This window comes from Electrona antarctica (genome assembly GCF_951216825.1).
Source record: "Electrona antarctica genome assembly, chromosome: 7".
Lineage (NCBI taxonomy): Eukaryota > Metazoa > Chordata > Actinopteri > Myctophiformes > Myctophidae > Electrona > Electrona antarctica.
The window spans coordinates 58,097,458-58,211,981 of record NC_136812.1 but is presented as its reverse complement, the minus strand read 5'-3'; the positions used below and the strand labels follow the sequence as shown (position 1 = coordinate 58,211,981).

General features: G+C 42.5%; 3 protein-coding genes across 3 annotated transcripts; all 3 read left to right on the top strand.

Annotated features, from left to right (window-relative positions):
• Positions 1-3,711: 3,711 nt before the first annotated feature.
• On the top strand, positions 3,712-77,356 carry LOC306926384 (uncharacterized protein; the record flags this gene model as incomplete). Its single annotated transcript, XM_079505647.1, has 5 exons — positions 3,712-4,075; positions 17,051-17,176; positions 18,292-19,038; positions 53,465-53,896; positions 77,289-77,356. The coding sequence occupies exons 1-5, from the start codon at positions 4,039-4,041 to the stop codon at positions 77,354-77,356; spliced, it is 1,410 nt and encodes a 469-aa protein (XP_079361773.1). The 5' UTR covers positions 3,712-4,038.
• LOC306927314 (uncharacterized protein) lies at positions 33,415-36,714 on the top strand (the record flags this gene model as incomplete). The annotated part of the gene is made up of 8 exons (XM_079507027.1): positions 33,415-33,924; positions 34,041-34,101; positions 34,220-34,345; positions 34,489-34,555; positions 34,911-35,038; positions 35,311-35,460; positions 35,558-35,817; positions 35,893-36,714. The coding sequence occupies 7 exons, from the start codon at positions 33,415-33,417 to the stop codon at positions 35,812-35,814; spliced, it is 1,299 nt and encodes a 432-aa protein (XP_079363153.1). The 3' UTR covers positions 35,815-35,817; positions 35,893-36,714.
• Positions 77,357-79,719: 2,363 nt separating the features above from the next.
• On the top strand, positions 79,720-109,387 carry LOC306926569 (uncharacterized protein). Its single transcript, XM_079505923.1, has 5 exons — positions 79,720-80,026; positions 96,982-97,107; positions 101,434-101,559; positions 103,157-103,771; positions 105,970-109,387. Exons 1-5 carry the CDS (start codon positions 79,933-79,935, stop codon positions 107,643-107,645), a joined length of 2,637 nt encoding a protein of 878 aa, XP_079362049.1. The 5' UTR covers positions 79,720-79,932; the 3' UTR covers positions 107,646-109,387.
• The last annotated feature ends 5,137 nt before the right edge of the window (positions 109,388-114,524 follow it).

The window sequence follows — 114,524 nt, the reverse complement described above, 5'->3', positions numbered from 1 at the left end:
TCTAATGTGATCCTGGGCTCTACACACCCTCCGCCAACCTAGTCCCTATTTATGGGGGACATGGGGAGAGCAACGGACTTGAACTCATGCTTCATGCCTGAGTGTCCAAGTTGCTCCTTTACACCTGGTTGGACGTAGCGCGTGGAACAGTGGCGCCTGAGCCATTGAGCAAATGGAGCAGCTGCTCCAGCAGATTAATATGAGGGGGTGCATTGCGCCCCCAGAAATATTCCCCCCCACCCCTCCCCCCCCGGCCGCTGCCGCCACGCTCGAAGCGCACGGTGCGCAGCCTGTTGGACAGCGAGAGAGAGAGAGGGGGGGGGGGGGGGGGTTGGGGGAGAGAGAGAGAGAGGGGTGCTGCGTGTTAAAAAATAGATAGGCTACTAGTTCGCGCATTGCATCCATTTCCAATAATGCCCGGCTTGCCCGCCTGTGTGAATCACTTACTTTGTGCTTGCTGCTCGTTTTCAGAAGAATTAATCCAAGGTTTGTCATATTATGTTTTAAAGTAGGCATAAACTTTAGCTGGTCAGTCAGTGTGTGCAGACTCAGAGAGAGAAGCAGCACTGCTCTGCTGATTAAATTGATATGACCTAGATATGTCATATGCGCAGATTGATGTATTTTGCATCACAGCAGTTCTGGTGAAAACTTGTGCAATAACATAGTGTCATGCACTGTATATCTTGCTGTGCATTAACGGCGAGGGAAGCAGCTATCAGCTAAGTGTTTGGAGGGCCATTGGCACAAACAGGCTTGACTTTGAGAACTACTGATTTTGCAGACATTTGTTGAATCAGCCTCAGGTCTTATTGTCTTTGTGTCAGGTGAAACCTGACTAATGAAAGCTCATGAAATGCAGACGACATCGTCACCCTAGTCATACTGACGGCCTAGCTTGATTGGCTGCTACACACGCTGCCTAAGCCAATGGGATTGTAGTAAGATTGCCTGCGGCCATCTTGCCAGCGGCCATCTTGCCAGCAAGGTGCTAACTAAATGCATTTTCCCATTGACAGCCCATTAATCCAAAAAGAAAAGTCCTATCTGTCCGATCTGTGTTTGTTTCATAAAATCACACATGTGTGAAGTGAGTGGTGCAACTCTGCGTGGGGGTCCCCGGAAGTTCCAGACCCACAGGACCACACCCAGGGGGCCAGGCCGATTCCGGCGAGCCGCCCCACGTCCAAAACGGTTGAGAAATGACAGAGTTACCATGTGGGGGTCCCTCTACTGTACTGTACTGTACTGTACTGTACTGTACTGGCACACCCAAAATCATCATATATAGTTAATATGTGCGTCTGTGTTTGTGTGTGTGTGTTAGGTTGCGCACAGGTGGTGAAAAACAACCATGCTATTTCCGTGCTCATACCCACCCACCCACCCAGCCACACACATAGCTCCGTAAGGGAGTGGTTGCACCACTCAAAAATACACTGTATACTTGTTATGAGCTACTTCCTGTCAAGACATTACTTACAGGTGATTGCTTTTCGGTGTGGGAGTTTTGGAAGCACTCGTTTTTTACTAAAGCAACCTGCTGCCCCCTGCATTTTGTGCAAATTCAAAACAGGTGGTACGCAGGGCTCTTGGGGGATATCCAACGAACACTCCCAAACTTGACACTTCGGAAAAAAATATATAATAATAACCTGCACGGCATTTCTTGACAAACAAATCATACATTTAGGTTTAATTACACCAGACTTATAATTTTAAGTGCATGACAGTTATAATTTGTAAACATGCATGTAACCCAGTTACAAATAGGTGATGCTATAAATAGTAACATTTACATAAGGTTGCCTTTATGATGTTTTGACAAATTGTTTGTTGTATATTGTTTTATTTTGTTTTAAAAACATGCATTCCTGTTTATTCTAACCAGCAATGGAAATTGTGAAGGAGTTTAAGTATAGTGAATGGGGGGCAGACAAACAATCGTATAGGGCAATTATGAGGTCAACAATAGACTATGGATGTATAGTTTATGAAGCAGCTGCTAAGACAACACTACAAAAACTAGATAGAGTAGGCTACAGTATAAAGCATTACGTATTTGTATTGGAGCTAATAGATCAACCCCAATTAAAGCAGTCTGAATAGAGGCAGGATAAATTCCACTGGAGCTATGGAGAGAGAAGCTCACACTCACATACTGGATCAGAGTAAAAGGTAGTGGTGAAGGAAATCCAGTAAAGAGGGCATTGATAGACTGCTGGGAGTATGCCAGCTTTCAGGGGAGGGGCTTTGGATGGACATGGCAAGAGAAAGTGAGGGCATATGATCTGGAGACAGTAGATTTCGCTATGACCTCCCCAGTTAGTGATATCTCACCATGGTTGTTTCCGGAAATTAAAGTAGACTTGACCACTGTAGAAAAGAAAAGAGAATGGCAAACAGAGGACATAGGAGCTCAAGCAAATCTTTATCTCAGAAAGAGTTACAACAATTACTTGCACATATTCACAGATGGGTCTGAAAACGAGCAACACAGGGTGGGAATAGGAGTGTATGTGCCAGAGTTCAATGTTAATATAGCAAAGAGGATACCAGATCACTTATCAGTATAATTATATACAGCAGAGGCGGTGGCAATCACTAGGGGATACAATGGGTGGAGGAGGTCAGATCAGAGTGGGTGTGTTGAAAAGTCTACAGTCAGAAAAATCAGTTAGAGAGGATCTAGTTATTGAAATGAATCATTACTTATTAGGATTGCACAGAGGTGGTTTGGATGTACAGTTTTGTAGGTTGACAGGAAACAAGAGGGCGGATAAGCTTGCCAAAAGGGCAACTCAACAGGGGTGCTTTTCAAGTGTTGCTAGGAAAAGGTGAAGGGAAAGCAATGATTAAAAAGAAAGGGATGGAAATATGGCAGAGAAGATGGGATGAAGATCAGAAAGGACGAGGGTATTACAAAATACATGAAACAGTAAAGGAAGAAATAATCATTACAAGACTTAGGGTGGACCACACAGGGTTAAATAGTACACTTTTTTACTATGGGTAAGGTAGAGAGTAATACATGTGACAATTGTGGAGAAATAGAAAAAGTGAGTGGTGCAACTCTGTGTGGGGGACCCCGGAAGTTCCAGACCCACAAGAATGCGGCGAGGGTGCCGGCCTGATTCCGGCGAGCCGCCCCGCGTCCGAAACTGTCGAGAAATGACAGAGTTACCGTTTGGGGGTCCCCAGGGGGTCCCTGTACTGTACTGTACTGTACTGTACTGTACTGTACTGTACTGTACTGTACTGTAACACCCCAAATCATCATGTATAGTTGTGTGTGTGTGTGTGTGTGTGTGTGTGTGTGTGCGTGCGTGTGTGCGTGCGTGCGTGCGTGCGTGCGTGTAGGCTGCGAAACAGTGACACTTGGTTGTGAAAACCAACCAAACGCTATTTCATGCTCAGACACAGACAGACCCAGGCAGGGACCCAGCGACAAACAGCTATCTATAGGAGTGGTTGCACCACTCAAAAAATGTAGAGCACATTTTATTGAATTGTGCAGGTACAAAGAGGAAAGAGCACAAAACAATTGCAGGAAAAGTAGCAATGGTGAGGAACTTCACCTTCCTCAGAGGAAGGCATTGTTTTCTTTTCTGTACAATACAAACCTGAGTAGTAGAATATAAGGAAAGAAATTGGGAAATTGACTTGATGTTGCACACTCTTGTACAGTAGGTGGCAGTATGCACCTTTACGTTGGTTGCGATCCGCCAGCATTAGTGGTTAACATTCTGCTGGGAACAGGGTGCAGTTCAGCGTGTTTCTCTACGGACGAGAGAGAGAGAGGGACACAGAACTACGAGTCGAGTCAGAACAACAGAAAAGTCTGGTGAGACGCGAGGTTAGAACACAACAGAGTGAACGTTCATGCAGAGTAGCCTCGGGTACCCAAGCGTTGTTGTGTTTGTTATAGTAAAGTAAATCGTTACTGAACACCACTGACAGAGACGATACAGAATTGAATTGATTTATCAGTCATCAGATACAGAGGACGAGGTTGAGAGGAAAAGCCAAACTGTGAAGATGGAGACCAGAGAGACTGACCAGGACATGTTCACAGGTACAGTGACCAACAGTGTTCCCATGTTGTCCGCTATTTAGAAGCGACTTTGCAATTGTTTTTATTTAAGTCGGTAACAAATATTGATATAAAGCTGTTGCTTTTTTAAAAGCTTGTTTCTAAAGTGTAGTTGTTGTTTTTTTGCTTGCTTAATGTTACTTAAACCTAGAATAGAAGAACGCAACTCTAATATGTTCATGTCAAGGACCCACAAATGTGTTATTCTTTGAGACGTGTACATAGGCTACTGGTATTTCGGGGGCTTTCCGCCATTCCTTCACCGGGTCAAAACAACAGCTTTAACCATTAGTGCAGGAACAAACGCTCTAAAAGAGGCTTAGTTTTTGAGATACCCCTCACCACATAGGCAAAAAACGCCTATCCTAAAAGAGGGAGTTCCAAGTTAATCCTCTGTCATTTTCTACCTGCTGATTGTTTTGACATAATACTTGCGCAGATGGTCTACAGGTAGTGTGCCTACATCCCAGAACAATCAGAATGCCAATATTTGGTTCTATTGTGAATCAGCAGTGTAAGAGCCATTTGAGCCACCATATTGTTTTCCATGGTTCATTCAAGTTGCCAATCTAGGTTGCCATGGTTACAGGGTTATGTTATGTTTATTTTGTATGACAAAGTATAGGACTTTGAGCACTAATAAATATAGGACACTTTTGGACATCAGTTATTTTGATCACACGTCTGAACTTCCTCGGCAACCAGTATCACCCAAGTATAGGTAAATGTAGCCGCAATTTGCAACTCTAGATTTTTTTATAATGGGATGAATCTAGAGTTGCAATACCCTCCATTGACTCCCCACTCATCATTTTGCGTTTGCGATCTGCTTGTCTTAAACGACGTTAAACTCACCAACATTGCAGCTGTAGTCCAAGCTTGAATTATTCTCTTTCAATCTGCAAAGCTTGTTTTTCATAAAAATCCCCCGTAGACATGTTATGAGCTACTTTCTGTCAAGAAATTCTGTGCAAGTGATTCTTTTTCTAAGTGCTGGAGTTTGGAAGCGCTCGTCGTAAGTCACTGAACGTCCCTGCATGCATCTGTTTCACATTTGCACATAATGCAGGAGGCAGCAGCGCGACCCCTTAATACAAACGAGCGCTTCCAAACTCCAACATTTCTTCTTCTTGACAGAAAGTAGCTCATAACATGTCTACGGGGGATTTTTATGAAAAACAAGCTTTGCAGATTGAAAGAGAATAATTCAAGCTTGGACTACAGCTGCAATGTTGGTGAGTTTAACGTCGTTTAAGACAAGCAGATCGCAAACGCAAAATGATGAGTGGGGAGTCAATGGAGGGTATTGCAACTCTAGATTCATCCCATTATAAAAAAATCTAGAGTTGCAAATTGCGGCTAAGGTAAATGGTGCATTTAGGGACTTGGGCGTTACAAGCAGTCTTTTATATAAGGTATTAAATAGGCGGAAATAGCAAAAAGTTTACTTTTCTGAGCAACATTCACTTGTCCTACACTTTATCAGGGGTAGAAAAAAATGGGACATAGTTTTTTTCATATCTTTAGGATGTCCCCTTCATGAAATTGTCCCAAGTTTTACTTGTACTGCAAAAGTCATGAAATTAATCCATGAAGTGACTCACCACATAATGAAAAAACGCCTATCCTGAAAGAGGGAGATCCAAGAAAGTCCTCTGTCATTTTCTACCTGCTGCATGGTTGTTTTCATGTCATGCTTGCACAGATGGTCTAGTCAGGTAGCCTACATCCTAAAGCAACCTAAATGCCAATGTGTGGTTCTATAGTGAATCAGCAGGCTTTAATAGAGGAAGAAATAGTCAAAAGCATCTATTATCAACCATCAATCTATTTACTTTGACTGCAAAAGTCATGCAATTCTTCAATTAACTTTCTGCACCAAAATAAGTGCATACAGTGTCCCCAGGTGTCTGTAGACAGTAGTGTCTACCCTACACCCCAAACTGCCCAAAACAACCAGACAAATATGTTAAAATAGGCTTGTATTGTGAATCAGCAGGGTTTTATAGGCTCTCTGGGTTAGAATCATAGGTGTTACACTCTGAGTACAGGTCTCCGCCAGACCAATTACAGGTTATTGTGGGCTGGAAGTCAATCTTAGCCAGTCAGGATGGAATATGAAAACTCTGAAAGACCTGTTTCTTTATTGAACAGATGACGGACACACGTGGACGGACGGACAGGGTGCAAAACATAGTCTCTGCCATGCCTTTCGGCCTGGCGGAGACAATATGTTTTTACCCAGCCACTTCATATTCATATAGAATCTATTATTCTCAGGTAGGCCTAATATCTCTCCACCGCAAAGCATCAAGAATGACCCATTATTGATGTTGTATTCTATAGGTCCATATAGCCTAAATGTAGTATGGTTCAATGCTGTAGAATTCTTAATGAATAATCATCAATCAGCAGTTTATGGAAACCAATTTGGCCCCAGTCAGTCAGTTCCCCATACAATGCTCAAGATGACATTGAGAATAAGCTGCTGATTGATGAGTACTACCATAGAAGACTTACAATAGAAGACAACAATATTTTGTCATTCCAGTTGTTTTGAGGCATATGAATATGAAGTAGGTAAACTAAAAACATGGCATCAAAATATATTACCTGTTATTAAGTTTGTATTGGATTTTACAGTATTAGATCAGGATTAGAACATTTAGAAGTAACTCTTGAAAAAAATATTAGGAGTCCTACCTGTAGACCAGTGGTTCCCAAACTTTGCCTTCTAGGGGGTGTGCGACATGAAATGTCTAATGGTGGTGCTATGGTTTTATTTTAAATATATTATGCCAATATATGGCAAGTAATGCAGCATAAAACCTAGGCTGCATATATTATGCCATATTCAGGTTCATATATGTGAATAAAAAGGAAATATATATCTCTAGATAGCTTTATATTTCCATGTGGGGGGGGGGGGGCATCAGCTAGGTCGGGAGGTAACAGGGTGCATGGCCAAAAAGGTTTGGGAACCGCTGCTGTAGACTATGCGCAAATATGTAATATGCAAAAGGTAGGTGGACAATGGAGCAGGATTAACTGCATTTGCAAATCTCATGGATACATTTCATGACTTTTGAGGTGAAAGTAAAACTTATAACCTTCCATTTCATGAAGCGGACCAGTCAAAGTTATGGAAGAACAATGTCAAGTTTTGTTCTACCTGATAGAAGAGTAGGAGCAGTATTAGACATGAGAACTATAGCTATTTCCACCTACAACCAGTAAGACGCCGGAGGCCCACGTGGATGGCCCAGGTGGATGCGTGCACGCCACCTTGTCCTTTATGACGTCAGGTGGGCCTGACGTCATAAACTATATTTATTAGTGCTCAAAGTCCTAGGTGGGCCTGACGGAGGGCGTCTTACTGGGGTGAGGTGGCGTGCACGCATCCACCTGGCCCAGGTGGATGCGTGCACGCCACCTTGTCCTTTATGACGTCAGGTGGGCCAGGTGACCTGGGTGACTGCTGGGTGAGTGCTGGCGATTTGGCATGGGGGGTAAGATCAACATATGGAATGAATTCTGTACTGGCCATATATGGAGCATGTCTTGAGTGTACATGGTTTGATGAGGTCAGATCAACATATGGAATTTCAGAATAGGTCAGCTCCATATAGATCTATGGGTGGCAGCGGGGGCAGTGTCTTGAGTGTACAGGGTTTGATGAGGGCCCAGGTAGGGCCGGGCCTTAATTTTCGGGCCTGTTGAGAACTCTAGTTTTCGCCGGCTGCGGTTTGAGGTCAGATGTAGAGTTGCTGGCCAATATTGATACATCAGGGATCTCCATGGGCTTAATTGCAACAGCTGGTTGTATTTACTATGACATCAGGGATCTCCGATGCCACGTGATGTCACGAGACCTGGGCACCATGTATGGGGATTTTGAGTGTTACACTGACTGACTGACAGACAAAAATATACGATTTCCTAGTAAATGCGACCTGCAGTCACAATAAGGCCTTAGGCCAAGCAAAATAAAACATTGGTCTCCGATTGGCTGTCATTTTTTGGGCTGAGTAGGTAGGGAATTTATTTTATTTTTTTATTTTATTTTCCGTGGGAAGGATGGGTAGCAAGGAAGTTTTTTAAAATTGATTTATTTGTATTTCTTTCCCCTACGGCAATGATGGATAGGCTTCTTTTTTAATAACTTCAATATTTGCCTGAGTTACCATCTTTTAAATAATTCTAATGGTTCAAGTTCAATATATATATATATATATATATATATATATATATATATATATATATATATATGAGGTAACTGGTGGTATTGTTATAGTTATATTGTATATATATGTTTAGACCTATCTTTGATATCTCTTATATATATATATAGCTATACATCCAGTAGACTTGTTATATATGGGGATAGAAAGCGCTTTCTATTATATATGTGTTCTATTTCCACTCCAGGTTGGATTGACTGTGTTTTACCTTGTCAGTGACATCAACGAGGGGCCGTCTTTAGTCAGGTGTCTGATCAACGCCTGTCTCCCTTATTGGTTGCCGGTCACGTGTCACCCAGTGGCCATGGGTGCACCATTACCTACATAGTCAGTCTGTGTCTGACAGCTCGGGGGGAACATCACTATGGTCTTCCTCCGACCCGCTACTATGTATAACTGCTAACTGTGAAAACTACCTTATTGTTTACCCTTTGTTCCGAACGCCCTTCGGAAAGGCGTTGTTTCTTTATTGTATTTTGTTTGTTTGTTACTGAGCCATTATTGTAATTAAACGTTGGTTTGATTTATTATATATACTTTTATAATAAATCCTCGTATTTTGACCATGGTGTCTGCTCCCCCTTCCTATGTTACTCACTCATTTACCCCTAGACTTATGATTTGTAACACTGCCCTACACACAGTGACGTCACAGCTGTCATTAATTAAGGGTCTTGATTGCCTATGCGGTGAAGTCATAGGGTGAAATGCATAAACAGGCTCACCGTCTTAACCGTTTCACTGCCATTGCCGAAGGTCTTTGTCAATTGAAGCTTAATTTTGATACACTTGATACACTTAGCGCCATTGCCGACGGCCTTCGGCAATTGAGTTTTTATAGTGGATTAATTCGAGCGACCAATAATGCTACTCACGTTAGCATTGTGTAGCTAGCTGTTGTTGTCACAAGACTCTGTCGCACATCTTAGATCATCGGCACCATAAGAATCCATTCTATCCCTTTCTTTCAATCGACTGTATCTCCTATTCCTTGTCCCAGATGACATTTTTGGTCAAAACAGCGTTTCTTTGACGGCACAGAGCTGACGATCTAGAGCTCTCCGGACCTCCGGTCAGGATTCAGAATGTAAACAAGGCCCACCCAGCTCTGTGTAAATTCCTAATTTAGGACTACTGCTTGTGGAGCGGAAATGGCGGCTTTTCAAAATAAGAGCTCAAATTAAAAAAATGCTGGCGTGAATTAGATCCTAATTTTTCAATAAATGATAGCGGGGGACTTTGAGGCAAAAGGACAGGTGCCCAAGCATCAAAAGCCCCCCCTCTGCACATGCCTGCATTTCTATAATTATGTTGTAAAAACAACCAGCAGGTAGAAAATGACACAGAATTGACCCACTTTCAGGGTAGGCGTTTTTTGCAGTGGGGATCAATTCATGGATGGATTTAATGACTTCTGCAGTAAAAGTAAAACATCTGACCATCCATTTCATGAAGAGGACATCTTAAAGATATGAAAAAACAAGGTCACATTTTGTTGATCAATAATAGGACCAAAATTACAAGTGAATGTTGCTCAGAAAAGTACACTTTTTTCTATTTCCGCCTATTTAAGGCCTTATATAAAAGGCTGCTGATTCACAATAGTACCAAATATTGGCATTCTGATTGTTCTGGGATGTAGGCACACTACCTGTAGACCATCTGTGCAAGTATGATGTAAAAACAAACAGCAGGTAAAAAATGACAGAAATAGGCGTTTTTTATTGCCTATGTGGTGAGTAACTTCATTGATTAATTGATTGAAATATTTATTAACAGTTTGCAGAATTACAGTACATTTCAAGCACAAACTCAATACAAAGACTGTTAACTGTGAGTGGACAACCCAATTAAGCATTACACTTGTTTACAAGTTCAAGTTCAATTCATCAAAACATTTAGAGACGTACAAATACACTTCTATATAGTCAAAGAACAGAACAGGAATTCATCATAAAGGAGGTAAAAAGGGAAAAGAAACATATACAGTGAGGGGAAAAAAGGGGGGTGAGGGGCGATTCAGGTTTTACGGGGGCCAGTTTCGAATTGCAGCCGTCCGTAGGTGCCCTTTGAGAGCGGTTTTGAAGGAGTCAAGGGATTCACATGTCTTAATGACTGTTGGTAGGGCGTCTTCAAGGTGTTTTTGTTGAACTGTGAGGAGATCCTGTAAAGGAATCTTGTTCTTAGGTTGACTTTTTTGATTACGTTGGTGGCCATCTTATCACCGGAAAGATTAGCCTCCAGGATGGAACCTACGTAGGTAATTTCATCTTTACGTGTGATAACATTGTCACACCAAGAAGCCATTTGCCTTGCTGAGATTACTATTAGATCCGAAGAGAATGGATTCAGTTTTTCCCAGGTGTAAAGATAGTTTGTTATCAGCGAGCCAGGTGCAGATTCTACAGAGTTCAGAGCTGAGGGCCTTTTCAACCTGCAGTTTGTTCCTGTCCGAGACTAGCAGTGCTGAGTCATCTGCGAACAGGAACAAGTTGCAGTCACAAGCTGATGTCATGCCGTTTACATATATTAGGAACAGTAAAGGCCCTAGTATGCTTCCTTGTGGAACACCACAGCTCACTGGGAGGGGGGGGGGGGGGGGGCAGTGTTCCATTCACCTCCACCATCTGTTCTCTCCCCTCCAGGTAGGATTGCATCCAGCTCACTGATGTGCTATCGAAACCAATTGCTTTTAGCTTGTTAACCAGTATGGAGTGGTTCACGGTGTCAAAAGCCTTTTGGAGGTCCAGCATGACCATGCCGCAGTATTTGCCAGCATCCACCTTATGTCAGTGGAGTGGGATGTTCTGAAGCCAGATTGGAACTCGTACATTAATTTATTTGTGGCAAGATACTTTTCAACCTGTTCATATAGACTATTTTTTCCATCACTTTCGAGATGGAGCTTAGAATAGAAATAGGGTGGTAGTTGCCGGGGTCTAATTTACTCCCTTTCTTGTGCAAGGGGGTTACTTTGGCCAGTTTGAAATCTTGGGGGACCTGTCCCTGTTTGATGGAAAGGTTTACTATGTGGGTGATGATTGGAGTCTCTGAGAAATTTGGAGGGAATATTGTCATGGCCAGTGGCCTTGTGGGGTTGGAGGGCACTCAATTTCTTAAGTACCTCATCAGTTGTTACCATAACTAGTTTAAAATCTTTACAAACACCTAGGTTTCTGTAGAAGGTTTTAATGTGCTCTACACCAAAGAGCCCAGAGTGGGAGGGCAGTTTGTTAACCAGAGTTGTTGCTATGTTTGTAAAGAAGATATTCAAGTAGTTGGCCACATCAAGCTTGTCAGTGATGAGAGTGTCGTTCGATTTGATGTTTATGTCTGACCGCAGCCTAGTTGATTGTTAAGTAGCTTCCAGAGCTCACGAGGATTGTTTTTGTTTTCCTCTGCTTTATCATTGATAAAGTTACTTTTAGCTGATTTAGTCATGGTAGTTACAATGTTTCTTAGGTTGTTTCCTTGGGTTTTTAGGTTGTCCAACTGAGCTTGGAGATCACTGTCGAAGCGCTTGGCAAGCTTTGACTTGCATTTTAGAAATTCAGAGCATTTTTTGTCTCTGGCTTTCATTGCAGTCAGTATGTCCGAATTCATCCATGGTTCCGAGCGGGTTTTGACCCTGGATCAATTTCAAGACTTTTGCAGTAAAATTAAATCTCCATTTCATGAAAGGGACATCCTAAAGATATGAAAAAACTATGTCCCATTTTGTTATACCTCGGGGAGGGGTATAACTTTTGGGGCTTTGGTTCCTGCACTGTGTGTGTGTGTGTGTGTGTGTGTGTGTGTGTGTGTGTGTGTGTGTGTGTGTGTGTGTGTGTGTGTGTGTGTGTGTGTGTGTGTGTGTGTGTGTGTGTGTGTGTGTGTGTGTGTGTGTGTGTGTTCAGCACCTTTTCAAAAAAATTGAATATTGTGTAAATTCATTTTATTCCCAAATATAATTCAAAAAGTGAAACTTTCATTATTCTCTATTCATTTGGCATAAAGTGAAGTATTTACTTTTTTCGTTTTAATCTTGATGATTATGGCATAGGCCTACAGCTCATGAAAATCAAGAAACCCTATTTCAAAATGTTAGAATATTTTCTAACATTTTCTAACAAAGACCACTAAAAAAAGATAATGTATGCAGTCAATAGGCTACTTGGTCTGGGCTACTTTTGAACATGTTTTTCATCAATGGGGCATGGCATGGAGGTGATCAGCCTTTGTTCACTATTGAGGTGTTTATGGAAGCCCAGGTTTGCTTTGATAACTGCCATAAGTTAATTTGTAGTTAACTTTAATTTCACACCTTCATCTTGACAATACAACCTTGATTATCTGTGGGGTTCAGATCAGGCCAGTTGGCTGGTCAGTTAAGCACAGTAATACCATGGTCAGTACACCAGTTACTTTTACAGCACACAGTGCTGTAAAATATCATATACGGTTGTGTTGAGACTCTGGACTGATTTAGGCCATGTTATCTGCTGGTGTTGGTCCACTGACAGTGAAAACGTAACACTGGTTTCAACACACCCATCTTTTTAGAGTACATTGTCCTTCAGTATGTTGACAAGCTTCATGGAGATGCTAATATTCCTTTCCAGCTTGATTTGGCACCTGCCCACAGTGCCAAAACTACTAGTAACTGGTGTACTGACCATGGAATCCTTCTACCCTAATGGAAAGGGGCTACACAAGCACATGGCCGTTTATCCGTCCGCCTTCTACTACCAAACCACTCTGGTAGCACACATCTCTCCATGCACAAAAAATCCTTCAAGCCACCCGAATCCATATGCACTACATCGCTTCCCCACAACTGCCATATTTATTGTACAAATATTACTTTTGTCAGACACACTGTTATTGCGCAACATTTCGCTGTGACATTACATTACATTACATCACAAATTCCCCATACCCCGCCCCCTCCCCTTTTCACTACACACACACACACACACACACACACACACACACACACACACACACACGACAGGGAGGATTATACAGTACAGTACGGAGTAGTACAGTACGGAGAAGTATGGTACAGTATGGCATAGTACAGTTACTGTACTGTACTACTCCGTACTGTAGTACAGTTACTGTACTGTACTACTCCGTACTGTACTACAGTATGGAGTATAGTACAATACGGAGTAGTACAGTACAATACAGTGTAGTACATTACGGAGTAGTACACTACAGAATAGTACAATACGTAGTACTACAGTACAATAAAGTATGGAGTAGTACAGTACAGTACGGGGTAGTACATAGGGCTGGGTGCAATAACCGCAATATCGCCATACCGCCGGTATACAAAAAAAAGTTATTTTGTCCGTGCTGTTCTGGCGCCCTAGGTTCTAACCCTAACCCTAGTTCTAACCCTAACCCTATGTTCTAGGCCTAAGTGCATATGGTTGATATGAAATGAAAAGTGTATCATAATAAACAGTGAGGCTCAGTCAGTCTAATCATATGCCAGCAACACCAGAGGGAGTTCAACAAACCATGTGCAACCCAGATTCGGCACAAACAAGTATTGATTGATTGAACTATTTATTAACAGTTTGCAGAATTACAGTAGCCTACATTTCAAGCACAACTCAATACAAAGACTGTTAACTGTGAGTGGACAACCCAATAAAGCATTACACTTGTTTACAAGAGGGTCCACCTAAATTCATTTCACTCCTATGCCACAACAATGTGGAACGCCCTACCAACTGTCATTAATTGTAAATCCCTTGACTCCACCCACCCCCACCCACCCCTTTTCCCCCTCACTGTATATGTTTTTCCCCCTTTTACCTCCTTTATGATGATTTCCTGTTTTTGGCTTTATAGAAGTGTATAGTGTACAAAATGTTATGATGAATTGAACAAGGTGGACCCTCTTGTAAACAAGTGTAATGCTTTATGGTGTCGTCCACTCACAGAGTAACAGTTAACACAGCCGACACGAATCGCGTATCAATACGTTATCAATTAATCAAACGTCGGGTGCGGATCACGTATCAATACGTTTCAATCACTTTTTTATAGCATACTTTCATTCATCTTTTTACCCACCCGGACAATGAAGAACCATCGCCCTATCATTGCTGCTTAGTCCCGCTCACGTGATCAGAAAAAAAAACCAAAAAAAAAAAACCCCCTCCCCTCCTGAAAACAGGAGGGCGGGCCGCTTTACGTGTATAAACCAGTGTAGAATGGATGCGACCATGCCGATGTAGCCCGTGTGTGAAAAGAATCAAATTTCACCTAACCTCGCCTCACCAGGCTTTCCTCCACCTATTGGCTTTTATACTCGATTCCCCCCTCCCCTCCTGTTTCTCCTGCAGGAGGGCCTTGCGAGATGGGGGCTCATGTCTCGGAAAAAAACATACGGAACGCTGTTACGCTGCCTAACACATGATCTGCAGATTCTGCACCAGATCGGCAACACACATGGACAGATGCATGTTTACTTCTTCATACTGTAGCGACCAAACGATCCCCGAGCCTACAATACTACGAACTAACAAACGAACGACAGTATCGAGAGGGGCCGCCATGACAACAGACAGTCTACCGTTGGTGGATCACGTATCGCCATGCAGAACCGTCATAATCGGAGATCGCTCAGACGTGTGATTGTAACGCTTTTTTATTCATTATAATTGTAGTGATAAGACCGCAATGAACGCGTCGGGGACGTAATCGACCCGGGTGTAATGTATAACGAACTTTTCCGCGTCCTAAACCGTGCATGCCCAGGCATGTTCCCTATACTAGCTTGAAAAACAAAATCAGCTCATGATGACAACGCGTCTCACCGTTATACTATAGTTCTGAACCGAACGGTGGAATGGGACTTTTTATAGCCGTACGATCAAGACTTTTGCTGCCCAATGTGCCCATGACCCCCCCCCCCCCCCAATGTTACTGCGATCAAAACAATGAAAGCAGTGAATCATCATCATCATCTAAAGGATGCAGAGTTATGAAGGTTTATAGTCAGACATTGACAGGCAGATATAACAATAAACACAATAAATATGCTATACATCCTATACACCGAATGAAAGCCCTGAATGTGTACTTTTACGAGGAAAAGAGTAAACATTGATCCCATGTACAGTCTGTCATAAATTGGTTACTGGGTGGATGCACATTGCGCCCACCAGATATAACTGCAGAGAAGACATGGACCCGTACTCAATATTCACAAAATAAGGCCTATAGCGACATATTTGCGCGGTGCAACTGTAGAGAACAGTTGCACCGCTCACTTCACAGGGGTGTGATTTTTATTATTACAGTAGAAGTTTACAGACCAAACTGTAAATAAAAGGTTTACATGACTTTCTGTCTGTCCGTATATAGCGAGCTGTAGTGAATAAGTACAGAACAGTTGCAACGCTCACTTCACAGGGGTGTGATTTTTATTATTACAGTAGAAGTTTACAGACCAAACTGTAAATAAAAGGTTTACATGACTTTCTGCCTCAGTCCGTATATAGCGAGCTGTAGTGAATAAGCAGAGAACAGAATATGGGACAGAGTTGCACCACTCACTTCACATGGGTGTGATTTTTATTATTACTACAGTAGAAGTTTTTTTCTTATGAAAGCAGAGAGTCTTCTGTTTCATACGGTATATAGTATTTATATGTCGCTATAGGCCTTATTTTGTGAATATTGAGGAGTTCACGTCCATGTCTTCTCTGAAGTTATCTGGTGGGCACAAGCTGCATTCAATAACCAATTACTGTCTAACTGTACATGGGATCAATGTTTACTCTTTTCCTCGTAAAAGTACACATTCAGGGCTTTCATTCGGTGTATAGGATGTATAGGATATTTATTGGGTTCAATTTTATATCTGCCTGTCAATGTCTCTGACTTTAAACCATCCATAACTCTGCTCGCTGTTCAAGATAACCACTTCCAGGCAAATGCAGGTGTTGCAAAAAGGTCAATATCTCCAGAATGGAACATGGTAAAATCAAAATGTATTTTTTAAATTGAAGTGGACAAGTTCAGCTTTCTTTTGATGTATGCGTGTGATTCTCGCTATAAGAGAACATTTTGCTGTGGGCCCCCGAACAAGGCCTTTGTGCAATGTTAAACGGTAGCAACATCCAAATAGGCCTGTCGAGATCTTGTAGCAATCAAAGTGTTAACAGTTTTTGTATTGAGTTGTGCAAATATACTGTAAACTGTTAATACAAACTTAAATCAATCAATCAAGCAATAATGTAAACTCATGGCTTGGGGACTGGGGATGCGCGCAGTTGCTGCGTGGTGTGGAGCGGCTGGAAGTTGAACCTTTCAATTCATCATATATTAAATCTATCAGTTAACTTTTGTTTAATATATTTAAGATTTTAGGTTCCATGATGAGGGGACGTTTTTGAATGGTGAGGTGTTTGTTTCATGCGAGGGGGGTGCGGTAATTATCGCCATACCGGCGGTATGGGGGCCGACAATAACTGCGGTAATAAAAATCCCATACCGCCCCAGCCCTAGTAGTACAGTACTGTGTACAGTACAGCAACACTCAGTTCAGACGGGTCTGATTTTACAAGTGTAAACATTTAACAAAGTCATTGTAAAATCTAAAAACTACTGATCATTTCAAAACAAATAAATGAGTAGGAGAATCCAGAATCAAATCCAATCAATGAAACACAATGAGTCTCTGCTGACGTTACTCCATCTCTCCTCCTTCTAGATATCTCACTCCTTCCTGTGGTTAAAGACGAGGTTTCCCCTGAACAGCAGGAGAGTAGCTCCAATCTGGTCCAGGTGAAACTAGAACCTCCACAGATGCAACCCGTAGTAAAGTTGTACAGGACAGGTACGTACCGTTTTATTTACAGGTAGTTAAACATGTGCTGCTCTTGGAAGTATGTATATCAGCATAACTTAAAGCTTCCCTCTGTAACTCACTTACTGAGGATGACGTCTTCGTCATCTTTTTTACCAATGCTTTGCCGATGAGGTCTTTCTTTTTTGTTTTTACGGTTGATGATGGTGCTCTTGGCTTACCTATGATAACACTGCATCATCAGTAGTTAGAGGCCATCAAACATTGAAAGTGGCCATGCCGAAAACTGGAACAACACTGCAGCATAATTACCAGGAAGAGAATCTCTCTGCCTGTGGGAGACATGAGAGGACATTTTTGTGACCACGTGCTGTCCATGTTCTCTCCTACACAGAGAGGGGGTGCGTGGTCAGGGATGCATCATAATTTAGCCAAGAACGCCATCTAGTGTAAAGACCAAAAAACGTATAATCCACTTTTGGCTTCCACTTCAGTTCAGTCCAACATTCCAACATTTTTCCTCCCTTTTTTTTCACGAACGTGCAACGAACGGCTCTCTCATTAAAAACAATCCTGTGTTTGGTCGTAGTGACACTACTGCCACAAAAAAATCCAGCACTAGTCCCTTTACTGCCGCCCAACTGCACGATTATTTTATTTTGCAAACCTTCACTTTCACTTCCCAAAAAATCAGTAAGCCCATCTGGTACCCAAGAAGGGTGGCCCTTTGGACGCGTTGAGTAGCCTAGCGACAGCCCCCTCCCAGCCCTGGAATTGCGCCTCGCATATTGCTTATAGTAGGGTGCACGATTATGACCGATATCCGATGTCCGATTATTTGCAGGGTCATATTTGCAGATACTGATTCTGGCCGATTCTGATATTATACAGAGGAGCACAATGAAAACAAGCCCCCTAGGGGCTTGGCCCAAAGCCCCTAGGGCCCTTTTCATATATTTTTTACCGGACCGCTACCGGATTGTTATGAGGGCATACTGGACGTAATCAACTGGCGTCATCGGCGGGGAGGTACATACGAAAATAGTCGTCAAAAGGTGCAATTGGCGACGGGTGAGTTAAGGTATTGGAATTGGGCTACTGAGTTGCTCTCTTCTGATGTTCTCCCTCCTCTCTCCTCATTCTAGATCTATCACTCCTTCCTGTGTTTAAAGACGAGGTTTCACCTGAACAGCAGGAGACTGAGGAGAGCAGCCCCAGTCTGGTCCCGGTGAAACTAGAACCTCTGCAGACTAAAGACGAACAGCAGGAGAGCAGCCCCAGTCTGGTCCAGGCGAAACTAGAGCCTCCACAGATTAAAGATGAACAGCAGGAGAGCAGCCCCAGTCTGGTCCAGGTGAAACTAGAACCTCCACATTTTAAAGAGGAACAGCAGGAGAGCAGCCCCAGTCTGGTCCAGGTGAAACTAGAACCTCCACAGTTTAAAGAGGAACAGGTGGAGGAGCTACTGCTAAGACCTGATGGGTCAACATTGACAGTGCAAAGTGAAGATGATAACAAAGAGACAGAGCCTGTAACCAGCACCTCAACTGAACACATGAAATCACAAGCTGATGTCCAGGACTGTAGAGCATCACAGCCAACCAGAGATGACCAGCTCCTCTCTTCGCACAGTTCTGAATCTGACACTGAAGACAGTGATGAGTGGACTTCACCCTGTTCTGAATCTGACACTGAAGACAGTGACTGGGATGAGACGGGGGAAGGTAATTCAGCTTCAAACAAACGGAAGTCACACAAGATGCCAAATGTGGAAGGACGACAATTGTCTTTGAGCAACAAGCTGTCCCAGGACCTGAAATCATCAGAACAAACTACATCCGTGAGGAGTCACACAGAGAGTTATCTGAAACAAAACATGAAGACTGATGCAGGTAAATACATAAATAACTATTTACATCTAGCCTACAGTTTGTAAAAGAAACTCACTCAAAAGGTCATCTGAGATGCACGTGAACCAAGTTCAGCCATGGGGACTCATACAGTCAAATTCATATTTTTTGTTTGTGGCAATTCACACTAGAGAAAAGAAGCAATTTGAGGTGACGCATGATATCTCATTCAAAACAGTGACATACTGTACACTACAGTATATATCATATTGTGCCGAATATAACACGACTCTGATTATAAGATGACCCCCATTTTTAAGACTCATTTGTGGAAAACACTTTTAAGACCAAATCTGGTTATTTATGAAGAAAATAATTTTGTTTTTAAATGTTTCTATATGATTAAAATCATTTTATTTTTAAATGTTTCTATAATCAACTAAAATTATTTTAATATCACAGGAGCGATGTTTTGAAATGGGCTTCTTTTTGCGTTTTTTTATAAAGCTGCCATCGTCATTATTTAGTTATTATTATCACTGCTGCATTGTCTGAAGGAAGCCGAACAATAACTGTACGAAGATGTAACCTCAAAGTGTCATTGCATTATATTAACATTCATCTAACGATCATCTGCGAACGTGCGTAGGGTTATAAGATGTAAAAAAAATACAGGGTTCAATCGCTCGATTCATAACACTGGTTTCATGTAAAATAGTCTATAGTCTAGTCCAAATATAGTTTATTAGGATATTTTTATTGGAATATGCATTGGAATTTGAATGTGAAACATTAAGTCAAGGGGAGCACAAATGCACGCAGTATTTGTGCTCTCCCTGACTTGGCTTAATTTTCATGCAACACTGTGATCTTTCGAGGGTTGAGGTGGACCAGAACATAAAACAAATGTGAGAATGAGGACGGTGTTACATTCAGCATTATGTTCCTGTCTGAAACTATCTCAATGTATACATATGACTGACTCTCTCTCTCTCTCTCTCGCTCTCTCTCTCTCTCTCCCTCCCTCAGGAGTGAGGTCCCAGACGCCGCTCTCTTCCTGTTCGGAATGTCCATATGCCTTCATGTCTCAAGTCTTACTCCATAAACACATCAAGAGGAGCCACAACGACCTCTACCGCCGAATGCTGAGGGATGGACAGATCACCTCAGCATCCCGCCAGCCAATCACCAGCTCTGTAACCAGCCAGAAACAAGTAGACACAGACAAGTTTACCGAGACTTTAACTCAACCAGGACAAGTAAAAACACATCAGCCGACTTGCACAAGAAAGAAACCACTCGCATGTAAACACTGTGGCAATTTATTTTCATTAGGTAACCTGGAGGTACACATGCGTGTTCACACTGGAGAAAAACCTTTCCCCTGTAATACATGTGACAAGACCTTCAGTACGTCAGGTGCTCTGAATGTACACATGCGTATCCATACTGGAGAAAGACCCTTCCACTGTCAACAGTGTGGTAAGAGTTTCAAAGTGTTTCATCATCTGCGAACACACCAGCTTTTCCACACTGGAGAAAAACCTTTCACTTGTAATGTGTGTAACAAGGGGTTCAGTGTGTCATGTCACCTAAAAACACACATGCGTGTGCACACTGGAGAAAGACCTTACCACTGTAACCAGTGTGACAAGAGTTTCAGTCAAACAAGTGCTCTGAAGAAACACGAGCGTGTCCACCACACTGGAGAAAAACCTTTCCAGTGTAACCTTTGTGACAAGAGTTTCAGTTCTTCATATCACCTGGAGAGTCACTTACGTACCCACACTGGAGAAACACCTTTCCACTGTAATGAATGTGACAAGAGTTTCAGGATGCCTTATCACCTGAAGAGACACATGCTTAACCACACTGGTGAAAAACCTTTCCACTGTAATACATGTGACAAGAGTTTCAGTCAGTCAGGCAACCTGAAGATACACATGCGTACCCACACCGGAGAAAAGCCTTTCCAATGTAATACATGTGACAAGAGTTTCAGTGATTCACGTAGCCTGAAGTTGCACATGCGTACCCACACTGGAGAAAAACCTTTCCAATGTAATACATGTTACAAGAGTTTCACTACGATAGGTAGCCTGAAGTCACACATGCGTCTCCACACAGGAGAAAAACCTTTCCACTGCAATCAGTGTAACAAGAGTTTCAATGAACCATGTCATCTGAAGAAACATCAGCGTACTCACACCAAGGGGAAATCATCTCCACTGTAAAAAGTATGAGAATTAACCAGCTGTATGTTGCTAGGGAAATTGGTTATACAAGCAACATATGAATATTAATACTACTTAACACTTTAAAATGAGAGAGAAAACAGAAATATATTGTTTAAAGATCCTGTAAACAGGAAATGCCCCGTTTTGGGCATTTCTTGCTGAGAGACGTAATTTTCTGGGCAGGGCTAAACACCTCACCTGATGACACGCACAGACGAGTTTCAACGATGTCATCTGATGGCAGAAGACTGGTGTAGTTGGGAACTAGAAAGGTCGCAATTTTCAAAAATCGCAAAGTGTGGTTGCCGCAGTGGCTTACATATGCCCCTCCCACTGATATTGCCAGCCAATTACAATGTCGCGTCACCCCTGCGATCATGCGTAAGTCATTCGGGGATTTATCCCCCCAAAAAACCTTTTTCTGCAAGAAACGGTTACATTTTTCGCATTTGCGGCGCCCCCTATTGATGAAAATGGAATTGCTTTTGGTTGATTAAACCACCCACGACATCTGATTCAAATTTGGGATGGATTGGACATTCCGTTCGTGATTTGTGGTATTTTTGTAAAATAGGCCCCTCCCGCTAAATTCGGAGGACGATTAAGGCCGAACGATACGGACAAAAAAAATCCTAAAAATCTGAAAAAAAATTAAACGCGGTCGGATAGGTCCAGAAAATTCAAAATGGCGGAAAATCTATCCTGGCGCAAATGCTTCTCAAATTAAATCCCTTTCCTAGTCCCCTCTTTACACGGCTAGAGTATTGTGCTCAGGAAGCTGCTAAAGAAAATCATAGCAACTAGCAAGCATAATGATGCCATGAATCAATGATAATATAATATTACAAATATTGGAATACGCTCAGGCTCTCCTTCAGTCTCTTGAGCAGGACTCCAACTGTGTTGGTCTTTATCTCAACGAGACGAAAACTGAATACGTAAACATATGCAAATCCAACAAGTATTTGGGTTCATATATATATCTTCTTTCCAAAAGGACTTTCAAACTAGTAAGGGTATATGGCCTGGTCAGCCTGCAATGACATGCATAAGATCTGGTCATCCCAGCTTAGTAAGATGTTAAAAGAAAAAATATTTAGGATGACCGTTGAGCCGATTCTACTCTATGGCTCCGAGACATGGACACTTTTAAAAAAAACAAGAGAATCGGTTGGATGGCACTTACACCCGCCTTCTAATGAGAGCGCAAAATCTTTCTTGGAAGAGCCACCCATCGACTAATCTAATATACGGCAACCTTCCTCGTGTTTCTTCACTGGTCCGATCCAGAAGAGCGCAGTTTGCCGGCCACTGCTACAGAGCTGACAATGAGGTTATATCTTCCCTTCTTCTCTGGAGTCCTGCCTCAGGGTGGACCAGAGGTAAAAGCTGTCGTTCCCTGATGTCATCGCTAGGGACACATGCTTCAGTAGGCAGGAACTGGGGTTGGCAATGAAGGGCCGGGAAGTCTGGCGTAGCATTGTGGAATCCATGATCTCGACCGCGGTCGAAAAATGATGATGATGATAATATTACAAATTAGGAATGTTGTGAAAGAGTTGCAGTTTAGTGCCTCCTGCGCAAATGCATTTTAAACTGTGACATTTCAGTAAGTCTAGTTGAATTGTCAGTAACAAATACACCAACAATGAAATAAATCACCAATAGTTTAGACACTGATGATGGCTGTGTGCTGCAACGGTATACACCACAATATTGTATTATTCTTGCTTATGCATTAGCCATACAATACAATAAAGGCTTTTTATTTCTTCACTATCACTTGATTAAGTTTGTTTATTTTACAGTATGTAGAATGGGTACTGTCACTCCCTTCACAGACGAGTCAGGTTGTTGTATAGCCTACTGGTGGTTTATTTAAGCATTCTTTCGACACTCAAAGACCAACGTCAAACTGATGAACACCACAAATAAACACAGATCAGAACAATTGTAAAACATAAAGCATACAAACAATGATATGGAAAAATGCACGTGGAAATTAAAAGTACCTCACTGGCTTCATAACGATGCAAAGGGAATGAATTCAAGTCAATGGATGCCCAAAACAAACAATAAACCCATCAAACTGAAACAAAAGTAAATTGATCGATTTAACTCAACAAGTATAACATGCAACTTAAATATAAACTGAGTGTTGACACAAAAACAATGAATCCTTTTAAGCGACACGCTGCTCTCAAACAAGTAAATTCCGTCGACAAGGAAGCGACGACTCTGACCTAGTGAGCCTCACTGGCACAAGACCTTTAAGGCCTAATGTCCGGAAATGACGGGAAAGCAAATGTCCGGAACACAACGCTTTACAAAATAAAATAATTAATCAGTGAACAAAATAATGACTTAATAATTTACAGCAGTCACAGGTACATTTCAAACGAAAGCACAAGTCAATACAAAAACTGTTACTTTGTGGACAAAGTACAAACCATGATTACGCACTCAATTCATCAGAACATTTAGAGACGTACAAATATAGACTTCTATAAAAACAGGAAATCATCATATGAGGAAAGTAAAAAAGGGAAAACATATGTACAGTATGGGGGAAAGGTTGTGGAGTGGGGGAACTCAGACTTAATTTGCAGGGGCCAGTTTCAAATTGGGGGGGAAACTCAGACTTTATTTTCGGGGGCCAGTTTCGAATTGCAGACGTCCGCAGGTGCTCTTTGAGAGCAGTTTTGAAGGAGTCAAGGGATTCACATGTCTTAATGGCTGATGGTAGGGCGTTCCACATTTTAGTGAATTAATTTAATCTCTTGTTTGAGCCAAATCTGGATTGCACGTGATTTGTTGAACGCCCTCTGGTGTTGTGAGTGTGGACTTACATTAACATTAAATGGATGGAAAAAAGGGTTTTGTATTTCTTCTTGTTTTTTTAAATGTTTTCTGAGCTCAATAAGCCTATCTCACAGAATTTCCCCGCCCCCCTAAATACGTGACGTCACTCCATAGACGCTACATGTTAACAGAGATAATTTAAGAAGTCTACAACTTTTATTTTCTCAAGGTAAGGTTTGTTCTATCTGTTCGACCTGATTTACCATCTTGTTTGCTTCATAATAATATTGGTCTGTCACATTTTTACATTAGAAAATGTACTTAGATTCTCCAGAGAAAAAAACGTGTAAATGCTCATGTTAAAGACACCACTATTTACCGGAAGTGGGCGTGGAAAGCGGGCTGTGAGATAGGCCTATTGCACCCAAAAAACCTCAACTTTTAACATTCAGTAGACTTTCTGTTGTCTGGGATTTTCTGCATGCTCAAAAGCTCAAGTGCTCTGATTTTCTTGTGGACTGTGATGTAAGAGTCCACAAAAGCCATATGACATTACAATTTGCCAGCAGATGTCACTGTTGAGGCCTGTTTGTCCGTTTCATTGCAGCTCAAAAGGCTTCAGAACACACAGAGAAAACCCCAGGCCACAGAAAATCCGCTGAATGTTCAAAGTTCAGGTTGTGTGGGTGTAATTGAGGTTACTATGGCGGTGCCCGTTGTGCAGTGGCCTACTCAGAACGATGCAAATTGGAAATGCATGCCCCACCCAGATAGTATGTCTGTGTCACTTTTATGCCCATATATGGAGTTCTTTGTCAGGCATGCCCAAATATGGAGTCTATGCAGACGTCAGAATGATGTCAGAGCATATATTTTTTTATATATAATTTTGATCCCATGATTTTATAACCCATTTTCACCCCTGTGTCAATTATCTAATGTGATCCTGGGCTCTACACACCCTCCGCCAACCTAGTCCCCATATATGGGGGACATGGGGAGAGCAACGGACTTGAACTCATGCTTCCTTCATGCCTGAGTGTCCAAGTTGCTCCTTTACACCTGGTTGGACGTAGCGCGTGGAAGGAACACATTATTCCAACCAGTTCCTCCCCAGGCTGGCCAGGGGGAGGCAGTTTAGAGACCAGGATTACTGCATGTTTTTTGTGAGGGTACCTACCCTAGGGGACACGGGGAGAACATGCAAACTCCACACAGAAAGGCCCTTTTGCCAACCCCGCCTCGGGTATGGGCACTGATGACGCGGAGGAGGAAACATGCAGCCAGCGCCCACAGCGTCCCGAGCGGGAATCGAACCCAGGACCTTCTAGCTGTGAGGCGACAGCACTACCAACTGTGCCACCGTGCCCCACTTCTTAATGACATTCATGCCGAGCAGGCCCGGCACTGCTTGTTGTTTACGCTCTTTTGCTTGTCTTTGCTTGTCCAACTGGGTCTTTCACCATATGTACACAGACACTGGACATGGGGCCCTGTCCAGAGCCTGGGCAGAGGATTTTTTTTGTGCGGTTCTGGACAACCGTGGGTCCGACCGACTCGACACCGGGCACTGCACTCCTTGTGGTGGTGTGGAACGCGCATGTCGATTTTAAAGTCAATGGGGCGAACGGTTCTCGAGTTACTTGGATTACAACGGTACACACACACACACACACAGACAGACAGACAGACAGACAGACTTGGTGCATTTATAGTTAGATAAACAAATGATAAACGAAAAATACAAATAAACTAGAAACAAATTTCAATGTCTCGGGTCACTCACGGCGAAAACAAAAATCGCATTCGACTTTTACTTTTTGCGATAGAGCAATTTGTTCGGACATACGTTCTCTCATTGAGAGTCGTTGTGCTTTTAACTTTCAATAATGTTTGCATTTGCATAGACTAGCCCAGGTGAAAATTATAATTTGTTAATGATTCAAGGTCAAGTTGACCACCTCTCACACACGCGCGCGCACACACACACATGCACGCACATGCACACATGTGCACGCTAGTGATCGACCGATATGGTTTTTGGCCGATATATCCGATCACCGATTAGTGGACAATCAAAAAGCCGATAGCCGATATTATGAACCGATTATTTTAAGTTAAAAAAAAATGTTTTTACAGTAACATAAATTCCAACACAAGAATTCCTTTAAATGCATTGGAGATTATTTATCGCTTATAAAAAAGGAAGTGCAAGAAGCACCAACATCGTTTCAGTAACACTTCCCCCCTCCATCAAATGCAGCTTTTTTTTTTAATTCAAGTGCAAACATGTACTGTAGCAGCATATATATATTCTTTCCAATATCTATCTATCTATCTATCTATCTATCTATGAATGCACCAAGTGTGTGTGTGTGTGTGTGTGTGTGTGTGTGTAATTGTCCAGAAGCGCCCCAAAAAGGCCTCTGCCCGGGCTCTGGACCTGGCCCACGCGGCGCCCAGCGTCCATATATGGAGCTGGCCTGTTCTGACCTCACAGCACTCCATATTTGGGCATGCCTGACACAGAAGACAGAACTCCACAAGCTGGCTGCATACTCCCTATTTGGGCATGCCTTACAAAGAACTCCATATATGGGAATAAAAGGGAGACAGACATAATATCTGGGTGGGGCATTAATTTCCAACTTGCATCGTTCCAAGTAGGTCAGTGCCCAATGGGCTGTAGAGGCCCTACGGGCACCGTTCTAGTTTATCAAAATTGGTGATCTACAAGCCCACAGCACATTGCAGCATGACATGTTGAGAGCTTGTAGATCTGCTGCCCAAACTCTCCAAAGCCATGTGACCTTGTTGTTTTTACTCCACCACTGAAATTTGCCACTTTCAAGATAGTGATCTTTTTTAATGCATGTAGAATTTGTTTTTACCATTAATTTATAAGACAATATGTCTCAAAACACTGGCCAACAGTAAAATTATTGGCAACTAAATTAATATGAACTAGAAATTAAGACTGACAATGCTAATGATTGGTCCATTCTTCATTGGCTTGCAGTTAGTTATTGCATATAGCCAAAATGCAATAATCATATAGGCTGGTCAGGATGGGGGGGAAAAGTTGTCCTTCAGTTGGCTGACACACACACACACACACACGACAGGCAATCAATAGACAACGTGTTACAGCTGTTGTTTGCAGCGTTAGCAGGCAGCAGCTAGCTTGGCTAACGTAGTTCTACCACTGCTCTCTGTGACTCTGTCCCTCTCACGTGTGGATTTTATTTTGGTTAATTGAAGATGAAAACAGCAAAGCTTTTTATGGTTACAAGGTTAGTAGCCTATAATCCTTTCTCCTCCCTGCAGTCAGTGCAGTGGCCCTCTCTCTGACTCCGTGTGTGTGTGTGTGTGTGCGCGTGTGTGTGTGTGTGTGAGAGAGGAGACGTCAGTGCAGAGTGTGTGTCTGACTGTCTGTAGAGCGGAGCCGTGTCTGTCTACTCCTCCGGGGGTGGAGGCGGAGCACTGGGAGAGTCAGACCATAGAGTATATATATAATAGAGACTGAACTGGCGCGAAGCTCCGCCCCCCCAGCTATTCATGTCAGTGGAAGTTGCTCAGTGGCGTTTTGAAGCACCCGGAAGACTGCCGGAAGTCCCTCCCCGGACCTCAACTTTGAGGTCCTGAGTGACGTAGGGCAACCGAGCGCTCAACGTTAAAGCCCAGCTGCACGGGGTTTCCCGGTCATGAATCCACGGGTCCGCCTGTAGTCCCTCCTCCTACCACTAGGACCCAGAGCTTCAACGTTGAATAGCCTCGCTGGCCCCTTGTACTCTATGAGTCAGACACGCAGCTATACATCTCCTTACAACCGTACTCTACCGGATTTTCAATGAAAGTGGTTGTTTCACCATGTTTGCGCATTTATGAGAAATTTAATAATCGGCCATTTTTTTTTCGATTATTTGTTTTTAGCACCGATCCCGGCAGGTGGTGTGATTAATTACCCAGCACCTATCGCAAGGCACCTGCCAATTGTGTGACCCAAACTTTTGTGTTTCCCTTGTCAATTGGTGATGACGTCTAAAATCAGTTAATCGATCATTCCAGTCCCCCCTCGCCCGGAGAGAAAGACGTCCGTGTGCATCTATGGAAAAAGTGGAGATAATTTACTAAATACACGTTTTGTGCCAGAACTTTCACATGGATATAAAACTAGAGGACCATATTTCACTCCACGTTTTTGGAATTATTTAATGGGTGAGTACAAACGGAGCATTTATCACATTCAGGCCGCACACAATTTAATTCAACCAGGGACAGTAGCGACCGTTCTATGCCTATGATACATGAAAATTTACGACGTTAATTAAATGATCACAGGCATTCTAGGTCTAGAGCCAGCCAGATGTTGTGACGGCGGTGGAGCAGCAGACCAGAGATTGATTAATGATATGCTCATCCTACTCCTTTTTAAAGGAAAGTAATAACGCTAGCCTGCGTGTGTTGTCAAAGTTGAAAGTGCCGGTTGTGAGAGGGCTGTCACTCATTACGTCGTTATCCTTGTCCAACAGCGGAGCGTCAGGTCGCCCTGACAGCGGCGACGCGGAAGTCCCGGACTGGATAGTATGGATCGAACTGAACTTAACTAGCTGTCTCGTCACGGCTGTGGCGAGGCGCAAAACCCGGATCGGATTCACTACTGGACTGGACTGTGGTATTTCTAACTCCCCTGACTCACTGACTCTCCCTACAGTTTTATCAATTGCTGCTTGCTATTTTAAATGCTGATGAAGTGATTTATTGATGAAGTGATTTATTATTGTTTTGTTTTAAAAGAGGGTACCCTTGCATTTCATTATTGTACTGTTGAATGAATTCATATGTCTAGATTATAATAAAAGGATTTTGTACTTTTATACTTTACCCCTATTGTGTCGTGTCATTTACTCTGTATTGGTGTGAACTGGAGTCTGAACTTTAGAGTAGTAACAACTCTCTCAAAAACCTGTTACACTATTTCCGTGCTCATACCCACCCACCCAGTCACACACATAGCTCCGTAAGGGAGTGGTTGCACCACTCAAAAATACACTGTAGACTTGTTATGAGCTACTTCCTGTCAATAAATTGCATGTAACCCAGTTACAACTAGGTGATGCTATAAATAGTAACATTTACATAAGGTTGCCTTTATGATGTTTTGTTTAAAAACGTAATTTGAATGTCATGACAAATTGTTAGGGAGTTTGATTTTGTTTTAAAAACATGCATTCTTGTTTATTCTAACCAGCAATGGAAAGGGTGAAGGAGTTTAAGTATAGTGAATGGGGGGCAGACAAACAATCGTATAGGGCAATTATGAGGTCAACAATAGACTATGGATGTATAGTTTATGAAGCAGCTGCTAAGACAACACTACAAAAAATAGATAGAGTATGCTACAGTATAAAGCATTATGTATTTGTATTGGAGCTAATAGATCAACCCCAATTAAAGCAGTCTGAATAGAGGCAGGATAAATTCCACTGGAGCTATGGAGAGAGAAGCTCACACTCACATACTGGATCAGAGTAAAATGTAGTGGAGAAGGAATTCCAGTAAAGAGGGCATTGATAGACTGCTGGGAGTATGCCAGCTTTCATGGGAGGGGCTTTGGATGGACATGGCAAGAGAAAGTGAGGGCATATGATCTGGAGACAGTAGATTTCGCTATGACCTCCCCAGTTAGTGATATCTCACCATGGTTGTTTCCGGAAATTAAAGTAGACTTGACCACTGTAGAAAAGAAAAGAGAATGGCAAACAGAGGACATAGGAGCTCAAGCAAATCTTTATCTCAGACAGAGTTACAACAATTACTTGCACATATTGACAGATGGGTCTGAAAACGAGCAACACAGGGTGGGAATAGGAGTGTATGTGCCAGAGTTCAATGTTAATATAGCAAAGAGGATACCAGATCACTTATCAGTATAATTATATACAGCAGAGGCGGTGGCAATCACTAGGGGATACAATGGGTGGAGGAGGTCAGATCAGAGTGGGTGTGTTGAAAAGTCTACAGTCAGAAAAATCAGTTAGAGAGGATCTAGTTATTGAAATGAATCATTACTTATTAGGATTGCACAGAGGTGGTTTGGATGTACAGTTCTGTAGGTTGACAGGAAACAAGAGGGCGGATAAGCTTGCCAAAAGGGCAACTCAACAGGAGTGCTTTTCAAGTGTTGCTAGGAAAAGGTGAAGGGAAAGCAATGATTAAAAAGAAAGGGATGGAAATATGGCAGAGAAGATGGGATGAAGATCACAAAGGACGAGGGTATTACAAAATACATGAAACAGTAAAGGAAGAAATAATCTTTACAAGACTTAGGGTGGACCACACAGGGTTAAATAGTACACTTTTTACTATGGGTAAGGTAGAGAGCAATACATGTGACAACTGTGGAGAAATAGAAAATCACACCTGTGTGAAGTGAGTGGTGCAACTCTGTTTGGGGGACCCCGGAAGTTCCAGACCCACAAGAATGCGGCGAGGGTGCCGGCCTGATTCCGGCGAGCCGCCCCGCGTCCGAAACTGTCGAGAAATGACAGAGTTACCGTGTGGGGGTCCCCAGGGGGTCCCTCTACTGTACTGTACTGTACTGTCACTATACTGTAACACCCCAAATCATCATGTATAGTTAAGTGTGTGTGTGTGTGTGTGTGTGTGTGTGTGTGTGTGTGCGCGTGTGTGTGTGTGTGTGTGTGTGTGTGTGAGTGTGTGTGTGTGTGTGTGTGTGTGTGTGTGTGTGTGTGTGTGTGTGTGTGTGTGTGTGTGTGTGTGTGTGTGTGTGTGTGTGTGTGTGTGCGTGCGTGCGTGTGTGTGTGTTAGGCTGCGAAACAGTGACACTTGGTTGTGAAAACTAACCAAACGCTATTTCATGCTCAGACAGACAGACAGACCCAGGCAGGGACACAGGGACAAACAGCTATCTATAGGAGTGGTTGCACCACTCAAAAATGTAGAGCACATTTTATTGAATTGTGCAGGTACAGTGGTACACAGAGGAAAGAGCACAAAACAATTGCAGGAAAAGTAGCAATGGTGAGGAAGGCATTGTTTTCTTTTCTGTACAATACATACCTGAGTAGTAGAATATAAGGAAAGAAATTGGGAAATTGACATGATGTTGCACACTCTTGTACAGTAGGTGGCAGTATGCACCTTTACGTCGATTGCGATCCGCCAGCATTAGTGGTTAAAGGGACACTTCACCCTTTTAGCAAAAAAATATATGTCAATGACCTTTATAAGATTTAGAACCCTTTCCTGGCGTTATTTTTTGTGTAATCTCTGGTTTTAGATATTTGATATTATCGAAGTGGCTTTGACGTCAGAGACACTCTTCCGTGTTCCTTAATAACGTCAACTACCAGAATGCTTTGCGCAGCCAACCTCCCCGAGGGGGCGCGGTTCCCAAACACATCCACCCTGTGATCCACGCTGGTTCCACCCAGGTTGAATAGACAATAACATCACCGGGCTATACACACAACACCTGTCAACACAGCTGGGCATGCTTAGCGCCCAGGTGCTGGGTATAAAATCTCGGGAGCGCCATATTCACTTTGTAGAGTAGGAGTTCAGAGCAGTCTTGAGTTATCAGATTTGTTTCTTGAGTAGTATTTGTATTTGCGACTTTTTGGAAGTGTAATCATGTCAGGGTGTCGACGTTGCGCGGTACCACACTGTACAGCTCGGAAGCGGAGGGATCATCCTGGTGAAGTTAGCTCTTTCCAATTCCCAGTCAACGACCCAGAGCGTTGCAGGGAATGGGTCAGAGCAATCAGGAACCCGAAGTACAACGAGAACACGCAACTCATGGAGCTACAGAATGAGCGTGTGTGTAGTCTGCACTTCCAACCGGAGGAGTTTGAACGGGGCGACATGACGAGGTACCGTCTTATGGGTGGTAGAAAGCCTGGAGCCGTGCTGTCGACCACCGCGGTTCCTTCTATCAACCTGGAGGAACATGCAGAGGCCGTTGAACCTCCGCCAGCGAAAAGGAGTCGCACAGAGGTACTCATATAAAGTTATTTACAGTAACGGCCAAGCTACACCAGGCTTTTTGCGCACAAAACGCACGCCGCGCGTTTAGGGTAAACGTGCGAGAAAAGCCTGGTGTAGCGTGGCCATAATAATTGTCATAGTACTGTTTTGATCGAATCGTGGTAGTATTTAGTATACAGTATGAAACATGACTTCATCCGAGTACATTGAGAAAACATGGCTATAACATAGCATAAATGTGGGTCTATACATTTGGCTGCCATGCCATGGTGGCCCCATCTTTTTTGTTGTTTGTTTGGCGTTTTAATAAACGTCTTTTTCAACGCACGCTATCAAAACCCACAACTGTAAACATTTGGAGGAACATGTCAGTTCCTTTCAAATTCACTTTTCAACGTTGGAAAATATAGTTCAATAATGCCTCCCTCCCTCCAAACTGGTCACAGACTGGGCCAGATGTTTCACAGCACTGCTGTAATGCCATTTATTGTGATCTTACACTTCTCATATTCCTCACATGATTAGTGTTAGTCAGGAAAAGAAACGAGTCAAATTAATATAATGCCAAAATAAAACAAATGTGTATATTGCTTGGACAACAAGTCTGAGAAACTATTTTAAATAAACCAGGGGTCTACAACCTTTTAGAAAGTGCCATGTTTGTATTTTCTAAATAGGCAGTGTGCCATGTCAATTGTCAACGTTAATTTTAATGACACCACATAGATAATTCCAACATATTTTGATTGTACACAAATATAACCTTGTCTAACCCTGGACTAAACCATTCCTCACCAGGCCTCATACAGCTGTCCAGATGTAGAATTTTTTTGTAGTAACTGTTTCTACTCTCAACCAGACAGAGGAACCGTCGCACAGTGTTCCAGTGGCAGTGGCAGTGCCAGAGGAACCGGTGCACAGCGTTCCAGAACTTCCAGTGGTAGTGGCAGAGGAACCGTCGTACATCGTTCCAATGGCAGTGGCAGTGCCAGAGGAACCGTCGTACAGCGTTCCAGTGGCAGTGGCAGGGCCAAGTCAATCTGTAAGTTAGCCTTGCTGTTTGAAAAAAAAAAAAAAAAAAAATCACTTGAGAATATAGGTTGTCATCCATTTCTAGCTGCATATGTAATTAAAAGTTTCATATGAAAGAGATTGCTATCAAATTCTGTTTTTCATTCAGACCACAGGATATCGTTCCAGTGAATTTGAGAGTTCTTCTCAGACCAGTGTGGAGGCTGATGACCCAGGGGATGACAGCTTCCAGCCCGAGACAACCTCATCTGGGGAGGAGGAGGAGGAGGAGGACGACGACGACGACGACGACGACGTGAAATTTACTGGGAAGGTCCTTGTGGATGAGGAGAGAATAATGTCCCTCTTCAAGTTCTGCCAGGTCTGTGGAGAAGCTATCCTTGACACAAATGTGCACAAGTTCTATACTGGTGCACAGCTGAAAGTCAAGTGGCAGTGCAATGGCGGCCACAAGGACACATGGAGGTCATCGCCGGATGTCAGGGGAATGCCAGAGGTCAACCTGCAAGCTGCTGCCTCTATTCTGTTTACGGGGGGCACCTTCACTGAGCTTTCAGAGTGGTCTAAGGCAATGAAGTTGCATATGATTGGTACCACAACATTCCATGCAATCCAAAAGGCATATCTACACCCTGCCATTGAGGCACTGTACCAGCAACAGCGGAATGAACTCCTGGCACGAGTCTTCCAGAAGCAGGCACCAGAGGATGATGATATGTGGCCCCAACAACTGCCCCAACTCTTGGGTGATGCCAGATGTGACTCACCTGGATTCAGTGCCAAATACTGCCATTACTCCTTCATGTTGGACGACACGAAGGAGATCATTCACACTGAACTAGTACAGGTAATTTTGAGGTTTTTAAATGTTGTGTTCACAGCAGGATCGTCGAGTGTAGTAGCATGCTGTTATTGAAATAACTTTCGGTTCTGCTGCGTTTTGTTTCTTGCTCCTCCTTCCAGGTCACAGAAGCATCCAGCTCCGTTATGATGGAACCAAAGGGCTTCAAGCGTGGACTGACAGGTCCTCATTATGCTTTATTGCTGTTATGTTGCCTTGTTTGTTTCATTTTGATAATTGTACAGCACCTTGTAACTATGTTTTGAAAGGCACTTCATAAATAAAATTTCCATACTTGCAGTGCTGCTTGGTATGGGGCTAGATGTGGAGGTGATAGCCACAGACCGCTCTCCCTCAATCAGGAAGATGATGAGGATTGAACACCCCGAGATCAAACACGAGTTTGATATATGGCATACTGCTAAAGGTTAGCTTTATTTATGGCGGGTATTGGTTGTGTAGAATGGTGAGAAAATAATGTCTCGGGTTCAAAGCTGTTTATATACTAAGCTCATATTATGCTTATATACTGTGATGCAATACAGTGCACTGTGTGTGTTGTTTTTGCAGGTTTCCTAAAAAAGTTGAAATCCAGAAGCCAGAAAAAATGCATGGAGCTATTGCGCGGTTGGACAATGTGAGTTTTTCGTCAAAGTAGACACATTTCAAACATGCCATTTGTTCGGGATGTCTAATCACTTTTTCTTGATGTATGTTCTTCAAAGGTCCATTTATAACCACATGTGGTTTTCCTGTGGAACCTGTGAGGGTGACACAGAGGTGAGGGATCTGTGCATCTATAATATTCTGGATTGTTCTCAGACAGTTGCAATTTCTTTCCATTGTGCCAGTCATTACCAAGCAGTGTAACTGATATTCACACTACTGTAGCTACTGCAGCAGCGCTGGCTGTCCGTCCTTCACCATGTGTGTGATGAGCACACGTGGACAGAGGATGGCAACACGTACCGGTGCTGTCATCTTCCATTCAGTGCAGATCAGCGGCGGAAGACGAAGTGGCTGAAGAGTGACTCTGCATCCTTCAGGACGCTGGCCTCACTGGTACAGGATGGTAGGCTTCTGAAGGACCTTGGTCAAATGGGGCTCTTCATGCATACTGGTAAGTTCCAATTTCCAAATGATACATACTGTTTTACAGTAGGGGCTATATCTTGCGCAACACCTTATCTCTAAACTAATTTGCCATATTTTACTATTTAAAAATACCTTTTTAAAATAGTTCAAATAGCCGATCTACAAGCTCACAATGTCTCGATGTAGATGGCTAATTGAACTATTTTAACATAGTAAAAATGGAAAATTAGTTTAGGGATAAGGGTGGCGCAAGATGGAGCCCTAGATGTTTATGTGCTTTCATGCTGCAACACACAGGTGAGCTGGAGGTGTTCCACAGTGCTCTTCTGAAGTACATGCCTAAGCGCCAACACTTCTCCTATATGGGGATGCAGGAGAGATCTCATCTTGCCATAATGGATCACAATGAAAATATTGTAAAGAGGAGGCAAGCCACTACTACTACAGGTGTGTTTTGGGAGCAGATATCACATTTTATTTGTTACACTTGCTGCATAATTTCAATGGTGAGTCCTTCTCAAAACTTTTTTCTCTTTCATTTTAGGTGCACTGCGTCACAAGAGGGTCGCTTGCAGGCGCTCAGGCAAATGGGTCATAAAAAAGATTTACAAGCCTCGCACCACCAACTTCAGACACCGGCTCATGGACATGGTGTATGAGCGCCGTCAGGACCCAGATGTGCAGTACAAAGCCCCGACATCCTCACTTGATCAGCCTCAACCAGATCTTCCACCCAACATTGCTCCGACACCTGCACCTCCACTGCAGGAATTACTGGCCAGGCATATGAGTCGGCTCTAACAGGTAAGTCCTACATGATGAGAAACCAAAAGTCTTCTCCTTGATTGTGACAGTGACACCTCTCCTCTCCTGATGCAGTTGCTGCCGGGGACCATGCAGATGACTCAACGTTGATGGGCTTCTTCAGTGACGGCAAGACTGTACAGTGGTGTCATGACAACCTCACACTCAACGAAGGACACTCAAGGAGCTGATTATGGACCACAGGAGGCTGGGAATCTACTGTGTTGCAGCAGTGGAGACGGTCAGCAATTTCAAGTTCCTTGTCGCGCTGCTTCATTCCATTGTCATTACTTGAACCCTGCAGTGTTGTGTGTGTGTGTATATACATTTGATCTGCTTATATTGAGAACATAACTTTTGACACATCTGACCATTTTCTTGTCTTCTATGTCTCTCATTTCCCGGAAATGGAAAATGGCAGTTTTGTTCAACACTCAAAGTTCAAGTACACATCACGAGGACCTCCAAATGGTCCACAAACTGCATGTGCTGAAAAAGGCAGAACACTTTCCATGATCCATCAAGCTGGGTGTTGAGTCTTGCTGCTGCATGGCTATGTGGCACATCAAACAGGAATTATCACTTCTATCTTCCTGTATTTTGTAAATGCAAATCATTTCACACATTTTCACTCCTCTAAACTTGTGATGTGACAATAACTGGACCAGATATCATATTTATATATTTGGAGTACAAGGAAAGTGTGTTGGATACCCATATACTGTTTTGGCAGAACATGTCTGTGTGCATTCATGCTTATTCTACAGCTTACTCAATGCAATTTGAGAAACCACAACGCATACAATGTTACTATTATTTCTAGGTGTGCCTATTGAATCAAGCAGCAATGCAAACTTTTTACCTGTATCTCATTACTTATGTATTTGTCAATCAAGGTGTGCCTATTGAATCAGCAACAATGCATCATGTTCGTCCTTCGCAAGTGAAGATGGCCAATTGACTTCACGTCTTGTGGGTGCGAAGATGGCTGATGAGGCCGGTCCGTGCACGGAATGTCCCATTGCTGTGAGGGCATGTGATGTCTGGGGGGTGGCGCAGCAGAGCGCCAGTTGGAGCACTGTTGGGCATCGGCCTCCCAGGTCTCAGGATCCAGACCGCAGCTCTTGAGGCTGGCCTTCATTGCTTGTTTATTTTTAGTGAATGGTTGCCATGGAGAATTTTGCATACTGTAATTGTAATGCCCTGGTTTTAGAGAACATTCTTGTATGTGCCGATGTTGAAGTAAAAAGAAAAAAAACTACTGCATCACTGTGTCCTTTTCCCATTGTTAGCATATACCAAGCTATGTCATGTACGATGCAATTGTTATTTGTCAGCCCGTGAAGTTGATAATGGTGATACATCATACATATTGACCTCAGACTAGTAGACTTGAATGCTTAGAAAGCATTATAAGCTCTCTGCTTATGTTTTTTACTCTTCACATGTTCTTGGGTAGTTTTCACTGTTATCTGACTAATGGACAGTAATATTTCTTTATCAGACATTGTCAAATAAATCCTGGGCCAAATGAGACTATCAGACCATTTCTAATGATGTTCAAAAGGACCCTTCACTTTACACTACAGTGTCAGTGCCACAGCTGAAATGCTATCAAATGGTTATGAAACAGTTTAATTACTGGTCAAGTAATAAATACAGTATCCTACTTATTACAATATTGCACCCAAAATGTGAAGTTCAGTGTTATTATAGGCCAATTCAATGAATATTGCAACCAAAATGTGAAGCTCAAATTTATTGACAAAAGTATAGAAAATTATATTGCAACTGTTATAGTTCTCCAAAAGCTGCACGGACTTCCTGGAAACCACGGTACTGTCCCGTTGGAGAGGGAAATTTGGACCGGATGGCCTTTATGACACATGCCGGTAAGACGATACGGTTTTCAGCACCAAGTTTCTCGCCTTGTAAAGTCCACTCCAAAAAGTGCCTGTAGGCTACCAAGCGATATTGACTGAAAGATATAATTGACAATAAAACAGAAGTGATTAGATACAACTAATGTCAGACACAGACTGGAATATTCCACTAATATGACGGCTCGAAAATAATACATAGCAGTTGAATAGAAATTACTCTTTCAATGCTTACAGTAAATTTACACACTGTCCTAAAGTCTTATTGACATGTAAAACGAGAACAGTGGTTCCCAAGGTGGGGTGTTGATTTTACAATATAAATTGGGGTTTCCAGAGATAGAAATGCCATTAAAATAGGGGTCTGTAGACTAATGCATGTCAAACTGGGGGTCCTTGACATGAAAAGGTTTGGGAACCACTGGTCTAGAAGAAGGAATGCAAGCCACCACTAGTGAAACAAACAATAACACAATTTCCAGCTGCGTGTAGCTCCAGAAATCCAAGAATAAAGATAGATTGATGCCATATTGGTGTGTTGCTCAAGTAGGATAGGCCAGGCTTATTATTGTATTTAGAAAACAGGCTAATGCACTCAGATCAGGACTCGTGTTGACTCCTAGCCCTGGTCCAGTGCGTTAGACACTCGACCAGGGCTAGTTGGCTCCATCATGTACCTTCAGCTGGTTTAGCATACCCAAAGCAAAAAGACAACGTAAGAAGTTGAAGAGCGGCTACAATGCTACATTTCTATTTTCTAGCAATAAACTTACTCGTGAGTCAACAGTCCATCCAAACCCGCTGGTTCGGGTTGTTCCGCCCAGTTCTTTTTGGGAATCCTGAAATAGGTTTCCAGGACATGTCTGTCTATGTGCGGTCCAAAACTGTTGTGGATAGTGACACATATCGGCTGCCCTGGTGCCCCCCCCCCTGGCATCTCGCTCATCCAACAGTTCATCTAACAGGAATTGTGCACGGGGGAATTCATGACAACACAGCGAGTCTCTTTCAGTGTCCATGGGCACGCAGTTGGTGCACAGGCACCAGGAATCATTCCCGACGCGCTGCTCCTCCACGTCCGTCCCAGCAACAACTACTGCTGCCTGCCTGGCTGCAGCAGCAGCTGCCTCCTCCTCGTCTCTGCGCTGGAGTTGTTCCTCTGTGTATACTGGTTCAAACAAATAACCCTGCTGCACTTCTGATTCCACAATGACTTGGAAATAGTCCTCTTCGTCCATGGAGCGCTCACTCTCTGGTGTTCCTGCAGACGCCATGATGTAAACAATGCGAGGAATGCAGCGGTGCGGTGGAGTCATCAAAGGTTGTAGGAGGTAGAGACCAGCCCCAAAACACAGTCGTCACGGAAGGGACACCCCAGTGTCCGTGACGACTGTGTTTTGGGGCTGGTCTCTGACGAGACAACCTGTAGTCCGGAATGAACACGGAAGAGTGTCTCTGACGTCAAAGCCACTTCGATAATATCAAATATCTAAAACCAGAGATTACACAAAAAATAACGCCAGGAAAGGGTTCTAAATCTTATAAAGGTCATTGACATATATTTTTTTGCTAAAAGGGTGAAGTGTCCCTTTAACATTCTGCTGGGAACAGGGTGCAGTTCAGTGTGTTTCTCTACGGACGAGAGAGAGAGAGGGACACAGAACTACGAGTCGACTCAGTCGAGTCAGAACAACAGAACAGAAGTAAAGTCTGGTGAGACGCGAGGTTAGAACACAACAGAACACAACATCGTTACTGAACACCACTGACAGAGACGATACAGAATTTAATTGATTTATCAGTCATCAGATACAGAGGACGTGGTTGAGAGGAAAATCCAAACGGTCAAGATGGAGATCAGAGAGACTGACCAGGACATGTTCACAGGTACAGTGACCAACAGTGTTCCCATGTTGTCCGCTATTTAGAAGCGACTTTCTTTAATTCGGTAACAAATATTGATATAAAGCTGTTGCTTTTTTAAAAGCTTGTTTCTAAAGTGTAGTTTCTTTTTTTTGCTTGCTTAATGTTGCTTAAACCTGGAATAGAAGAACGCTACTAATATGTTCATGTCAAGGACCCACGAATGTGTTTTTCTTTGAGACGTGCACATACTGTTATTTCGGGGGCTTTCCGCCATTCCTTCACCGGGTCAATACAACAGCTTTCACCATTGGAATTCTGCATAACGGAACGTACACATGCTTTTACATTGTGTTTATTTCATCATAGGGCAACATTATGCTTAAGTATTGTAAACCTACAGTGCAGGTGATTGTCACAAATTAAAATAAATAAATAGCCTACAACAGGCCCGGCGCCACGAGGGATCAAAGGGGGTACTTGACCCCTCAACCCGACCTCCTTGACGCCTTTTTTTTTTATAATGTCAATAATAAAATATAAAACTACCTTTTGTGCTGGATTGGTTTTCTAGTGATATTTGGCAGTGATATTCACTAGCAGCACTGGTTATAACAACTCGAAACATGCTGCTACAAACAAAAACATGTATTGTACAGTCATGCAATTAAGGAACATCTAACATGCGTCATGGCCATCTCCCATCTGGAAAGAACAAGAAGTACGACATTCCTGAGGCACAGGAATTTAACACATGTTAATTCGGATCAACTGAATGTATGTGTCTGACATATGATTGTCTGCCATTGGGGGGGGGGGTGCTATTGATGCAGTGGATCAGAGCAAGTGGCAAAGTGGGCTGTGGACTATTGTGGGCGAGATAAGTTGGGGTCGATTTTGAACCCATGCAGTGCTCACACTATAGGAGCTGCACTTACTGGCTGTGCCACCAGGGCGGCACCCAAGTCTTCATGATTTTCAACCATTCGTTCAAGATTTGACATTAAGATTCATGTCAAGTTCACTGGCTGCACACAAACAAAAATTATGTTATATGATCATGGCTCCAAGGAGGCCTATTGTAGAGAGAGGCAGGCTGTCCTGTACACAGTAACTGGAAGGCTAGAGGTTTTATAACCCAAAAAACCCAGGTGTCCATCACCACCACTGTCAGAATGTCCTTGGGCTAAAGATATTACCTGCTGCAGTTCTACAGGGTTTTGTTCTTTTAACCCACGTACTGTGTGCTTATCTTGTCTATTCTTCACTGACCAGAGCCCCTCAGAGCTCCGGGCTTAAACCCAGTTAGACCTGAGGCCAATTCTAAAAAAATATTTATTTTTATTCCTAACAGTTTTCTAAAAACTATGTTTCTATATCAGTGGTTCTCAAACTATTTCATGTGGTGCATGTGCATGTGCAATCCATTGTGAGCTTGTAGATTGGATATAATATTCTCTATTTATTCTCTGAGCACAGACTCAGTTCACTTAATGCAGTCTGCAGGTTAATATCAGAATACTGATATGTTATTGATTTCAGCTGTTACAATTCCAAACATGCAAACATGACCCACTTCAATTACTAGTAGCTTAATGACTATAGTACTAGCCTTTTTTATGTCCAATATTTGCATTTCAGTTCATAATCATAAAGTTAACATGACATATAAATGTATTTGAAATTAAATAAAAAATATTACTTTTCCGGATTCCAATTAAAAAATAGGTGAAAATAATTCAGGATTCCAATTTAAAAAATAGCAAAAAAGCAGATCTACAAGCTCGAAATGCATCGCACTGCGACACGTTTTGAGCTTGTAGATCAGCTACTTTTGACTATATGCATTGTGACCCTCTGGAGTGAGTTTGAAATAAAGTGGCCCTCTCCATCATCAAAGTTGCCCACCCCTGCCCTATCCAATGTTGTTTTGTAGCCTACTGTGATGTTGGCAAATGGCAATAATAGCACAGTAAAGATGATAATAATCTAATATGATGTGTGTAGTTCTTTATAGATCTAGCCTCTTCATTTTTATCTAAAAAAATGACTTGGTGCCCCAGGCGGCCTAGTTTGCCTATAGCTAAGCACAGCCCTGCGTGTGGGTTGCTCCCCCCCAAAAAAATGCAGTCGCCACAGCTTGGCTTCTCCTCATGCTGGTCAACTACCTAGACCAGTCTCAAGGAAGCCAGGAGAGTTGAGAGTTGATACCGAAAATTGATAAACTTAACACAGGAACGTAAAATGTTATGTCATGAGTGAAACAACCACTTATAAAGCGGTTGTATTCAACCGACTATGCAACTCAAAGCAAGGGTTGAATACCAACCATTTCCCATTTTGGAAAAAAATATTTGGGGGTGCAACCCACACGTTTAGCAGTGTTGCTCATTCCATGAACGTCTGGTCCTTACAAGCTGTACCTCATTGTAAAGGTGACTAATCAACAATTAAAATTATGTAAAATAAAATACCAATTGGTATTATTAAAGTGGATAAATAATGGACCAAAGTTAAGGTTCATCGTGTGTGTGTGTGTGTGTGTGTGTGTGTGTGTGTGTGTGTGTGTGTGTGTGTGTGTGTGTGTGTATACACAGCACCTTTTTAAAAAAAATTGAATATTGTGTAAGTTCATTTTCTTCCCAAATATAATTCAAAAAGTGAAACTTTCATTATTCTCTATTCATTGGGCATACAGTGAAGTATTTACTTTTTCTGTTTTAATCTTGATGATTATGGCATAGGCCTACAGCTCATGAAAATCAAGAAACACTATTTCAAATTTTTTGAATATTTTACAAGACCACTAAAAAAGTTTTCTTTTTAAAACGATAAATGTCGACCATCTGTCAAGTATATTAATGTATGCAGTCAGTAGGCTACTTGGTCTGGGCTACTTTTGAACATGTTTTTCATCAATGGGGCATGGCATGGAGGTGATCAGCCTTTGTTCACTGTTGACGTGGGGCAGCGGTGGCCGAACGGTTTGCGGAGCGGTCTTGTTATCGGAAGGTCGCCAGTTCGAATCCCCTGACCGGCACGTTCAAATTACCACCGCTGAAGTGCCCTTGAGCAAGGCATTGAACCCTTACCATGAAATGTTCTATGAGCAGGGTCTGGCTGTAAACAAGCATCTCGAGCTTAGTCCATTCACCCTGGGTAAACAAATAACTTTGCTTTGCTTACGTGTTATGGAAGCCCAGGTTTGCTTTGATAACTGCTAAGTTAATTGTAGTTCATTTTAATTTCACACCTTCCTCTTGACAATACAACCTTGATTATCTGTGGGGTTCAGATCAGGCCAGTTGGCTGGTCAGTTAAGCACAGTAATACCATGGTCAGTACACCAGTTACTAGTAGTTTAGGCTCTTTGGGCAGGTGCCAAGTGCTGCTGGAAAAGGAAGATCAGCATCAACATAAATCTTGTCAATGTACAGAGGCACACAGAGCTGTAAAATATCATATACGGTTGTGTTGAGACTCTGGACTGATTTAGGCCATGTTATCTGCTGGTGTTGGTCCACTGACAGTGAAAACTTAACACTGGTTTTAACACACCCATCTTTTTAGAGTACATTGTCCTTCAGTATGTTGACAAGCTTCATGGAGATGCTAATATTCCTTTCCAGCTTGATTTGGCACCTGCCCACAGTGCCAAAACTACTAGTAACTGGTGTACTGACCATGGACTCCTTCTACCCTAATGGAAAGGAGCTACACAAGCACATGGCCGTTTATCCGTTCGCCTTCTACTACCAAAACACTCTGTTAGCACACATCTCTCCATGCACAAAAATCTTGCACGCCACCCGAATCCATATGCACTACATCGCTTCCCCACAACTGCCATATTTATTGTACAAATATTACTTTTGTCAGACACACTGTTATTGCGCAACATTTCGCTGTGATGCATATTACATCACAAATGACCCATTACAATTTAGGCATTTAGCAGACACACGCACGCGCGCACACACACACACACACACACACACACACACACAGGGCACAGCAGTACGGTACAGCACAGTATGCTACAGTATGGTACAGTACAGCCCTGTACACTAGGGTACAGTACTGTACAGTACGGTAAGGCACAGCACAGGACAGTATGGCACAGTATGGTAGGCTACTGTAGAGTACAGTATGGGACAGTGCAGTACAGTACAGTATGGCAAAGTTCAGTATGATACAGTACGGTACAGTATGCTACAATACGGTACAGTATGGTACATTATGGTACTGTACCATACAGTATGGTACAGTAAGTACAGCACAGTACAGAGGAGTACATTACAGTACAGCACAGAGGAGTACAGTACAGCAGAGTACAGTACAGCAGAGCGGAGTACAGCACAGTACAGCGGAGGACAGTACAGCACAGCGGAGTACAGAACAGAACAGTACAGTACAGTACAGTACAGTACAGTACAGAGGACTACATCACAGCACAGGAGTACAGTACAGTACAGAGGACTACATCACAGCACAGGAGTACAGTACAGCACAGCACAGAGGAGTACAGTACAGTACAGATGACTACAGCACAGAGGAGTGCAGTACAGCACAGAGGAGTACAGTACAGTACAGTACAATAACAGTACAGTGGCGAACAGTACAGTAGAGTAGAGCACAGCACAGAGGAGTACAGCACAGTGGAGTACAGTACAGTACAGTGCAGTGCAGTATAGTAGAGCACAGTGCAGAGTACAGTACAGTACAGTACAATAACAGTACAGTACAGTGGCGAACAGTACAGTGGCGAAAAGTACAGTACAGTACAGTACAGTACAGTACAGTACAGTACAGTACAGTACAGTACAGTACAGTACAGTATTCCCACTAGGTTGCCACATTTGCTTCATCCAAGCAACTTGGAATATAGAAACATTGCCACTTGCCATGCTTGCTTTCATACATAAATAAAAACAAGCAAAACAAAAAATAAGGCCACTCAGCCAGGTTGCCAAGTTTGCACTTTTGCATGTTTGTTTTTCCAATTAAAAAAAAACAAAACCGCATCGCCCTCCCGCTATTGCCTTCTTCCCATTTGCAACACGTGGCGCTAGGATGAGCGGGCCGATGCCCTGCGAAATTCTAGTTACTGTGATTAACTGACCAGCCAACTGGCCTGTCCTGAACCCCAGAGAATCTAGGTTGTATTGTCAAGAGGACAGTGTGAGATAGTATAATCGACAATACATATTAACTTACGGCTGTTATCAAAGCAAATCTGGGCTTCCATAACACCTCGACAGTGAACAAAGGCTGATCACCTCCATGCCACGCCCCATTGATGAAATAATTTGTTCAAAAGTAGCCCAGACCAAGTATTGACTGCATACATTAATATACTTGACCTGGCTCCAGTGCTCCCAAGTGAACTGTTGGTAACGCCACAGAGGAGTGACAAGAACAGGCGAAGGAGGAGGAGGGGTAGACGCGGAGGGGTGAAACAGAGGCTAAGGAGAAGGATGTACAGACCACCTCTTCCATCCGTGATTCTCTGTAACGCCCGTTCACTGAGGTACAAGGCAGATACGCTTCGATTAAACACCAGAGTTCTACACGAGTACCGGGAGTCGTGTCTGCAAGTGATCACCGAGACATGGTTGGACGAGACGGTTCCGGACTCACTAGTTTCCCTGGACGGATTTCCTCTGGTACGTGGTGACAGGACAGCTGACTCGGCTAAGAACCAAGGAGGAGGGATCGCGGTTTACATAAATGATAAATGGTGCTCCCAATTCACTGTGAGGGAGTCGTTGTGACCCTTTTATCTACCGTGCAAATTCGGTAATATTGTGTTGTCTGCTGTTTACATTGCACCTAGCGCAAATGCTGCAAGGGGAGCCACCACTGTAGCTGACTGTGTTCACAGGCAATTGAAACGCACCCCCGAAGCACCGTGTTTTGTCTTGGGTAAACCATTGTGAACTTGAATCTGTGCTACCGGGATTTCAGCAGTATGTTGATTGCAAGACAAGAGGGAACAAATGGGAAGACAAGTGCTATGGCAATATTACGCCTATATAGCCAAGGCTAAACCTCCTTTGGCCAATGCAGATCACAATGTTGTTAATTTAATTCCCACATATAAGTCACTGCTTAAGAGCAGTAAACCACAGGTTATGTGTGGGACAACGATGGCATCGAAACGTTGAAGGGATGTTTTTGTTGCACTGACTGGAGCCTCTTCCATAGCCTAGACCTGGATGAGGCTACAGATACTATGACAGAGTACATTAAATTCTGTAAAGACAATGTGTTGACTAAAAAGACCATAACGATGTACCCCAACAATAAACCCTTCATTTCAAGGGAAATTAAAGAATGCATAGCTAAGAAACAAAGGGCATTCAAGAGCGGGGATTTGTTAACTATGAAGAATATTCAGAAGGAGATTAACCATAAAATAAGGGAGGCTAAACGGAAGGAGAAGGAGAAGTTTGAGGCCTACTGCTTCTCTTCTAATTCCAAAAAAATGTGGGAATCTATGAAGGCCTTGACTAACATGGCTCCAGCTAAGACCTTCGTAAGGCCTTTGTGTTTCAAATGAAAATTAAAAGGACAATGAATTAAACAACTTTTATGCAAGGTTTGAAACAACTGACTTCTTGCATGAACAAAATGCTGCCCTAGAGTCTGTACCCATACACAGTGATCTGGGAATTACTGTGGATCAACGTGAAGTCCAGAGGATGTTTTCCCACACATGTCCCCGGAAGGCTTCAGGTCCAGACGGGATATGTGGCCGGCTGCTGCATTCATGCAGTCAGGAGCTAGCGGAGGCTTGGTGTCCAAAAATCACTGGACTCATGTACTGTTCCGTCCACCTTGAAAGACGCCATTATAATAAGCAAGGAAAATAATGACTACCGCCCAGTCGCTTTGACTTCAGTAGTCATGAAATGTTTTGAGAAAATCATTATCAGTCTGCTGAAGGCAGCGGTAGGCTGCTCATTGGATGATTTTCAGTTTGCTTATAGGAGCAACAGGGGTATAGAGGACGCAGTCTTGACCTTGGACTATTTTCTTTTGAAACACTTGGACAATAACAAAGCCTATGCACGCCTTCTTCTTGTAGATTTCAGCTCAGCATTTAATACAATACAGCCACATCTCTTAATAAAGCGGTTGAGGGACCTTAATGTCCATCCTCTTATTATTAGATGGTACCATTCATTCTTAACTAAACGTACACAAACGGTCAGTGTGAATGGCACTATGTCAGAGCGCAGAACCCTGAGTACTGGAGCATCTCAGGGCTGCGTTAGCTCACCTGTCCTTTTTACTCTGTACACAAATTAGTGTAGAAGTGGCAACCCGAACAGGATAGGGATTTAGCTGACTACTTTTTAGAGGTACAGAACTTTGTAAAGTGGTGTGATGACAACCACCTTATTCTTAATGTTAAGAAGACACAGTAGATGGTGTTTGACCCCAAGAGTATTGGTGATCACAGGCCTGTGGTCATCCATGACTCGACCATCTCACAGGTCTCCTCATATAAATACTTGGGGATCTGTATTGACAACTCACTAACTTGGAATACACATGTTGACAGTCTCTGTAGCAAACTACAGCAAAGACTGCACTTCCTTCGGCGTCTCAGGGTTCACAGTGTTGACCAAAGATTTATGTTAGTGTTCTATCAAGCAGTCTTGGAAAGCCTGGTCAGGTTTGGCATCACAGTTTGGTTCGGTAATCTCTCAGTGCAACTGAGGTCCAAATTGGTGCAGACTGCAGGGAAGATCATAGGGGTAAGACAACTCCCCTCTCTGCAGTCTATTTATGAGCAGACTACATTAAAACAGGCTCAAAAAATTGTCAGTGATGTTACCCATGTTTTAAATGGCGAGTTTGTACTTCTGCCCTCTGGGAGAAGATACAAAGAACCAAAGTGGAAGTACATCAGATTTAAAAAATCGTTTGTACCAGCATCAACCAAGATGTTGAATGAGGCTCTGAAACAGCAGTAACTGTGTGAGGCTAGATTATTCACATCATGTGTGCAATTGTGTAATGTTTTGTCTCCCTCTGTAATGTATTTTGGTTTGTCATTGATGTTTTATGTGTGGCTGTAGCTGGGGTGAAAGCCCAAGACAAATTTCCCTTGTGGACAATAAAGTTTACCTTGACCTTGTACAGTACACTACAGTACAATACACTGACACCACGCTAGACAGGAACGCGCAAAAACGTCACATCCGGTTTTATCCTGGGGTAAGAATTTTCTATGGCTGCCAATGCAACTTGGTCCAATCCTTAATCACATACGGACAAACATCTATGCCGATGCTATCTAACTTGCGGAGGTAGCGTGCCTTGTCCACGGGCAACAGATCTTTCAACGTATGGCATTGCAAATACGTTTGATAATCGCTACTCTGCTCAATATTGTTTTGAAAATGCCGCAAATTGTATTGCAGTGAACGAGCGCAAATCACAACTTCCCCCGGTGGTGGGCGGAGTCACAGTTTCAGGCGCTGTTTACGCGCCGTGGTGTCAGTGTATACAGTGTAGTACAGTACAGTATGGAGTAGTACACTACAGTATTAGTACAATATGTAGTACTACTAGGGGTGGGTCACGAAACTCGGGACCAAGCAGGTACCGAACCGAACATGCTTGGGTACCGGGTACCCATTACATTAATTCAATTTCGGTTCTAACTATCGGTTCCTACAGACGTGCGCAGTCACGTGCTAATTATTTATTTATTTAACATCAAAATCCGGTGAAAGTGAAACACTGTTGTAAGGAGTAGCTGCCTTTCCAGCGTCTCTCTTTCTCTCTATGCAGACGGGGAACGTGGGGGGTGGGGGGATCGTTTGGGGATAACGTTTGCGCTTCAGCCAGTCAATCAGTGAGACAATCACACGCAGCTGAGTGATCAGTGAACGGCCGCACGCACATCAAAGGCAGAGTCTCACGGCTGTACAGAGTTGCTAATAAATGGCTGTGTCTGCACTCCCAACGCAAAGGAATCACTTCTGTCCGTGACATGGAAAAGGAAAGACTTACTTTTGTATGTGAAAATAACCAATTCTACAGTTTGAATTGTACACACGCACATATAGAGCAAATATAGGCCTAATAATATTTAAAAAGTGTGTGTGTGTGTGTGTGTGTGTGTGTGTGTGTGTGTGTGTGTGTGTGTGTGTGTGTGTGTGTGTGTGTGTGTGTGTGTGTGTGTGTGATCGTCTGAGATAGGCTTGCTTTTGTTATTATAATAAAGGATTTGTTACAAGTGTAAACATTTAACAAAGTAATTGTAAAATATAAAAACTACTGATCATTTCAAAACAAATAAATGAGTAGGAGAATCAATCAAATCCAATCAATGAAACACAATGAGTCTCTGCTGACGTTACTCCATCTCTCCTCCTTCTAGATATCTTACTCCTTCCTGTGGTTAAAGACGAGGTTTCCCCTGAACAGCAGGAGAGTAGCCTCAATCTGGTCCAGATGAAACTAGAACCTCCACAGATGCAACCCGTAGTAAAGTTGTACAGGATGGGTACGTACCGTTTTATTTACAGGCAGTTAAACATGTGCTGCTCTTGGAAGTATGTATATCAGCATAACTTAAAGCTTCCCTTTGTACTTTAACTCGCTTACTGAGGATGGCGTCTTTGTCGTCTTTTTTACCAATGCTTTGTCGATGAGGTCTTTTGTTTTTGTTTTTACGGTTGATGGCGCTCTTGGCTTACCTATGGTAACACCGCATCATCAGTAGTTAGAGGCCATCAAACATTGAAAGTGGCCATGCCGAAAACTGGAACAACACTGCAGCATAATTACCAGGAAGAGAATCTCTCTGCCTGTGGGAGACATGAGAGGACATTTTTGTGACCACATGCTGTCCATGTTCTCTCCTACACAGAGAGGGGGTGCGTGGTCAGGGATGCATCATAATTTAGCCAAGAGCGCCATCTTGTGTAAAGACCAAAAAACGTATAATCCACTTTTGGCTTCCACTTCAGTTCAGTCCAACATAAATAAAAACATGGTAATTTTTCAAATTGTTTTTTCTTTTTTCCACGAACGTGCAACGAGTCCCTTTACTGCTGCCCAAGTGCACGATTATTTTATTTTGAAAACCTTCACTTTCACTTCCCAAAAAACAGTAAGCCCACCTGGTACCCAAGAAGAGTGGCCCTTTGGACGCGTCGAGCAGCCGAGCAACATCCCCCTCCCAGCCCTGGAAGTGCGCCTCGCATATTGCTTATAGTAGGGTGCACGATTATGACCGATATCCGATCTCCGATTATTTGCAGGGTCATATTTGCCGATACCGATTCTGACCGATTCCAATATTATACAGAGGAGCACAATGAATACAAGCCTAGGCCCAAGCCCCTAGGGCCCTTAACGGTTATCGTGTCATTCGCGTAGATCTACGCCAATTAATAAATGCTACGCTCCACGCCATTGCCGTCGATGTCCGGCAATTGGTGTTTTATAATGCCTTATGATCATAGCATTATGATCGATTCATAACTCACGTTAGCATCTGGTTGCTAGCTGTTGTTGTCATAACACTGGGTCGCGCCATCTTGGATCGTCGTCACCATAAACACCCATTCTATCTGTTTCTTTCAATTGCCTGTATCTCCTAGCTCTTATTTTGAAAAGCTACATACCTAGGTGTTGATCTCATACTAGGAAGTTGCACGATGCGTGGTCACGTCCTGTTTATCAAACGGAGCTAACCGAGTCTAATAGAAGGCAACACAGAGTCTGCTCTGGGCCGTAAAATAAACCTTGTTTTGACCAAAAATGCCATCTGGGACAAGCCATAGGGGATGCAGTACTTAGTTTAGACAGTTTTTGGTTTAGACTAGTCATTGGTTAGACCAGTCATTAGTCCTACAACTACAACCTATCTCAAACCCTCACCCTAAACCTAACCTCCCACGGAGCAGCACACCTAAACCTAACCTTAACCCATGTCTAACCAATGACTAGTCTAAACTAAGTATGCACCCCGGCATGAATTATACCACAGTAATCAATAAATGCTGGCGTAGTTTGTGTTAAGGTATTGGAATTGGGCTACTGAGTTGCTCTCTTCTGATGTTCTCCCTCCTCTCTCCTGATTCTAGATCTCTCACTCCTTCCTGTATTTAAAGACGAGGTTTCACCTGAACAGCAGGAGACTGAGGAGAGCAGCCCCAGTCTGGTCCAGGTGAAACTAGAACCTCTGCAGATTAAAGAGGAACAGCAGGAGAGCAGCCCCAGTCTGGTCCAGGTGAAACTAGAACCTCCACAGTTTAAAGAGGAACAGGTGGAGGAGCTACTGCTAAGACCTGATGGGTCAACATTGACAGTGCAAAGTGAAGATGATAACAAAGAGACAAAGCCTGTAGCCATCACCTCAACTCATCACATGAAATCACAAGCTGATGTCCAGGACTGTGGAGCATCACAGCCAACCAGAGATGACCAGCTCCTCTCTTCGCACAGTTCTGAATCTGACACTGAAGACAGTGATGAGTGGACTTCACCCTGTTCTGAATCTGACATTGAAGACAGTGACTGGGAGGAGACCGGGGAAGGTCATTCAGCTTTAAACAAACGGAAGTCACACAAGATGCCAAATGTGGAAGGACGACGATTGCCTTTGAGCAACAAGCTGTCCCAGGACCTGAAATCATCAGAACAAACTACATCCGTGAGGAGTCACACAGGGAGTAATGTGAAACAAAACATGAAGACAGGTAAATACATAACTATTTAAAGTACATCTAGCCTACAGTTTGTAAAATTCACTCAAAAGGCTCATCTGAGATGCACATGAACCAAGTTTAGTCATGAGGACTCATACAGTCAAATTCATATGTTTAGTGTGTGGCAATTCACACTAGAGAAAGAAGCAATTTGAGGTGACGCATGATATCTCATTCAAAACAGTGGCATACTGTACACTACAGTATATACCATATTGTGCCGAATATAAGACGATTCTGGTAATAAGACGACCCCCATTTTTAAGACTAATTTGTGGAAAACACATTTAAGACCAAATCTGGTTCTTTATAAAGAAAATAAATTTATTTTGAAAATGTTCTATATAATGAAAATCATTTTATTTTTAAATGTTTCTATAATCAACAAATGATTTTCATATCACAGGAGCGATGTTTTGAAATGGGCGTCTTTTTGTGTTTTTTTATAAAGCTGCCGTCCTCATTATTTAGTTATTATTATCACTGCTGCATTGTCTGAAGGAAGCCGAACAATACCTGTACGAAGATGTAACCTCAAAGTGTCATTACATTATATTAACATTCATCTGAATGTAACCAGGTGGGGCAAGGAATGTTCTTAGGATATTATAAAATGTACGACTACGCCACCGTGATGATGTTTGTATCAAGGAAATTAAAGAATGAATACCTCTAAATTGGGTTCCCCGAAAACACAAGTTCGCACAATGAGACTGAGACATGAGTTTCCCCCAAATGTATAACATTTATTCACAAGTTAAGATTTATACAAAATATACACTGTAGGAAGACAATATTTATTAAGTTCTTAAATAAAACCAGCAACAACTGTATAGGTTAAATAATCACCAACCACAATATAGGCAAGGTACAAAACAGTTGTCAGCAGTTTGTAGTAGTAATATTTGAAACAGAAATACGGAGTCAATTGGCCAGGGAGCAAACCTTACATGAGGGAGCTATAAGCTCAAAATATAAGCTACTATGCCCACCTAAAGCCTAGGACCACAATACACACACACGCACAGCATACAGAAATAAGAGCGTCACCGTGAAAAGAGGTGCACGCAGTCACAACAAACCTGTAGGACAGTGGACTATAGTGAGGCCTATTTGTGAACCCCTTAGTAGGTTGGCTGCACCACTTTGGACATTGACTCTGGTGACCCCGGACTCCACATTTGGGGAAAGAAACAGAAGACAAAACAATGATCACAATATGAAATGGCTCAAAACACTAAAAGCAATAAAATCAATATATGAACTCAAGCTAAACAAAGCAGCAGTGGCAATCTACAGGATGAGATCAAAAACAAATAAACACTTTAATTAATTTACACCAACACAAACAAAGTAGGCTTAAACAACAATGTGTCTTTGCGTACCTTCAGTTGTCTGTACTTTCAACACTCCCTCTCGCCACAGCAATGGTTTGGCACATGATCAACCTGAATTATAACAGCAGAGTTATTTACAATTATCAGACAGTATAAACATCATTAAAACAATTGGCATGACACACCTTACTCACCCTGGCAACAGCATTAAACAAGCATAAGTGCAAGACTCAGGTCTCAGGACCCACAGCCATGTAACCACCAAGCCTATTGTTTGGTAGACTACAAATAGTAACACTGATTGAAAACCAGGAAGTGGATAGTGCAGCCATCCCTATGGTGGCCCTTGAGGCTCAGATCTGACCGGCTACATCTCATCTGCGAACGTGCGTAGGGTTATAAGATTAAAAAAAAAATACCATTATTGGTAACATTGGTTTCAGCGGTACGGATGTGTAATGACATGTAAAATAGTCTATAATCTAGTCCAAATATTGTTTTTTAGGATATTTTCATTGGAATACGCATTGGAATTTGAATGTGAAAAATTAAGCCAAGTTAAGCCAAGTCAAGGGGAGCACAAATACACACAGTATTTGTGCAGTATTTGTCCCTGTAATACATGAGCACAAATACATCCTCTTGACTTGGCAATGTGATCTTTCGAGGGTTGAGGTGGACCAGAACATAAAACAAATGTGAGAATGAGGACGGTGTTACATTCAGCATTATGTTCCTGTCTGAAACTGTATCTCAATTTCAATGTATACTTATGTCTGACAGACTCTCTCTCTCTCTCTCTCTCTCTCTCTCTCTCTCTCTCTCTCAGGAGTGAGGTCCCAGACGCCGCTCTCTTCTTGTTCTGAATGTCCATATGCCTTCACGTCTCAAGTCTTACTCCATAAACACATCAAGAGGAGCCACAACGACCTCTACCACCGAATCCTGAGGGATGGACAGATCACCAGCTCTGTAACGAGCGAGGAACAAGTAGACACATATAAGTTTACAGAGACTTTAACTCAACCAGGACAAGTAAAAACACATCCGCCGACTTGTACAAGAAAGAAACCACTCACATGTAAACACTGTGGCAAGACTTGCTTATCATTAGCTACCCTGGAGATACACATGCGTGTTCACACTGGAGAAAAACCTTTCCCCTGTAATACATGTGACAAGACCTTCAGTACGTCAGGTGCTCTGAAGGAGCACATGCGTATCCACACTGGAGAAAGACCCTTCCACTGTCAACAGTGTGGTAAGAGTTTCAAAGTGTCTCATCATCTGCGAACACACCAGCTTTTCCACACTGGAGAAAAACCTTTCAGTTGTAACATGTGTAACAAGGGGTTCACTTTGTCATTTCACCTGAAAACACACATGCGTGTGCACACGGGAGAAAGACCTTTCCACTGTAACCAGTGTGACAAGAGTTTCAGTCAAACAAGTGCTCTGAAGTCACACGAGCGTGTCCACCACACTGGAGAAAATCGTTTCCACTGTAACCAGTGTGACAAGAGTTTCAGGTCTTCATATCACCTGGAGAGACACTTACGTACCCACACTGGAGAAACACCTTTCCACTGTAATGAATGTGACAAGAGTTTCAGTGTGCCTTATCACCTGAAGAGACACATGCTTAACCACACTGGTGAAAAACCTTTCCACTGTAATACATGTGACAAGGGTTTCAGTCAGTCAGGCAACCTGAAGAAACACATGCTTACCCACACTGGAGAAAGGCCTTTCCAATGTAATACATGTTACAAGAGTTTCAGTGAATCAAGTAGCCTGAAGAAACACATGCATACCCACACTGGAGAAAAGCCTTTCCAATGTAAGACATGTTCCAATAGTTTCAGTGATTCACGTAGCCTGAAGAACCACATGCGTACCCACACTGGAGAAAGGTTCCAATGTAATACATGTCACAAGAGTTACAATAATTCAGGTAGCCTAACGTCACACATGCGTGCCCACACTGGAGAAAAACCTTTCCAATGTAATACATGTTACAAGAGTTTCACTGCGATAGGTAGCCTGAAGTCACACATGCGTCTCCACACCGGAGAAAAACCTTTCCACTGCAATCAGTGTAACAAGAGTTTCAAAGTGTCATGTCATCTGAAGAAACACCAGTGTACTCACAACAAGGGAAAATCATCTCCACCGTAAACAGTGTGAGAATTAACCAGCTGAATGTTGCTAGGGAAATTGGTTATACAAGCAACATGTGAATATTTATACTACTTAACACTTTAAAATGAGAGAGAAAACAGAAATATATCATTTTAAAGAGCCTGTAAACAAACAGGCAATGCCCTGTTTGGGGCATTTCTTGCTGGTAGCAGTTTTTCTGGGCAGGGCTAAACACGTCACCTGATGACACACACAGATGAGTTTCAACGATGTCATCTGATGGCAGAAGACTGGTGTAGTTGGGAATTATGCCAAGGTAAACAGTATTCTGATGCTATACCCTAGAGTGCAATAATTATTACACTGCAATTAGTGGACACCTCCCCCCTCCCAAAGCCCTTGGCAGGAAAAACTACAGCTTATTTGTCATGACTTTGAAACCGATATTGATACACGTAACACTTGTTTTTATATTAATTCTAATTCATCTGGGTGGTTTTTAACATTCCGTGGTATGATAAAGTTTGAATATGTAATGCTGCGTATATGCTTACTTCTTTTCTACAGGGTCTTTAAATAAACTTAAATATTGTGAATTGACAGTGACGTGACGGCACCACTGCTGTATAGCTTCACTTCCTGGCTTGTTTAACTACTTATATTGATCCCAAATACCTGCCCATGGGGTTATTTGCAGAACTGCAAATAGTTTCCCCAATAGTCCCCATAGCATAGAGTGGAGCCCATAAGTATATTGATACTTGGCAAACAAATAAGTTATCTTTTGCGTCTCGAGCTGACGTTTGGGAATACTGTTCTACACCCTCCACAGTCCAACAGTATTACTAAGCAGCAACAGGGACATATTGCAGTCGGGCAGAAACATACTACTGTATCTCCATTATACTTTATCGTTTTATTATTATTATTGTATTTGTTGTATTGCCCCCTGTAAATTAACGCTGCTTGAGCGTCACAAAAATCATCAAAAGTAGAAAATCTCTGCTAGCTTTGATAATGACAGTGACTAAATTGAGGCGAGAATGGCTGTTGGAAAATTTGGTTTGTAAATCCAATAAACCATATGACAAATGCAGACAGTATTATCTCCATCAGCTTCGGAGGATTAATTGGCACAAATAATGTCATGTTACCCACTATAAGTTGGACCAACTGTACAGTACAACAGTGGTTCTCAAATTAAATCCCTTTCCTAGTCCCCTCTTTACACGGCTAGAGTATTGTGCTCAGGAAGCTGCTAAAGAAAATCATAGCAACTAGCAAGCATAATGATGCCATGAATCAATGATAATATAATATTACAAATATTGGAATACGCTCAGGCTCTCCTTCAGTCTCTTGAGCAGGACTCCAACTGTGTTGGTCTTTATCTCAACGAGACGAAAACTGAATACGTAAACATATGCAAATCCAACAAGTATTTGGGTTCATATATATATCTTCTTCCCAAAAGGACTTTCAAACTAGTAAGGGTATATGGCCTGGTCAGCCTGCAATGACATGCATAAGATCTGGTCATCCCAGCTTAGTAAGATGTTAAAAGAAAAAATATTTAGGATGACCGTTGAGCCGATTCAGCTCTATGGCTCCGAGACATGGACACTTTTAAAAAAACAAGAGAATCGGTTGGATGGCACTTACACCCGCCTTCTAATGAGAGCGCAACATCTTTCTTGGAAGAGCCACCCATCGACTAATCTAATATACGGCAACCTTCCTCGTGTTTCTTCACTGGTCTGATCCAGAAGAGCGCAGTTTGCCGGCCACTGCTACAGAGCTGACAATGAGGTTATATCTTCCCTTCTTCTCTGGAGTCCTGCCTCAGGGTGGACCAGAGGTAAAAGCCGTTCCCTGATGTCATCGCTAGGGACACATGCTTCAGTAGGCAGGAACTGGGGTTGGCAATGAAGGGCCGGGAAGTCTGGCGTAGCATTGTGGAATCCATGATCTCGACCGCGGTCGAAAAATGATGATGATGATAATATTACAAATTAGGAATGTTGTGAAAGAGTTGCAGTTTAGTGCCTCCTGCGCAAATGCATTTGAAACTGTGACATTTCAGTAAGTCTAGTTGAATTGTCAGTAACAAATACACCAACAATGAAATAAATCACCAATAGTTTAGACACTGATGATGGCTGTGTGCTGCAACGGTATACACCACAATATTGTATTATTCTTGCTTATGCATTAGCCATACAATACAATAAAGGCTTTTTATTTCTTCACTATCACTTGATTGAGTTTGTTTATTTTACAGTATGTAGACTGGGTACTGTCACTCCCTTCACAGACGAGTCAGGTTGTTGTATATAGCCTACTGGTGGTTTATTTAAGCATTCTTTCGACACTCAAAGACCAACGTCAAACTGATGAACACAACAAATAAACACAGATCAGAACAATTGTAAAACATAAAGCATACAAACAATGATATGGAAAAATGCACGTGGAAATTAAAAGTACCTCACTGGCTTCATAACGATGCAAAGGGAATGAATTCAAGTCAATGGATGCCCAAAACAAACAATAAACCCATCAAACTGAAACAAAAGTAAATTGATCGATTTAACTCAACAAGTATAACATGCAACTTAAATATAAACTGAGTGTTGACACAAAAACAATGAATCCTTTTAAGCGACACGCTGCTCTCAAACAAGTAAATTCCGTTGACAAGGAAGCGACGACTCTGACCTAGTGAGCCTCACTGGCACAAGACCTTAAGGCCTAATGTCCGGAAATGACGGGAAAGCAAATGTCCGGAACACAACGCTTTACAAAATAAAATAATTAATCAGTGAACAAAATAATGACTTAATAATTTACAGCAGTCACAGGTACATTTCAAACGAAAGCACAAGTCAATACAAAACCTGTTACTTTGTGGACAAAGTACAAACCATGATTACGCACTCAATTCATCAGAACATTTAGAGACGTACAAATATAGACTTCTATAAAAACAGGAAATCATCATATGAGGAAAGTAAAAAAGGGAAAACATATGTACAGTATGGGGGAAAGGTTGTGGAGTGGGGGAACTCAGACTTAATTTTCGGGGGCCAGTTTCGAATTGCAGACGTCCGCAGGTGCTCTTTGAGAGCAGTTTTGAAGGAGTCAAGGGATTCACATGTCTTAATGGCTGATGGTAGGGCGTTCCACATTTTAGTGAATTAATTTAATCTCTTGTTTGAGCCAAATCTGGATTGCACGTGATTTGTTGAACGCCCTCTGGTGTTGTGAGTGTGGACTTACATTAACATTAAATGGATGGAAAAAAGGGTTTTGTATTTCTTCTTGTTTTTTTAAAATGTTTTCTGAGCTCAATAAGCCTATCTCACAGAATTTCCCCGCCCCCCTAAATACGTGACGTCACTCCATAGACGCTACATGTTAACAGAGATAATTTAAGAAGTCTACAACTTTTATTTTCTCAAGGTAAGGTTTGTTCTATCTGTTCGACCTGATTTACCATCTTGTTTGCTTCATAATAATATTGGTCTGTCACATTTTTACATTCGAAAATGTACTTAGATTCTCCAGAGAAAAAAACGTGTAAATGCTCATGTTAAAGACACCACTATTTACCGGAAGTGGGCGTGGAAAGCGGGCTGTGAGATAGGCCTATTGCACCCAAAAAACCTCAACTTTTAACATTCAGTAGACTTTCTGTTGTCTGGGATTTTCTGCATGCTCAAAAGCTCAAGTGCTCTGATTTTCTTGTGGACTGTGATGTAAGAGTCCACAAAAGCCATATGACATTACAATTTGCCAGCAGATGTCACTGTTGACCAGGGGGAGGCAGTTTAGAGACCAGGATTACTGCATGTTTTTTGTGAGGGTACCTACCCTAGGGGACACGGGGAGAACATGCAAACTCCACACAGAAAGGCCCTTTTGCCAACCCCGCCTCGGGTATGGGCACTGATGACGCGGAGGAGGAAACATGCAGCCAGCGCCCACAGCGTCCCGAGCGGGAATCGAACCCAGGACCTTCTAGCTGTGAGGCGACAGCACTACCAACTGTGCCACCGTGCCCCACTTCTTAATGACATTCATGCCGAGCAGGCCCGGCACTGCTTGTTGTTTACGCTCTTTTGCTTGTCTTTGCATGTCCAACTGGGTCTTTCACCATATGTACACAGACACTGGACATGGGGCCCTGTCCAGAGCCTGGGCAGAGGATTTTTTTTGTGCGGTTCTGGACAACCGTGGGTCCGACCGACTCGACACCGGGCACTGCACTCCTTGTGGTGGTGTGGAACGCGCATGTCGATTTTAAAGTCAATGGGGCGAACGGTTCTCGAGTTACTTGGATTACAACGGTACACACACACACACACACAGACAGACAGATAGACAGACAGACTTGGTGCATTTATAGTTAGATAAACAAATGATAAACGAAAAATACAAATAAACTAGAAACAAATTTCAATGTCTCGGGTCACTCACGGCGAAAACAAAAATCGCATTCGACTTTTACTTTTTGCGATAGAGCAATTTGGTCGGACATACGTTCTCTCATTGAGAGTCAGTGTGCTTTTAACTTTCAATAATGTTTGCATTTGCATAGACTAGCCCAGGTGAAAATTATAATTTGTTAATGATTCAAGGTCAAGTTGACCACCTCTCACACACGCGCGCGCACACACACACATGCACGCACATGCACACATGTGCACGCTAGTGATCGACCGATATGGTTTTTGGCCGATATATCCGATCACCGATTAGTGGACAATCAAAAAGCCGATAGCCGATATTATGAACCGATTATTTTAAGTTAAAAAAAAATGTTTTTACAGTAACATAAATTCCAACACAAGAATTCCTTTAAATGCATTGGAGAATATTTATCGCTTATAAAAAAGGAAGTGCAAGAAGCACCAACATCGTTTCAGTAACACTTCCCCCCTCCATCAAATGCAGCTTTTTTTTTTAATTCAAGTGCAAACATGTACTGTAGCAGCATATATATATTCTTTCCAATATCTATCTATCTATCTATGAATGCACCAAGTGTGTGTGTGTGTGTGTGTGTGTGTGTGTGTGTGTGTGTGTGTGTGTGTGTGTGTGTGTGTGTGTGTGTGTGTGTGTGTGTGTGTGTGTGTGTGTGTGTAATTGTCCAGAAGCGCCCCAAAAAGGCCTCTGCCCGGGCTCTGGACCTGGCCCACGCGGCGCCCAGCGTCCATATATGGAGCTGGCCTGTTCTGACCTCACAGCACTCCATATTTGGGCACCTGACACAGAAGACAGAACTCCACAAGCTGGCTGCATACTCCCTATTTGGGCATGCCTTACAAAGAACTCCATATATGGGAATAAAAGGGAGACAGACATAATATCTGGGTGGGGCATTAATTTCCAACTTGCATCGTTCCAAGTAGGTCAGTGCCCAATGGGCTGTAGAGGCCCTACGGGCACCGTTCTAGTTTATCAAAATTGGTGATCTACAAGCCCACAGCACATTGCAGCATGACATGTTGAGAGCTTGTAGATCTGCTGCCCAAACTCTCCAAAGCCATGTGACCTTGTTGTTTTTACTCCACCACTGAAATTTGCCACTTTCAAGATAGTGATCTTTTTTAATGCATGTAGAATTTGTTTTTACCATTAATTTATAAGACAATATGTCTCAAAACACTGGCCAACAGTAAAATTATTGGCAACTAAATTAATATGAATTAGAAATTAAGACTGACAATGCTAATGATTGGTCCATTCTTCATTGGCTTGCAGTTAGTTATTGCATATAGCCAAAATGCAATAATCATATAGGCTGGTCAGGATGGGGGGGGAAAGTTGTCCTTCAGTTGGCTGACACACACACACACACACACGACAGGCAATCAATAGACAACGTGTTACAGCTGTTGTTTGCAGCGTTAGCAGGCAGCAGCTAGCTTGGCTAACGTAGTTCTACCACTGCTCTCTGTGACTCTGTCCCTCTCACGTGTGGATTTTATTTTGGTTAATTGAAGATGAAAACAGCAAAGCTTTTTATGGTTACAAGGTTAGTAGCCTATAATCCTTTCTCCTCCCTGCAGTCAGTGCAGTGGCCCTCTCTCTGACTCCGTGTGTGTGTGTGTGTGTGTGCGCGTGTGTGTGTGTGTGTGTGAGAGAGAGGAGACGTCAGTGCAGAGTGTGTGTCTGACTGTCTGTAGAGCGGAGCCGTGTCTGTCTACTCCTCCGGGGGTGGAGGCGGAGCACTGGGAGAGTCAGACCATAGAGTATATATATAATAGAGACTGAACTGGCGCGAAGCTCCGCCCCCCCAGCTATTCATGTCAGTGGAAGTTGCTCAGTGGCGTTTTGAAGCACCCGGAAGACTGCCGGAAGTCCCTCCCCGGACCTCAACTAGGTCCGCTGACATTCCTAGAATTCCTATTGCTGGTATTGTACATCACGTGGTCTGACTGAAAACAGTTTGAAACCGCGCGCGACGCGGCGCTAGCAACAAGTGGCTACTAGGTCAGGCTAGCGTTTTTGACGGTACATTTAGCGTCATATTGGCTATAAATGTCATTGGAAAAAAATATTTTTTCGCTCGAATCTCTTAGTTAGAATGCAACTGAGGTTGGCGTGGGTTTTTTTAGGGGAACTGAAGCACAATCGCAAATTTCGGGCTCGAGTCCCACGTTCCCCCGGTCACCAACACCCCTGTCTGCCCGCTCTGAGACCCGCAGCCCTGCAGCGTGACTACGGACTGTCTGCTGTTTCCTCTGCCCGCTCTGACAGCTCTCATCCCCGCAGCGCCTGTCTAATGTACCGCTGTTCTCTTTCCTTCCTTTCTTCCCCTCTCAGCCACAGGACGAAATGTATACCCTCTGCAATACCGTCCTTAGTTACCACAACATTGTTCAAGTGAACTTGTGTGTTTGTTTATTCATTGTAAATAATAATCAATATCGCTATGATGAATAGCGATATTGTCCGAGCCGCTCCGCGGGTTTGAGGCAGTTTTGGCCCGGGGAGGCTGCGTTGCCTCTGGTCCCCGCAGTGAGACCTGATCATGCAGGCATACTATCACACACACACACACACACACACACACGTGGGGGGCGGGACCGCTCTCTCTCACACACGCACACACACACACACACACATACACATCGCATCTTGCCCTACCAGTTGCCCTACCATCATTGCCCTACCAGTTTGAACCCCTGGCTTCTGGCTCAGCAGCTACGGACGTACGGAGGCAGTTGATGGAGCTGTCGGAGGTGTGAAGCCATGGCCGCTGATTATCGCATGGGTGACAAAGCTTGGTAAATAAACACAACTCTTTGCGTTCACAACGGCTACACTATACAGGCTAAAACATATCGATATAATCAACTTGGTAAATGAACGTCACCCCCACTTGATCTAGTAAGAGTATGTTCCAACGTGGGCTTTGTGAAATACTGTCCCCCAAAGAAAATGTGTGCTGTAGCCCTTACTTTTCTATGGAGAGCCAACACAAGCACAGGGGAGGCTTGTGATAACTGGCGTAAGTGTTATAAGAGTTTTTATATACAAAACGTTTAGACATTTTAGTCCACTCACAGTGACTCACTCACAACATTTATACACAAAGTACACCCTGGCTTCTGTCTGGGAGATATGTGGGTTAGTGCTTTGATTCTAATTATCATTATACACCCTGAAGTGAAAGGAAATACATTTTGATTGATTGATTGAATCAATCAAAATGAAGTGAAAGGAAATAAATAAAACACAAAGGTCATGTATTGCCTTTAGACAATCAAAACCAGTTAGAAATATTACAATACAGCATTGAATGTGATATGTCACTTCATGTTGATATGACACTATCAGGAATAAAGCCAGAATTGGAGATGAGTAGCCTACCATGTTTTGTTGGAATGTAAGAATACTAGCATTATGAATTTCAGGCAAAAATACCTGCCAATTAATTTTATTACCCACCCATCTATGTTTAAATTAATTGCATTACTAAAATCTGAAGAACAAAAAGTAATCTATAAATTCGGTGCTTTTCTGAAAAATGTTCTTCCACTGTTAAAATAGTGAATCTGTGCTCCATACCATGTGATTGTGGTCGTGATAAAATGATGATGAGGAAATGAAAACATGTCAAAAAGGTTGCAGATCCATGCACTTGACTGCAGCAGGTCACCCCCATGACCTCAATGCTGTACTGTCAACATAATACATAAATGTTTTGAGTATAATAGACAAACTAATTTTGTATCATGATAGGAAATTGAAATGTAGTACTAGTATATGATGAATCTAAAAACATGTCTCTCCAAATACAGGTCATGCCGCTATTACAGGCACCTGGGATACAGCAAATTCGTCCGTTGGTGTTGGAGTTACCTGGGCTGCTTTGTCCTCCCATCCTGTGTTGATTCGTGTGAGACATGAAATCCCCAATGCTCATGATTCACCATAGAGGTTGTTTGGCCCCTCTTGGCTTCCAATAACAGTTTTATAAATTACTCTTCAGTATTGTTTACTTTCAATTAATTATCTAAAAGTATTCCTGTTTTTCATTCATTGGTAGAATGTTCCCACACTAGTGAAGTTTGTAAAGGAACTACAGCTAATATTTCATGTTGTTGCTGTCCACCTACCGTAATTCCTTTATTGATTGTATGTTGGTTATCTCTGCCCTACCAAGCTTATGTAGATTATATGTTGGTGTGTTGGTTATCTGCAGCCTACCAAGCTGTGGATTCTGAACATTTATTTGATTGAATATGTATTTGTTTCCCTGACACAAAAGGGGGAAATAACTAACTAAATAAACATATCAATATCAGTATTGGCTAAATTGTTATCGGTATCAGCCAAGAATTTCTTGCATCCCTAATCAAAAATCATTATTTATTCAGAATTTGACCCAGACTACCATTTGAGATTTTAGCCTCTCAGAAGACCCAAGACATAGAATATTGTCGTTGTTGGATAAAATGTTGTTCACATTTCCATGCTGTATTGATGTGTCATTGTAGGAGAGATGACAGGCAAACGTTGAACAAAATAACAATTCTACATCATACCCATTTAGGACTGAGACCAAAACCTGTTTCTATAAAAGTGGCTTTCAAACTATTTCATGTCAAATATGTATGTAATTGACCGTGGACCCCCATCTCAAAATGTTGTTTCAGGGACCTCCCAGAAACGTTCGCTGTGAATTAATATTATATTCAAAGATTGGCACTCATTTTCATGATTTTTCAAACATGCCAGATCTACAAGCTTGTAGATCTGCTATTTTTGGTTTGTTTTATGAGCTTGTTGATCTATTCTATGCAGATCTGCTATTTTTCAATATTCTTCAAAGTATAACATAATGCACCAAACAGGGTTCCTGTCCTGAATCCTGAATTGTAATGCATGTGCAATAATTCTACTCTTGAGAGCATAAATCCATGGTTCCTTTATCGATAGGCTATATGTGAGACATGACAACAAAGGTGATATAAGTGAAAATTAAATAGTTTTGTTTGTAAGGAATAATGGCATGGTTGTGTGGCAAAATAAATAATAGCCTATGCGACAATTCTGAATCATTTACATTGTTCTGGGTTGTTCTGGTATGTGCTTACAGTCAAATATGTTCAAAATTGGAATAATGGCATGGTTCTGTTGTGAAGTTACACCACATAGTTGCAATGTGATTCACATGACGTTATACATCATTGATTGATTGACATTTTTATTCAGCTTGTAGAATGGGTAGGCCTACATTTCAAGCACAAGTGAATACAACAAGAAGATGAAACCAGAAAAGCACCAAGACTGGTTTGGTTGTAATCAGGGATGAAGTTTCATCCGAGTCACATTCAACATTAGCTCTGGTCCATAGCTGTAATGCCAGCAAAGGGCATTAGGGCTATTGACCAGAGATAATTCAACATGCACTATATATACTATACACGATGCAATACTGAATATGATAAAACAGCATGGTTTCTACATGTCACACTTTACCCCCATTTATTATGTCTAAGCGAACAATATTATTATTATATTGATATTTTTTAGCCTGTGTAGCCTAGGAGCAGGACGATATAGTTGGCCATGTTGTGTTTATTTACCAATCTTTGTTGCTCCACCCCGTTGATATCTTCCACGTTCGATATTGGGATGAATGATGGGGAGTCCTCAACCTCAACCTGAAATGTCGCTTCGCTTCGGTGCTACCGAGGCACAGATTCTGTGCGTGGGTAAAGTGCGCGGGGCATCTAAGGGTCCCTTCGTTGAGTGTTTTTTTTTTGCAAAACTAATGCTTGGAATGGATTCAGCATCATGAAAACCCCCTAGTTTGACATGTCACATGCTACATGCATGATGACATTTTGAATATTTTGCCTTCTATAGGTTGTAATTGGTATGGTCACATATTATGCCAATTATGAAAATTGCTCCAATATATGCAAGTTAGCATCCGGCAGTTTCTACATGATGGGGACCCATACTAAACATTTCTAACATAACACGTTGGTGTACTCAACATGTCCGGGTTCACTTTTTGGCTACTAGGCTATTTTTAGAGTGTTTATCCATGGATGTGGATATGTACAATATATATGATTTCAGAATAGGGCATTTTTAGATATTAACCCCTTCATGCTTAAAACAGCAAAATCCCATAAAATACAATATAAATCAATGCAAATGCAACACATTTTCATTGCAAAATAAATACTTATTTGGAAGTGGTCATATCTCCTTTCCACCACAACCCCTTGATGAATTAACTCCTTCAGCCCTATTGTGAGCATTCTACACCAAAACATCAACAGAACATTGTGTGCATGACAAACCATATATAATCATTCATACTTATACATTATTATTACACATAATTATAAAGTGTGCATGCTGCACACTTTATAATTGCACAAATGCCATCTGGGGCAGGTTTGTATTCTTCAGGTAGATTGTTAGGGCTCAGTGGCCTGATGTGTCTTTTTCTATCCAAACTACTCTGGGTCCCATGCCGGTGGACTTGGCTTTCTCAATTTGCATCCCATCCTCAGTGAACATGGCGGTTAAGATTGGTGCCAGCTCATAGGCGAGGGCATCCTCCACATGAACCTCACAGTCAGTAGACAGGAGTATGATGACCCTTGAATAGATAGCATTTAGGTCATACACTTTGAGTGTATTATTTGAATGGATTTGGCTGTTGTTGCCACCATCTTCACTTTAGATGGGATGGTCTTGTAAAATACCTTTGACCAGGACATCTTTTCTAAATCTTGAAAAATTGTGTTCCCACTCTTTATAGTAGCCTCGCAGTGGCCAGACACAAATCTGCTCAGGGCCAAGGTATTCACGGTCCCTTGCTTCAAGGTTATTCTAATAATCCATTCTGCACTGTGGCCGTACCTCATGAAGGTGAACCCTATGAACTGGTTGGTCCACCGACAATTTCATGGTGTCACATAAAAATACCTTTTAACATGTGGAAGTAGCTTTTCATGTAGTAGAGGCCATAACATCAGATGGAGAAGGCAGTCATCTCATGGTCAGACTAGATGTATATGACATCAGCAATTGCAATCTGATCCAATGCTCTCATTAGTGGGGTTCCGTCTCAATGTTACATTTAGTTGTCATTTACAACTCATGTAAAAGTTTAACTTTCACTACTAATTTGAAGGTGAGGGTCTATAGAATCATTTTGGTTCGAGTGGCAACCACCCAGATAAAAAAAATTGGCCTCTAGGGGGCATACCCCCCATTAGCAAAACATGTTCTGTTGTAACTTTTGATTGAATTATCCAATCTGAACACATGAGATATGTATGGATTCACAATCCGGAGTAGCATTTGGTACATATAATACCCCCCCCCCCCCCCCCCCCCGTATTGGTGTATATCCACAAAAATAGCAAGTAGTCCAGCATCTATGTGCAGTATTTTGATGGAATTGTGCACTTTACGATAAAAGCATGACATTTGGCACACAGTTGGAGCATGCCATAAGGAACATTGTTGACTATGGGGCCATCACAGATTTGTCCCGTGGTAACCATGGCAGCCATTTTCTAAAATGGCCGCCGCCTGCTGTTAATTTACCAATTCAGGTTCTAGACCACCTAGGATCTTGATTCTGGTGACTAATCCTACATTGTCAAGGATGAGGAATACAGTGGTACTATTTGTCCTGTGACCATGGTAGACATTTTTCATAATGGCCGCCACCTGCTGTTATTTTACCAATAACTCCACCACATGAGGTGTGGTGAGGGTCTATTTCAGGTGCAGGTTGAGTTGCTACTGACAGGACATACAGGAGGTGGGCTTTCTGACCTTTGACTCGTCCCTTTAAGGCACAGTGTTTTTGGTGGAGACTTGCCTCATGACATCGTTGCTGCGGCAGTGGCACACTCTGGGTCTCTGGGGCATTGTATCTTGGCGGCCTCCTGTCAGTGTTTCTCCATACTTCTCATGAGCTCTGTGTTCTGTGACATTCTGACATGATAGGGACACAGAGAACGACACTCATGCCCCCTTCAGTGTCTGCACATCCTGCCTGATAGTTCTGAGGGCAGATCTTCAGGTGTTCGGTTGAGGCCGAGTCTTTCCACTGCAGCGGGAAGAAGCATTGTGCGTTCTGACCCATCGCCAAGAAGGGCATAAGTGTCGAGGGAACAGTCACCGTCGTGAAATATATCTCAAACTACTTTGAGTAGGACCTTTTTCCCGTCAACTGGCTTGTCAAGGTACAGCACCTCTGCAGTGGTGTTCACCAGACAGCTCTCATCAGGCCTCAAGCAGGACTTCAAGGTGTTTGCCAATGCACAGGCTACATGGCCTCCTGAGATCACACTGGGCAGCTATAGGTGTGATCTACCACAGCGCCAGCACCACTTCTTGGTTCGAATCCATTCTGTGATCTGTTCTGTCATGAGTCTCTAGTACACTGAAGTGTTCGTTAATCTCACATAATGGACAGTATGCATTAGCTTTCCCTGTCTCTTAGGGTGGGGTTGCAGCCTCGCACTCCGTCTTCAGAACCATGCAGAACTGTGGCATATCTGCCCATTTTCTGAGGTAACCGCTGGGTGACGTTGGATGGCAGCAGGTTCGAGTGATAATTTGAGGCGGGCAAACTCACTCGGGTCTCTGTTGGTGAAGTCGGGGATGGTAGGTCGTGGCCCCCTGTATTGCTGCTCCACTGTGTTATCTGGTGGGGGGTACAAGGGCTGGTGTTCTGGCAATGCCGGATACTGGCAGTTCAGGGGCAGAGCTGGTTGGCCAGCTGGAAGGGGGTCTGGCTAGGAGTACACTCCTGGTGTTATGACCTCACTGGGTACTGGTGACTCAGGGGCAGAGCTGGTTTTATTTGGAAGGGGGTCTGATGAGGAGTAGTACACGGAATACGCCGGCTGATGTCCTGGGCTCACTTGACTCTCACATGTCAGTTTGAACACATGTACTGTACAGTACTACATCGATATTACACATTTTGATGTGCATGTTGTAAATAGTACTGTAGCACTGTATTCCTCATCCTTGAAAACCTGAATTGGTAAAATAACAGCAGGTGGTCGTGGCCATTTTGGAAAATGGCGGCCAGGTCACCACGGGACAACTCTGCGATGGCCCCATGTTAGCCAAAAATGTCCCTTATGGTATGATTTAACTGTGAGCCAAATGTCATCGTAAAGTGCACGATTTCCACGGGTAGAGGCTGGGTATTATTCCAATATCTAACTTTAGTTCCTCACATACTGTATTGTCTCATTTGTGTGAAATATAAGAGATTTTCCAATCATATTTTATTTTTATACAATTACTCATTCATGATAACATACTGTAGGTATAGGCACTAACCTCACCATTCTAGGTTCAACAGAACAGAAGTTAGGTGTAATTTGAAGTAATTTGATGTACATTGGTGGCCATTTTTATTTTTTTCCCCATATCAGCATATTCAAAACATTTGAAATCCAGTTAATTCCTCACACAGTATTGATTTGATATAGTAAAATAAAACCAAGAAAAAACAGCAATTGTAAGAAAATTAAGACATTCCGATTTTGGCCATTTTGGAAATTGGGCAAAAATTATATATATTTTTAATTTGTAGACTTGCCACTCGAACTAAAATTGTTCTATAGGCCATTATCTACAAATTAGAAGTGAAAGTTAAACTTTTACATGAGTTGTAAATGACGGTGTGTCTAGGAACCCCACTACATCAGGTCCTCTGCCTCTGGTCCATCTGCGATCACACTGTAGCACAAGCTCAGCCATCAACTGCAGGGCACCCACACACAAGGAACTTCTTTCCCATTCAACATCTTGACAAAAACATCTGACCGAACACCAGAAAGCCCACTTTCAGCTAATAGTGAACCTACTGTGTATAACCTATATCACAAAATCATCAAGGCATGTGTTGGAGCCAAAATGCTTTTGTTTATTTTTGTTTTATTTAAACAAATTTATGATGAATTTAACGTGTCCTTCTTATATTGAGTTTGAATACTACTGCTGTAAGAAAGTGGATGTTCTCAATAAATGGATTGACATATCCAAAAGAGATTCAACGACTTGATATTGAATTAATCATTGCACGTGTCAAACTAAAGTTCAACCCAGTTGCCCTGCTGTTTAGCCTAGAGGGTAGTAGAGTCACAAGCAATAGGTTCTGTGACCATCCTCTAGCAACAATGTTTTGATGATTGATTTGACCTCTGTGGACCCTTTATAAATGTTTTAGCCCCCATGTCCCTCGCAAATATCCCGGCATTTTTTGCTAGAGGGCCAAATTCAAAATGGTGCACGGCGCCATAGCCAAAAATGGACTTTTGATCCAGATGACCTAGAATCATGTATGAAGACACTTTTTCATACAAGTCAACCATGAGGACACCATTTTAATCATAAGACCTCGTTTTGGCCCCGGAATTCAAGATGGCCACCATCCAGTAGCGTGAAAACGTAACTTTTGAATAGAAAAGTAATTTATTTAGGGGTTGTAATTTTTACAGACACAAAACACATTCAGAGCATTCTGTGTCACTGATTTATGAATCATCAGATCATGAGTCCAACCTCCTCTGTGCATCATTCAAATCCTCCTCACTCTCAACTTCCTTGTCCTCTTCAACTAGCCCTGGTGCAGGTAGGTGTTGGGAGAGCAGGCCGCGTGTGGCGGACAGAACGACAGCGACCACCCACCGACTCCCAATCACGTCCGAGTGGCGAGGGGTGGTGCTTCAGTGTGGGGTGGCACACTAGATGTACGCCAAGTAGTTGGCGCGGAGGCAGTATTGGCATAGGCTCCAGTATCTGCATCTGGAGGGAGACTTGGCAGCACAGGCTTCTTGTCTCCATAGACCACCTGTCTCGTATATGCAAAGAACTCTCTACCTCCTTCTCAAGGTCAAGGCTATCTCCACACCGTGAGAGCTGTTGCCGTGCCACCTTGTCATACACTGATGATTTTCCTTTGCCATAGAAACCCGAGTTGGCATCACAGCCTGCATAAACAGTGAAGAACCTATGAAGACACTGCAGAGTGGTGAGGATGTACACAAGATGATCTCCCAGTATAAAGGCAAAGGGCATGCATTTTGTGATACCTACACCAGGGCCAGTTGAAGAGGACGAGGATGAGGATGATGATGCACAGAGGTGGAGTCATCTGAATCGGATGATTCAGAAACCAGTGACACAGAATGCTCTGACACATGTGTTTTGTATTTGTAAAAATTAGAAACCCCAAATAAATTGCTTTCCTATTCAAAAGTAATGTTTTCACGCTACTGGATGGCCATCTTGTATTTCGAGGCCAAAACGAGGTCTTATGGTGTCAGATTTGGAATCATCATGGTTGACTTGTATGAAAAAGTGTCTTCATACATGATTCTAGGTCATCTGGATCAAAAGTCCAAGTCATTTTGAATTTGGCCCTCTAGCAAAAAATGCCGGAATTTTTGCGAGGGACATGGGGGCTAAATCTTTTATAAAGGGTCCACAGAGGTAAAATCAATCATCAAAATATGGTTGCCAGAGGATGGTCACAGAACCTTTTGCTTGTGACTCTACTAAGGTAGAGTCACAGGTTTGTTCATAACATACAAAGTTGTCCACCAGAAATAATATCTATGACCCCTGTATGGACAACCCGGTAAATTTTTGGGCAAAAGTCCAATATGGCCGCCCCAATATTAGCCCCCATTAGTTATAATGGGGGGTGAATAGGGCAATTTTTTAAACTGAGAGATATTTCCACGACACTTCTCAGATGGATCAATGATATGAATACGAACATTTTTTGTATTGCAAGTTTCCATGAAATCCAATATGGCCGCCCCAATATTAGTTATAATGGGGGGTGAATAGGGGAAAATTTTTAACTGAGAGATATTTCCACGAAACTTCTCAGGTTGATCAATGATATGAATACGAACATTTTTTGTATTGAAAGTTTCCATGAAATCCAATATGGCCGCCCCAATATTAGTTATAATGGGGGGTGAATAGGGGAATTTTTTTAACTGAGAGATATTTCCACGACACTTCTCAGGTTGATCAATGATATGAATACGAACATTATTTGTATTGCAAGTTTCCATGAAATCCAATATGGCCGCCCCAATATTAGTTATAATGGGGGGTGAATAGGGGAATTTTTTTAACTGAGAGATATTTCCACGAAACTTCTCAGGTTGATCAATGATATGAATACGAACATTTTTTGTATTGCAAGTTTCCATGAAATCCAATATGGCCGCCCCAATATTAGTTATAATGGGGGGTGAATAGGGGAAATTTTTTAACTGAGAGATATTTCCACGACACTTCTCGGGTTGATCAATGATATGAATACGAACATTTTTTGTATTGCAAGTTTCCATGAAATCCAATATGGCCGCCCCAATATTAGTTATAATGGGGGGTGAATAGGGGAAAAAATTTAACTGAGAGATATTTCCACTAAACTTCTCAGGTTGATCAATGATATGAATACGAACATTTTTTGTATTGCAAGTTTCCATGAAATCCAATATGGCCGCCCCAATATTAGTTATAATGGGGGGTGAATAGGGGAAATTTTTTAACTGAGAGATATTTCCACGAAACTTCTCAGGTTGATCAATGATATGAATACGAACATTTTTTGTATTGCAAGTTTCCATGAAATCCAATATGGCCGCCCCAATATTAGTTATAATGGGGGGTGAATAGGGGAACATTTTTAACTGAGAGATATTTCCACGACACTTCTCAGGTTGATCAATGATATGAATACGAACATTTTTTGTATTGCAAGTTTCCATGAAATCCAATATGGCCGCCCCAATATTAGTTATAATGGGGGGTGAATAGGGGAAATTTTTTAACTGAGAGATATTTCCACGAAACTTCTCAGGTTGATCAATGATATGAATACGAACATTTATTGTATTGCAAGTTTCCATGAAATCCAATATGGCCGCCCCAATATTAGTTATAATGGGGGGTGAATAGGGGAAAATTTTTAACTGAGAGATATTTCCACGACACTTCTCAGGTTGATCAATGATATGAATACGAACATTTTTTGTATTGCAAGTTTCCATGAAATCCAATATGGCCGCCCCAATATTAGTTATAATGGGGGGTGAATAGGGGAAAATTTTTAACTGAGAGATATTTCCACGAAACTTCTCAGGTTGATCAATGATATGAATACGAACATTTTTTGTATTGCAAGTTTCCATGAAATCCAATATGGCCGCCCCAATATTAGTTATAATGGGGGGTGAATAGGGGAAATTTTTTAACTGAGAGATATTTCCACGAAACTTCTCAGGTTGATCAATGATATGAATACGAACATTTTTTGTATTGCAAGTTTCCATGAAATCCAATATGGCCGCCCCAATATTAGTTATAATGGGGGGTGAATAGGGGAAAATTTTTAACTGAGAGATATTTCCACGACACTTCTCAGGTTGATCAATGATATGAATACGAACATTTTTTGTATTGCAAGTTTCCATGAAATCCAATATGGCCGCCCCAATATTAGTTATAATGGGGGGTGAATAGGGGAAAAATTTTAACTGAGAGATATTTCCACGAAACTTCTCAGGTTGATCAATGATATGAATACGAACATTTTTTGTATTGCAAGTTTCCATGAAATCCAATATGGCCGCCACAATATGGCCGCCACAATATTAGTACCAAGAAAATAGGTTTTGGCTCTAAATTCTGAACCAGATGAGCTAGAAATGCAAACTTGGTGTCTATTTCATGGTTTCTGACCATGAGAGACTCAATGGAATACCTATTTTTATTATTGGGTGTGTCTGGACCCTTATTGTGCATATTTACAAGATGGTGGCTACCCGAAATAGTGCTTTACCATGATTTCTACCATGATTGTTGACTGTTTTGGCAAACACAAGCAATATTAGTCCATTGGCTAAGATCCATGGCACAGAAGGGACATATATGCTTGAGCTTACATATTGTCAAAATGGCTGCAAACATGAAAAAGAAAAGAGACATTACATTTCCTGTCAGATTTTGGATACCTGCATTTGCCATAACATCAAAGGTTGTCCACCAGATATATCTATGACCCAATAGAATCAAAAAGGGGTGGTTTGCCCCCCTGGGTAATAGGATCTTACAGGAATTGTAATGTGTACAATTTTGCCCTATTCACCCCCCATAGGGGCTAATATTGGGGCGGCCATATTGGACGTTCGCCCAAAACTTGACCGGGTTGTCCATATAGGTTGTGATCCTACTGGGTCATAGATATTATTTCTGGTGGACAACTTTGTATGTTATGACAAATGCAGGTCAACCCCCTTTGCCCCCTGGGTAGTAAATGGGATATGTGTATGTACTGCAGATTCAGCATTGTTGCATAATATTTATTTTGCCACAGAACCATGCCATTATTCCAATAGAATTAACTAACAGTCATCTTACAAACCAAACTATGTAATTAGTGTGGTTGCAACCAGACTATTGTAATTGTAACACTTTTTAGTGTTATTGTTATTGTTATTGGTAACATTTATTTATTGTATATTAGGCCTATAAACTTTATTGTGTCACGCTACTCCTCCCAGTTTTTGCCGCACCCACTCATATGTCAAAACGACCGGCTTCATCGGGAATCGTGTGCTATCTCCTTGCTAAGACATTAATTAGTTAGTGAATTAATTTTCCCCATTCACGTGAATGGGAAATGCGAAACTCACATTCACGTATTTTTTCCTCTGAGACCGGACAGGATGCAGGCTATTTGCATCATTGCAGTTTGAAGTGAAAATTACATCCTTAGATTCTGGGATGGAATACTGTACTCAGTAGGCCTACTGTACTCTAACGTCGTTGAAGTAGGACTCCTGGGACCCATCTAAACGACCATCCCTGGGTCCAGGGACCCATTACATGGGAGCAACATAAAAATAGCAGATCTACATAGAATAGATCAACAAGTTCATAAAAAATAACAAACTAAAAATAGCAGATCTACAAGCTCATACACACATGGGTATGGTGTAGAATTGTTATTTTGATCAACGTTTGCCTGTCATCTCTCTCAGAATCTACAGCTTGGTAGGCTGCAGATAACCAACACACCAACATATGATGTACATAGCTTGGTAGGGCAGAGATAACCAACATAGAATCAACTAGAAAAAGTGCCCTTCTGGGCACAGGTCTCCACCAGGAGGATAGGAGTGTGTGTGTGTGATGTATGGCAAAATGTTTAAGAGCAATATAGTGTGTGTGTGTGTGTGTGTGTGTGTGTGTGTGTGTGTGTGTGTGTGTGTGTGACGCGGCTTGGCCTGTTGTAGCGCCACCATGAGGCTGATTTGAAAACTGTCAAGTGGCATTTCTTCCAAAGCCTAGTGGGAATATGCATGCAGTTTCACCACAATCGGACGCTGCGTTGAGTAGTTGTGGCGATTTGTACAAAACGGGTACAAAGCGGGCTACTCCTGAAAAGTTTAGAAGCCAATCGTAGCCAATGAGGGTGGATTATGAGAAATCAAACAAACCCGTCTTGATCACATGACTATGGAGAGCATGTGTACCGATTTGCGTGAAATTTGGATAAAATCTGAAGGAGTAATATTAGAAAATGTGTTTTACATATGTCGGCCTCCTGGTGGCGCTATAAAGAGCAGATGTGAAAAATTCCAGGCAAAGGTTTTTCGTTGGCGTCTAGTGAGTTGGCATACAAAGTTATCCACAGATCCGTGCAGTTAGAGGTAAAAACACTTTTCGGCCAGTTATAGCGCCACCATTAGGCTGAGTTGAAAATATTCAAGTGGCATTTCTTCCTCGACCTAGTGGGAATGTGCGTGCAAAATTTCACGGAAATCACACGATGTGTTCATGATTTGCAGCATTTTGTTTGAAACGGAGCACTCCTGCGAACTTTGGAAGCCAATCTTAGCCAATCAGGATGGAGTCTGAAAAATCTGAAAGACCCGTTTCGTTGAATGGCTCTAGAGAGACTGTGTACCAATTTGCGTAATGTTTGGACAAAATCTGTAGGTGTACTGTCAAAACATTTGTTTTGCACAAAGCGGCCTCCTGGTGGCGCTATAACAGGCCAATGTGAAAACTTTGGGGCAGAGGTTCAGCTCTGGCATTCAGGGTGTGTTCAGAGTATGGCTGCGATCAAGCCAACGGTGCCAGAGATTAGCTGTTCACAGACGGACACACGGACGGACGGACGGACACACGGACGGACGGACGGAGTGCAAAACATACTCTCTCCCCATGCCTTCGGCCTGGTGGAGACAATAAAGGAATTACGAAGGTGGTTTCCTCGTAGACAGCAAGAACATGAAATATTATCTGTAGTAGTTGCTTTACAAACTTCACTAGTGTGGGAACATTCTACCAATGAATGAAAAACAAGAATACTTTTTGATAATTAATTGAAAGTAAACAATCATTGTGCATGTTGTGCGATGTGAAAATGAAGTGTGTGTGTGTGTGTGTGTGAGAGAGAGAGAGAGAGAGAGAGAGAGAGAGAGAGAGAGAGACACACCATATCGGTGTGTGTGTGTGTGTGAGAGAGAGAGAGAGAGCTCCCCCCCCCATATCGGTGTCAGGTTACTTGTGCTCACGACACGATGAGCCCCAGTGCAAATGCCCCGGTGTGGCATGATCTGATTGCCGGGAGACTACATGCTTCAGCCCCGCGGAGCGGATCGGCTCAACCTGTGAGCAAGGCTCCGACCGCAGCAGGCTGAACTTAGCCGTGGTTGAGGGCATGTCAGCGGGGGGGAGACAGAGCTAGATGGCCGGGGCATGGGACTCGAGTGCGAAATTGCGATTATGCAACAGTTACCAAAAAAAAAAAACACGTCAACTCAATGCCATTGTAACTAACATTTTCGAGCGAAAAAATAATTTTTTGAATGAGACTTTCACCCAGTATGAAACTAAATGTGACACCAAAAGAGTAGCATAAGTTGCTATGCTACTTCTGCGAGCAAGCCCGCATAGAAGACGGGAAAATTGTATTGCCTGGCTGACGTCATCATCACGTTAGCATGAAAAATAGCCGTTCTTATCTCCCGAGGGGAATGACATTCCCCCTTTGAGGTCCTGAGTGACGTAGGGCAACCGAGCGCTCAACGTTAAAGCCCAGCTGCACGGGGTTTCCCGGTCATGAATCCACGGGTCCGCCTGTAGTCCCTCCTCCTACCACTAGGACCCAGAGCTTCAACGTTGAATAGCCTCGCTGGCCCCTTGTACTCTGAGTCAGACACGCAGCTATACATCTCCTTACAACCGTACTCTACCGGATTTTCAATGAAAGTGGTTGTTTCACCATGTTTGCGCATTTATGAGAAATTTAATAATCGGCCATTTTTTTTTCTTTCGATTATTTGTTTTTAGCACCGATACCGGCAGGTGGTGTGATTAATTACCCAGCACCTATCGCAAGGCACCTGCCAATTGTGTGACCCAAACTTTTGTGTTTCCCTTGTCAATTGGTGATGACGTCTAAAATCAGTTAATCGATCATTCCAGTCCCCCCTCGCCCGGAGAGAAAGACGTCCGTGTGCATCTATGGAAAAAGTGGAGATAATTTACTAAATACACGTTTTGTGCCAGAACTTTCACATGGATATAAAACTAGAGGACCATATTTCACTCCACGTTTTTGGAATTATTTAATGGGTGAGTACAAACGGAGCATTTATCACATTCAGGCCGCACACAATTTAATTCAACCAGGGACAGTAGCGACCGTTCTATGCCTATGATACATGGAAATTTACGACGTTAATTAAATGATCACAGGCATTCTAGGTCTAGAGCCAGCCAGATGTTGTGACGGCGGTGGAGCAGCAGACCAGAGATTGATTAATGATAGGCCTATGCTCATCCTACTCCTTTTTAAAGGAAAGTAATAACGCTAGCCTGCGTGTGTTGTCAAAGTTGAAAGTGCCGGTTGTGAGAGGGCTGTCACTCATTACGTCGTTATCCTTGTCCAACAGCGGAGCGTCAGGTCGCCCTGACAGCGGCGACGCGGAAGTCCCGGACTGGACAGTATGGATCGAACTGAACTTAACTAGCTGTCTCGTCACGGCTGTGGCGAGGCGCAAAACCCGGATCGGATTCACTACTGGACTGGACTGGACTGTGGTATTTCTAACTCCCCTGACTCACTGACTCCCCCTACAGTTTTATCAATTGCTGCTTGCTATTTTAAATGCTGATGAAGTGATTTATTGATGAAGTGATTTATTATTGTTTTGTTTTAAAAGAGGGTACCCTTGCATTTCATTATTGTACTGTTGAATGAATTCATATGTCTAGATTATAATAAAAGGATTTTGTACTTTTATACTTTACCCCTATTGTGTCGTGTCATTTACTCTGTATTGGTGTGAACTGGAGTCTGAACTTTAGAGTAGTAACAACTCTCTCAAAAACCTGTTACACTATTTCCGTGCTCATACCCACCCACCCAGTCACACACATAGCTCCGTAAGGGAGTGGTTGCACCACTCAAAAATACACTGTAGACTTGTTATGAGCTACTTCCTGTCAATAAATTGCATGTAACCCAGTTACAACTAGGTGATGCTATAAATAGTAACATTTACATAAGGTTGCCTTTATGATGTTTTGTTTAAAACGTAATTTGAATGTCATGACAAATTGTTAGGGAGTTTGATTTTGTTTTAAAAACATGCATTCTTGTTTATTCTAACCAGCAATGGAAAGGGTGAAGGAGTTTAAGTATAGTGAATGGGGGGCAGACAAACAATCGTATAGGGCAATTATGAGGTCAACAATAGACTATGGATGTATAGTTTATGAAGCAGCTGCTAAGACAACACTACAAAAAATAGATAGAGTATGCTACAGTATAAAGCATTATGTATTTGTATTGGAGCTAATAGATCAACCCCAATTAAAGCAGTCTGAATAGAGGCAGGATAAATTCCACTGGAGCTATGGAGAGAGAAGCTCACACTCACATACTGGATCAGAGTAAAATGTAGTGGAGAAGGAAATCCAGTAAAGAGGGCATTGGTAGACTGCTGGGAGTATGCCAGCTTTCAGGGGAGGGGCTTTGGATGGACATGGCAAGAGAGAGTGAGGGCATATGATCTGGAGACAGTAGATTTCGCTATGACCTCCCCAGTTAGTGATATCTCACCATGGTTGTTTCCGGAAATTAAAGTAGACTTGACCACTGTAGAAAAGAAAAGAGAATGGCAAACAGAGGACATAGGAGCTCAAGCAAATCTTTATCTCAGACAGAGTTACAACAATTACTTGCACATATTGACAGATGGGTCTGAAAACGAGCAACACAGGGTGGGAATAGGAGTGTATGTGCCAGTTCAATGTTAATATAGCAAAGAGGATACCAGATCACTTATCAGTATAATTATATACAGCAGAGGCGGTGGCAATCACTAGGGGATACAATGGGTGGAGGAGGTCAGATCAGAGTGGGTGGTGGTGTGCACTGATTCACTTGCAGTCTTGAAAAGTCTACAGTCAGAAAAATCAGTTAGAGAGGATCTAGTTATTGAAATTAATCATTACTTATTAGGATTGCACAGAGGTGGTTTGGATGTACAGTTCTGTAGGTTGACAGGAAACAAGAGGGTGGATAAGCTTGCCAAAAGGGCAACTCAACAGGAGTGCTTTTCAAGTGTTGCTAGGAAAAGGTGAAGGGAAAGCAATGATTAAAAAGAAAGGGATGGAAATATGGCAGAGAAGATGGGATGAAGATCAGAAAGGACGAGGGTATTACAAAATACATGAAACAGTAAAGGAAGAAATAATCATTGCAAGACTTAGGGTGGACCACACAGGGTTAAATAGTACACTTTTTACTATGGGTAAGGTAGAGAGCAATACATGTGACAATTGTGGAGAAATAGAAAATCACACCTGTATGAAGTGAGTGGTGCAACTCTGTATGGGGGACCCCGGAAGTTACCGTTTGTGGGTCCCCAGGGGGTCCCTCTACTGTACTGTACTGTACTGTAACACCCCAAATCATCATGTATAGTTGTGCGTGCGTGCGTGCGTGCGTGTGTGTTAGGCTGCGAAACAGTGACACTTGGTTGTGAAAACTAACCAAACGCTATTTCATGCACAGACAGACAGACCCAGGCAGGGACCCAGCGACAAACAGCTATCTAAAAATGTAGAGCACATTTTATTGAATTGTGCAGGTACAAAGAGGAAAGAGCACAAAACAATTGCAGGAAAGGTAGCAATGGTGAGGAAGGCATTGTTTTCTTTTCTGTACAATACAAACCTGAGTAGTAGAATAGAATATAAGGAAAGAAATTGGGAAATTGACATGATGTTGCACACTCTTGTACAGTAGGTGGCAGTATGCACCTTTACGTTGGTTGCGATCCGCCAACATTCTGCTGGGAACAGGGTGCAGTTAAGCGTGTTTCTCTACGGACGAGAGAGAGAGAGGGACACAGAACTACGAGTCGAGTCAGAACAACAGAAAAGTCTGGTGAGACGCGAGGTTAGAACACAACAGAGTGAACGTTTATGCAGAGTAGCCTCGGGTACCCAAGCGTTGTTGTTGTGTTTGTTATAGTAAAGTAAATCGTTACTGAACACCACTGACAGAGATGATACAGAATTTAATTGATGTATCAGTCATCAGATACAGAGGACGAGGTTGAGAGGAAAATCCAAACTGTGAAGATGGAGACCAGAGAGACTGACCAGGACATGTTCACAGGTACAGTGACCAACAGTGTTCCCATGTTGTCCGCTATTTAGAAGCGACTTTGCAATTGTTTTTCTTTAATTCGGTAACAAATATTGATATAAAGCTGTTTTTTTAAAAGCTTGTTTCTAAATTGTAGTTGTTTATTTGTTTTGCTTGCTTAATGTTAGGCTACTTAAACCTGGAATAGAAGAACGCAACTCTAATATGTTCATGTCAAGGACCCACGAATGTGTTATTCTTTGAGACGTGCACATAGGCTACTGGTATTTCGGGGGCTTTCCGCCATTCCTTCACCGGGTCAAAACAACAGCTTTCACCATTAGTGCAGGAACAAACCCTCTAGGCTTAGTTTTTGAGATACCCCTCCCCGAGGTATAACAAAACGGGACATAGTTTTTTCAAATCTTTAGGATGTCCCCTTCATGAAATGGATTGTCCCGAGATTTACTTTAACTGCAAAGGTCATGCAATTCATCAATGAAGTTACTCACCACATAGGCAAAAAACGCCTATCCTAAAAGAGGGAGTTCCAAGTTAATCCTCTGTCATTTTCTACCTGCTGATGGTTTTTACATAATACTTGCACAGATGGTCTACTCTACAGGTAGTGTGCCTACATCCCAGAACAATCAGAATGCCAATATTTGGTTCTATTGTGAATCAGCAGTCTTTTATATAAGGTATTAAATAGGCGGAAATAGCAAAAAGTTTACTTTTCGGAGCAACATTCACTTGTCCTACACTTTATCAGGGGTAGAACAAAATGGGACATAGTTTTTTCATATCTTTAGGATGTCCCCTTCATGAAATTGTCCCAAGTTTTACTTTTACTGCAAAAGTCATGAAATTAATCCATGAAGTGACTCACCACATAATGAAAAAACGCCTATCCTGAAAGAGGGAGATCCAAGAAAGTCCTCTGTCATTTTCTACCTGCTGCATGGTTGTTTTTATGTCATGCTTGCACAGATGGTCTAGTCAGGTAGCCTACATCCTAAAGCAACCTAAATGCCAATGTGTGGTTCTATAGTGAATCAGCAGGCTTTAATATAAGGCCTTATTAGAGGAAGAAATAGTCAAAAGCATCTATTATCAACCATCAATCTATTTACTTTGACTGCAAAAGTCATGCAATTCTTCAATTCACTTTCTGCACCAAAATAAGTGCATACAGTGTCCCCAGGTGTCTGTAGACCAGGGGTGTCAAACTTTTGGGGCGAGGGCCACATTGCGCGAAAGGTGACTTGATGAGGGCCGCGACTAGTTGCAGCTCACGTGCGTTGACTTACACCGTTGTCACTTGGCTTTGTTTTCTAGACTGTTTATTGACATAAATTGACTTTATTTGTATTACAGTTGTAGGCTACAAGACATTTTGTATGAGGTGGAAACAAATACCCAAAAAACCATTCGAAAATTGACTAGTTAAAAATGCAATTAATATTTTATCAAAAATATCCAAAATGGCAAATTGACATGGTGTAGTCATCATGAAATCTGACACTTTGCATCTCTTTGCTTTGACTATCGTGTGGAAGTAGACTATATATTCCTCACTTGAAACTTGACATGAAACTCTACTGAGCTGTAACAACTATGGTTAGCCTCTCCATGTCCTTCTGCATCAGAGTGTGAGGAGTATCCAACTCAACTAGTAGTTGAATAGACTGTTAACGAGCCCGTCAGTGACAACATTCCACACCTGGGCAGAGACAAAGCAGTCTACAGCAGGGCCGTTAGCGGGGTAGGTGGGGGAGGGGGAGTAGCAGCGTTGTTTCCTTTTTGAAAATCATGTCGATGATTGGACCTCTCCCTGGGCCGCATGTGGCCCACGGATCACCAGTTTGACACCCCTGCTGTAGACAGTAGTGTCTACCCTACACCCCAAACTGCCCAAAACAACCAGACAAATATGTTAAAATAGGCTTGTATTGTGAATCAGCAGGGTTTTATAGGCTCTCTGGGTTAGAATCATAGGTGTTACACTCGGAGTACAGGTCTCCGCCAGACCAATTACAGGTTATTGTGGGTTGGAAGTCAATCTTAGCCAGTCAGGATGGAATATGAAAACTCTGAAAGACCTGTTTCTTTATTGAACAGATGACGGACACACGTGGACGGACGGACAGGGTGCAAAACATAGTCTCTGCCATGCCTTTCGGCCTGGCGGAGACAATATGTTTTTACCCAGCCACTTCATATTCATATAGAATCTATTATTCTCAGGTAGGCCTAATATCTCTCCACCTCAAAGCATCAAGAATGACCCATTATTGATGTTGTATTCTATAGGTCCATATAGCCTAAATGCAGTATGGTTTAATGCTGTAGAATTTTTAATGAATAATAATCAATCAGCAGTTTATGGAAACCAATTTGGCCCCAGTCAGTCAGTTCCCCATACAATGCTCAAGATGACATTGAGAACTAGAAAAGGTGCCCTTCTGGGCACAGGTCTCCACCGGGAGGATAGGAGTGTGTGTGTGATGTTTGGCAAAATGTTTAGGAGCAATATAAGGCGCGATTCATACTCCTATTTTAGAGCCGAATAAAAGTCGGTTCGGCGCTGTAGAGCCTACAATGTGACGTCATTTGAGGTTCGGGGGGGCGGGTACCGTCCTAAAGTCGGCTCTTCGGTGCTACTGAAAATTTCTGACGAGCCGAAATCATTTCGGCACTACAGCGCCGAAACAGCGGTAAAATAGGAGTATGAATCAGGCCTAAGTGTGTGTGTGTGTGTGTGTGTGTGTGTGTGTGTGACGCGGCTTGGCCTGTTGTAGCGCCACCATGAGGCTGATTTGAAAACTGTCAAGTGGCATTTCTTCCAAAGCCTAGTGGGAATATGCATGCACAGTTTCACCACAATCGGACGCTGCGTTGAGTAGTTGTGGCGATTTGTACAAAACGGGTACAAAGAGGGCTACTCCTGAAAAGTTTAGAAGCCAATCGTAGCCAATGAGGGTGGATTATGAGAAATCAAACAAACCCGTCTTGATCACATGACTATGGAGAGCATGTGTACCGATTTGCGTGAAATTTGGATAAAATCTGAAGGAGTAATATTAGAAAATGTGTTTTACATATGTCGGCCTCCTGGTGGCGCTATAAATAGCAGATGTGAAGAATTCCAGGCAAAGGTTTTTCCTTGGCCTCTAGGGAGTTGGCATACAAAGTTATCCACAGATCCGTGCAGTTCGAGGTAAAAACACGTTTCGGCGAGTTATAGCGCCACCATGAGGCTGAGTCTAAAATGTTCATGTGGCATTTCTTTCTCGGCCTAGTGGGAATGTGTGTGCACAATTTCACGGAAATCACACGATGTGTTCATGATTTGCAAGATTTTGTTTGAAACTGAGCACTCCTGCGAACTTTGGAAGCCAATCTTAGCCAATCAGGATGGAGTCTGAGAAATCTGAAAGACCCGTTTCTTTGAATGGCTCTAGAGAGACTGTGTACCAATTTGCGTGATGTTTGGACAAAATCTGTAGGTGTAGTGTCCAAAAACTTGTTTTGCACAAAGCGGCCTCCTGGTGGCGCTATAACAGGCCGTTCTGGAAATTTTGGGGCAGAGGTTCATCGTTTGCATCCAGGGAGTGTGTGTGCAAAATTTGGCATCGACCGGGTTAACGGTGCCGGAGATTAGCTGTTCACAGACGGACGGACGGACACACGGACGGACGGAGTGCAAAACATACTCTCTCCCCATGCCTTCGGCCTGGTGGAGACAATAAGCTGCTGATTGATGAGTACTACCATAGAAGACTTACAATAGAAGACAACAATATTTTGTCATTCCAGTTGTTTTGAGAAACATCCTTAGAATCCACATGAATATGAAGTAGGTAAACTAAAAACATGGCATCGAAATATATTAATATATTGTTATTAAGTTTGTATAGGCATTTTACAGTATTAGATCAGGATTAGAACATTTAGAAGTAACTCTTGAAAAAAATATTAGGAGTCCTACCTGTAGACCAGTGGTTCCCAAACTTCGCCTTCTAGGGGGTGTGCGACATGAAATGTCTAATGGTGGTGCTATGGTTTTATTGTCTCCACCAGGCCGAAGGCATGGGGAGAGAGTATGTTTTGCACTCCGTCCGTCTGTGTGTGTGTGTGTGTCCGTCCGTCCGTCCGTCCGTCCTTCCGTCTGTGAACACCTAATCTCCGGCACCGTTAACCCGGTCGATGCCAAATTTTGCACACACACTCCCTGGATGCCAACGATAAACCTCTGCCCCAAAACTTCCAGAACGGCCTGTTATAGCGCCACCAGGAGGCTGCTTTGTGCAAAACAAGTTTTTGCACAGTACACCTACAGATTTTGTCCAAACATCACGCAAATTGGTACACAGTCTCTCTAGAGCCATTCAACGAAACGGGTCTTTCAGATTTCTCAGACTCCATCCTGATTGGCTAAGATTGGCTTCCAAAGTTCGCAGGAGTGCTCAGTTTCAAACAAAATGCTGCAAACACATTTTGTGATTTCCGTGAAATTGTGCACGCACATTCCCACTAGGCCGAGGAAGAAATGCCACGTGAACATTTTCAACTCAGCCTCATGGTGGCGCTATAACTGGCCGAAAAGTGTTTTACCTCTAACTGCACGGATCTGTGGATAACTTTGTATGCCAACTCCCTAGAGGCCAAGGAAAAACCTTTGCCTGGAATTATTTACATCTGCTCTTTATAGCGCCACCAGGAGGCCGACATATGTACAACACATTTTCTAATATTACTCCTTCAGATTTTATCCAAATTTCATGCAAATCGGTACACATGCTCTTCATAGTCATGTGATCAAGATGGGTTTGTTTGATTTCTCATAATCCACCCTCATTGGCTACGATTGGCTTCTAAACTTTTCAGGAGTAGCCCGCTTTGTACCCGTTTTGTACAAATCGCCACAACTACTCAACGCAGCGTCCGATTGTGGTGAAACTGCATGCATATTCCCACTAGGCTTTGGAAGAAATGCCACTTGACAGTTTTCAAATCAGCCTCATGGTGGCGCTACAACAGGCCAAGCCACGTCACACACACACACACACACACACACACACACACACACACACACACACACACACACACTTATATTGCTTCTAAACATTTTGCCAAACATCACACACACACACTCCTATCCTCCTGGTGGAGACCTGTGCCCAGAAGGGCACTTTTTCTAGTTTTAAATATATTATGCCAATATATGGCAAGTAATGCAGCATAAAACCTATGCTGCATATATTATGCCATATTCAGGTTCATATATGTGGATAAAAAGGAAATATATGTCTCTGGCTTTATATTTCCATGTGGGGGGGGGGGGGGGGTGCATCAGCTAGGTCGGGAGGTAACAGGGGGTGCATGGCCAAAAAGGTTTGGGAACCGCTGCTGTAGACTATGCGCAAATATGTAATATGCAAAAAGTAGGTGGACAATGGAGCAGGATTAACTTGGGAAGGTAGGGACTTTTCTGCATTTGCAAATCTCATGGATACATTTCATGACTTTTGAGGTGAAAGTAAAACTTGACCTTCCATTTCATGAAGCGGACCAGTCAAAGTTATGGAAGAACAATGTCAAGTTTTGTTCTACCTGATAGAAGAGTAGGAGCAGTATTAGACATGAGAACTATAGCTATTTCCACCTATAACACCGGAGGGCGTGCACGCATCCACCTGGCCCAGGTGGATGCGTGCACGCCACCTTGTCCGTTGTGACGTCAGGTGGGCCAGGTGACCTGGGTGACTGCTGGGTGAGCGCTGGCGATTTGGCATGGGGGTAACATCAACATATGGAATGAATTCTGTACTGGCCATATATGGAGCATGTCTGAGCATGTTTGATGAGGTCAGATCAACATATGGAATTTCAGAATAGGTCAGCTCCATATAGATCTATGGGTGGCAGCGGGGGCAGTGTCTTGAGTGTACAGGGTTTTCTAATAATAGTAATAGTGTTATTAATTGTAAATGGTCATTGATTTACTATTCACACCACCAGCTGTTTTACTGTAAAATTGCATGGAGCACTGCTCTGCAGTCTGCACATGCAGAGAAACCACAGACACATAGATTTCGGTCATTTTCTTTACTGGAACGCACCTTAAAGTTTGCATGAAGTGCACTACACAATGGCTCTTAAGTGCAAAAGCAATAAAATTAAATAACAGCCTGAGCCTATACATTGGCTACATTGAATTTAATTCAAATCAATAGTTACTATAGGCCTACTTCACGTGTGCAGTCCTACACTAAAGGCAGGCACTTCAGGCCTTTACAATTCTCTTTTTTTTTCTTCAATTCTCTTTAACAATGGAATAAAACTGTAGCAGTAGCCTGCCCTACATTGGCTAAATTGAAATGAATCAATAGGCTTAATTAACGTGTGCAGCGCTAAACAAAAGTCAGGCACTTCAAGCCTTGCAAGTATTTTTTTTTAAATAATTATCTTTAACTCTTTGAGATATTCATGGATTTCTATATAGTTTTTAGACTTCTCTATGGCAGAATGGCGTTTTTGAATGATTTATTGAAAATTCTCTGTTGTGAATGTGTGACAACGAAAGACCTTCAGAGAAAGCTTGGCTTGTCTGCTTCCAGGAAAAAAATGAACTGAGTTGATAAAATGTTTAGTTGTGGTGTTGGAAGCCATTTAAAAGAGCCTGCATTTACACTGGGTAGTGTTTCTAGGACAACAAAAAAAGTTATGACCGGTTGAAGTTTTATTTTCTAAATAACTTTTTTTCTGCTGGGCGTACATAGCCATGCAATATCTCATTTTAAAGGGTGAGTTGTCTAGTTCAATTAAAATAAAATAAAAAGTTTCTCACATGTACCACTGTAGATATTTTGCCATCTATAAATAGCATGGTCAGTCATGATCAATCTGACCTATCCAGCTAAAAGTCCCCCTAGCTCTGAAATGGAACATCATATAAACTCAATTCTTTTTTGGGGTAAAATTAGACATTCTAACGCACATTTTGATATATACCATGTTTACATAGTCTTACCAGTACCGTGTCTATTCATGCATGTATCTCAAAAACCTGTTGTGAAGAAACAGTTTTGATAAAAAACTCATCCAAGGACATTGTTTTGATATGACTTTGTGCCCATGATATGTATCAAAATATAGACTTGAATGTATACTGTATTATAACAAAAAAATTGGGTTCTTACCATCTACCGTTACAGAGTAAATCACAGTTGAAACTCGCTTAGTCAAACCATAAACCTCAGACTAGTGAACAAAATAGCCATGACAGGTCTAACTCATTGTAAAAGCTTGTCTTTTATTTTTTATGACTAACATAATACAATTATAATAAATATTACAGAAAATAAATAGGCCTACATACAAAACAGTTGTCCCCAAACTCCCCAGTGTCCCCAAACCACTGCATTCCAGTTGTTCTTGACGGTGTGTGTGTGTGTAGGCTAAATTTAAAAAAAACAACAACTGAAATGAATGAATGCATCCGGTTCAGTGTCGGAGAACTCCATCGCAGTCTTGACTCTTCGTCTTCATCATCCTCCTCCTCCTCCTCCTCATCTGATGCCAGTTCTAAATATATAAAAATAAACATTTAGCTGTAGTCAGCCCGGCCAATAGCCAGTTGGGGGGGGGGGGGACGTAGGCTATCTGACATCATCGTCATCATCACACGGAGACACACTAAACAATGTACAATCATGACTGTATACAATATACAATGAATGCAATTATCATGCAAGCTCAGACGTCAATGAAACGTCATACAGATCTTATATAATACGCTACTGTTAGCTTCACTCCCCGTCCCCCCTCCGATCCTTGTAGCAAGGATCGAAGTAGCCCCATATGTGCCCTCTCCCTACGCTCATTCTGTAGCTCCGAGATGAGCTACAGAATGAGCGTAGGGAGAGGGCACATATGGGGCTAGGATCGAAGCAACCACGCGTTGCTTCAGTAAACGATGCATGTTTGTTCTCCGTCTTTGTAGACAGTAAATAAAAGGAGCGAACATTACTCTAAAGATCAGATCGCCTATAAGGCACGCTACAATAGAAAATACTTGTACTGCCATGCGTGCATGCCTGCTACGATACATTTGTACTGCACCAACCAACCGATCAACACCAACCCCCCCTCCAGCCATTATCCAGCACCAATGCACCGACCAACACCATTAGCCAGCACCTTTGGTGCTGGCTAATGGCTGGGGGCCATCGTGGTGAGTCATTCTGGCGTCATGATCTGACTAGTAGTAGTAATTATCCAAGCATCTATTTGTAGCGATCATCTTATGATTTCTGATCACTATAGAAGGGCATTTTCTACAATAAGATTACCTCAAAACATTCCGGGTTGATCGTCTTCTTCAATGGTTTCCCGGTATAGCTCATCGGACGACGATGGGGAGACAATGAAAAAAGGAGGGAGGGAGCAGCGAGTCTCGCTGTAAGCACTGGACCAGGGCTACTCCGCCTGGAGAAGGCGACTGGGACGCGTATGGATCAATACTACTACCACAAAACTCGCTCAAATAAATAGTACTGCTTTCAACTTTTTCTGCTAGAAAATCGCTCGGGCGAGACGGCAAACAGGCAAAACAATGATAACTATGAAGACTCCCTCTGCCCCCACTGTTTACAGGGGGTGGGACCAGCTTCCAATGGCAACACGTACACGTGTGTCACGTGACACGGGTTTTCTGGGTAATGTAGTTGGAATATAAGCTCAGGAATTTAAACAGCGCTTCGGAGCATATTAATATGTTTAGATTCATCAAAAACTGTGAAGACGCCAATTGGCGTCATTGATCATTTACGGAATTCTGATGAAGACGCCAATTGGCGTCTTTCATCTTCTAAGGGTTAACAATGAAATGAAACTGTAGTAGCAGTCAAACAACAAACACAAATAATAGCTGCGTCACTTTCTTGTGCATCAAAATGATAAAAAAAAAATAGCCTAGTAGGCCTACCATCAGTTTACAGTCCAAAGGTGTCAACCAGTTTACAATTTAAATCAGCTTCACGCAAACTTTTACTTCAAATGCAACAAAAAGGTCTTAGTCGTTTTTGTTTAAAAAGATGAGCTGGTCAACGTGCTCTGGGTCCAGACGAGAGCGCAGCCGGTTAAGGACAAGTCCTGCTGCTGAAAAAACCACCGATGTAGCTGGCACACACAAGTATGCCCTTGCGAGTTTGGCCAGCCTCTCATACTTCGATTGATTCACTCTCCACCAGTCGAGGGGATCCAAATGAGGAGCGATGCATATGTCTTCGCAGTAGTTCCTTATTTCCATTTCAGGCGTTACAGGTGCCTCCGTATGATACCCCTCACCAAACAACGACAGCATTGCAGACTGGTCGATTCGGGGTCTCTTTTCAGCCACTCCAGACCCCGCCGCGGCTGCGGCGGGCCCCGCTGATTCGGAGTTCTCATCCTCGGTGATCTCAGGTTCGGCAATGTCGTCATCACGCTCGTCTGCTGCTACTGTGGCTGAAAGCAGTGCTGTAACCCTGGCCTTGACCACATCCTTGAGAGCATCACCAGCAAACTTGAGGTGTTTGTGCCTCGGGTCAAGAAACGAGGCGATGAACGGGACTGTAGTTGCACTCTCTAACTTGTCGGGTTTCATTCGCCGTTTCAGTGACTCAGCCACTGTTTGCATGAACTCCGCAGCCTTTTTGGATGTAGTTGCAGTAACAACCAGGTGTTTGTTTAGCAAAGTTGCTGTGGTGGGATATATCATGGAAATGGTAACTCCTGACTCGCCGCACAGGGCAAGACTGCCACTTTAGGGACTGCTTTTATTTGTACTTATTATAAACCGTGCTACAGTTTTATTCCAGTTCATAAAAAGGGGGGGGGGATTAACATATTAAAATACAAACCTGCTTCTCAACGAGCGCATGTGTTGCTGTAGTGCTGTGGTGGAAATGTGACACAAGACGGCTGGCACCAGCGACGACTTTGTGTATATCATTGAGCTTGAATCCATCATTAATGGCAAGTTGGAGTGTATGGGCATAACACGGACTTGAATCCCAATCCAGGTACTGGTTATTGGCGAGTGTCACATTGCTGGCGTTATCATGCACACTTTGTCCAATATCCCCCAGGACTCTGTGGCACTGCGGAGGCCCTCCGCGAGATTCTCTGCTGTCTTTCTGTCATTGCACGGGTCTGCAATACTGCACTTTGCATCTCAAATCGATGTAATGGCAGGTTATGGTGACATACGATTCAGTTGTTAGTGCTGTCCACCCGTCGGTGGTTATGGACACCTTTGGGGCATCTGTGTGCGCAGATCCAGTGCCTTTTCTCTATACAGCTTTTCAATTCGTGTTGTCATCGAAGTACGGCCCGGGACTGTGTAATCAGGTTCCACACATGCCATAAGGTCACGGAAACCCTTTCCATCCACAAAACGTATTGGCAGCATGTCCTTCACTATCATCGTGGTGATTAGTTTAGTTATGTGAGCTGCACGGGTCTCACTGCAGAGCCGAGGCGTTGTAATGTAGGTGGTTATGGGCGGCTGTGCCGTGTCTTTCTTTGTAGTCTCAGCGGCATGGCTACTGCTCAAATGAGAGTTCATTGCTGAAGTAGAGTTGTGGTAGGCTAAAGTCTTTTCACAGAGCTTGCATTTTACCAGCACATCGCTTATTTGTACGAAGTAGTTCCACGAGGAACTCTTCCTCTTCTTTTGCTTGTTCCATACTGGTTCCATTTTTGTTTAGTGTGGTGGTGGTTTTCTTGTTCCGCATCAATCAATCTCACGTGTGAGTGACTGAGGGAGGAGGCGGGGTCGGTGTGTGTAGCAGGCAGCCCAGCCTGCACTAGTCTGTGCTGCTGCTGAACGTCCTCCATGCAAGTTTACAGTAAAACAACTGGTGGCACTGGTGATAATAAATCAATGACCATGTACAATTATTAATACTAGTACTATTATTAGAATTAGCCTATATTTTCGTTGATTAAATCAAGCAAAAATAATAATTAAAAAAATGATAATTAAATTCGATTTTGGGGACGGCGACAATTAATCGGAAAATAGATTAATCGGCGGCATCCCTACTACAGACACACTCTGCACTGACGTCTCCTCTCTCACACACACACACACACACACGAGTCAGAGAGAGGTCCACTGCACTGACTGCAGGGAGGAGAAAGGATTATAGGCTACTAACCTTGTAACCATAAAAAGCTTTGCTGTTTTCATCTTCAATTAACCAAAATAAAATCCACACGTGAGAGGGACAGAGTCGCAGAGAGCAGTGGTAGAACTACGTTAGTGTGTGTGTCGGTCGGTCGGCCGGCCGGCCGGTCGGTCGGCAACCGGAGACCAATGTATTATTTTGCGTGGCCTTATATAAAAGGTTGCTTATTCACAATAGAACCAAATATTGGCATCCTGGTTGCTTTAGGGGTAGAGAGCACTGAGGGGGAAGGTGCCAAACCCCCATAAAAGGGCACTATTTTGGTGTGGTCTTTTTGTGGGGGTCCCTTGTGCCAATCAGAAATATCCAACTAGTATGTTCCACAATAACTTGGCCTGTGTCATGGACAGTAAATTAATACATTCTAATTACCATGTAAACATAACGTGTGTGTGTGTGTGTGTGTGTGTGTGTGTGTGTGTGTGTGTGTGTGTGTGTGTGTGTGTGTGTGTGTGTGTGTGTGTGTGTGTGTGTGTGTGTGTGTGTGTGTGTGTGTGTGTGTGTGTGGTGGGACTTTGAGGCAAAAGCCCCCCCTCTGCACATGCCTGCATCTCTAAGAATTGACCCACTTTCAGGGTAGGCGTTTTTTGCAGTGGGGATCAATTCATGGATGGATTCTTGACTTTTGCAGTAAAAGTAAAACATCTGACCATCCATTTCATGAAGAGGACATCTTAAAGATATGAAAAAACAATGTCACATTTTGTTGATCAATAATAGGACCAAAATTACAAGTGAATGTTGCTCAGAAAAGTAAACTTTTTGCTATTTCCGCCTATTTAAGGCCTTATATAAAAGGCTGCTGATTCACAATAGAACCAAATATTGGCATTCTGATTGTTCTGGTATGTAGGCACACTACCTGTAGACCATCTGTGCAAGTATGATGTAAAAACAAACAGCAGGTAAAAAATGACAGAGGATTTTCTTGGAACTTTCTCTTTCAGATAGGCGTTTTTTATTGCCTATGTGGTGAGTAACTTCATTGATTGATTGAAATATTTATTAACAGTTTGCAGAATTACAGTACATTTCAAGCACAAACTCAATACAAAGACTGTTAACTGTGAGTGGACAACCCAATTAAGCATTACACTTGTTTACAAGAGGGTCCACCTTGTTCAATTCATCAAAACATTTAGAGACGTACAAATAGACACTTCTATATATAGTCAAAGAACAGAACAGGAATTCATCATAAGGGAGGTAATAAGGGAAAAGAAACATAATATACATTAAGGGGAAAAGGGGGTGGGCGGTGGGGGGGGGATTCAGATTTTACGGAGGCCAGTTTCGAATTGCAGCCGTCCGTAGGTGCCCTTTGAGAGCGGTTTTGAAGGAGTCAAGGGATTTGCATGTCTTAATGACTGTTGGTAGGGCGTTCCACATTTTGGTGGCATAGGAGCGAAAATAATTTAGTCCCTTGTTTGTGCCGAATCTGGGTTGTACATGGTTCGTTGCACTTCCTCTGGTGTTATGGGTGTGGACTTTGTTAACATTAAGGAAGTATCTAGACAGGTACATGGGTATCTTGGTGGTGTATCGAATCTTGTGGACCAGACCCATTGCAAGATGCTGTACTCTTTCGTCGACCCTAAGCCATTCCAGCCTGTCAAAGTGGGCAGGGGTGAGGTGGGTTCGGGGGGTGAGGCCAAGTAGGAGCCTGACCAGTTTGTTTTGGGAAGTCTGGAGCCTAGTTTTAAGGGCCTTTGAGGTGCTGTGGTACCAGGCGGTGCATGCATAGTCAAAGAAACCTTGTACGAGGGCTCCTGTTAAGGTCTTCAAAGTGTTTTTGTTGAACAATGAGGAGATCCTGTAAAGGAATCTTGTTCTTTGGTTGACTTTTTTGATTACGTTTGTGGCCATTTTATCACCGGAACGATTAGCCTTCAGGATGGAACCTAGGTAAATGTCATCTTTACGTGTGATAACATTGTCACCCACTCTAACCAAGAAGCCATTTGCCTTGCTGAGATTACTATTAGATCCGAAGAGAATGGATTCAGTTTTTCCCAGGTGTAAAGATAGTTTGTTATCAGCGAGCCAGGTGCCATTTCTACCGAGTTCAGAGCTGAGGGCCTTTTCAACCTGCAGTTTGTTCCTGTCCGAGACTAGCAGTGCTGAGTCATCTGCGAACGGGAACAAGTTGCAGTCACAAGCTGATGTCATGTCGTTTACATATATTAGGAACAGTAAATTCCCCAGCATGCTTCCTTGTGGAACGCCACAGCTCACTGGGAGGGCAGTGTTCCATTCACCTCCACCATCTGTTCTCTCCCCTCCAGGTAGGATTGCATCCAGCTCACTGATGTGCTATCGAAACCAATTGCTTTTAGCTTGTTAACCAGTATGGAGTGGTTCATGGTGTCAAAAGCCTTTTGGAGGTCCAGCATGACCATGCCGCAGTATTTGCCAGCATCCACCTCATGTTTGATGTGGTCGCTCAAATAGAGAAGGCATGTGTCAGTGGAGTGGGATGTTCTGAAGCCAGATTGGAACTTGTACATTCATTTATTGTGGCAAGATACTTTTCAACCTGTTCATAGACTATTTTTTCCATCACTTTCGAGATGGAGCTTAGAATAGAAATAGGGCGGTAGTTGCCGGGGTCTAATTTACTCCCTTTCTTGTGCAAGGGGGTTACTTTGGCCAGTTTGAAATCTTGGGGGACCTGTCCCTGTTTGATGGAGAGGTTTACTATGTGGGTGATGATTGGAGCTATACAGATGGCTGAGTCTCTGAGAAATTTGGAGGGAATATTGTCATGGCCAGTGGCTTTGTGGGGTTGGAGGGCACTCAATTTCTTAAGTACCTCATCAGTTGTTACCATAACTAGTTTAAAATCGTCTTTACAAACACCTAGGTTTCTGTAGAGTGTAGAAGGTTTTAATGTGCTCTACACCAAAGAGCCCAGAGTGGGAGGGCAGTTTGTTAACCAGAGTTGTTGCTATGTTTGTAAAGAAGATATTCAAGTAGTTGGCCACATCAAGCTTGTCAGTGATGAGAGTATCGTTCGATTTGATGTTTATGTTTGAAAACCTGGTTTTTAGTTTCTGACCGCAGCCTAGTTGATTGATAAGTAGCTTCCAGAGCTCACGAGGATTGTTTTTGTTTTCCTCTGCTTTATCATTGATAAAGTTACTTTTAGCTGATTTAGTCATGGTAGTTACAATGTTTCTTAGCTTGTTTCGTTGGGTTTTTAGGTTGTCCAACTGAGCTTGGAGATCACTGTCGAAGCGCTTGGCAAGCTTTGACTTGCATTTTAGAAATTCAGAGCATTTTTTGTCCCTGGCTTTCATTGCAGTCAGTATGTCCGAATTCATCCATGGTTCCGAGCGGGTTTTGACCCTGGATCAATTTCAAGACTTTAACTCTTTGAGAGTTTCAAGGATTTCTATATAGTAGGTAGACTTCTCTATGGCATAATCCCGTTTTTGAATGATTTATTGAAAATTCTCTGTTGTGAATGTGTGACAACGAAAGACCTTCAGAGAAAGCTTGACTTGTCTGCTTCCAGGGAAAAAATGAACTGAGTTGATAAAATGTTTACTTACTCTCAGGCAGACTTGATGCCCGGCCACAAAACGGCCTGGCCAATCAGCAGCAGCTTCTAGCAACTTCTAGCATTGGCCAGGCCGTTTTGTGGCCGGGCATCAAGTCTGCCTGAGAGTTCCCAGATGGGAGCAGGAGGGGGGAACCCAGTGTACTCTCTGCTGCCCCATCTGGCGGAGTCAGGTTATGTGTGAGTAGGCTAAATAAAATAAAAACTGCCCCCCCCTGAAATGAATGAATGAATGAATCCGGTTCAGTGTCGGAGAACGCCATCGCAGTCTTGACTCTTCATCCTCCTCATCTGATGCCAGTTCTAAATATATAAAAAGAAATAAACATTTTAGCTGTAGTCAGTGCACGCTACTATTACATGGCGTTTTACCCGGCTGCTGGCGATCAAATTATTTTATTGTGCAGTGTCTTTGTGGGCCGAGTCGTGGCATGACAAATACAAATAGATGCTTGTATAAGTAGTATCACGATAAAATAATATGGCGACGTTAGAATGAAACACCAATGAGTGATCGCTGGTAATGTAGCTAGCTGCCCAGGGTATATATCCAGCACCATTGCGTCGCAATCATCCAGCAACATTGGTACTGGCTATTGCCCGGGCTTGTGGCCCGGTCAATAGCCAGTACCATTTGTGCAGTGTTTGTTAGCAACTACTACTAGCCAACAGCCAGTGGAATGTGGTGACGCGATGGTGCTGGATATACGCTGGGCAGCTACATTACCCGCGATCACTCATTGGTGGTGTCATTCTAACGTCGCCATATTATTTTATCGTGATACTAATTATACAAACATCTATTTGTATGCCACGATGCCACGATTCGGCCCACAAAGTCACAGTACAATACATTCATTTGATCAGATGTTTTTGTTAGCTACGTCGATTACCTATAGTACTGACCCTTGTTATATATTCTCCGACTATGCCTGTCACGATGACTAAACCAGTTAGATCTATCCATATATGGTTCTACCACATCTATCTGATATCAGCACTAGGTCGGCTCGGGCCAAATATAGGGATCGTCTTACTAGACATGTCATATTAGGGCATTTTCGAATACAATAAAATTACCTTTTAGCGAAGGCATCAGCCTTGGTGGTAACTCCGGTGGGGAGAAGAAAAAACATTGCACACGTGTAATCCGCGAGGGTGGATGTTGCAGCCCGGCCAACGGTCTGGGACTGGAGAATGCCACTGGACACGGCTGGATCATTTTTCAGATTGTTTTTTTTGCGGCGACTGCAAACCTGGCTGAAAAACTCTTCCTCCAGTGCCCACCTCGGAGGAGTCAACCAACCCCCCTGTTCACTGGGGGCCGGGCGTCAGTTTCCAATAGGAAAGCATACACGTGTGTCACGTGACACGGGTTTTCTGGGTAATGGAGTTGAAATATAAGCTCAGGAATTTAAACAGCGCTCCGGAGCATATTAATATGTTTAGATTAATAAAAAACGAGAAAGACGCCAATTGGCGTCATTGCTCTCGTCCGGAATGCTGATGATGACGCCAATTGGCGTCTTTCCCCTTCTAAGGGTTAACAGTAAAAGTAAATCTCCATTTCATGAAGGGGACATCCTAAAGATATGAAAAAACGATGTCCCATTTTGTTATACCTCGGGGAGGGGTATAGTCAACTTTTCCTGCACTGTGTGTGTGTGTGTGTGTGTGTGTGTGTGTGTGTGGTGTGTGTGTGTGTGTGTGTGTGTGTGTGAGAGATTGTTATTGTCGAATAAAGGATGTGTTACTCTATTCATTACATTTGACTAAGGCAATAAATAGGAATAAAACTTTTTGTTAAATAAACATTTGACCTATTATTTTAAATAGTTATTTTATACCATTTTGAACCGAAAATAAGGAACCGTTGGGAACCGGAATGGATAAGCAGAACCGGTACCGGATTCACAAAAATCCCAACGATACCCATCCCTAAGTACTACAGTACAATAAAGTATGGAGTAGTACAGTACAGTACGGGGTAGTACAGTACTGTGTACAGTACCGCAACACTCAGTTCAGGCGCGTCTGATGTGTAAACATTTAACAAAGTCATTGTAAAATATAAAAACTACTGATCATTTCAAAACAAATAAATGAGTAGGAGAATCAATCAAATCCAATCAATGAAACACAATGATTCTCTGCTGACGTTACTTCATCTCTCCTCCTTCTAGATATCTCACTCCTTCCTGTGGTTAAAGACGAGGTTTCCCCTGAACAGCAGGAGAGTAGCCTCAATCTGGTCCAGGTGAAACTAGAACCTCCACAGATGCAACCCGTAGTAAAGTTGTACAGGATAGGTACGTACCGTTTTATTTACAGGCAGTTAAACATGTGCTGCTCTTGGAAGTATGTATATCAGCATAACTTAAAGCTTCCCTCTGTACTTTAACTCACTTACTGAGGATGACGTCTTTGTCGTCTTTTTTACCAATGCTTTGCCGAAGAGGTCTTTTTTTGTTCTTGCGGTTGATGGCGGTCTTGGCTTACCTATGGTAACACAATTACACATAATTTAGCAAAGAGCGCCATCTAGTGTAAAGACAAAAAACAGCCCTGTCAACCTGGCTCCAGTGCTCCCAAGTGAACTGTTGGTAACGCCACCAAAGAGTGACAACAACAGGCAAAGGAGGAGGAGGGGTAGACGCGGAGGGGTGAAACAGAGGCTAAGGAGAAGGTGTACAGACCACCTCTTCCATCCGTGATTCTCTGTAACGCCCGTTCACTGAGGTACAAGGCAGATACGCTTCGATTAAACACCAGCGCTCTACACGAGTACCGGGAGTCGTGTCTGCAAGTGATCACCGAGACGTGGTTGGACGAGACGGTTCCGGACTCAATAGTTTCCCTGGATGGATTCACTCTGTTACGTGGTGACAGGACAGCTGACTCGGCTAAGAGCCAAGGAGGAGGGATCGTGGTTTACATAAACGATAAATGGTGCTCCCAATTCACTGTGAGGGAGTCGTTGTGTAACCAGGACATTGAAATATTATGTCTAAGTATGCGACCCTTTTATCTACCGCGCGAATTTGGTAATATTGTGTTGTGTGCTGTTTACATTGCACCTAGCGCAAATGCTGCAAGGGGAGCCACCGCTGTAGCTGACTGTGTTCACAGGCAATTGAAACGCACCCCCGAAGCACTGTGTTTTGTCTTGGGTGATGTAAACCATTGTAAACTTGAATCTGCAAGACAAGAGGGAACAAATGGGAAGACAAATGCTATGGCAATATTAAGAACGCCTATATAGCCACGGCTAAACCTCCTTTGGCCAATGCAGATCACAATGTTGTTAATTTAATTCCCACATATAAGTCACTGCTTAAGAGCAGTAAACCACAGGTTAAAACCATTTATGTGTGGGACAACGATGGCATCGAAACGTTGAAGGGATGTTTTTGTTGCACTGACTGGAGCCTCTTCCATAGCCTAGACCTGGAGGAGGCTACAGATACTATGACGGAGTACATTAAATTCTGTAAAGACAATGTGTTGACCAAAAAGACCATAACGATGTACCCCAACAATAAACCCTTCATTTCAAGGGAAATTAAAGAATGCATGGCTAAGAAACAAAGGGCATTCAAGAGCGGGGATTTGTTAACTATGAAGAATATTCAGAAGGAGATTAACCATAAAATAAGGAAGGCTAAACGGAAGGAGAAGGAGAAGTTTGAGGCCTACTGCTCCTCTTCTAATTCCAAAAAAATGTGGGAATCTATGAAGGCCTTGACTAACATGGCTCCAGCTAAGAAGGGCCTTTGTGTTTCAAATGAAAATGAAAAGGCCAATGAATTAAACAACTTTTATGCAAGGTTTGAAACAACTGACTTCTTGCATGAACAAAATGCTGCCCTAGAGTCTGTACCCATACACAGTGATCTGGGAATTACTGTGGATCAACGTGAAGTCCAGAGGATGTTTTCCCACACATGTCCCCGGAAGGCTTCAGGTCCAGACGGGATATGTGGCCGGCTGCTGCATTCATGCAGTCAGGAGCTAGCGGAGGCTTGGTGTCCAAAAATCACTGGACTCATGTACTGTTCCGTCCACCTTGAAAGACTCCATTATAATAAGCAAGGAAAATAATGACTACCGCCCAGTCGCTTTGACTTCAGTAGTCATGAAATGTTTTGAGAAAATCATTATCAGTCTGCTGAAGGCAGCGGTAGGCTGCTCATTGGATGATTTTCAGTTTGCTTATAGGAGCAACAGGGGTATAGAGGACGCAGTCTTGACCTTGGACTATTTTCTTTTGAAACACTTGGACAATAACAAAGCCTATGCACGCCTTCTTCTTGTAGATTTCAGCTCAGCATTTAATACAATACAGCCACATCTCTTAATAAAGCGGTTGAGGGACCTTAATGTCCATCCTCTTATTATTAGATGGTACCATTCATTCTTAACTAAACGTACACAAACAGTCAGTGTGAATGGCACTATGTCAGAGCGCAGAACCCTGAGTACTGGAGCATCTCAGGGCTGCGTTAGCTCACCTGTCCTTTTTACTCTGTACACAAATTAGTGTAGAAGTGGCAACCCGAACAGGATAGGGATTTAGCTGACTACTTTTTAGAGGTACAGAACTTTGTAAAGTGGTGTGATGACAACCACCTTATTCTTAACGTTAAGAAGACACAGGAGATGGTGTTTGACCCCAAGAGTATTGGTGATCACAGGCCTGTGGTCATCCATGACTCGACCATCTCACAGGTCTCCTCATATAAATACTTGGGGATCTGTATTGACAACTCACTAACTTGGAATACACATGTTGACAGTCTCTGTAGCAAACTACAGCAAAGACTGCACTTCCTTCGGCGTCTCAGGGTTCACAGTGTTGACCAAAGATTTATGTTAGTGTTCTATCAAGCAGTCTTGGAAAGCCTGGTCAGGTTTGGCATCACAGTTTGGTTCGGTAATCTCTCAGTGCAACTGAGGTCCAAATTGGTGCAGACTGCAGGGAAGATCATAGGGGTAAGACAACTCCCCTCTCTGCAGTCTATTTATGAGCAGACTACATTAAAACAGGCTAAAAAAAATTGTCAGTGATGTTACCCATGTTTTAAATGGCGAGTTTGTACTTCTGCCCTCTGGGAGAAGATACAAAGAACCAAAGTGGAAGTACATCAGATTAAAAAAATCGTTTGTACCAGCATCAACCAAGATGTTGAATGAGGCTCTGAAACAGCAGTAACTGTGTGAGGCTAGATTATTCACATCATGTGTGCAATTGTGTAATGTTTTGTCTCCCTCTGTAATGTATTTTGGTTTGTCATTGATGTTTTATGTGTGGCTGTAGCTGGGGTGAAAGCCCAAGACAAATTTCCCTTGTGGACAATAAAGTTTACCTTGACCTTGTACAGTACAATACACTGACACCACGCTAGACAGGAACGCGCAAAAACGTCACATCCGGTTTTAGCCTGGGGTAAGAATTTTCTATGGCTGCCAATGCAACTTGGTCCAATCCTTAATCACATACGGACAAACATCTATGCCGATGCTATCTAACTTGCGGAGGTAGCGTGCCTTGTCCACGGGCAACAGATCTTTCAACGTATGGCATTGCAAATACGTTTGATAATCGCTACTCTGCTCAATATTGTTTTGAAAATGCCGCAAATTGTATTGCAGTGAACGAGCGCAAATCACAACTTCCCCCGGTGGTGGGCGGAGTCACAGTTTCAGGCGCTGTTTACGCGCCGTGGTGTCAGTGTATACAGTGTAGTACAGTACAGTATGGAGTAGTACACTACAGTATTAGTACAATATGTAGTACTACTAGGGGTGGGTCACGAAACTCTGGACCAAGCAGGTACCGAACCGAACATGCTTGGTTACCGGGTACCCATTACATTAATTCAATTTCGGTTCTAACTATCGGTTCCTACAGACGTGCGCAGTCACGTGCTAATTATTTATTTATTTAACATCAAAATCCGGTGAAAGTGAAACACTGTTGTAAGGAGTAGCTGCCTTTCCAGCGTCTCTCTTTCTCTCTATGCAGACGGGGAACGTGGGGGGTGGGGGGATCGTTTGGGGATAACGTTTGCGCTTCAGCCAGTCAATCAGTGAGACAATCACACGCAGCTGAGTGATCAGTGAACGGCCGCACGCACATCAAAGGCAGAGTCTCACGGCTGTACAGAGTTGCTAATAAATGGCTGTGTCTGCACTCCCAACGCAAAGGAATCACTTCTGTCCGTGACATGGAAAAGGAAAGACTTACTTTTGTATGTGAAAATAACCAATTCTACAGTTTGAATTGTACACACGCACATATAGAGCAAATATAGGCCTAATACTATTTAAAAAGTGTGTGTGTGTGTGTGTGTGTGTGTGTGTGTGTGTGTGTGTGTGTGTGTGTGTGTGTGTGTGTGTGTGTGTGTGTGTGTGTGTGTGTGTGTGTGTGTGTGTGTGTGATAGTCTGAGATAGGCTTGCTTTTGTTATTATAATAAAGGATTTGTTACAAGTGTAAACATTTAACAAAGTAATTGTAAAATATAAAAACTACTGATCATTTCAAAACAAATAAATGAGTAGGAGAATCAATCAAATCCAATCAATGAAACACAATGAGTCTCTGCTGACGTTACTCCATCTCTCCTCCTTCTAGATATCTCACTCCTTCCTGTGGTTAAAGACGAGGTTTCCCCTGAACAGCAGGAGAGTAGCCTCAATCTGGTCCAGGTGAAACTAGAACCTCCACAGATGCAACCCGTAGTAAAGTTGTACAGGATGGGTACGTACCGTTTTATTTACAGGCAGTTAAACATGTGCTGCTCTTGGAAGTATGTATATCAGCATAACTTAAAGCTTCCCTTTGTACTTTAACTCGCTTACTGAGGATGGCGTCTTTGTCGTCTTTTTTACCAATGCTTTGTCGATGAGGTCTTTTGTTTTTGTTTTTACGGTTGATGGCGCTCTTGGCTTACCTATGGTAACACCGCATCATCAGTAGTTAGAGGCCATCAAACATTGAAAGTGGCCATGCCGAAAACTGGAACAACACAGCAGCATAATTACCAGGAAGAGAATCTCTCTGCCTGTGGGAGACATGAGAGGACATTTTTGTGACCACATGCTGTCCATGTTCTCTCCTACACAGAGAGGGGGTGCGTGGTCAGGGATGCATCATAATTTAGCCAAGAGCGCCATCTTGTGTAAAGACCAAAAAAACGTATAATCCACTTTTGGCTTCCACTTCAGTTCAGTCCAACATAAATAAAAACATGGTAATTTTTCAAATTGTTTTTTCTTTTTTCCACGAACGTGCAACGAGTCCCTTTATTGCTGCCCAAGTGCACGATTATTTTATTTTGAAAACCTTCACTTTCACTTCCCAAAAAACAGTAAGCCCACCTGGTACCCAAGAAGGGTGGCCCTTTGGACGCGTCGAGCAGCCGAGCAACATCCCCCTCCCAGCCCTGGAAGTGCGCCTCGCATATTGCTTATAGTAGGGTGCACGATTATGAAATTATGACCGATATCCGATCTCCGATTATTTGCAGGGTCATATTTGCCGATACCGATTCTGACCGATTCCAATATTATACAGAGGAGCACAATGAATACAAGCCTAGGCCCAAGCCCCTAGGGCCCTTAACGGTTATCGTGTCATTCGCGTAGATCTACGCCAATTAATAAAGGCTACGCTCCACGCCATTGCCGTCGATGTCCGGCAATTGGTGTTTTATAATGCCTTATGATCATAGCATTATGATCGATTCATAACTCACGTTAGCATCTGGTTGCTAGCTGTTGTTGTCATAACACTGGGTCGCGCCATCTTGGATCGTCGTCACCATAAACACCCATTCTATCTGTTTCTTTCAATTGCCTGTATCTCCTAGCTCTTATTTTGAAAAGCTACATACCTAGGTGTTGATCTCATACTAGGAAGTTGGACGATGCGTGGTCACGTCCTGTTTATCAAACGGAGCTAACCGAGTCTAATAGAAGGCAACACAGAGTCTGCTCTGGGCCGTAAAATAAACCTTGTTTTGACCAAAAATGCCATCTGGGACAAGCCATAGGGGATGCAGTACTTAGTTTAGACAGTTTTTGGTTTAGACTAGTCATTGGTTAGACCAGTCATTAGTCCTACAACTACAACCTATCTCAAACCCTCACCCTAAACCTAACCTCCCACGGAGCAGCACACCTAAACCTAACCTTAACCCATGTCTAACCAATGACTAGTCTAAACTAAGTATGCACCCCGGCATGAATTATACCACAGTAATCAATAAATGCTGGCGTAGTTTGTGTTAAGGTATTGGAATTGGGCTACTGAGTTGCTCTCTTCTGATGTTCTCCCTCCTCTCTCCTGATTCTAGATCTCTCACTCCTTCCTGTATTTAAAGACGAGGTTTCACCTGAACAGCAGGAGACTGAGGAGAGCAGCCCCAGTCTGGTCCAGGTGAAACTAGAACCTCTGCAGATTAAAGAGGAACAGCAGGAGAGCAGCCCCAGTCTGGTCCAGGTGAAACTAGAACCTCCACAGTTTAAAGAGGAACAGGTGGAGGAGCTACTGCTAAGACCTGATGGGTCAACATTGACAGTGCAAAGTGAAGATGATAACAAAGAGACAAAGCCTGTAGCCATCACCTCAACTCATCACATGAAATCACAAGCTGATGTCCAGGACTGTGGAGCATCACAGCCAACCAGAGATGACCAGCTCCTCTCTTCGCACAGTTCTGAATCTGACACTGAAGACAGTGATGAGTGGACTTCACCCTGTTCTGAATCTGACATTGAAGACAGTGACTGGGAGGAGACCGGGGAAGGTCATTCAGCTTTAAACAAACGGAAGTCACACAAGATGCCAAATGTGGAAGGACGACGATTGCCTTTGAGCAACAAGCTGTCCCAGGACCTGAAATCATCAGAACAAACTACATCCGTGAGGAGTCACACAGGGAGTAATGTGAAACAAAACATGAAGACAGGTAAATACATAACTATTTAAAGTACATCTAGCCTACAGTTTGTAAAGTTCACTCAAAAGGCTCATCTGAGATGCACATGAACCAAGTTTAGTCATGAGGACTCATACAGTCAAATTCATATGTTTAGTGTGTGGCAATTCACACTAGAGAAAGAAGCAATTTGAGGTGACGCATGATATCTCATTCAAAACAGTGGCATACTGTACACTACAGTATATACCATATTGTGCCGAATATAAGACGATTCTGGTAATAAGACGACCCCCATTTTTAAGACTAATTTGTGGAAAACACATTTAAGACCAAATCTGGTTCTTTATAAAGAAAATAAATTTATTTTGAAAATGTTCTATATAATGAAAATCATTTTATTTTTAAATGTTTCTATAATCAACAAATGATTTTCATATCACAGGAGCGATGTTTTGAAATGGGCGTCTTTTTGTGTTTTTTATAAAGCTGCCGTCCTCATTATTTAGTTATTATTATCACTGCTGCATTGTCTGAAGGAAGCCGAACAATACCTGTACGAAGATGTAACCTCAAAGTGTCATTACATTATATTAACATTCATCTGAATGTAACCAGGTGGGGCAAGGAATTTTCTTAGGATATTATAAAATGTACGACTACGCCACCGTGATGATGTTTGTATCAAGGAAATTAAAGAATGAATACCTCTAAATTGGGTTCCCCGAAAACACAAGTTCGCACAATGAGACTGAGACATGAGTTTCCCCCAAATGTATAACATTTATTCACAAGTTAAGATTTATACAAAATATACACTGTAGGAAGACAATATTTATTAAGTTCTTAAATAAAACCAGCAACAACTGTATAGGTTAAATAATCACCAACCACAATATAGGCAAGGTACAAAACAGTTGTCAGCAGTTTGTAGTAGTAATATTTGAAACAGAAATACGGAGTCAATTGACCAGGGAGCAAACCTTACATGAGGGAGCTATAAGCTCAAAATATAAGCTACTATGCCCACCTAAAGCCTAGGACCACAATACACACACACGCACAGCATACAGAAATAAGAGCGTCACCGTGAAAAGAGGTGCACGCAGTCACAACAAACCTGTAGGACAGTGGACTATAGTGAGGCCTATTTGTGAACCCCTTAGTAGGTTGGCTGCACCACTTTGGACATTGACTCTGGTGACCCCGGACTCCACATTTGGGGAAAGAAACAGAAGACAAAACAATGATCACAATATGAAATGGCTCAAAACACTAAAAGCAATAAAATCAATATATGAACTCAAGCTAAACAAAGCAGCAGTGGCAATCTACAGGATGAGATCAAAAACAAATAAACACTTTAATTAATTTACACCAACACAAACAAAGTAGGCTTAAACAACAATGTGTCTGTTTGCGTACCTTCAGTTGTCTGTACTTTCAACACTCCCTCTCGCCACAGCATTGGTTTGGCACATGATCAACCTGAATTATAACAGCAGAGTTATTTACAATTATCAGACAGTATAAACATCATTAAAACAATTGGCATGAAACACCTTACTCACCCTGGCAACAGCATTAAACAAGCATAAGTGCAAGACTCAGGTCTCAGGACCCACAGCCATGTAACCACCAAGCCTATTGTTTGGTAGACTACAAATAGTAACACTGATTGAAAACCAGGAAGTGGATAGTGCAGCCATCCCTATGGTGGCCCTTGAGGCTCAGATCTGACCGGCTACATCTCATCTGCGAACGTGCGTAGGGTTATAAGATTTAAAAAAAAATACCATTATTGGTAACATTGGTTTCAGCGGTACGGATGTGTAATGACATGTAAAATAGTCTATAATCTAGTCCAAATATTGTTTTTTAGGATATTTTCATTGGAATACGCATTGGAATTTGAATGTGAAAAATTAAGCCAAGTTAAGCCAAGTCAAGGGGAGCACAAATACACACAGTATTTGTGCAGTATTTGTCCCTGTAATACATGAGCACAAATGCATCCTCTTGACTTGGCAATGTGATCTTTCGAGGGTTGAGGTGGACCAGAACATAAAACAAATGTGAGAATGAGGACGGTGTTACATTCAGCATTATGTTCCTGTCTGAAACTGTATCTCAATTTCAATGTATACTTATGTCTGACAGACTCTCTCTCTCTCTCTCTCTCTCTCTCTCTCTCTCTCTCTCTCTCTCTCTCTCTCTCTCTCTCTCAGGAGTGAGGTCCCAGACGCCGCTCTCTTCTTGTTCTGAATGTCCATATGCCTTCACGTCTCAAGTCTTACTCCATAAACACATCAAGAGGAGCCACAACGACCTCTACCACCGAATCCTGAGGGATGGACAGATCACCAGCTCTGTAACGAGCCAGGAACAAGTAGACACATATAAGTTTACAGAGACTTTAACTCAACCAGGACAAGTAAAAACACATCAGCCGACTTGCACAAGAAATAAACCACTCACATGTAAACACTGTGGCAAGACTTTCCTTCATTTAAGTGCCCTGGAGAGACACATGCGTGTTCACACTGGAGAAAAACCTTTCCCCTGTAATACATGTGACAAGACCTTCAGTACGTCAGGTGGCCTGGAGAGACACATGCGTGTTCACACTGGAGAAAAACCTTTCCCCTGTAATACATGTGACAAGACCTTCAGTACGTCAGGTGCTCTGAAGATACACATGCGTATCCACACTGGAGAAAAACCTTTCCCCTGTAATACATGTGACAAGACCTTCAGTACGTCATATGCTCTGAAGATGCACATGCGTATCCACACTGAAGAAAGACCCTTCCACTGTCAACAGTGTGGTAAGAGTTTCAAAGTGTTTCGTCATCTGCGAACACACCAGCTTTTCCACACTGGAGAAAAACCTTTCACTTGTAACATGTGTAACAAGGGGTTCACTTTGCCAGCTCACCTGAAATCACACATGCGTGTGCACACCGGAGAAAGACCTTTCCACTGTAACCAGTGTGACAAGAGTTTCAGTCAAACAAGTTCCCTGAAGACACACAAGCGTGTCCACCAAACAAGCGTGTCCACCACACAAAATCGTTTCCACTGTAACCAGTGTGACAAGAGTTTCAGGTCTTCATATGACCTGGAGAGACACTTACGTACCCACACTGGAGAAACACCTTTCCAATGTAATGAATGTGACAAGAGTTTCAGAATGCCTTATCACCTGAAGAGACACATGCTTAAACACACTGGTGAAAAACCTTTCCACTGTAATACATGTGACAAGGGTTTCACTCAGTCAGGCAACCTGAAGTTACACATGCATACCCACACTGGAGTAAAGCCTTTCCAATGTAATAAATGTCACAAGAGTTACAATCATTCAGGTAGCCTAAAGTCACACATGCGTACCCACACTGGAGAAAAGCCTTTCCAATGTAAGACATGTTCCAATAGTTTCAGTGATTCACATAGCCTGAAGAACCACATGCGTACCCACACTGGAGAAAGGTTCCAATGTAATACATGTCACAAGAGTTACAATAATCCAGGTAGCCTAACGTCACACATGCGTACCCACACTGGAGAAAAGCCTTTCCAATGTAATACATGTGACAAGAGTTTCATTGATTCACGTAGCCTAAAGTCACACATGCGTACCCACACTGGAGAAATACTTTTCCAATGTAATACATGTTACAAGAGTTTCACTACGATAGGTAGCCTGAAGTCACACATGCGTGTCCACACCGGAGAAAAACCTTTCCAATGTAATACATGTCACAAGAGTTACAATTATTCAGGTAGCCTGAAGAAGCACATGCGTACCCACACTGGAGAAAAACCTTTCCAATGTAATACATGTCACAAGAGTTACAAGTATTCAGGTAGCCTAAAGTCACACATGCGTACCCACACTTGAGAAAAACCTTTCCAATGTAATACATGTTACAAGAGTTTAACTACGATAGGTAGCCTGAAGTCACACATGCGTCTCCACACCGGAGAAAAACCTTTCCACTGCAACCAGTGTAACAAGAGTTTCCACGTGTCAGGTCATCTGAAGAAACACCAGCGTACTCACAACAAGGGAAAATCATCTCCACTGTAAACAGTGTGAGAATTAACCAGCTGTATGTTGCTAGGGAAATTGGTTATACAAGCAACATATGAATATTTATTCTACTTAACACTTAACACTTAACACATGAGAGAGAAAACAGAAATATATCATTTAAAGAGCCTGTAAAAAGGCAATGCCCTGTTTGGGGCATTTCTTGCTGGTAGCAGTTTTTCTGGGCAGGGCTAAACACGTCACCTGATGACACACACAGATGAGTTTCAACGATGTCATCTGATGGCAGAAGACTGGTGTAGTTGGGAATTATGCCAAGGTAAACAGTATTCTGATGCTATACCCTAGAGTGCAATAATTATTACACTGCAATTAGTCGACACCTCCCCCCTCCCAAAGCCCTTGGCAGGAAAAACGACAGCTTATTTGTCATGACTTTGAAACCGATATTGATACACGTAACACTTGTTTTTATATCATTCAAATTCATCTGGGTGGTTTTTAACATTCCGTGGTCTGACAAAGTTTGAATATGTAATACTGCTTATATGCTTACTTCTTTTCTACAGGGTCTTTAAATATTGTGAATTGACAGTGACGTGACGGCACCACTGCTGTATAGCTTCACTTCCTGGCTTGTTTTCCTACTTATATTGATCCCAAATACCTGCCCATGGGGCTATTTGCAGAACTGCAAATAGTTTCCCCAATAGTCCCCATAGCATAGAGTGGAGCCCATAAGTATATTGATACTTGGCAAACAAATAAGTTATCTTTTGTGTCTCGAGCTGACGTTTGGGAATACTGTTCTACACCCTCCACAGTCCAACAGTATTACTAAGCAGCAACAGGGACATATTGCAGTCGGGCATAAACTTACTATCTCCATTATACTTTATCGTTTTATTATTATTATTGTATTTGTTGTCTCCCCCCCCCCCCCCCCCCCCCCCCCCCCCGTAAATTAACGCTCTGCTTGAGCGTCACACAAACCATCAAAAGTAGAAAAATATAAAAGCTCTGCTAGCTTTGATAATGACAGTGACTAAATTGAGGAGATAATGGCTGTTGGAAATCTTTGTTTGTAAATATATGAATCCAATAAACCATATGACAAATGCAGACAGTATTGTCTCCATCAGCTTCGGAGGATTAATTGGCAAATAAATGTCATGAGCCCACTATAAGTTGGGCCAACCTGTACTGTACAACAGTGGTTCTCAGACTTTTTGTTTTGTTTAATCCCTTTCCTAGTCCCCTCTTTACACGGCTAGAGTATTGTGCTCAGGAAGCTGCTAAAGAAACCCATAGCAACTAGCAAGCATAATGATGCCATGACTCAATACTATATTACAAATTAGGAATGTTGTGAAAGAGTTGCAGTTTAGTGCCTCCTGAGCAAATGTATTTACTGACATTTCAGTAAGTCCAGTTGAAATATCAGCAACAAATACACCAACAATGAAATTAATCACCAATAGTTTAGACACTGATGATGGCTGTGTGCTGCAACGGTATACAGCACTATATTGTATTATTCTTGCTTATGCATTAGCCATACAATACAATAAAGGCTTTTTATTTCTTCACTGTCTTGATTGAATTTGTTTATTTTACAGTCTGTAGAATGGGTACAGTCACTCCCTTCACAGACGAGTGAGGTTGTTGTATATAGCCTACTGGTGGTTTATTTAAGCATTCTTTCGACACTCAAAGACCAACGTCAAACTGATGAACACATAAACACAGATCAGAACAATTGTAAAACAAAGCATACCAACATAATGATATGGAAAAATGCACTTGAAAATTGAAAGTACCTCACTGGCTTCATAACGAAGCAAAGGGAATGAATTCAAGTCAATGGATGCCCAAAACAAACAAACAAACCAATAAAACTAAAACTAAAGTAAATTGATCAATTAAACTCAAACAAATATAACATGCAACTTAAATATAAACTGAGAACAAAGTGTCAACACAAAAACAATTAAACCTTTTAAGCGACACGCTGCTCTCAAACAAGCAAATTGTCTACACGGAAGCGACGACTCTGAGTTAGTGAGCCTCACAAGACCATATAAGGCCGGAAATGACGGGAACGCAAATGTCCAGAACACAACACTTTACAAAATAAAAAAATAATCGGTGAACAAAATAATGACATAAAATAATTGTCTATAGCAGTCACAGGTAGCCTACACTTCAAAACAAAAGTCAATACAAAAACTGTTACTTTGTGGACAAACCATTAGCACTCAGACAGCAGTCTTTAGAGACGTACAAAATAATATACACTTATAAAAACAGGAAATCATCATATAAGGAAAATAAAAAAGGGAAAAACATGTACGCTACAGGAATACCAAATGACTCGCCCCTTTACCAATTCGCCCCATGATTTTCTTTTAATGTAGTTAACAGTTCCCTCCCCTGAAATCTGAAATTATCTTGTATACAGATTTATTTGATTGTATAGTAGTCGATCTCTATACTAATTTAGAAAGAACATGTCACAGAGATGGTGACTGCTTAATTAAGTTAATTTAGGACCTTCTAGCAGTTAATTTTGTTTTATTAATCACATTTCTTCCATGTAGCCCATGTTTTGTAATGGCATCATCATGCTATTATGCCCGTGGATATACAGAGTGAACTTAACAATGATAAATTAATATGACTAGTCCTTACCCGTTGTGAGATATTGCCCCCCAGAAATATTAATATTACCATTCATTTTAACTTGTATAATATATTTGTGTGTTTTTTTTAAATTAATAAAAACAGTACTATAACATGAAAGTATACGTATAAATGCATGGTAGGGAAATGTTTTCATGGACCGTAACATTTACACTTATTAGCCCACAGACCCCCATTTGAAAAGTATGAAAGACCCCAGTTTGACATGCAGCACAGAAAGTATGGGCAGTCGCACAGGTATTCCCAAATGTATGTACAGTGTGGGTAATGTGATGTAATAGATCATATTATTGATATATGTATTTTGAGGAAGGATTGCTTTAATATAGTTGTGAATAGACTTGTTCACTGGAAATGGAAAAACAGTACATCATAGTCATACATAGAACTGAAAGTCTCAAACAGTCATTGTCGTGTTAGTAGTGTAGTAATTGCATTTATGTATGCATATAGTTTGATGGGCAAATGTGGTTATTATGTAAAGGGGAAATGTCCAGCAGTACAGTTTGATGGTCAATGTGTTAATATTTATTTGTATACAACATTGTTCATGTCGGTACGTTTGGTGTTGTCCTCCTCATTGATTAGCAAGATTCTGAGTTGCTGGGGGTTGCCAACTCTGCTTGCTGCCACATAGAGTTGTCCATGTGAAAATAAGTCTTTCACAGAGTATACACCCACTCGTGACAGTGACTGACCTTGTGACTTGTTGACAGTCACAAGGTCATGACAGTCATGGCAGCCTGACAGTATAAACCGACCATAATATGGAACCAGGTCGGAGGGGGACAGCTGCGAGGACCACCAGGAGGGTGGTTTGGAACGTGTTTTGGACGAACGCTTCGCGGTGTTAGAAGCGAGAATCGCCGGTCCTCTCACCGTAATGATGCTGTCGCTCCGGGGGCTCAACATCGACCCGGCGGTACGTCGAGTTCCCACTAGGGAGGTGGGAACGCAAACCGTGCCGGCTGCGCGTAATGCTGAGACACAAACCGTGGGTTTCCAGCCCGGAGAGGGAAGTCGGCATCCAGACACCGAGAGGGACCGACGGCTCAGGGAAGGCCTCTGCCCATACTGCGGCCTACCTGGCCATGTCATCATCCGCTGCCCTGTCAGACCCGTAAGGCACGTTTAAGTTTTGACGCCTTTTTGTTATTTCTGTTTTTATTGGTAAACGCTAGTTGTGCCCTGCGAGGCTTTAGTTCTTAGCGTTTTCTCCTACGGAGAGCTCCTAAGTGCCCCGAGGGGGTCGTTTTAGTATGTTCGAGTTCTAGCCCTGAGTGGCTTGTTTTTTTTACTGTTTTTTTTTAGCCCTGCAATGCGTTTTTGGATTTGTGTGTTGTGTTTTGGATTTGTCTCTCACCTCTTGTCCTTTCTCTCCTGTTTTTCGTATGAGTGGGTTGCTGGAGTGTGTGTGTTGTTTGGGTTCCTGAGTATGTGCTTGCTTTGCCCCCTGTTTGCTTGTGGTATGTGCTGTCCGCTGTTTAGTCCTTCCTCCCGGGTCGGCGATGACGAGATGCTGACAGGCTGCTGGGATCTTCGTTCGGGGGTAGCGGCCCTCGCCTCGTCCCCCGTGTCCCGACTGAGGGGGGTCCGCACTCGGCAGCCTGCCTTCAGTCGTCGAGGACTCACCGCTGCCCGGTCCCCTTCCCCCCTGGTCCTCCTCGCCCTTCCCTTTCTCTGGTCCCTTTCCTGTTTAGCGGACGAAAACGAAAATCTTAAAACGTTCATAACTCGCGATCTAAATCATCCCGTCTAATTATGATCCTGTGTTAGACGGCACTCCGCGGTCCAGTCGCTAGTCGCGATAGATTTATTCTTACCTCCCGTTGTTGTCGATCGACTCTAGAGTGGTGTGGCTATTGTTAGCTGCTACACAGACATTCACAACTTCCGGTCCACCGGTAAAAGTGGTCCGGGCGCTATAAATGATGGGCACATTTTATTAATGGATTAAATAGGCCCGAGCCCTCAAGGTGTTAACTTGTTGTATAATTAACTTGGCTGAATAGTTGTATGGGGAAAAGAAAAAACCCAGCTAAATGGAGGAGTAACATCCTGACATTTTCAACTACCTAGTGAATTGTCCAGAGTATTAATACTAGTTTTGCAAGATGCTGTTTAGATCATTTTCAACAAATACATAGCATATAAAACGAAATACAACAAATATATCTGGGTATTGAAAACCTCAAGGGATGCAACGTGATTGTAGACTCCAATCTTGTTTCAGAATGTCTAACTCCTGCCATAGAGCCAGTTCATTTTGAATGTCTTTTTATTAATATTAAGTTTCATGATAACAATAGGAAATATCTATAGGCCGCCATCAGCCCCGGCTGACTCCACCAAATGCATCCTGTCCACCATCAATTCTCTTGACAAACAAAATTAGATTATAATTCTGGGAGATTTTAATAAAAACTGGCCCGGCCATGCCTGCACAAATGACAGAAACCAATTTCGAAGCATAAATCTCACCCAGTTAATTAAGGAACCCACTAGAGTGGACCACCGGTCCTCATCTCTTTTAGACTGGATACTTGTCACTAATCCTGGGAGGATTATTACATCTGGTGTCATGTCTGATTGCTTTAGTGACCACATTAAAATCCCAAGATCTCCCCCCAAATACATAACACTGAGACAAAGTAAAAATATGAATGTAGACTCCTTCATCCAAGATCTAATTAGAATTGACTGGAATAGATTCCAACTAATTCCATCTGTTCAAGATGCTTGGGACTATTTCCACTCTGTCTGAAGTAATCGATTTGCATGCCCCCTTCAAAACAATTAGAGTTAAGGGCCCACACCTCATTAGACTTTTCAAAGAAAGGGATAAAGCCTGGGACAACTAAAGAACAACTAACAACTAAAGACCCTGGTGATTGGGAACACTACCGATATCTGAGGAATTTATCTAAGACTGAAACAAGGAACGCAAAATCAAATTACTACAAAAACAATTTCAGCCACGATTTCCATAATCCCAAACAGTTTTGGAACAAACTGAACACATTCCTTAATAAAACCGACAAAAAAACTATAAATCAAATACAAATAAATAATAATATTATCTCGGACCCTCCACTCATTGCCCAAGCTTTCAACAATCATTTATCATCAATCGGTAGTTCCCAATCCACAAGCTCCTATGTAACAACAGATCCACCAAGACCAAATGCTCTTAACTGTTCCTTTCATTTTAAGAAGATTCTGCCTACAGATGTCCTCCACGCTATAGGTGAGCTAAAAGATAGCTGTGGTGCTGGTCCTGATGGTCTTGAAGCCAAGTATATTAAACTTGCTGCTCATATATTAGCCTTTCCTATTTCTGTTCAATTTATCTCTCTCTACTTCCTCACTCCCACCCATATGGAAATGTGCAAGAGTTACCCCCATTTTTAAATCCGGAGACTCAACTGATTTTCAGGAAAACATCTTATCCCCCCTTCAATCAGGATTCAGACCACACTTCTCAACCACCACAGCTACTCTAAAATGTACCAGTGATGTGCTAATGTCTTTTGAAAAAAGCCAATTTGTCAATATTCATTGACCTTTACAAAGCCTTTGATATGGTTGACCACTACCTCCTCCTAGACAAACTCCATTATATCGGTATTCAACAACATGCTCTTCTCTGGTTCAATGCTTATCTTCACAACAGGCGTCAATGTGTTGCGTTACAAGGTTCCCAGTAACAGTTGAGAATGGCGTCCCCCAGGGTTCCATATTGGGGCCACTTCTATTCACCATATTTATTAATGACTTACCGGATGTCTGTTCCCACTGTCAAGTCCAGCTCTATGCTGATGATACCGTTATTTATGCCGCCGAAAAAAATACTCACCAAATTCAACACCTTTTACAGTCCAAAAATGGCTAAAAAATAATAAACTGTTACTGAATATGAGGAAGTCCTGTAGCATGTTGTTCGGCCACACACGCAATGTCCAAAGCTCCTCCGATTTATTGATCTATTTTGAGGACGGTTCTAACCTGGACTCATTTAAATAC

Bases quoted from the DNA above. Each gene is read 5' to 3' on its own strand.
- LOC306926569 (XM_079505923.1), top strand. From the start codon at position 79,933: ATGTATCAGTCATCAGATACAGAGGACGAGGTTGAGAGGAAAATCCAA. The intron at 80,027-96,981 runs GTACAGTGACCA...TCCTCCTTCTAG, and splicing joins TGACCAGGACATGTTCACAG to ATATCTCACTCCTTCCTGTG. The intron at 103,772-105,969 runs GTAAATACATAA...TCTCTCTCTCAG, and splicing joins GAAACAAAACATGAAGACAG to GAGTGAGGTCCCAGACGCCG.